At 46.6% G+C, this 141,046-nt stretch overlaps 8 protein-coding genes across 19 annotated transcripts; 2 read left to right on the plus strand and 6 right to left on the minus strand.

The window, feature by feature from the left end:
* Positions 1-30,463: 30,463 nt before the first annotated feature.
* MRM1 (mitochondrial rRNA methyltransferase 1) lies at positions 30,464-38,452 on the minus strand. Its single transcript, XM_065647379.1, has 5 exons — positions 37,457-38,452; positions 36,920-37,013; positions 34,656-34,776; positions 31,040-31,159; positions 30,464-30,910 (listed from the first exon to the last, which is right to left on the minus strand). The coding sequence occupies exons 1-5, from the start codon at positions 38,230-38,232 to the stop codon at positions 30,861-30,863; spliced, it is 1,161 nt and encodes a 386-aa protein (XP_065503451.1). The 5' UTR covers positions 38,233-38,452; the 3' UTR covers positions 30,464-30,860.
* Positions 38,453-39,464: 1,012 nt separating this feature from the next.
* Positions 39,465-61,179, minus strand: DHRS11 (dehydrogenase/reductase 11). The gene is made up of 7 exons (XM_065647199.1): positions 61,048-61,179; positions 50,197-50,406; positions 44,491-44,585; positions 43,919-44,048; positions 43,489-43,581; positions 42,769-42,834; positions 39,465-42,032 (listed from the first exon to the last, which is right to left on the minus strand). Exons 1-7 carry the CDS (start codon positions 61,177-61,179, stop codon positions 41,991-41,993), a joined length of 768 nt encoding a protein of 255 aa, XP_065503271.1. The 3' UTR covers positions 39,465-41,990.
* A 765-nt stretch (positions 61,180-61,944) lies between these two features.
* Positions 61,945-81,102, minus strand: GGNBP2 (gametogenetin binding protein 2). 4 transcript variants are annotated; one of them, XM_065647395.1, is made up of 14 exons: positions 81,025-81,102; positions 79,928-80,045; positions 76,052-76,132; positions 73,849-74,102; positions 72,784-72,882; positions 70,007-70,120; positions 68,125-68,334; positions 66,969-67,143; positions 65,275-65,469; positions 64,421-64,571; positions 64,120-64,245; positions 63,887-64,038; positions 63,244-63,492; positions 61,945-62,554 (listed from the first exon to the last, which is right to left on the minus strand). In XM_065647395.1, exons 2-14 carry the CDS (start codon positions 80,018-80,020, stop codon positions 62,351-62,353), a joined length of 2,103 nt encoding a protein of 700 aa, XP_065503467.1. In that variant the 5' UTR covers positions 80,021-80,045; positions 81,025-81,102; the 3' UTR covers positions 61,945-62,350. The 4 variants fall into 4 exon arrangements, with proteins under 4 accessions (XP_065503467.1, XP_065503469.1, XP_065503468.1 ...); XM_065647397.1 differs by lacking the exon at positions 81,025-81,102 and adding an exon at positions 80,795-80,915 and having other exon boundaries at positions 68,131-68,334; XM_065647396.1 differs by lacking the exon at positions 81,025-81,102 and adding an exon at positions 80,795-80,915 and having other exon boundaries at positions 63,887-64,035.
* MYO19 (myosin XIX) lies at positions 81,102-104,332 on the plus strand. Of its 9 annotated transcripts, none has more exons than XM_065647390.1 (25): positions 81,102-81,164; positions 88,541-88,631; positions 89,916-90,060; positions 90,838-90,986; positions 91,220-91,333; positions 92,090-92,222; positions 92,432-92,501; positions 92,849-92,951; positions 93,164-93,260; positions 93,745-93,821; positions 94,186-94,276; positions 94,420-94,591; positions 94,785-94,858; positions 94,951-95,072; positions 96,514-96,627; positions 96,992-97,168; positions 97,616-97,762; positions 98,228-98,335; positions 99,002-99,072; positions 99,598-99,707; positions 101,576-101,739; positions 102,252-102,381; positions 102,568-102,653; positions 103,019-103,333; positions 103,544-104,332. In XM_065647390.1, exons 2-25 carry the CDS (start codon positions 88,620-88,622, stop codon positions 103,670-103,672), a joined length of 2,910 nt encoding a protein of 969 aa, XP_065503462.1. In that variant the 5' UTR covers positions 81,102-81,164; positions 88,541-88,619; the 3' UTR covers positions 103,673-104,332. The 9 variants fall into 9 exon arrangements, 5 of the variants coding, with proteins under 5 accessions (XP_065503462.1, XP_065503461.1, XP_065503460.1 ...); XM_065647389.1 differs by lacking the exon at positions 81,102-81,164 and adding an exon at positions 87,851-88,190; XM_065647388.1 differs by lacking the exon at positions 81,102-81,164 and having other exon boundaries at positions 87,851-88,631.
* PIGW (phosphatidylinositol glycan anchor biosynthesis class W) lies at positions 85,190-87,689 on the minus strand. Its single transcript, XM_065647398.1, has 2 exons — positions 87,341-87,689; positions 85,190-86,721 (listed from the first exon to the last, which is right to left on the minus strand). Exon 2 carries the CDS (start codon positions 86,708-86,710, stop codon positions 85,190-85,192), a length of 1,521 nt encoding a protein of 506 aa, XP_065503470.1. The 5' UTR covers positions 86,711-86,721; positions 87,341-87,689.
* Positions 104,333-104,350: 18 nt separating the features above from the next.
* Positions 104,351-105,816, minus strand: ZNHIT3 (zinc finger HIT-type containing 3). Its single transcript, XM_065647399.1, has 5 exons — positions 105,728-105,816; positions 105,444-105,475; positions 105,298-105,375; positions 105,149-105,229; positions 104,351-104,845 (listed from the first exon to the last, which is right to left on the minus strand). The coding sequence occupies exons 1-5, from the start codon at positions 105,805-105,807 to the stop codon at positions 104,655-104,657; spliced, it is 462 nt and encodes a 153-aa protein (XP_065503471.1). The 5' UTR covers positions 105,808-105,816; the 3' UTR covers positions 104,351-104,654.
* A 1,696-nt stretch (positions 105,817-107,512) lies between these two features.
* LOC135995840 (lysophosphatidic acid receptor 3-like) lies at positions 107,513-108,484 on the minus strand. Its single transcript, XM_065647415.1, has one exon. The coding sequence runs from the start codon at positions 108,479-108,481 to the stop codon at positions 107,513-107,515; it is 969 nt and encodes a 322-aa protein (XP_065503487.1). The 5' UTR covers positions 108,482-108,484.
* A 7,641-nt stretch (positions 108,485-116,125) lies between these two features.
* Positions 116,126-133,318, plus strand: CA4 (carbonic anhydrase 4). The gene is made up of 8 exons (XM_065647189.1): positions 116,126-116,258; positions 126,907-126,960; positions 127,314-127,484; positions 129,981-130,138; positions 130,372-130,464; positions 130,729-130,792; positions 130,903-131,066; positions 132,143-133,318. The coding sequence occupies exons 1-8, from the start codon at positions 116,201-116,203 to the stop codon at positions 132,329-132,331; spliced, it is 951 nt and encodes a 316-aa protein (XP_065503261.1). The 5' UTR covers positions 116,126-116,200; the 3' UTR covers positions 132,332-133,318.
* Positions 133,319-141,046: the final 7,728 nt, after the last annotated feature.

Raw genomic sequence — 141,046 nt, forward strand, 5'->3', positions numbered from 1 at the left:
GCACCTCCGATTGTCCCACTTGGGAATAACCGGTGTGATGTCCTGCATCCCCAGCAGCGAGGTGAAGCTCCGCGGCTTCGTGGGCTGCAGGGCCGGAGCAGAACTTTGCAGCTTCCAGGAAAAAGCAATAATTTCCCTTTAGTGCTCCAGGCTGACTGTTCCTGAGTACCACGAGGATGGCGTGTGTGCTCGGTGCTTGCCGAGGAAGGGCCAGGCACCCTGCGGGGCCGACCACAGAAAACAACTGTTTACAACTCAAAACTTTTCTTGTTCATTAAAGACATAGCAGAGGACAAAGCTGCTCAAGGAGTTAAATGTATTAAGCAATTTACAATTAATATAGAACTCATTCCAGAGATATCTACTAGAGAGTACAACAGGGCAATTAACCCACTAATACACTAGGCTATTACATCGCTATGTCTCTTATTTTAGCCTGAGGTGATTTGAAACGCATTGGATTAAAGGATATTACAGGAGATAGCATGAAAAATAGCTTAATGTAATGAGCCATCCCGTGATGTCTGCTATTAAAGATGATTTGCAGTTGAAAACTACAACATACAGTAGTTCAGCCATTTAGAAACACGAATATATTTAACCCTTTTCTAGCCTGTGTCCCTTAGATGAATTGGTGCAAGAGTTTCTCCCTCTCCTCCCCCGCACTTCCAGTGCCTTTATCTGAAGATTATCAAATGCACCTTATTAAAGTACAATGGTATCTTTGGGAGATTGGTGCCTGAGGTTGATAGAAAACCAGTAATCTGCTAATAACTTTTAAAAATAGATCCCCGAGAGAGTAAATAGGCTCAGGCGAAGGGAGGCTATTCGACTGGCGACACGTTTGCAAAATGGGAACTTGTAACGAATTTCTGTACTAGCCTTAGGCCTGTCATATCAGCTTCAAATGGTAACTCAGAGCCGCGAAACAAAAGCACCTCATCTTAAAATCTATAACTGTACAACTTAGCATGGAAATAGCAGCAGCAGGGAGAGGAGGGCTCGGCAGGGGGAAAAGTTGCTGCCCGTGGAGCAGAATTGCCCCGGACACCTCTGACAGCTCAGGCATGTTTGCTGCTGGGCTTGGACCACGGGCAGCCACAGGTCGTCAGCTCCTCTTCTCTGGTTCAGTCCAACTTTGGTGAAGAAACCAGCACCAACAAGTCTGGGCATTGAATAAAGGCATCTAGAAGGCATCTTATTCCCAAAGAGAAAACCACATCTGAGCAAATGCTCAGCTGCAAGCACAGCACTCTGGCCACAGGCTCCAACGTCCTTGCCAGCACAGGGAGGACGGTGCCACCGATGTGCTGGGTGGACGGTGAGTGCACGGAGGAGCTGGGTGGCAGATCCTGCCCACGCGAGAGCCCCAAATCTGCGTTGCAGCCGAGGCGGCTTCTCATGAGTGATTTTAGCACAGTTACGCGAGGTAGGGCTTTTTCCCCCTTGTTCCTGTGAAAAAGTGTCTTTCCTCAACAGATAGAAATAAAAAAATCCCATGCAGCCCACTAAGGACATTCCAGGGTGGCTGGGAAGTAAAATTAAAATACGATGAAAAGAAGATACTCATAGTAAAGGCGGGATCTTATGACCAAGCCTGTGTGTACCAATGCTCTGAGGATTCTTATTTCCATTTTCTCCCTGGAAATCCAGTAGCAGACAGGCTCGGTACCCGTAAAGCAGCAGCAGGGCTGCCCCAAAACGTCCTCCTGTCCTCACCAGCACCTGATGGGGCTCCCCACGCTGCATCTCTCCAAGTGCACGAGTGCTCCTCGACATCCCGACAGACACCTGCAACGGAGCATCGCTGCGGGATTCGGGCTGTTGGTGCCGGTTCCTGCCCACGGCGAGGGCCTCTCAGAGCAGCGCTCGCTCCCTGGAACCCAAATAAAAGCACTTGGTTATAAAATAATATTTGTTAGAAGGATCAAATGAGGATTTTCATGTTCGCATGAAAATAGAAAAACAAGAAAGAGCGCAAAATAGACCAAACTGATCACAGTTCTCATGGAAAGCACTTTGGTAAGGTGTTCCTTACACAAGGGGCAAGTTCAGGGGAGCCAACCTGAAGAACCAGCAGGATGGTTTTTGGGAGGACACAGATGCTGCCTCCACCCACACCTCCCAAGCATCCCCCGCTGCAGGTGCAGCTGCTTGTTCCAGGAGTTTCCACCACCTGCACCAGCACTCCGCTTGTACGACCTTCTCAAAAATATGTGTAGACAGAACAAACAGTTATCCGACAATTAAAGCAGATATCACCAGGGACACAAACACCACCAAAAGTACTTCTCCACCTGAGAAAACACAACCCTGCAGCACCTGCCGCCTCCCAGCCCCATCCCAGCCCCAGCAACCTGGGTAGCAGTGGTTGCCCAAAGTAGGGTCGGTGGCTACTCGGGGATGCTGCCACTGATTGTGTTTCCTTTTGCTTGTTAACCCATACCCTGAGATTTTAAATGTGCGTGCCGATTTGCACCGAAATTATGAGGAGGATGGATGGTATCGTTATGGTTCCTCCTTTGAAAAATTTGTGAGGAATGAGGAACAGAAAGAGAAAACTAAAAAACAGCAAAAAGTGCTCACAGACTGAGATCCTCCTGGACTTGAGCTGAGACATTTCACACCAAAGTGGACAAAGACGACAAAATAAAGTCCATTTTCCCAGCTGAACCCCCCGCAGCAGCGTTCAGCGGGGATTTTAGGCAGAGGGATATGCTTTCCACAAACCCTTCCGCAGGGGCCAGAGGAAGGAGGTGGTGGGGAACCTCTTCCTAATCAAAGAACTTGTCACTGTCACTTTGGTGTTAGCAGATGCCATGAACAATAACCAGGATCCAGCGACTCTGAAATGCATTATTAACAGGCGACATTCATTGCTATCCACCCCTGCTCCAACCAGCTTTCCTTTTTGCTTCACTCGGGGCTGCCTGCATCCCAAGTGGCACAGGAACCTGTCATTTCTCGTTTCCATCCAGAGGAACAAGTGATTTGGGAGAAAGGGAGAGGATGACCAAGGCTTTCTGACCTTTTCTCCTTCAATTTCATTCCTCTCCTTTGCAGGGAGAAAACGGCAATCACGCTAGGTGGAACCGACAAACTCATCTCTGCGTCTCCCGTCCGCGCACAATCGCCGTGTCACTCGGCATCAGGGATGAGGAGGCTGCCATGGGATTACGGGCCCATGATGGTCCTAATCTGGGCGCAGATTTAAGCCTTCCCCCTGCGCCCTGTCGGTGCCGGCTGCACTGGGGTTATTTAACTATGATCAGGGTTATGCAAAGTGCACCAAAAAAATCTACATGCTCTGCCCATTTTTCCTGCCCAAGTGGGGCTGGTAAGAGCTCGCGGCTTCTGAGATTGCTAAGATCTTCTCATTGCTTTGTAAATTAAAGATATCTCAGGGGTAGCGATGGGGAAACTGAGGCACAGACACGGAGTGGGGCTGTCCCAAGGTCATGCCATATATGTGACAGTACCGAGCACCCATGTCCCTGTTCTGCTCGCCCTGGGCTGTCCTGCAGCCAAGTAGACGGGGACAGACAGCGTGGGAAGGGGGACAGATGTGCAGGGACAACCTCTGCTCTGCAATGCTCATCCTCTGCCACCCCAAAACTGCACCGGCACGGCTCAGCCCCGGTTAACACCGCGGAGCCACCGCCACGGTGGCGTCACCGGCTTTACACAAACCATCAGCTGCACTTGTTGGACGGGGACGGACAATTCACATTCACCTGGGAGCTGCGCAGGGTTTGAAAATGCACCTTGGTTTGTGAGGGGGGGTGGTTTATGGTAAATTAGAGACATCGCATTAAAGGGGATTTCTCTAAACCATTCTTAGCCTCAAAAGACTAGAGCCTAACACAAAACCACCGGAGAGGAGAACAAAGAGCAGCTATAGCATCGTTTTAGTCCATTGTAACTAGCTCTAGATGAGATATGGTACAGCAGGTATTGCATTCCTGGCTGGCATGATGCAAACCAGCTGATTACTCCTAACGCTTGAACAGAAAAGTGCAGGAAGGCGAAGGGGGGAGTGAAGCAGGGGAGAAGGTTTTGTACAGAGAGCTCTTCTGCAGGAAAACTCCCTTTTTAGAGGGTAGGAAGGATATTAGTTAGTAACAGCAAGAGCATAGATTTTTGCACTCCTATAAATCATTATTACTGGAATGTCCCTGAGGGGATCAGAAGAATGAATCAGTTACGTACACAGTCAAACTTTTAGATGGAGAAAGAAAAGAGAAAGAAGAGGGAAATAAAAAAGGAAAAAGATAAAGAGAGGAAGAGAGAAAACAGAGGGAGAGAAAAAAAACAGAAAAGACTAAAAAGAGGAAAAAAAGATAGAGGAAGAAGAGGGGAAAAAAGGGGAAAAGAGAAAAAATAAGAGAAAGAAATAAGAGAAAAAGCAAAAGAGAATGAGACAAAGGCAGGAGAAAGGGAGGAAGAGAGAGGGAGAAAGAACAAAAGCAAAAGGAGAAGGAGGAAAAGAAAAGGAAGAATGAGAAGAAGGGAATGAATGAACTTTGGAAGCAATTTATAATTCCTTTCACCTACATCATGAATTGAACATGCAAAAAAAAAAAAAGGTAGGAAGGAAAAATATTCCGCCCAGCATGCAGATTATCATTTGAAAAGATTCTGTTGCTATGTTTTTGTCCCTGGGTGATGAAAATGAAATTGTCTGATGTGAGCGCCGTGTTAGATTTACCTTTGCAGGGTTCACCCACAATCAGTAGAGAGGGGTCATGCCACAATATGTCATCTCACAGCTCCATCACACCAACTCCAATTTATACGAGGAGGTATTATGCATTTCAAAGGAACCCCCTGCGCGTGGCTCTTGTTACTGATCTATATCACAGCTCAGCTGAGGGAAGATTAGTTCTGCTGCAAGGGCAAACAGACTTATTTGTTTATGATTATATTCTCCTTAAAGACGCACTATTCCTTTTTTTTAATGTCTAATTTAAAGTGTGCATTAAAGGCACCGGGGAGAGGGTGGGATGTAAAAGGTGAGAGAATTCTGCACTCTCCCACAAGGAAACCTAATAGTCTTAGTCTCCCATGCATCCTGCTCATTAAAAAAAAAAAAAAAAAAAAACCACAACTAAAACTCCATTTAAATGCAAATTTGAGTTTTAGCTGGGGACTCCCCCAAAAGCTTCTCTTGGAAGCACCAGGGAAATAGGATTCAGAAGCCTAAAATGGCTGACAGCAGTCAAACGCCTGCAGAAACGCTTCCCATCTAAACACCCCGGTGCTCCCCCTGGGCAGCCGGGTGCCCCGGTCCCCGCGTCACATCCCCGTACACCCGGCTGGCTCGGGCGCAGCATCACTTATCACCGCTCTCCGCCGCCAGATTGTTTTACCTCAGGCAAACACCACCCCAGTGAGCTAAAACTGATAATATTAGCCTTTCAACTCCTGCTCGCTGTTGCTTTAATCAACGTTTTCCCAGAAAGTCGACGGTTTTGTCCCTGATAAAGGCTCTGAAGGATTTAATGAGGCTGCTGAGCTCTGCAGAGCCCGGGAAGCCCCGCGATCGGCTCCCTCCGTGCTCCTGAATGTGGCTTTAGTTTGGGGGGCTCCAGATGATGGTGGGCACCCAGGACACCGTGTAACCCCACAACGTTAAAAAGCCAGTGAGTCCTGGGAAGTTTTTATGGTGGAAAAGCAGATTTGTTCTAGGAGGACAAGATGCAGAAGAAAGGGGTGGTCATACCCACGGTCCTGCCCGCGGTGGTGGGGATGTTCACGGCTGCCAAGCAAACCCCACGGCTGCTGCCAAACCTGCCACCGCGGGGCACCCCGGGATGTCCCCCGTGAGAAACACCCCTAAAAAAAGCCAAGTGTAAAACACAGAATCAGAGTTTTCTAAAGCAAAAAAGTAGAGTGGTGGGATGAGGGAGGGGAGGACGCCTGTGAGCGCTCCCGCTGTGTTTGCACCCGAGCTCTCACACAGAGACACTTCAGCTTGTCAGCGCTGGGCCCGTTTCTGACTCCTTGGCCTATGATTAACGTATCGCTGGTTATAATAAATAGGCCCATTCCCATCTAGGAAAAAAACGGGTCCATCGAGGACCCGCGAGGAGCGGAGACACGGAGCTGCTGCTCTCTGGCCCCATCTCTCGGCACCTCCCAGCCCCTCCGCAGCAAAGCCAGCGGTGCCGGTGGGTTCAGCAGAGGTTGCGTGGGCACCTCGAGTTGTTCTTACTGTTTTCTTGAAGCGTTCTGCCAAAGTTTGCCAAATCAACGTGCAATCAGAAGCATCGAAGCTTCTGTTGCCTTGGCTTCAATTAGATGTACAAGACTGAAAGCGATACGCATCCCCCTTTGCAGTGCCATCAGCACGCTGGAACAGTAGATGAACAGATAAACGTATATGGAAGAAAATGAGCATATCGATTAATGGCGGAACTGGCTCATACTTTGCTTGAAGCGTACCCTGCCTTTGTGTGGCGTTTCCCTCAGCCGGGTTGGAGCAGTTGGAGGGACAGCAGGATGGCTGTGCTGCCCCCGGGATCCCACCCCAAACACCTGCTGGTCCTACAGCAGACCCCGCGGGCCCGATCCTGCTCGTCCGTGTGCTGGGGAGCACCCGGGGAACCCCTCCATGTTACCGAACCCCTGCGCGTTAATGCAAACAGCCACGCTGGGAAAGGAGCGCTCCCAGCAGCTCAGACCTCAAGTGTTAAATACTTTCCTGCTTAAGTGCAAAATCTTTACAGTACGGCTCATTGAGTTTCACCCTACACCAACCTTCACCGGAAAACGAAACACTGAGACGCCAAGGGCCAGTCGCAGATCCCAGAAACCCAGGTTTATCCAAAGAGCTTCATGGCCGTTGGGCTCTGCCCTGAGCGAACAGCCCATCTGTGCCGGCCACGGCAGGGCCTGCGCTGGCCACGGCAGCGCCAGCCATCACCCCGGGCAAGGCGCCGAAAGCTCGAGGCAAGCGGGGAGGCGTCCACCACTGCCACCACACCTGGCCTGCCAGGAGATCATAGAACAGGATCGTTTTGGTTGGAAGAGACCCTCAAGGTCATCGAGTCCAACCAGAACCTAACTCTAGCACTGCCCCGTATCCTGAGAACCTCATGTCCGTCTGTCCAACCCCTCCAGGGATGGTGAATCCAGCACCGCCCTGGGCAGCCTGTTCCAATGCCCCACAGCCCTTTGGGGAAGAAATTGTTCCCAAGATCCAACCCTCAACCTCCCCTGGTGCAACTTGAGGCCGTTTCCTCTGGTCCTGGCACTTGTTCCTGGGGAGCAGAGCCCGACCCCCCTGGCTCCAAGCTCCTTTCAGGCAGGTCAGAGATCAGAAGGTCTCCCCTCAGCTCCTGTTCTCCAGCTGAACCCCCAGCTCCCTCAGCCGCTCCCATCACACTTGTGCTCCAGCCCCTCACCAGCTCCGTTCCCTTCTCTCAGCTCGCTCCAGCACCTCAAGGCCTTTCTTGGCGTGAGGGGCCCAACACTGCCCCCAGGATTCGCGGTGGGGCCCCCCAAGTGACCCTCCGGGCGAGGAGCCAGCCTTCCCTCTCCCTGCCATCGCCTCCCTCCTTCTTCACAAAACCCACACTCATTTCACTACTTTGGAAAGCTCATAATATGATGGGTGAAAACAATTAAATGAAATAGACTGTTAATACCCATAGGAAAACATTTTTAGATATGATATTACAATCTTGTTTCAAAATTGGATTTTGCCAAGAGGAAATACAGTTTATTATAAAACACATTTTCTTTTAATTTAATTATATAATCTTTGGCTTCAGAGAAGGGATGCTTAAATCAGACCCATTTAATTTTCAAGTGTATTCACCCATCACCTAGGGCAAATTGGTTTAAATTAGCAGGTGGCTATATAAGTTCTAGATACATGTCAGACAAAAATTTATCTGGAACTCTGTATAAAAGACCATCTACATCAGCAGCACAGCAGCAGAAATTACAGGGGATGCACAGACAAGTATCTGAAGAGTAGTATTTGCTCTGATTTCAATGATACCCACTACAAACCCTGATCTAGGATTTTTTTTTTTTTTTTACCTTTGTTAATGTTTTGCCAGATCAGTTCATCACACTGCATGTCTGCACTATGCCAATAAAAACTGATGACCTGCAGTTAGTTTCTACCAGGTGCATTAAATTCCCATAACGTGAACAGATCTTGCTAAGTCTACCATAGCCTCTCCTTTTGCAGAGATTACATTTCCAACCTAATGACAAGAGCGGTTTGTTCAGACACTGCACTCACTGAACTCTTCCTCTGATCCATCACGGTGACCTGGCACATGGTGCTCGTGCAAAACAGCTCGAGATGGACAATACTTGGCGAGTTATATCGCATGAATCTCTTCCCAGCCCACACTTTTCCCCCATTGCTGGGTTCCCAGAAGCCGAGGGTGAACCTGCTCACGGTTCACTAGGACACAGCACTTAAAAGTGGCCAGAGAAAAAGCCTCCAAACCTGGCAGCTCCACTTGCAAACCTGGTTTTGCACAAGCAGCCGTGCACTTGCAGATCTCAGAGCTTAAAAATCTGGGGTTTACTGCTGCTCGCTGTGCTTTGGGATAATAGCTCTCGAAGACAAGAGAGGAAATTCCTCAGCAAAGGGAAAATACTGCAGTGCAGTCAAGGCTGACTTGGCGAGAACAGTACAGTAATAATAAATAATAATACATGGGACTTGGAAGGTGTTTTTCATTGCAGGTATCAAAACGCTCTGTGAGTGCTGGCTGGGGGAGGACGAGCCCCAAACAGCCTCACCCCGAGCATCCTTCTGCCCCGGGGGGCTCCCGCACACAAGTCATGGTCCAGAAACCTCCTGCTCCAGAAATGGTTCTCAAGACCCAGCTGAAAGCCTGGATCATATTCACCCCCCGTCAGCCGTCCAGCATTTCTGCTCACCTACCCAGCAAACACATCCAGTTTTCTGCAGTAAAAAAGGGCACAATCATCTCACCAAAAGCAGAGGTTTCTGCCCCTACCCAGTGCCAGCTGGGCCAGAAACCCAGCCGGTGTTAGAAGGCAGAAAACAAAAGTAGTACCAAAACACCATTTGGTTATTATGATTCTTGCCAGGCTGTTTTGTTTTTAACAAGTTACAACAAAAAATAAATTTCTCATGCTGGGCAGTGAGCACAGGTCCCTGTAGAAGATGAAGCTGGTGAAGGCGTCCACTGCCATGGCACCAGAGGCACGTGTATGGATATAAATACGTACATAAATATACACAGATATTGGCGCAGGGAAATTCTGCAAAAGTGATTTGAATGAATCAAATGTGTTGCTTGAACGGCAAATACTTAAACTCCATCGAAACGTTATTGGCAAAAATAGCTTATTTTAAAATACGGCTCACAAACCCAGAATTCCCATGGCCAAGGTCTGAATCCCAAATTCCAGGTTAGACACAACTCTGGTGTCGTCTCCTCCCTCACCGGCACGGCGTTTGCATGGGGTGGAAACTCACTGGTGCCCAACATGTGTAGGTGCACACGGGCGCGTGTGCAATCGTACCTATTGTACCTTAAACCTTGACACCTATATATATACATATATATATAGGTAAGCCATGAATAAACACATTATTATTTCAACAGGTGCGAGACATGCACCTCTTTCTGGGTCATTGATGCTCTGCCCCTCAGCTGCCCAATTTGGAGGGGTATCCGCTCCCTCCCACAAACCCAACCCCGAGCCCACCAACTGCCAAGATGCAGATGTGCTCCAGGTGTTGTGAAAACATACGATCTCAGCGATGTCTGGTAAATAAACATTACAAGAGGCTGTTTCAAACCTTTGTAGTAGCAAATCTCAGCACTTAACTAGTAATGCAATAAGTCCTATCAAGAGCATGCTGAAAGGTGGAATAAATTTCCTGGAGAACAATGCGGGTGATGTATGCATATGACCACGGCACAATAAAACTGTAGAATGGGAGGAAAAAAATGCATACAGTCAATACAATAAAATCAGCACAAATATAGGCTGTGTAAGCAAATAAATCTAACAATCCAAATATTTTACACCACACTCACATGCAGAATATTTTTCCCCCAGAAATCTTAGGGTGAAAAAAAAAAATTAGACTGTTTTGCATCTTAGTGTATTGTAAAGGCATCAGCGGCTGTCTGCACAAATTACCATTCATCTAGGCGTTGTTGTGGAAATTTTCAAGGGATTTGCAGTAATTATATGACAAAATGCTTGCAAATCTCACTCATTGCTGAATAGAAACACACGGGTCAAAGATTGAACACTCTCAGCTTGGTAATTTGTAAATGTCAATCAGACCGGGGCCACGGGAGGCACAGAGGCGTAAGCAGTGAAAGGCAGAGCGATTCCGTAGCAACCAGAAAAAGCCTTTTCAGTACAGATTATAAAAGGCACGGGATAGTTTTACTTCCCAGCCTTTTTTTTTTTTTTTTTTTTTTAAACAAACTGATCATCTTGCACCAAGAGGAGGAGGAAAAGGGGGGAGATAGGAGGAGGGAAGTAAAGAAAGGAAGGAAAAACAGTTTGAATAAAACTGGTGAGATTAAATTAACTGATACATACATTCGCAGAGGTAGATCGTTTGCTCTGTAATAAATATGGACTCCTATCTTCCCTTCTCCGAGACAGCAAGGAAAGCAAAATAAAATTAAAAGATATAACAATAAAAATTATAAATGCATTGCAGTCCCGCAGACCAACAGCTTGTAATGAAGGCTGCTGTGGAGTTGGGTGGCGCGTTATCTCTTGGGATCATAAATAGGTAGAGGGAGGCAAGGTGAGGGGCTCCGATGTCCCCTCCCAAACGGCCACCGGGCTCCCGCGGGGACACAGACCTTCGGGAAGTCAACGCCACCTTTTTCCCATTTTCTGGAAAGTGAGATTCGGAATGAAATTGTTTTAAAGTGTACAAAAGAAATAATCCTGGCATCTCCCACTCCGCAGGGAATACATTAAAGTGACCTGATTTGCTGCTAAAGCATCGTCTCTCCTCCGCGGGGGCTGTTTCAGACACAATTACACCCCGGCTCCTTGGGCACCGGGAATTCCTGGCACTTGCCCTCGGGGGCCTGTGGCTTTTCTGCTGCTTGCCCTCTATTTCAGTACTAACAAAAATGACATCTTTGTTTAAAAATTGTGACCTTTGGGGCCTCCTGAGGTTGGTTGCCTTTGTTTTTTAAAAAATAAATAGGAAAAAACCCCACAGAATGACAAGATGCTGCTGTTTTTGCCCCGGAGAGTACAGTTTTAGGACTGGAAACCCCATTGCAGGGGAGCCGCAAACATCCCGAGGAGCCATCAAGCCGTCACCGTGTGTCCCCTGTGCCCTGGCCGGTGACACGGTGACGGGCGCCTCAAGCTTCCCCCTCACTCTTGCCACACGGCTGCGAAACCACGGCTGGCTCTGGCTACGCCAACACTTCACCTGCGTTGCGTCACGGCCGGGTTTTCTTAAATTCAGCATCGTATTGGGCAGATTTCAAACTCGGAAGGAAGCGCCAAAGCCAGCAAGCTGTGGAATTGTTTTCTCCCTACAAACGGTCCCTGCGACCACAGCGAGATGCCGTCACACGCCAGGAGCGGTTGGCATCAACCAAGCCACAAGGTGAGGATTTAACACCATTTAACGCCCTCAAAACAGAAGCCTGGCTTTGGTGTGTGGTGCCAAAATTTGGGTTGGGGGGACGTCCCCAGCTCCCCCAGCGCCCCCCCTGCCATGGGCAGGGACATCTGCACCAGCTCAGGTTGCTCAGAGCCCCGTCCAGCCTGGCCTGGGGTGTCCCCAGGGATGGTTCAGCCACCACCTCTCTGGCCAACCTCTCAGCACCCTCCGGGGCAACAATCTCTTCCTCACGACTTTCCACAGGTTCTCTTCACGTGGTGTGAACTTGGCCAACACCTGGAGCCTCCTCCTGCTCTTTGCAGCGGGGTCACGTATGGCTTGGTGGCACTGGGAACGCGCCACCTGCTCTGCCATTGGCTCCACCCTCGACTAGATTTAATGAATCTGAGAGAAATTATGAAGTATCATAAAGCCACAAGTATCATAAAAAGTATAATAAAATTGAGAAAAGCTATTAAGTTATAAATACAACCAATACATGCAACATCACTCAGATGGCAGAAACTAGCTATAAAATAGTGTCATTTTAAACCATCATTCTACAAGTTACCAAGTCTCTTAATTCACAAGTCACACGTCCCTTTATGGCACCCAATCCTATTGTCTGTATCGAGAGTGGTATAACATATATCTTCCCGTACTGGTTAAACATACACATGCCCTTATAGACAACGTAAGGCAAAGGACTCTTGTCAGTGCTGTGGTGTCTCCCACAGCCTCCCAGTAAGAAGTCGTGCAAATCTCCACTTCGTCCCTACGCGATGTCTTATTTAACCAGCTCCCTAAATATCTCTCAAGTGGAGAAAACCCCTTTGGAGCTATTGCACCAAGTGAGGATGCAGCAGAAAAAGGGTTTGGGGAATGGGGAAAAAGGGGGCTCCAGGCACAACTTCAGCCAAAACCCCAAACCGGGTGGTTTTACAGGAATCGGTGACCCTGCCTGCAGCATGAGTCGCTGTGCTGCAGCATCGGGCTCCAAATACTTCTCCTATTTAAGACCAAACTTATTCTGAACATACCTAGTGTCCATTTAAAAGAAATGGTTCTCTTAATAAGTTGCTTAGTAGGAGGTGTATTTCTTAAACATATATATACAGCAACTGCAAAACTGGAGATTTACAGTGCAGGTGTATTTAATTTTGCTCACTCAATTTAAAGCTGAGACTTTGCCTATCAAGCTCCCAATCACCATGGAAAAATTTCTTCTTTTTACTTACTCTAAAGGTCCTGTATGTTATGAATATCCATTGAAATAATTAAACACCCTGTTCACAGCTTGTTGTGTTTACTGTTAGCCCAGTAAAAACCAAACAGGTTAATGATGATCTTTAATATGGGAATTTAATATTATTTCATCTATATATCGGCTAAAAGTTTAGCTTCCCCTTTAAGCCTCATCAATTTACTGAAAATAAGTAACCACCATAAAAACATGCTATGGATTGTAAGTCAGAGGTACGTGCCTCTATATATATTTGTCTTCTGTGCTTTTCTTTCTGAATTTCTCATTTGGTTTTAGCTATGGTATTAGAGAGAGAAAAAAATCAAGGTGCAATTTCCACCCACGCAAGAATTCTTCACGCGACGGGGAGCTCGGTGCGGTCAGTCACGAGCGAGCCGGGTGGAACAGGAGCACAGCGTGGCCTGGCAGTGGAAAAGCCTCGTTATGATCCCGCGGTCATTAGAAAAATCTGTTTACTTGTATCCTAGCGAGGAAGCCTCTTACAGCGAAATATAATTCGTGCCCCTGCTTCGCCCTGGGAGGAAGGGGCCAGGGCAGCATCCCGGGCTCCTCGGGAGATGCTGCCCAACCCAGGGCTGGTACCTGCTAATTAACCTGCTCTGCCGAGAGCTGCTCATTAGCTATTTAGAACGGGCTGTCAGAGACACACGGTGAGAATAGAAAGGACCAGCACAAATCAGGAGAGTTTATGAGGAGAACTTACATTAATTTTATCCTTTATAGGTAATAAACCTTTGCTGGTCCATTACAGGCCACTTTAAAGTTTTAAGGGAGGTTTTTAAGGCGGGTGCTGCTCGGCCTCGCCGCGTGCTGTCCCCACGGAGCAGAGGTGGGTCTGGGGACAGCGGAGGGGACGTGCGCTGGGGTGTCACCCGCGGGCACAGAAGGGACATCACCAACCCTGAGTAGCGACTTTGTCCCCGGATGGTCCCGCCACTGCTGGTGGCGGCCCAGGATGGGGTCCCCCCGCTGAACCTCCTTTGCTCAGAGCTTCCCGTGTGTCCCGGCTCAGTGCTCCGGAGTTTGTCGTCTATTTTGGAAAGGGTGCGCTGGCTGGTTAACACTTTCCTTTCTGCTTGCAACAGGACACTGACCAGCGCCAGCAGCCCAGGGATGCCGCCGCAGCGCCCCGACCCCAGCGACGCGGGATTGCCCCATAATGAAAATGCAGACGCCAGGGCTTCCTATTCCTTTCTCTCCCCTGTGCTGAATATCTCTGACGGGACACAACACCGCGTGTAATCAGAAATACATCCCCAAAGGGCCGGGGGCAGAAACCAGCTGCTCCAGCCCGTCTCCTCCTCGGCACCGCCGGCTCTGCCATCACACAGCAAAGACAAACCTCGCTTTATTTGCTCCTCCCCTTCTTCAGCTTAAACACTTAGTGAAAGCAAGTGCCATTAGGTCAGAATACAGAGCAAATATCCAGCTGCAAGCAAAAGCGATACTCAAGGTGCAAAGCTGGAAAAGAAAGAAGAGGTGGGGTGGAAACCTGCACGCGCCACTACTGCCCTGTCCTGTGATTAAACAGGATCGACTTGGCTGGAGACTTTCCCTGGGTCTTGAACGTTAGAGAAACGTTATTCTCAGGATTACCTGAAGTTTTATTTAATGCAATAAAAGCTCATTTTCGATGGGAATTAGTCCTGAAATAGATGACTATTAAGAAACGCTGGGTGATGTATGGCTCAGCCCTCTGAACTAATGAACTCCCAAATACCTGGTGGTGAAGCGCAGGGGAGGGGGCTGCGGGGGGATTTGATGCCTTTCTGTCCAGAGATGGCTAACAGGACAAACAATTAATAAAGTGTCTCATTTAGTGCTGAAATCAACAGAGCTGTCAGAATTCATACGAGCTCAGCTGCTCTTCCCCTACCAGGGCTTAGTATTTTCGCAGGTTGAGCCCAAGCAAAGTTCCTCCCTTTTCCGAACTACTCAAGGGAGATGGGAAACTGAAACCAAACCAACAAACAACCCCCACCCCAGAGAAAATACAGAGCAAGAGAAAAAAACCCCACAGATATTACCTCCTTTATGGGGTTTTACAAGGCATTTTCTATTAATAGAATTGTTAGCACCATTTAATGAGCCACTATTCCCAGGGTCCCCTCCAGCCTTAACCAAAGAGGGCTACTGCTAATTTCAAGAAATCACATCAGCTGTTTTTCAGTTTATTTCCTCCCCATTCTTGGTGCCTTTTAATAAAGTGAAGGAATTCAGGGCAAATGGAGCAGCCAGAGCTGGGGTCTCAGGGGTACCACCCGTGTCCCTGGTAAAACTCAGCTTGCAGGAAGAGGAAAAAAAAAAAAAAAAAAAAGGCAAAAATCACTAAAACAAAATCAGTAGCAAGGAAACCAGATCCTACCCCCACAAAGACAACAACAAACCTCTAGTTCCCTTCAGAAGGCTCCAAGCTGAGGGCAGGAAATAAAACAACCCAAGGAGATGTTCTGCATTTCAGGTATTTATGATCTTCAGCGATCCTTACCTGAAACCTGGTTGGGGGAACGAAGGTTCCTGAGGAAAAGCTCCACCCGAGCGATAACTGGGAGCACCTGAACGCTTCCTCCAAAGCTCTCACTGAGGAATTAAGGGACCAGTTCACTTAGAAATCGTTTGTTTCTCTGCAATATTCTGTAACTCCGCAGTGGTTCCCAGCTGCCAGGGCAGCTCTTTAGCAAGTTCCCTTGAATATTTCTTGATATAAGAGGAATAATTAACCCCATTTCCAGCAGAAAGTAAAGGGGGGGCGGGGAAGGGAGTCGGGGCCACCCTCCGTGGAGCTGCACTTTTGGGCACTTTGGCCCAGAAGTGGCGTGTTTGGCAGCCGGGCTCCCGGGAGCGTCCATCCCTTCCCGCCCCGGCTCGGAACCGGCGGGCCAAGCGGAAATTCGGAGCCCCAAACCAAACGACAGAAAGCGGAGACAACCCAACCTAGAGAGACAGCTCCTGTCCTCAAAGTAAATGCCATATCTTGTGAAGTTGTCCTTTTTAGTTGTCTATATAAATAAAAAGGCTCCCCTTCGTCTCCATTTTTTTTTCCGCCGAGCAGCCTGTGTTCATTGTAGCAGTAAATGGAGTTCTTTGAAGAGCTGTACGGGAGCTCTCCGTATTACGGCTGCGATGCTGACGGACACCATAGATCGCACGTAACACAACGCGGCGGGAATGCAGGGCCTGATCCTGCTCAGTGCTGGGGGGGTGCGGGAAGTTCCAGGAACCCGGGACCCAAAGGTGGGGGACGGAGCCCCGAGAGCCTCGGGAACCGCGGTGCCCGGAGCAGGACTTGGTTCGAGCGTTGGCAGCACCTCGAGCGCCTTTCCAACGAGGCACCAGCTTTATCCAAACAACCAGCCGGTCCCCGTTGCCAACGTGCAGCAGCATCCCCGGTGCTGCAGGTCCCAGCCTGCGGCGCGGTCCCGCTGTCAGCTTTTCTGGGGTTTCAACAAGGGATTTTCTTTTTTTTTTTGCTTTACGAAACCAGAAGCTGCACATTTGCAAACCGTTGGGTTTAAGGAAGAAATAACAGAATCACTTGTATTTCTGAAAGCCCAGCTAGTGTGTATACATATATATTTTTCATATATATATTGCTTCAAAAGGCAATTACAGTAATTAGTGTTCCTGTTCTACCTCTCCAGACCATCTGTACCGAGGGATGGGGACACCCGGCCCGTCCTTCGGCACAACCACCTGGGGATGGGGACGGTGCCACCGTCCCGTGGTCCCGATGGAGGGCGACCCTGCCCAGACCGAGCTGCTGGTGGGACTTTGGCCTTCTCCGAGTATCCAAAGGCAAAAAGTTGACGAGTGGACGCAACAGTTTTCTCAGCCGCCTCAGCTCAGGTGCTGGCCTGGGCGGGTGGAGGCACCGCAGCAGCGGCTGTCACCCATCCCCAAAGCAGACCCTCCATAACTAATGAAAAAATGACCCCAAAAAGGGTGGGGTTTTCCCATTTGCTCAGTGCCGTGCCACCCCCAGCACGTTTCTCAGGACAGCCCCGTTCCGTCCGTGTCTCCCATGGGAGGAATGTGCCACCTCCAGTGGCCGCGGAGGACCTCAGTGCTTGGGCGTTCCCCTCCCGCTTCCCAAAATTTCATCCTTCTGGGCGGTCGCAGGGCCCCCGGGCTCACCCGTGGGTGCCCACGCACCCCCATGTCTAATAGCAGAGCTCCATCTAGCGCTGCCAGCCTGGCCTGCCAACACGAGGGGAAAGGGGGGAGGAAAGGGGAAAAAAAAATTAAAACATATTAAAGGTGTTAATAAGCGACTTATTTAAACGGAGTATCACATATTGAACATTAATCACCTTGCAGTAAAAGTGTAATTAAGGAGTCACTCTGCCTTCTGGGGAAGGCTCGCTTGGAAGCCGAGAGAAAATGGTCTCTTTATTAACACAAATTATTTTATTTGGCTAAAGGTAATAATTCTAAGTGAGGTCAACGGGACTCGCGCACACGCGAGCGGCGCCCGGTCCCGGCCAGCGTTTCCATGGCGACCGAGCCAAGTTCATCCTCCACGGTAATGGCTTTGCTCTCCCACCACCGCTCGGGATTGTTTCTTGGGGAAAAAACCAGCCTGCGATCTGTCAGCGGCATCTCCTCGTCAGGGGCCGCGGGAGGAGCCCCCTGGGCCTTTGGGCTGGTTTTTGCACAAGTGTCGTGTTTAAAGGGTGGCGGCACCGTCCCCCAGCCGCTCGGTGCAGGGGGTCGTGGCACGGCACCCACCAAACATTCTCCACGTGGGGATGGCGTTCAAGAAGCAGGACCAGCACGCGATATCTCTTTTCGTATCTTCTAGCCCAGCTGCAGCCCGGGAGGGCTGTTGGAGGGCTGTAGCACCACGTCCATCCCGGCCCCGCACGGCTCAGCCTTTGCAGTTTCCCCATCGCCTCCCCAGGGCTTTGCGGGGCTGCAGCTTCCCCAGGGAACCCCAGCAAACTGCAGACCCGCGGGGAAAGCCGTGCCTGGGGTGCGCCCCCAGATGTTTTCCAGGCAGAGATACATTTATCTCCCCGTTTTAGCACAGCTCTGACTAACGCGTTTGGCATCCTAGGAGGCACCAAGTCGCAGCAAGTCATTTACCTGTGAGCATTTCCAGGTTCCTACAGCGCTGAGTGTCCATTATGAGCAGGGAATGGCGTAATTTAAAGTATATCTAATTTCATAAAATCGAACTCTAATAAACGTACTAGTAAAAATCAGAGAGGATTTGGGCTGTAAAACCCCGTTTTCCCGAACACATTCCTATGCTCAGAGAACTCATGTGTTATTCTGTCTCCTGCAGATTATTGTCTGAACACAGCGGTGATTTATCTGTCTCCCATGTCATGTCATCCGTTTATGTACAGTATTATATGTAGAGTATGGCATTAACATTTTACTATTATTCTTACCTTTCAATGCAAAAAGATAAGAGTGTAAATCTGGGAGGCAAGGGACGTGTCAGCAGAGCTGAGCCAGCACGCGGGGCTGTGACATGGTGGGGACATTTCCATCACCGAAATGTGGCCTCTCCCCACCCGCCGCAGCCCCCAGCAGTGTGATGGGTGCGCTCGTGATCCCCTCCGATAAAACAAACCCCCTTGACGGGAACATCCCTTTTTTCAGCACAAAACATCCTCCCACGAGATCCCGCGTGTCGCAAACATAAACCACCTCCCTGCCACGCCAGATGGAGCAACAAACAGCCTGTTCACAAGTTACGGCCGGGCCCGTGTAACTTATTAACACCTAGTCGAGATTAATCAAGCAGGGAAAGCTAAAGCAAGTCCTTAATTAGTTGCTGATGATAACTATATTTGTCATCCTCTCCCAATTAGTCTGCTGTACATTTTGGAGTTTAATTGCACCTTGTTCTTCATTTAAATGTCATCATGTGTATATATTCTCCTCATTCTTTAGAAAATTTGAAAAAAAATTTGACATTAAATATAGATTATCTTTAGATTTTCATAATTAACACAACTGAACTGTCGTTGGCCTAAATATATCTCCTTACACCATAAATCTGGCCACTCTCTTGGAAGCGGGTGTTTCCAGGGGTGCTGTGGGAGTGGGTTTGCACCCCCTGGCACTGGTGACACTGGGGCCATGCGCAGGTGGCACTGGTGGCCGTGGTCGGGACGTGGCCTTGGGATCCCCCACAGAAGGAAAGGATGGGGCAGTCCTTAGTTCTTCTCTCTTTTGGATTCTTTTTTTCTTAATTTTCACAGCTGTTATATTTTTCATAGTCTGATTTGCAAACGATGGGTCAGGTTATACTCGGGGAAATGAGGAAAGTGAGGAGACTGTCCCACCTCCCTCCGTCCGCTGCCAAACCTGCCCCAGGCAGCCCCGCTCAGCCCTCCCGTCCCACATCACCCTTAGGACAAGGCACATCTGCTGCGCTGCACGGGTCACACCGGGTCCCCGCGGATCCGGATTAGAGGATATTCAATATATTGACGTACAAGAGAAAGCTCTGGCCAAAGCTGCTGCACAGTGACCTGTGCCTCTGTGTCCCGCTGCCTTTAACCCTTCAGCTGCTGCACGGAGCAGCCGGCAGAGTTGTCACCAGGGCTGGGGACACCCAGCTCACCTGCAGCCGCTGCACTCCCGTTTGCTAACCCGCTGTGTCGGCCCCGGGTCCCTGCAGCAGCTCGGAGGGAGCAAGACCTGGGGAATGACTGATCTGGAGCCATTCCCGGCACCACGGCGGGATTCAAAGCACCGTGGGAGCCCTTCTCCTGCCATAACCAACCTGCCCCAGCCCGGACCCCTGTGTCCTCATCCCGAGCCCCCAGCCCAGCACTGAGCCACCACTGCGAGGGGACGACACCAAAGCGAAGAAGAGGAGGGGAAGGGAAAAAGCAACGAAGGAAGCTGTGTGGTCCTACCTGTGCTTTAGAAGAGGCTCGGTGCACAGTTCATCCCTATTGACTATTAAGAGCAAAAAACCCACGGTGGGCTGTGCATTTCCCAACTGCTGCGGGGCTCGGCGTGTCCAGCGCGGGGGCTGCAGCCGCTTGCTTCCACGGGAGGAGGCTGCTGCTGTGTGAGCAGACGGGAGAAGGAGAGGAGAAAGGAAAAGTGGGAAAAAAAATAAAATAAAAAACCAAGTAGTCAAAAAGTGTATTAGAAGCAAATTTGGAAAGAAATCAATGGCGTGTAATTAGATTTGATTTTTCTTCACATTTTGTTTGGCTGGGGGTCATGTATAGACTCTGTATGAGCAGAGTAGAGAGATTAAAGCGCAGGGAACAGGTGCCGGATCATGAGCCAGTGGCCACCAAAGCATGACAGCTCCATCACCGCTGTCAGGAGGCACGGCAAAATAAACATGTAGATAAATAAAGGGGAAACCATGCAGGGAGGAGACGGGCATTTGCTTATTTACTATTTTAGCTGCTGTTCCCCCTAGCCACTCGCGAACCCGTCCCGTCAGCAGGAGAGGGACGTGCAGGGACCGGGGCTGTGCCCAACACTAAAGCCCTCCCGGCACCATGGGGGATGCAGACGAGTCCTGCCCTGCACGGGGGGGCACACAGAACGATAGTGATGTCCCGAAAACCACGTGAAGGGACCCTCGTGTCCCCGCTGTCAGGGATGCTCCTACATCCCCCCAAACCTTCACCGTCCTGCTCCGGACATCGGTGCAAGCCCGACGCGGGCGTGCGGTCACCAGGAAAAAAGAGAGCACTTGTGCCAGTTCATCCCGCATCTCCACACAGCATTGACATGCGCCTTTAAAGCCAGAGGTGTTTCTGTGTGAGGTTTTATTTCTCCTCCTCTGAACGGGAGTGATTCAGGTGGTGTTTGGGAAGCGAAGCCAAATCCCTGCGCACCGCGGCGCGGGCCGCACACAGGGATGCTGCTGCGCCCCGATTCCTTGGGTAAATACAGGTAAACACGAGGCTGAAAAGCGTCTCGCACAGCCCATGGCATGATCTGATAAACTCGGACTGATCGTGACCCTCAGCCCTTCCCACAGCCAGCAGCGCCGAGAAAACGCTGCTTTATCTTTTACATGAAACCTGCTTCCTAGGGAACCTTTCCACAGCTGGAGAGTCCAGCTCCGCACAGCAGCGTTTTCCAGCCAAAACTGGGAAAATGGGAGCATTCTGCAGGGAAAGACGGTGGGAACCACTGAGGGCAGCATGTGTGCAGCTGACTACGGACACGCACGCAGAGGCTTGGGTGCAGTGTGCGTCTATATGTGTCTTTGTGCATATACATATATCTATACATACATACACCCCCTGCATGGCTTTCAGTGTTGCCAACCGTCACTCCTCATCCTCCGAAGTTGCGAGCTTTTTTTTTTTTTTACCCTTTAACCTTGAAAATTAACCTAAAACACAGGCCGCTGTACACATGACTTACTCAAATAAATTACATCCTTAATTATGAACACCCTCGGCTCCTCTGTGCTCCAGGCCACGCTGCCCCAGCGGACACCCCCCTCCTGATGAGTGGTTATTGAACACGCGAACAACAATCAACACTAATTAAATACTCAGCTGTTGAGAGGAGACAATGTTTATCAAAAAATGCAAGAGGAGGGGAGCGCATCTTCTGTTTTCTATAATTAGTTGGCAATATTCCCCAGGCGGTCTTGGAAATCGAACTCGGGTTTGTTCACATCTGTTTGGCACGGGCAGACAAAGGCCAGCGCAGCCCTGGTCCCTGTGTCACCCCCCAGCTTGCACCCCAGCGAGGCACACGCAGCGTCCCCGGCCCGTGGAGGAAGGGCACCCACCCTCCTCATCCTCGCCACGGGTGTCACCGATGGGACGAGGATGCTGGAGGGGAATGAGCCACCCGAGCAGCTGTTGGCTGGGGGGGTCCCATCCTGGGCAGTTACCCCATTAAAACCGAACCTCTCATCAGCAGGAAAATCACTTTGAATGCAAATTTATACCTGTTAAATATTTTCTTTAATTCTTTAGCGGTTTCCAGCCGGGGAAGGGGCAGGACAAGGCTGGTAATTTCCCCTCTGTCTCACATTATTACCAGCTTAAAGATCTACTCAGCAGCAGAGGACAAGAGTTAAAATTTCCCTGAAGGAGGGGAAATAAAGCGATTAGTGATTGCTGGGGTTTGCATACGGAAGCCTGGGAAGGGCTCCAGATAAGAAAATGCTGGTTTCATAGTCTGTACATGAATAAGGAACAACAGGAACAAAAAAACCTCTCCGCCGTAGACTCTGCTCTGGTATTTATCCAAGGGCTGCTGAGCTGCCCCTGTCCTGCAGACCCAGACTAGTATTACCCGCCTTCCCACGCACTGCTGATAGTACAGACGGTCTTGTAATGAAATTGGGTTTGCTGAAAACAAAACGACTTCAGGCAACGTGCTGCAGTTGCCGTGCTGGCAGGCTGCAAGCTCTTTGCAGACGCTCCTGTGGGGACTGCTACACCTTTACTTCATACTTACTACTAGCACTTGTAGGCATCACTCTGTACGCAGCTGTTGCTAGGGTGTGCATCCGGAGGGACACCAGTGCCCTTCTGAAGTCTATTCCACTACGTTAACGTTCATCTTTCCAAATACAGCACATAATTCAATATTAACGAATATTTTCCATGCAGCACCGTCCCCAGACCAACCCCGCAGCCAGGCGGGATCCCGGTGCCGGGAGGATGCTCGGGTGATGCTCGGCTGCTGGTCCAGCGGGATCACGAGCCCTGGGGACACCCCCGCCGTGTCCCCCTCCTGCTCCCCGCCTGCAGCCGTCACTTCCCAGCCCTGGCCCCGCTCGTCGCTTCGATCCATCAATACTCATCGCAGTCATTGGGGGGGGACACGGCTCCAGCCCCCATTGATCCGCACAGCCCCCTGCGTGCTGCACTTGTTGAGCGAGGCCGTGGTGGAAGAAAAAGCAACCACGTCTAATACATTCCTCCTCCCTACAAACCCGAAGGTGCTGGAGCAAGCGGAGGGGCAGCAACACGGTTCGGTGTCTTGCCGAGGGTGGATAACGGCAGCGTCAGCAGTGCTGGGAGCCGGGATGTGAGCCCGACCTGCAGCACATCTGTATCACCGCTCCTGCGCTTCATCCGCTGCACCTGACACTGCTAATGACGTCCACGCTCTGGTGGTAAAATACACCGGGAAAAACCATTATACTTGAGCCCGGCTTGGTGGGACGGCTGGGCTCCTGGTCCTGCACACTCCTGCTCACTGGGTGAGTGTGGAGGTTACAATAAACAACAGATAATACTTCCATGGTACTTTCCATCCCAGTGATCTCAAGTCGCTTGTATTAAGAGCAGGAATTAATCTGTACTACCGCCCTACGAGACAGAGGAGGAGCGGTACCCGCCACTCATCCCTGGGCCACCGCTGCGGGTGGGGACGGGGGGGTTGGCTCCGGTGCCACGAGCCGGGATGAGCCGGGACGTTGGCACAGCAGAAGCTGCCACCACTGCAGGTGCACTTTCCGACTTGCTCGGCTTGTGGCATCAGCGTTACAGGTTTATATAACCAGACTCAGAAATCAGTACATTGCCCTTACACTCCACTGCGATCTACCCTAAATACCTACCATATTTCTGGTAGTAAACAATCTCCAAGACTCATTTCTTAGAGCAGCAGCAGATGGTCAAGAGCATTTCCTGAAATTGAATATTATAATGAATTTAGGATCAAAAAAATTTACATAATAATCTGTTTTAGATTCTGATAGTGAAGAAACCTACACAGAAACTGCTTCTTTTCAGCCATTTGAAGTATAAATCTTCAAGTACTTTAATTATAAACAAACTCTTTGCTATTCCAGATCCATGAAAGAAATTGAAAAATTAACTACCCAGTGAAGCTCAAGGCCACATGTCAGGCTTAATTCATTGGCGAGTTTACCTCTCGCGACCCAGCCGCTGATCCTGAGTCCCCATCCAGCTGCGCAGCCAGCACGATCCCGCCACGCTCGCTCTGAAACCTGCAGAGCTGCTCGGGGAAGGCAAAGGCTCTGGGACTGGGGCAGGAGTGTCACCTTTGAGCTCTCGCCTGCAGGGGGTCCCCAGGTTTGCACCCTCAGCAGGGATGGGAGTGGAGACCGGGATGTGGATGGGGATGGAAACAAGGATGGAGATGGATGGAGTGAAATGAGAGGGGTGGGATGGGATGGGATGGGATGGGATGGGATGGGATGGGACGGGACGGGACGGGACAGGACAAGACCATGCCACCCTGGGGATTAGCCGTGCCCAGATCCCAGTGAAGCCGAGCCCCGGTCACACACGGCGCACGGCAAAACCAGCCCGGTGCAAAGCACGTCCCCAGGGCGACGGTGTCGGGCTGTGACAAAGCCAGGGCAGGGGCAGCCGGCGGTCGGAGCAGGCGCCTCCATCCTCCCATTGCTGCAGAACCGCAGGAAAATTTCACTTCCCGCTCTCGTGCAGAGAGATGTAGAGGGCCTTCTCTTTTAGAAAAGCAAATATTTAGTCTAGATAAAAAACCCCTGAGAGCGTTTTCCCCAGGTAATACTAGTAACTAAAATAATCACATTCACTTTGCTGGTTTAATTTTATATTTCCATTTCTACCTTATCTTTTTTCTGCAAGCATCATTAAACCACACCATAACAAAAAATACATGAACTGTTATTCTTTCAGGAGAAGCCATAAACCACCTCAAAGCTTTTCAAGTTTATTCTTATCTCGTACATCTTCCTCTGGTTCCTTTTTTTTTTTTTCCTTCATGCATTTCAGAAAGGTAGTTTTCCCTAATGTTAAGAATAGTTGCATTGAAAATGAGATGCTGCCTCTGAAAAGCCCCTCTGGAGGATTAAATAAGTAAAATATAGCTAGAAAATAAACTGGAACCTCATTAAAATAATTTTGCAAGAAGAAATCCTACTTTACAATAGGTTTTTAATATCACTTAGAAAATTCTTAGAGTCATATATATATGTTCTTAATTCAGGACCTTCCATTAAAAAAGACATTACAGGGGGAACTGAAAGGCCATTTAGTACCCTTGTTTATATAAAAATGCATATTAGGCACAGATGCAATCTCCAGCAAAAGACTTGTGAGGTAGTTTGAATAAGCTCCGCTTTGCTGCAAGGTGCTAATGAGGGTTGGCAAAGCTGCGAAGGCGCTGCCAGACACCACCACCTTATTTATTCCGCTGGCTGACGTGAACCCTTGCACATCGCTCTTGCATCCCCCTCACTTTTAACTATTCTCCCACTTGCCGATTCCCCCCAGCACTGCTGGCGAGTGGGGGTTTGCCCGGGCTCCACTCGAAATGGTTTTATGGCACCGATTTGCTCCATCCTCAGTGGACAGGGATGGGGCTGTGCCTGCCGCTTGGTCCAGGGTTGCAAAACTGCCAGATTCTGCTCGTGGGATGGAGCTCGTGTGCCAGGAATGATCCCAAATGGAAAAGGGGTAACTCTGCTTGCTGCAACCCTGTTGCCACTTGTGTTTAATGTGTGATACTGTCCCATACCTTGCTATAAGGGTGCACAAGGACACCTGGCTGCAGCACTGGTGGGACAACCTCCATCCCGCAGCATCGCTCCATCGTCCCCTACAGCTCTGGGTCCTCAGCACAGGACACACATGGAGCTGCTGGAGAGGCGCCAGAGGAGCCCCAGCAATGACCCGAGGCTGGACCAGCTCTGCTGGGAGGACAGGCCGGGAGAGCTGGGGGGTTCAGCTGGAGAAGAGAAGCTCCGGGGAGAACTTAGTGTGGCCTTTCCATACTTAAAATGGGCCGAGAAGATGGGGACAGACTTTTTAGAAGGGTCTGTTATGACGGGACAAGGGGTGATGGTTTTAAACTAGAAGAGGGGAGATTCAGGCTGGACATGAGGAAGGAATTGTTGCCCCGAGGGTGGTGAGAGCCTGGCCCAGGGTGCCCAGAGAGGTGGTGGATGAACCATCCCTGGGGACATCCCAGGCCAGGCTGGACGGGGCTCTGAGCAACCTGAGCTGGTGCAGATGTCCCTGCTCATGGCGGGGGGGCGCTGGGGGAGCTTCGACAGTCCCTTCCCACCCAAACCATCCCGTGATTCCGTGATTCTCACCCCGGGACCCCCTCGCTCCCATCCCCACCTCCAGATCCTGCTACCCCAGTCCACACCAGCGCCCAGCTGGGAAGGGGACATTTCTCAAAGCACCAGCACCCGAGGGCAGGTGAGGAGACAGCGAGGGGAAAAGCAATTGCAGTTTTGGGCAATGGAAAGGGGAGAGGAAGGAAAGCATCATTTTACCATTCATTGCCTCCTGCAGGAGAACCAGGCAGCAATTGCTCCCATGACTAGTTAAACATTGGAGTGGCACTAATGATTTATATAAGTGTGGAAGCTTCGATCTGAGACCCTCCCAGCTCTCCGCCTGTGGCTGTGAAGTCGCAGACTCGGGGCTGGATCCGTGGGATGCGCAGGATGCGACGTTGGGATCTTCAGAGAAAAGAGCTGAGCTGCTGCTTCCCGGGTGCAGGAAACTCTGCTGAGTTTGCAGTTCTAAAACAGGGCAGCCAAAAAAAAAAAAAAAAAATTGGCAGGTTTAACTTTGCATCCATTCGAAGCGTATTGTTACATTTTTAAAGTGAGTAAAACTATTGATCATAAGCAAGGCAATTACCTCTGCCCCCATGCAAAGCCATGCGGCGGGCAGCGAGGAGTCAGCGCGGAACCCACCCAGCGCTTCGCGGGAGGGGCAAAAACCGCTACCAGAGGGAAAAAATCACGAGCAGAGACCCCTCATACATCTGCAGGGCTGGACGCCTCTAAACCAGCGTCATGGTTAAATCACGGGAATTGCCAAGTTTGGGACATCCTGCTTAATAAGGAGCTAAAATACGGGTGGCCCACGGGTGTACCCCCAGTGTACGGACAAATACTTTATCTCCAAAGGCTTCAAAAACCATCGTTAAGCGTAATTACTATTGCCAGTCCCATTGAAAACGTGAGAACTTCTTCAGCTACCTCCAAACCCCCATCTTTTTGAATTTGGCCTTGAAATAGCTTTAATAATCCTGAGGCTGAAGTGCAGGAGAGGTTAAAGCATCTTCCCTTGAAGCAAAACCACCCCCGCCTCTCCTGGTCCAACCCCTCTGCAGGCGCTGGGATGGGGTCGGTGCAAAATCCGAGTTCCGGGGGTGTCGCACACGGCCCGGCCGCTGCAGAAACGCCTCTGCGGCGACCGAACCCCGTCGTACACAATACTTGGGTAGCAAGTTTTGTAGAGAATAAATATCACACTTCAATTTCATGGTAACTTAGGCAGGTTTACTGGCAAATACCATGGCTTTTACATGGTTCTACCAATTACCAAGCAATTACATGTAACCTAGATCTGGAGGACATACAGTAGCAGTATAATGTATTCCTCTCTGTGTTAAGAAGAAAAAGGCTGTTAACAGAAAACACCTTTTTTTTTTTTTAAATTATAAATCCCTCCACAATATTCCTGTGTGACATTATTAAAACTCCACATCAATATCAAATCCAAAGCAAAGACTGCCATCCCATTAACACATCAGTCGTGGGATGATCAATAAAAATTTACTTTAAACTGTGCCATATGTTGCTCCCCACAAAGTTTTATTATTCAGATTCATTGGTTTGTACCTCAACCCCCGTGCAATTAAATCCCGTTTAGCAGCACTGACCTTCTGATTTGCACTTGTCATACCTACAGCTGGTTTGGAGTTTAATAGCACTTTTAAATAATGAAAACAAAATGTCTGTGAATTAACGGTGGGGTACACGGAGCCCTCTGCTGGGAGATCCCCCCCCTGTGCTGGAATGGGGAGAGCGGAGGGAAAAAAATTTTTTAAAAAAAGAGCGCTGCACATTTTAACATGTTGTAGCATATTTGTAAACATCGTTAATCACGGATTAGCAGATGGTAATGTTAATTGCACCTGTGGAAGTAACAAGACCTCAAGGTTGATTACATTTCCCGATGTGATGGAGGATTCCCCGCCGCCGGCAAGGCCGGGGCCCCGGGAGCGCGCGGCTCCTTCAGCCCTGGAACCACCTCCAGCCTTGCAAAGACAACGCAGCTGGTTTTTGCCCCAAAACCCTTCCGGCCTCAAGAAACCTCTTTGGGACCCAGGGATGCATTTGATGGAACGGGATTTTTTCCGGTTGCGTTGATAATCTGTGCACAACCCCAAAATTTCGGGTATGAGCTGAGCTTCTCTTGCGGCTGGTTCTCCCTGGAGTTGATCTGGGGGATGAAAAGATTTGTGTCCGCCCTCGTCTGAGGATAAAAAGGCCAAGGCGCAGAGAGCAGCTTCTGAACCAAGGAGGACAAATATTCTGCCACTCTGCACAGAGACACTTTGATTATTGAGAAATCAGTTTGGAAGGGCAATTACTAAGTTTTAAAATCAATTTGGTAAATAAGCCTCTGAAAGGAATCCATGACAAGCAGCAGGGAGGGAAAAATTGACTTTCAAATTACACGCACACACTTTATTCATATCTAAATATCAAAGAGACTGTATGTACAAACAGAAGTAATCAGGAAGCATGTTTTGATCTTGCTGATGTACACAAAAAATGACAATTAATGTCCTCCTTTATGATATAAAGCTGCGAGTTCTTTACAGTTACATTACAGGGACGATTATAGTTAAGCTTAAGGCTAAAAATAATGAAAGACTATAAAAACTACATTTTAACATTTAAAAATATCCAGGAAATTAACTGGAGAAGCAGGCAATGATCCAATTAATGGATCGCATTTATTAGATCGGGGCGAATCGCACAGCACAAAGCTCCATCTCCAAAGGTGCGAGTGTGCAGAGGTCCCCGCAGGTCTCAGCCCGGAGCAGGACGGAGCTGGGGGAGAACACAACAACCACGGCACGTACACCCAAAATCCCGCCGGTTGATGGCAGAGGGGGATCAGCGTGAAACGACACGGGGCCAAAACTTCCCACCAAGGGAAACAGGCTCAAGGTGAACAGCAGAGTCATGCGGAGTGGGATTCGCCGCGCTCACAAGAGCCTGTATTGCCGTTCTCACACAAAAACGTCTGAGCTGCAGCCGCAGCCACACACCCAGATTCCTGCTTTTTAAAATCCAAGCCTCACACAGCGCCCCATAAGCCTCATCTGATCCTCCAGTGCCAAACCAAGGTGTTCTGTGGGAAACCCGCGATGGCTGTGGGGCCGAGGGACAACAGCCGCGGGAACTTCGATCCACCTCAGCCACCCCGCCGGCAGAGCCGCTGTGGGCACCGAGGGCTCAGAGGCTTGTGGGAGCCTTCCAGAAGTCACGTACCTGCTCCATCGTTACTCACCTGCCTCCTCCTCGGTGAGCCAGTGCAGTCTGATGGCGTCTGGCTTTTCCAAACATATGCAAACCTCCTCTATTAAAGTACTGCTCAATTAAATTAAAAAGAAGGGGGAAAACTACAGTTCCTATGATATTGGAAAAATATATGTACTTACCTATAGGTCAATAATAAAGAAGTGCTTTATCCTCATCCCTGCTGCTGGAAAGGAAGGCTCCGTTAGCCCCAAGCGCTGAAATGTTTCTCTGAAAAATGAGCAAATCTGAGCCACGGGCACCCTCTGCTGGGGCAGCGCCAGGTGGAGGGGGTGGCCTGCAGCTCCCTGCCCCTGAGCCTTTTTATTTCTGCATTAAAAGACACACGCAGCTCACAAAATGCAAGAGCTGTACACCCGTCCAAGAGCCGTCGCCCCAGCAATGCAGCAGTTCACGGTTATTCAGTGACCAGCTTTGCCTTCAGACTGGGGCAGTAAAGCCCTGGTCCTGCTACAGCCATCGTTCAGGGGGAATTTGGGGTTTGTCCTTTTCCACAGGAGAGGCCAAAAGGCAGACGCAGCTCCAGGTACACGCTGCTGTGCCGGGCACCCTCTCCGTCACAGCCGCAGCAGCGAGTATTGACACCTTTGAAAAGCAAAAGCTCTGGCTGCGGAGCGGTGCAGGATCCCAGCTGCGAGCCACGCGGGCACAAACCTTCGGTGGGGCTCGTGGGGACCCCCAGCAGGACACAGGGGCACCCGTGGCCCCAGGGACACCGCCGTGGCCACCACACAGAGGTCTTGGAGCCGGGGAGGGATGGAGGCACGGCAGGCACCCCGGGCGCTGGGGTGTCCCCAGCCCTGCAGCACCCACCGGCCAGGGCCCCCAGGGACGCATCTGAAAAACCTCCACATCCACAGACTTCATTTAGCTCAAAGGAAAAGTCCTAATTAGTCACTCCGAGTGATTTACTTGTTCATTTGGAAAGGGGGGAGGGGGGAGACTAAGCTGAATTGTTTGAAATTATCCCTAAAGGGCACTGTAAATTAAGTGTTAATGAGGAATCCTATGCAAAGGGCCACAGTAGCTAAATAAAATAATTAAGGTGCTAAGTGATAACATTCATTTGGTTCTCAATAATTTAGCCAGCCTGGTTTTCAACCAGGATATTTGTAAATGAAGCCACCTCCTCCCATGTCATCAGCAGGACAGTGGTGCTGGGGCAGCTCAGCATCCGAGAGGATCAGGCCCAGCGTGGAAAGGAAACTTCACCAGAAGAGAACAAGCTCCTGATTCCCCTTCCCACCCGAAGGAAGCGCCCTGTTCGACTAATCACATTCTGGATTTATACATGACACAAAAAGGATTGAGCCGAGCCTACAACCAATCTTTACAGAGGTTTTATTTCAATGGGCTGTGTTTTCCCCCGCTACGGCTGTTCTCTAACAGCTCATGTCCATTCTGCCTCTCACCTCCAGCCCAAATTCTCTCCACAGCACTAGCGATGCACAGAGTTCCCCGTGCAACAAGCACAAAGCTCGCAGCAATCACTGGGTATGTCACTGCAAGAACTGAAGGATTTGGCTGTTTTTAAAACCCGGGTTGGTGTCCCTTCCTCACGGATGCTCCTCCGAGGGGCCGGTGGGAGGTGTTACCTACCACAGGCTGGTCTCCAACTTCAGCATTAAACCAAGGTTCTGGTGGCATCGTGCATCAGGCCGAGATGCAGCTCAGGACCATGGGAGCAGCTTCTCCCACCAAACAAAAAAAACCACTCAATCACCGTGCCTCAGCTTTTGGCTGCAGATGGAGTGCAGGAGAATACCTGTAGGAAAGTAAAAATAAAGAAAGATTTTTTTAAACCACAAGAAAATTGTTCTGCGGGTCTGGATGTTTGATTTTTAAATACCGAAATTTGGACTATGATGCCTTTGTGCATCGGAACCATTTTTACCAGTAGCAACAGAGACGTTCAGTGACTCGATGCCGGGGTGCAGCGCTCTGCCGGGGGGGATGGTCAGCAGCCGATGGCACAAGAGCTGCGTCTCTAGGGAAAGTCCGTCACCTTCGCTACCTGCAGAACAAAGACGTCACTCAAGTCGTCTTGCAGCTGCTGCCACATCCCTTTCCCCCCCTCCTGAGCACAGTTCTTGCCAATGCTCTGTCACAACTACACCCCTGCCGCTGAGCTCACCAGCAACCTCAGCAGCTCCCACGCAGCAACAGCCAAGAACCACCAACGGTGAGACAGGGACCTTACCGGCCTTTCCTTCCTGGCCTGCTCCAGCCTCCCCACATCTTTTAGATTCGATATTAGGAACAATTTCTTCCCCAAAGGGCTGTGGGGCATTGGAACAGGCTGCCCAGGGCAGTGGTGGAGTCACCATCCCTGGAGGGGTTGGACAGACGGAGGTGAGGTTCCTAGGACATGGGGCAGTGCCAGGGGTGGGTTATGGTTGGACTCAGTGATCTTGAGGGTCTCTTTGAACCAAAATGACTCTGTGATTCTCTCTGTTCACCAGTATCTGGAGTGGTTTTGAGGAATACGTGTGTAACAGACCTGTGTGCACAGCACAGAGCAGAGCCGTGCAGGCTGAGCCCCCCTGTACGCCGCTGCTGCCGGTGGGGGACGAGGCAGACAAGGGGCCACAGGCCTGGTCTAGATCCAGCAAATCCCATGTCCCTGTCGATAGTGACGGGTTCTGCCTTTTCAGCACACAGTACCACCAGCTGGGTGCAACTTGTGAATGCAGACAGTTTAACCAGAGGCTTCAATTGATTAGTTGTTAAACCATCCAACAGCCTTGATATGTTTGGGCTGATACACTGGTGAAACAGAGTTGAAATCTATCCCAGGTCATTAGTAGTTGTTTGACTCACACTGTCACAAAGGGAAATGGAAAGGGAGAGGCTTTAAACAATCCTGCGCGCAGACAAGTGAAAATGCAGAAGACCACGGACCTCCCAGCCCGCTCGGCTCCCCAAAGATTTCTTCCACATTCATTATTTAGAGCTACGCAGACAGCTACAGGGCTGCAAGAACACCCCGCTCGTGTCAAAGACAGGCTCATGCTTTTCTGGCCTGATCTAACCAGCAAGATGCACTCTGTAAGGAAAAGAATGCTTTGGGTAATGTATCTTGCATCACCTTCCCACATGAAATAAGCCATAAAGGCAAAAGCATCCTCTGGCTGGGGTAAAGGAACCTTCAGAAAACCAAAATCCCACCCTAACCATTGTTTTCCTGCTGCTGTAAGCCAGCGGTGCAGTTGTCCAGGGTCACAGGGGAAGCCTGGGTGACACGAGGAATCGAAGCCAGGCCCCCACGGCCCGGCCTGCCTCTTCATCGCTGGACTGTGGCTCTCTAGGGATGCTTTCAGAAAAAAAGAAATTATCCTACTTTTTCCTGACTCAACACAGAAAAGTTTTACAACTTACAGTGACATTTGTGTCCTGAGTCTCTCAAACCACGCTCTCCTGGGACTCTCCAACTGGGACAGCAGCTATTGCCAGAGGTGCAAGGGCTCCCGGAACAATCCCCTCCCCTCCCTGACAGGGGTCTTATGATTCCTAATAAAGGCAGCAATTTTGCTTCCAGCTTTTACAAAGCTTTTTATGGCACCAGCTGCTTAAAATAATTAGGAACCATAAATTCAGGGCAAAAAGACTTGCACAGGGCGACACATGGGAGGGAGTATCGACTGAATGAGATTAAATCCTAGTTTATACTGGTGAACAAAACACTTCCCACTTGTTTGACTTCGATCTATCAGCTTTGTCCCTCAACGACAGGCCTCAAAATTCAGAGTCAGAGCTTGGCTGAAATGATAAAACAAGTTTCCTGCCCTGTTTACAATTAGCGTCACTGTAACTGCAGTTCCCAGTGCGAGGAGCTCAAGTCCAGGCAGAAGAGGAATATGCACAATGAGCATCTTGATAAAACCGTTTCTTAAACCCCAAGCTAAAACCTGGAGGTGTAAGAACAAATTACCCAGAAACTCCTCTTGCTCAGACACCTAAGCGCTCCCCATCCGTTCCTGTTCGCACAAGGTCCTCAGGACAGCCAGCCTGCCTGTCACCTTTGGCAACAACTCCAGCACAGATGTGACACTGGACTCTCCAAATCACTCTGCCAAGCTGGCAAGGATGTCAGGAGGGTGAATTCACATCTGCAAATGCTCAAGTTACAAGACAATCTCTGTAATGCTAGGAAGCTCACTACCATGCTAAATTATTTCTGCTGCTCTCTGTTTGCAGCACAGGTACGCTCCATATTCAGATGTAGGACATTTCTTCAAACAACCCCAGCATCAGACGACTGTAATGTTCAATTTTCTTTTCAGCGAAGAGTTAGTGCTCAGCAGAGAGTTGAAATGATTACTGCTGCAAGGTCCGGGAGCTCTCCTCATGCGTCTACCAATCTGCCTCCAATCTCCCTTGACAAAAGGATATTTGGACTTTTTCCTGGAGAAATCTCTCATAAGTCAAGGTAACGACACCACTGCCACTTTCACCCCCTTCCTTTCTCCTGGTGCTGTTGTCGTTTCTGGGATGCATTTCTTTGTGGTCCATCAGCTGCACTGCCAGCCTCCCTGCTACCTCTATGATATAGCTCCACACATCTTGTAGAGATGCCAGATTTGCAGCGTTGTCTTGTCAGTATTTCTAGGAGTTCAATAAACATTTTAATTAAAGGAACGTCTTCTGAGCCAAGGAAACCGCAGCACGGGGCAGGATTACAGCCCCTTGATGGCTCGTGGCCAGCACGACGCTACTTCCAAGTGTAAATGCTCAAACCAGCTCTTGTGCCAGGTGACACAAAGCAGGGGCTGAGGCATGGCCACACAGGGGGGCCTGAATTTCTTTCTCTAGCTGCCACGAGGCCATTATTCCCCTTCTCTTCACCTCCTGGGAGGCTGCACAACCCCAAACTGCCTACAAAAGACAGCATCCTTCACAAGCATCCTCTACGCAAAGAGAGGGCAGAAGCAGAGAGCTCTGGAGGAATCGCCCAGTTTGGGTGCTCAGGAAAGCAGCACCCGCTGCTCAAACAGCGCACAGAGACAGTCCTGTTTTTATTTTTTAAGAGGAAAGATGATGGAGCAAAGATGCGGCACAGCTCAGCATTGCAGCCTCAGCGCAGCAAGAGCAAACACGCACCCCCTGGGTCTCTCACGCAGGTTTGAGGTTTGCCAACACAGAAAAACCAAGTTCAGGGCTCTAGGATGGGATTAAACTCAAATCAACACACTGTGGCTGTGCTGAGCCTGTCCTGCCCCTACAAACTGCCATCCAGACCCTCCGCAGCTCCTGAACGCCCATTTCATCTGCACAGACTGGTTTGCTCCTGCAGCTCCTACTGGGAGGCTCCTCAGCTCCCCCTCTTCTTCTGGGTCCCCATTTCATTTGCAGCCAGATCATTCTGGTGCTTCTTGCTCAGCTTTACTTTTCCAGACCAAAGCGAGATGTAACACGACAGACCTGCGATTAGCTTTGGAGTGCAACATCACCCTGATCATTCCCTCACACACACACTTGCACCAAGCCCCAAGCTCTGCCAGTTGAAATACCTATTACTAGAATAACGGGTTTATTCCACCGAAATTCCAAGCAGCTGATGACAGGAACATTTTCCACATCCTCAGGCTTGCTCACCGTTCCGATGACTTCCCAGCCTTCTGCACTTTTAGCCTAGAAAGGGAAAGGAAATAAATGTTAAAAAATTGCCTACTTTTCAAGCTTAAAAAGAAAATAAGTCACACATGCAAACTTTTTTTTTTAATGTTTTCAGTTCAGCTGACTGGTTTTCCTAGGGTTTTGTAACATCCCTTGAATTTTTACCACCAAAGTCCTCTCATACCAGCACACAAACCTTGACTTATGAAAAAAAAAAAGCAATTTTCCTTCTGGTGTTTATTCCAGTTCAGCAAGCAAACAAACAGCAACTGAAAAGTTGCCCTTTTTTTCCCCCATGCAACAGTTCTAGGAAGGTTTTTGCCAGGAAAGCATACAAAAAGAGTAGTGTTAAACAAATTAGCATAAGGCTAATCCACAGAGCAGGGCAGTGCAAATTCTCAAGTGCAGGCTCAGCCATCAGAAGCCCCCAGTAATGTTTTCAAACACAAGTGCACATTTTCCAATCCAGATGCCAAAATTCAGCTCGTACAAAAGGCCGGGCACTCAACGCTCAGAGAACCAGCCTTCCCTCCCACACCCTGGCATAAAGAGCCTTAATTATTTGTCTTGGAAATCCATTTTAACAATAAAAGAACTGCTGCTTCTTGCCAGCTTCATTTCCTGTGAAAACGGCACTTTTTGTATTACCTTATATCAAATTTACACCAGCCAGGCAACGCCAAGGGTTAGGCCAGTGAATCCAGGTCCAATTAAATGAACCGCTGCAATGGCTCAAAATGTTAATAATTCAGGCTTTAGAGTAACAAAGTGATTCTTCCAGCTGTTTCAATTAAATATCAATGTCTTTTATCTACCTTTCATTTCACCATCATCCAGAGCTCCAGCTGCCACAGACTGACTGTACAGCTGGACAAGGGTTTTCCAGCACCAAGAGCCAGGTTTATCTCCACTCAGCCTCCTCGCACTCACACCAGACCATGACGGTTGTCCTCAAAGGGACACAGACACACAGTGACCCTGCCTACCCCCGTTCTCCTGCGGATCTGCAGCCCCTGCCCTCCCACCCTGCTGCTCCCCGGGTCTGGGGGACCCCACATGAAGAGGGAAGGCAGAGGAGACCTGCAGCTCTGTGCTCCTTGGGCACAGGGCACTCAGACGGTCACAACCCACCCAGGGCACAGGGAACCACCACAAGGAGCCAGCGCGGTCACACGCTGCTACCCAGGTGATGGACACACTGTCGATTCAAAGCAACATCCCTGGGTTTCAGTTTAAATCATGTTTCTCCATGCGGATTCCTTTTTTTCCTTTTGCAGCACGTTCTGCAAAGAGCCCTATCTCGCTTCACTGCACGGGTAGAGCGTGAAAGGATTCCCAGCAGCTGGCACCAGCCCTGCTGTCTCTGCTCCAAAGGCTGCCCAATGCTGCCACCGTGTGCCTGGGCGCCGGGATGCTGCCTCGGCCACACGCTGGGTGAGATCTGCTGCAGGCTGCGCCAGTCCCCACGGACAGAAAGGGACACAGACCCCATCCTCCTGGAGGGAAAGGGACACAGACCCCATCCTCCTGGAGGGAAAGGGACACAGACCCCATCCTCCTGGAGGGAAAGGGACACAGACCCCATCCTCCTGGAGAGAAAGGGACACAGACCCCATCCTCCTGGAGAGAAAGGGACACAGACCCCATCCTCCTGGAGAGAAAGGGACACAGACCCCATCCTCCTGGAGGGAAAGGGACACAGACCCCATCCTCCTGGAGGGAAAGGGACACAGACCCCATCCTCCTGGAGGGAAAGGGACACAGACCCCATCCTCCTGGAGGGAAAGGGACACAGACCCCATCCTCCTGGAGGGAAAGGGACACAGACCCCATCCTCCTGGAGAGAAAGGGACACAGACCCTGGCTTACCGAGCTCAGATACACACACAGCGTTATCCTGCTCTCGCCACCTTCCAGAAAAAAAGACCCACAACTCAGCCCTGTCACCCCATGCGATGGAAGGGGACTGGGGGTGCGCACCTGTCAGAGCTGGTCTCACAGCACAGACCACCGGCAGCAAACAGGAATGCAGAGCAGGAGCACAGGACACTGCAAATAACAGAGTCCTCTTCCTGTACCTCTTCGCTGTTGTTCAATACGTGCAATATTTGAGGTTTCTTGAACGGAAAAGGAAAACAAAAAGCATTGATCATTGTACCTTCAAAAAGCTGCAGAGATCATCTGTGCTGTAGACATCGAAGACTTCCATAACTCCAGAGCTAGCTTTGCTGACTGTCGGTGTCAAGGGGCAGCTGCAAGGATAAAAAAGAAAGGAAAAGTGTTGTATGAGAGCAAAAAAGGAAATCCAGGAGTATGTTTGTTGCTGTATTTTTCTCTCTTGCTGGTACCACCCAATGCCAATTAGCCCACTGAAGATCTCACTCACTATGTGTATTTTCTGTTTTCCTATGGAGAATAGGAGGGCTCAGAAATTAACCCAGGAAAGAGGGTAGAGCAGTTTTGCGCACAAACAGGCAACGAAAACACAAAGTGGGCTAAAACAAAAGGCACCCGGGGAGATTCCTTGCCAGCCTGGAACACCACGGCCCACGGCCTCCCCGCGGACTGAACGCCACGCAGCAGCGAGCCCAGCTCAGCCCTCGCAAGCCCTCTGAAGCGGCTGCTGAGCAACGCAGGCTGGAAAGCTCTTTGGGAGGCAGCAGGAAAGAGAAAAGCTGAAGGAGCAGCCCCGTACCTGTTCCTCTGGCTGGTCACCACTCTGTCCACCCCCAAGAAGTAGGCAGAGCGCAGCAGAGCCCCCAGGTTCATGGGATCCTGGATCTGCTCCAGCACCAGCCAAACCAGCGGTGCCTTCGGCCTCTCTTCATCCCCCACATCGGGCTTTTCCGCCTCCTCCAAACTCCTGAAGCGGAGAGGAGTGGCCTCCAAACACACTCCCTGGTGGACGTGGCCTCTGCACAGCGCGTCCAGCTCCCTCCTGCGCGCCCGCTGCACCGGGACCCCCCGCGCCGCGGCCTGCAGGGCGAGCTCGCCGGTCACCGGGCGCCGGGCGCCGCTGCTCGGCTGCAGGAACAGGCGGAACAGGCCCCTGCGGGCCCGCGCCAGGGCCAGCGCGCACGGCGCCACCCCGAACAGCAGCTCCGAGCCCTTGCTCCTGGCCACGGGCGCAGGTTTTCGCTCCAGCCGCTTCGAGACGCCACTCGCCCGTGGGTTCCCGGGCCGGCTGCTGGGCGGGGCGGCCCCCCCGGGGTGCCCGTGCCGCGGGAAGGGCCGGCTCTGCGGGGCCGGGCCCCCACGGGACACGCTCAGCCCAGAAAGCCCCGGGAGGGCCCGTGGCGGCAACCGGCCGCCATCCCCGCCTCGGGGCGGCCCTTCCTCATCCCCACCCGCGGCTGCGAAGGGCGGCGGCTGCGCCTCCCGCGTGGAGCGGAACCTCGGCCCCCGCCAGCAGCGGGTCGCGGGTGACAGCCCCACGGCCCCGCGGGCACCGGCCCGGAGCGCCTGCTCCATGGGTGCCCCGACGGCCTTTCCACGCGGGGAGAGGCGGCGCTGGCACCGGCGGGCTGCCCACGGGAGGCGGCACGGCCTCAGCGGCCCCGCGTCACCCCACGGGCACGGGGAACACACCGAGCCCAGTCCCAGAGACAACCCGCAGAACGGGGGCCCGGACACGGGCGGGAGGGCTGGGGAGACGCGGGGCCGCGGACACGCGTGCGGGCCGCCGCCGCCCCGCCCCTTCCGCCCGCGTGCGCCCGCCGCTTCCGGGCCGCACCACCGAGCCGGGGGATGCCCCGCGCCGCGCGGCAGCGCCGCCTGGCGGCGGGCGGGGGCGCGGCCGGGCACACCGTCACTCTGAAGCCCCGACAAGTCGCACGAGGCCTCAAAATTATCATGAAGTTGGTTTTGCAGGTGCAGAGATCAAATAAAACCATGTTTTTCCTGCTCACAGTTCCTCCCCCCAAAAAATGCGAGCTGAGACCAGTCCCCCGAGATCAGATAATCTGCTAGATAAAACCGCTGTACCTCCAACAAACACATTAACATAACTGGCGATATATACTATATCGGACAAAAAAGAAAAAAGTGTACAATAGGAAAACAACGTGGTTTTAATGCTACAAATGCTCTCTACCTATTTACAAGGTATGCCAAATGTCTGCCCCAAATCCAGCAATGGCAGCCAGTTCAGCTATTCGTTAGTTCTTTGCAAAACCCTCGTATTCTGACAGCAAAGCCGAGCTCAGGAACGCGCCTCTGTGTTTGGACAAGCTGGAGGGGGACTGGGAAACAAAAATGCCTTCATTCAACAACAACGATAATCGGTCTTGCTTTGAAGCAAGCACGAGAGACCAAAAGTGTTTGATGCCCAAGTCCGGCTCATCCGTTGGTCAGTTTAGTTAAACCCAGCCTACCTGGGGGTTTCAGCGAACCCCTCTGAGTGCGGCTTCATCTGAACGAGGACGGGCAAGCCCGGGCTCCAGCGGTTATCCCTGAGACAACTGGATGCTCTTCTGCTCTAGAAAGCAATTACGGTTTTTCTCATGAAGAACCAAAACCACACGTTTCTGTTTGAACTCTTCACAGAAGTTCAGCTGTGAACGGTAAAAAGGACGTTCTGCTGTCACACAAACACTACAATATACGCAACAGAAGAGCCACAGTGTGCCTCTCTTTTTATTCTTTATTTTACAGTTCACAATTAGAAACCTACTGATAAATTACAGAGTTTTAAAACGCCTCAGAGTCGTGCTGCCAATCCCATCTCATCCCGGGACGATGGCTCGAGGGGCAGAGCGACCAAACAACCCGAACAAACCCCTCCGGAGGCCGCGCTTCATGCGGGAGGGCAAGGGGCAGCAGGAACTATCCCCTAAAAACACACATTTGCAATGGAAAAATATACTGGATATCATTTCAAAGTTAGTTTATAGACCTAGCAAATGTTACAAATGTTCTTGGGGAGGAAAATAAAACAAAATTCCAGGGCTGCAGGTCAGCCAGGTTGTATCTGCAGGGAGCAAATACTCTTTCTCAAGGCCCTACCTCTTGGGCAATTCCCTCTGAATCCTCCTTCCACAGAGCAGAAAGATAAGCCGGGTCCCTCCTCAGCCACGCATGTCAACGTCGGCTTAACTTCCCACACAGTCGCAGCCACCAATTCAGACGTTTCACCAGCGCTACCCACACGCCTCATTCATTTGCCGCTCAGAAGAAGTTCGTAATTTCTCAACTTTTCTCTTTTTTGGCTTCCTAGTTCAACCACCTTCTCCTAAAATGGCAAACACTGTGCAGCGCGTCTGCTGAATTTCAACAATCTCCTGCAAAAGCAACCCTACAAATTTCACTCAGAGTAAGTTGAAAGGCCAAATCCAGGGACGAGACCACGTGTACTTGCCAGTAAAAACTGGTGGCAGATGAGAAATGGACAGAACACACCACGAGCATCTATTTATAGAGAGGAAAAAAAAGGGGCAAATTGCTTTGTTTTGTCATTACAAAGGAATGTTTTACCAGTTTTCTCCTTGTATCCTTCTACAGTTACTCACCTTTGGCACAAGGAATTCTACGTATCACGAGATTCATTTCATAATAATACTTCATATCAACACTCAGCACTTACACAGCGCTTCTCATATTCAAAGTGCTTTACAAAAAGTTTGAGAGTCCTCACAACACCCCTGTGAGGTAGGTAAGTATTATTATCCCCATTTTACAGATGGGGAAACTGAGGCAGAGAGGTAAAGTGACTTGCCCAAGGCTATACAGGGAGTTGAAACTCATAATGTAGTGGCCCAATTCTGGTCTCCCTTATGGTGGTGTAACACAGGTGAACTCCCACAGAGCTGTACTGGTGCAAGCAAAACGATCCAACCCAAGCTACTCCAGCTCCCAGTCCTCCACTCCGATCAACCGACCATACCCGCTCCACCAAAACCAACTATTTCGCCTTCAAAACACCACGGACAGCCCAGAGCGCAGCAGGAGCGAGTCTGCAATCCCAAGGCAACGCGCTCGTTATCAGCTGCGCAGCTCTGCAGCGAGCCGGACGGCACACGGACGCGTTCCTGCCGCGCTGCAAGGGTCTTGAGACAGCTCCAGCGGTCTCCAGCTCTGCGCGTCGCGGCTTCGAGGCCGATTCGCTTCTCCCTCCAGTCAGAATAAACCCCGAGCAAAACAACGGGGCTACACCAGCGCAGAACTAGTACGAGATCTCAACCAGACCTTTCACTTGCTGCTGCGTAGGCAAGTGCCCCACTAATATCTTTTCACTTTGGACAGCTTCGGCATGCTTCATTTCACTCTCTCTCTCTCTGAATTTGTACCTCTGCATATAAACAAACTTTCAACATTTCCAACTCATCAGCACCAGCATTTAAACAGCACCATACATCTTTCTAAGACTGATCAATATTTCCAGAAAAGTGTCAATGCATGCAAATATCACGTACAAAAACATCGAGAGTGCTGGGAGATGATACCAAGGATAGAGGTGATCACAAGACAGCACACATTTAGTTTTTATTAAAAATACCAAACGACTCACTCTTACTGTAACTATGCCACTTAGATGATCATTCTAACCTGCAAAAGTACAGGTACTTTTCCTCCAACTATCTACCTACCTACCTAGAAAGAAAGAAATAGCAAGCACACACATTTATACTCCTCAGACTTGGCAGGCATGATTCATATGAATGGGAAAGGAGCGTTTGGGGAGGTGAGATTGTACACTGGGCTTAGGGCAGTGGAGTATGAAAGGAGTAGAAAATATCACATGCATCATTACCATCAGTAATCAACCTGATGAAAATAAACCCCAAAATTAGACGGATTCATGTATGACATCCACTGAAAATCTCAAACCCTACACACACCGAAGCTGGCAAACATCTCGTGCCGCTTCACCTGTGTCCAGACACAGCATCAGCGAATCAGATCAAACAAACCTTGAAAAGAAAGCAAAAGGAAGAATAAACCAGCCTGGAGACAACAATCTTCCACAAACCACTTCCCTGCATTATTTTCAAATACTTTTTACTCTTAAGCAGTTTCAGAAAGGAGCGGGGGAGAAAAGAGACCCACTACTACTTTTTCTTAAACTGGCTCAGCACCAGCACCAGCTCAGAGAGAGGGAGAGAAAAACAGTTCTTCACACATGATCCTTGGTACTTGATTAAAAGGTTGCTAGCCAGCCGACGAAACCCTAAATTGCCAGAGGGTTCGAAGTGGAGTGGAGACGCGGTGCTGCTCACGGTCCTCTTCGTTTGCTACGATATCTGCTCCGTGGGCCTCATCTGTATATCTGCAATCTAGAAGAGACCAACGTAGGATTTTACTGGAGCGCTGGAGTCCATTTAAATCCTGCACTTCCATGCTGCACGTGAAGAAGGTTCCTGTGACTAGAAATGAGCCTGCTTATGAGATATTAGAGAGAAATAAAAGTGAAGGTGACTGTTCTGCCTTTAGCGGGAGGGACAAAAGCACAAACACGCGCAGAAAAGAGTGTGAGATGACGCCGATACAACTCTCATGGTTCAAGTCTTTGGCTCTGCTCACAGAAGGTCAGCAGAAACACTGCTTGATCAGCCATGGGCAGGAGTTTTTATCGTTTGAAGAAAGGCGGCCAGCCATCACTACTGATCCAGCGTCAAGATGGCCACGTCTTGCCCCAAAGGAGCAGAGTTCACGCGAGGGGCTGCTAAACCTCTCACGATCAAAGTTTGCGTTGCAACGGGAACTCTCGTGTTGCACGCACTAACCTTTGACGCCGCTCTTGCCTCCTCCTGGCTCCAGCACAAAGCCGGTCGCTTATTTCTTGTTTCACAGGAGGGAAATCCCTCTGGCAGCTCAAGCACCTCACACCACGCCTGGGGAGGCGCACAGCACTCGGCAGGATCAGGCCCAGCACATTACCTGGCAAGTGGCAGAACCTGCCCCAGCTGCAAGACCACCAGCACATCTCAGCTGGCACCATCCAAAAGGCCAGAACGTGCCCAGCTCCCCCTGCCACCCACCGCGGAGTCCTCCAACCCAACCACAGCCTACCTGTACATGGGGGGGGGCACTGAGGACGTAGATGACAGCATTAGCCATATCTTCGGCTTTGAGACACTGGAACGATAGGAAAGAGATGCTCGGTCAAAGGGCACCTCAGGAAGTTAGCCGCAAGGTCGCGTCTTTCCTGACCATCAATAATGAGTTTTGACGGTGTCAGTGGGGCACGTCAAAAAGATGCGAGCAAGCAGGTAGAAGATAATCCATTAAAAATTTAACAAAGGACGTGTATGGTGCTGGTAACTGTCCGTTTGCTGTGAATAACCTTACTGCGGGCACAGGAATTCTGCCAGGTCAGGCATCGCCATCCTTATAAAAAAGTTACCAGAGAAGCACACGAAATCCTGCGCTAGCCACCTGCGAGACAACACGCTGTCACTCTTCTTGTGTAGGCATGTTTGCTTATTATATCTTCTCTTCAATAAAGAAGTTACAGCCTGCCAAGTATCAAAGCTGGCTGATATTTATTTACAGGAACTCCAAAATAAAAGGAAAAATACAGGGAGTGGGACACTGAACCTGAATGGAACCCTACATAGTTTGTAAATACAAGTGCAAAACCTGAGGTTTGAGACTTCGGGGATGCTGATCACATCCTGGAAAGCACTGGGCTCTCTGCAGAACTAGTCCTTTGTGTGATTAGCCAGGAGAGAGACTGTTACAACTACAAACAGAACCACTTCCCTCCGTTTCCATTTCTCCATGTCCTACCCGAATGCTCTCATAGGTTGCAGCAGCTCTCTCGGGGTCATTATCATGAAGTTTAAAAGCAAATCCCGTTTCCACCAGTCCTGGAGATATACACTGGAAAAAAGCAGAGCACATCCTAATAGGATTTGTAATTCCCCCTCAGTAGAAGAATGCAAAAAAAAAAAAAAAAAAAAAGGAAATAAAACTTTTTAACACTGAAAAAGCCACAAAATCCAGCCCCCTTTCTATTGTTCTCCTTCCCCACTCTGCCTAGGAAAGAGAAGTGCCCAGGGACAGTTGGCCATGGGACTTGGACGTTCCCAGTGTGCTGAGCCCTATTTTTGCATTTCCTTGCCTGTTTTCCAAAGGGAAAAACCTCTGTCCCGTAAAACCTGCCAGCTCTCTACCACCCACGAAAGCAGGATTGAGGAGAAGAGCCCGCAGTACTCACTGTAGCTCGTATATGAGTCTTGGCTTCTCGGAGTTCTTGCCTCAGCCCCTCCGTGAGGGCTGTCACCGCGTACTTGGTGGCACTGTAGAAATGCACCACCGACTGTGGCACAACGCTGTGGCCGTTCATGCTGAGGGGAGAGCAGAAAGGAAAGTGCTGAGAGGGCGGACGCCAGCAGAGACCCGAGAAGGAACCAACGGGAGACTCAGACCACCGCACCGCCGACAGAAAGAGATGGTGGCTCTGGGAGGAACTCCCCTCCTCTGCGGGGACGCACATCAGCAGAGGCTCCTCTCGACACAGCTCTTCCCTGGAGCCGGTCGAGAAGTTTCAGTCTCCGACCTCGCACCGCCGCAAGTGGTGGCATCAGCCTTTTCTCCCTGGTTTGGTCTTTCTTGCAGTTAGACCAGCAGAGGTTAAAAAAAAACGGTTGGAAAAAATCGGCCATCGCAATCCTTGGAAAACCCCTTCTTGGGCACCATCGGCCCACTCCAAGGTTAAAGCTTCTCTGCTTACATCCTCTCCGCGAGGCGGGGAGGAGGATGCTCATCCCACACTGCCCCGCTGCGTACCTGTTAATGTTAATAATATGCCCGTCATCGATGTTTCTCTCTTTCATGGACTGGTAGGCCTCCCGGGTGCAGATGCTTACAGCCATCACGTTGACCTGTGGGATGAGAAATGAAGAAGAAACTCAACCCAGCAGCACAATGCACACCCCATATCCCCCCGCGACCCACCGCGGGGCTGCAGTAACAAGGGGTTTGGGCAGGGGAGGCACAGAAAGTCCAGTTTTCTAAGACAGCCTTGGCCTCTGCCAGAAATAAATGGACTTAATTGTTTTGCAGACAAGAGTGAGGGTAGAGTGCAAGGTAAGGCAGAACAAACTCACTTCCCCACAGTCAGCACTCTGTCCCGGAGACAAACTTGTTTGTTTTGTACAACACTGAGCACATTGGAGTTTGGGCAGCTGACAGGGCAGTGACAGCAGGTAATTAGGTCAGCTAGTTAACGAGGAAATCCCCAGATATTGCCTGTCAGAGAGCCAGGCGCTCAGAGGCGCTGCAAACGGCGCAGCCAGCACAGAGCTTCCTGCGCACGTATGAAGCCAAAGATCACGTCGTGCCGTGGGGGGAGCCAGGGCGGGCAAGCAACCCTGCCGGTAGGAAAGCCACCGATGGCACACCGTCCCCTGACGTTTTTCTCAGCCCTAACTGGGTGAGCCAAGGAAGAGAGGACATGGCAATTTCTCCGGTCCCTTCGCACAAGATCCACAGCTTTCCAGGCTCTTGTTCTTCGGACCAGTGCTGCCCAGCACACCGTGGCTCGGTTAAACTCAGTCGTTTCACCTGTGCAAAGTGCCACTGCTAACGCTCAGGTGCCTTGAGCATTTGCTGACCATGAACCACAGAGTCAAAGTCTCCAGGAAGGCAGAGATAGGGAAATTTCCCCAGCTGGAATACAAACCATCCAGAGGTGCGTGCGAGACTGATGAGCAAGCTGTCTCAGCAGCAGTGCTAATTGCTCACATTCATAGAGGTCGAGATTTGGAAAAGTGCCTGAAAGGTAGGAAGTATTTGCTGAAGCTCTTTAGAAAAGGATGTAACCATTTCAAGGCAGGACACACTGGTAGGTCCTACCTAGTGGCATGTCACTTTGCTAACTAAATGAGCAGGCCAGACAAGCCTAAGAACACTGCTGTAATCTAAATACCCAGGAAGAACTGCAGGAACAACTGTAAGTGCACAGGAACGGGCTGCGTGGACCGCGAGCGAAGGGTACGCGAGGGCTGGCTATCATCACCGTGAAAGCTATAAACAAGAACGGGACAGGCTAACTAGGACGTGCTAGCACAAAAGGACGTCCAAGAGACAACCATTAGTCTGAAAACCAGAAAGTAAGAGGCAGAAAGGGCTGAATTGCAAAGCTGTAATTACTGAGCAGCACACAAAGGACGAGTGGGGTCAGCTGAAGGATCTTCCGGTCACTGCTTGTGTCTCGGTCATTATTTCTATTCATTACTAGAGGCCATGCTTACAAGTTTTTGTCTTGGCAATAGATAAATAATGTGCTTATCTGAGCTTGGAGTACCCAGGCAACACAACCAGTAGAGTCACCGTTCTCATCCAAGTGCACTTTGGTTGAGCACACAGTCACTGCCGGATATCTCAGTCGTCATACCTGGAACTGCAGAGATAAATTCCCTCGCACCAGGTTGAAGATTTACCTGGGCTGTGCAAGGAAGAAAGTCAGCAGACGTGTCAGCTGAAGTGGGACCGTACAACCCCCTCAGCACTGCAGCGAAGCCCGGAGCAGGGAGTCTGATGCTTCTGGATTTCACAGGGAGGTGGTCAAGGAAAGCGGGAGTAAACTGCTCCAGTCTGGCACACCAACCGTGTGAGGAGCCAGGTCTTTCAGGTACAGACCTGAGCAACTGTCAGCATAAAAAACCTTAGTGACAAGCACCACCCCCGCTTTCCTCCCCGTCTCAGGATGCCCTGAACCCACCAGGCGCCGTGTCTTTGGTGCAGCATCGCTCCCAGCTCCACTCCATCCCTGCAGGCCACTAGAGGGTAACATCAGCCTAAAGCCCGAGACCAGCTCCAGCGCTGGGATCGCGCCCAGCAGGGCTTCCTTACGCTCAGCAGCGCTGCCTTGCATGGGGAGAGCTACAACATTTTGACAACTACTGGCAAAGTGAGATACCGATCAACAACCGCATGGGAAGGTCCAGAGCCCGTGCGATAAGACGCCCTGGTACAACAAAACAACCGGCTGGGAGGCAGTGGAGCTGGGGTTGCCTTGCTGCCTTTTCCTGAATTTTGGGGTGAAATCTCATTTCGAAACATGGACCAGGCACTCAGAAACCTAAAAACGTGCCCGGAAAATGAGCAAGGCTTAGGGCTATATCACTTTGAGAAACAACCTAAAGGCCGTTTTTACAAATAACCACGCAAGACATTTTTCAGCCTTGTTCCTATTTTAAGAACAAAAGGTTCAAAGGTCCCTTAGCAGAGACGGCCAACACATCTGCGCTCTGCCTCTGCACAGCGCGCCGCACGAGGCAGCAGGGCTGCGGCTGCCGCCTCTGTGTGCTAATGCAACAGAAACAACGAAGGCGCATTTCCTAGTAATTAATGAGTTCCAGTTGCCAGGTTGGGAGAACATGAAAGACCCTGTTCCTGGAAGCGCTGAGCATTTCACTTCCCAGAATCAGCCTTTTCTAAGGCATCAGAATGAGTATCCCAGCCCCTAAGCACATATTAAAACGCAGCTTACAGAAAGCATATCTCCGCACAGATGGTATATAAACGCAAGAACAGACCCTCGCTGGTCAATGGATAATGCCAAGAAGAATCAAATCCATTTAGCGTCTAGAGGAGCGAGAGGATATGTGCTGCAGCCCTTTGTGCCCCCAACAGTGCAAATGCAAAGTTCAGCTTGAATTCCTGGCTGTAAAGGTCAGTAGGTGAAACGTGAAGGAGCTGTTTGAATCCCAGAGCCCGGAGTCAGTGTGCACACAGCATCCAGCCCCGGCTGCTGCTGCGCCGATCGGCGACGGCCGGAGGACTTTGCTCCAGCCTCATGTCAAGAACAGCCTCGCAAACGAGTAGAGAGAAAAGCGGGGAGAAGCTGTGAACCAAAAGACGACAGGCTCAGAACCTGCCTGCGATGACAGGATCCCTCCTGCTCGCACGCCGAGTTTGCTGGCTGCGCTGCTTTAAAGTAATGGAGACACAATTCCTAACGTGAGACTCCTGCAGCCCAGGGAGAAGCAGCTTCCTCCTTGGGAATAAATACCAGACAATAAAGAACCGGAACACTGGACCAGGCTGCCCAGGGGGGTTGTGGATTCTCCTTCTCTGCAGACATTCAAAACCCGCCTGGACGCCTCCTGTGTAACCTCACCTGGGTGTTCCTGCCCTGGCAGGGGGATTGGACTGGATGATCTTTCGAGGTCCCTTCCAATCCCTAACATTCTGTGATTCTGTGGAAGGTATGAAAAAGAGGAGGAATAAGTAAATAAGAACGTGACTTTTGACTGTTAGATGTATAGCAAGGTATTTTATGGAACAGGTATACTCAGAGGGGAGCCTAGAAGGAGACAGAGCTTCAAAGCTCATAAAAAAATACATGGAAGCAAAAATCGCTCTACCAAAAACTAAAAATGCCTTTAATTTGAGGCTCTAATGCCTCCTAAATTGATAGATAGATGGATGTTTAGAAACTTTTCCTGTTTTGCAGCCCAGAAGCACACTGAAACTCTCCAACAGCATTTCAAACCGTGCTGCTCTCCAAGAGACCTTTGGAAGAAGTTTCCCTCTTTGCTCTCGACACAAGTGAGGAGCAAACCACCAGCTGCTGGGAGGAAAAATAATCTTGCGGTATAGGAAGAATGCTTGGGTATCTCAGCCTGTTCCCAGTGCTACAACAGCATTTTTGCAGAGCAATGGGAACAGATAGAGCTGTACAAATCACCTCTGGGAATAAAACATGCCCCCAGGCTGGTTTCCTACCGCTGCCCTTGTGGAGCCACCACCCTGCCTCTCCCCTACTCCCATCCCATCCCATCCCATCCCCTCCCCTCCCATCCGTCACCCTGAAGCAGCTCCAAAGGGCGCACACAGCAGCACCTGCAAGGATGGGGACCCCAAACTCTGAGCCACTGTAAATACCAACACTGGAATGCCTCATGCAGGACAACCCCCATTCCAAAATCTCTCTCCCCAGAAGCGGTGGAAGGCGAGATCGAGGGAGCGCTCCCACCCTAGCAGCCAGGGAAGGGAGCACAGAGACGGGAAGGGCAAAAGCCACACGTCCCCCCCAGCCTGCCCGCCTTACAAAGAACAAAGGGTCAGAGGAACAAAGACAAACGAGCCCAAGGGACACGCAGCACCCACAGAAGATGCAACAAGAGTGACCGGGACACGGGGCTCACAAGGCGCGGGCGACCCGCAGGGCCAGGCGTGCAGCGACACAAGGCTGGAAGTGCCCTGCTTTACACCAGCTCGGCCTCGGCTACACTTCACTTCATTTTCTTTAAAGACTCCATGGCAACCAGGGACAGGGAGATGCGGCTGTGCTGTGACCCAGGCTAGGCAGTCCACAAAAGCCCGGCTGGGCAGACAAAGCTGAGCTGAGCTTGCTTTGGCAGCGGTCACAGCAGCCAGCAGACCGGCCAAAATCCTAATGAGAACTTAATTAGTCAGGGTATGGCAGCTCTTGCCCTGGCAGCAGGAGGCTGAGGCCTCGGTGTTTCTCTCTGGTTTGCTCTACTCAGCCCCTGAACCTGCTGCTGGATGCAGAGCCAGCGGCTGCCGCGGGAGCCGACAGATCCCGGCTCGCTCCGCCGTCAGATGCCGTAGCCCCAAGCCTACAAGCTTCGAGCAGCTTTTCAAATAGAAATGTCTTCTCCTGCACCAGGACAAGCTCTCACAGTTGCCGGGGGTGCTGCAAGGTTTACTCCAAGCCCAGAGTTCGACTCTTGTTCCTATGAGGACGATGCTTTCACGCGCAAAGGTAGGTAGTACAAGAGGGGGACATCACCTTCGGGAAAAGTTTCTGTTGCAGCATCTCACCAGCCAGAGCTGCAGGAAGGCCAGTACAAAAGGGCCACTGCAAGGGCAAGCAGACTGGCCCGGGGTCCCACAGCCGTGGTTGCCACTGCTATGGGCAGAAAAAGGCCATTGCATAACGATGAAAGATTCGGAAGACCTAAAAAGATGCACAGCGGCACCCCAGGACAGCAACGCCCAGGGAGAAGCGCTGCTGGTAAATGGCATGGACCATTTGCACAAACTCCCAGTTCGGTACACGAAACTGCCTCGTTCACATCCAGCCCTTAACTAGATTATGGACAGGAAATTAAGCTATAAAGACAAAAAGCATTACAGCTTTTTAAGCCAAAAAGAATCTGCCCATTTTACAACCCACTGCTACAACTAACAGGATTAGCTACAAAAGCCAATGCTTGGCATTCAATTTCCTATTTTATTGAAGAAAAAAAACCCACAAGGCTCATCGCCCTGTAGAAAGCCATTGAGCTAAAGGAAAAAATGCTACCGAAAGTCTTGAGTGTTTTCATACTCCAAGGTAAAGGCACATGGCCCAGCAGCACATGATGTCTCTCCACTTCACAATCAGCAAACCCCGGCCACGGCAGAGCCAGATGGGAAGCAGGTCCTCAGCTCTGAACACGTAAAATAAGCAGATGCGGACAGCGGTGCTGGTGGCCAGAAGAAATAAAAATCTAGCACGGTTCCTGTGGCACTACTCACGTCTATCATCGTCCGCCAGCCCTCTGTCTTCCCCGAGAGCAGGGGCTCCGGGCGAGCCAGCCCCGCGTTGTTGATGCAGACATCAACGCCTTGGTGAAGGGTCTTGATGGCGGAGAACATGGACAGGATCTCCTCTTCGTTGGAGAGATCGCACTTGTACGGGATGAGGGTCCCCGGATAGCCGGCACTCTGGCATTCAGCTGCCAGTTTCTAGGGAAGAGAAAGGAAGGAAGAAAACAGCCATCAGCCTCCTCTCCTCGTGGAGAAGGTTATCCAGCCATTTGCTTAAAAACACACCCCAGGGTTAACAAAACACGGCAGCTTCTCAGCGAGCCCATCTTAAGAGCAGGCACTAGGGAAAAATTATTGGAAATGCTAATTAAGAAAAAAGAAGTATCGGTATACATGAGAGTCTGAGTGCTTCAGCCTCTAAGTTATTAAACTTGAGGACACACTCTGTGCTCATCCATCACCCCAGGCAACACAGGTCGAGGTGAGCAGGTGCTGGCAAAACACAAATGCTGTCGCGGCACCAGGCTGCACATCTGCCACACTGCCGCGCGGATGAAGGACGCGGCAATCGCAATTCCTCGTTAGCCATTACCAACAATTATTCCAGCCATCCAGATCTTTTATCAGACTCGATCATATAAAAGCAAATGAAAGGCCAAGAGCTGCTGCTGGCCGCCTGTGTCAACGATGCGGCAGCACCGCACCGAATCCTCCGGAGGATGCCCTTTACCCCCTGATGCTAATGAGAAGCAGCATCTCATCCCCGATGTGTCACATTAGTGACAGCGACAGCTTCCAGCGTGAGGCGAGGGCCACGTGATGTCTGGTTCCCGCGGAGAGATGGACTCTGGCTGCAAACGTCCACCGCATCGCTCGAACGCCACCGCCCGCGGCGGTTCCACCAACGTGACATTTCAGAGGGTGCAATAAAGTCACGCTCCTGCCAGAGGCAGCTTCCCCACTCCTCCCAGCTCCTCCCTGCACACCAAGGACTGCGGTTCACGGCTGTTTTTATAAAGGGAGGAGCGAGGCCCAGCACAGGAGCCCCTGGCTGGAAGCAGAGGACAGCGAGGATGGTGATTGCACACGAAGGCGGCTGCCAGACATCCCAGCCCCAGCCGAGCACCTGCCCTCGGCCAGAAATAAGGACGTGGGGAAGCCGGACCACCAGCCACAGCACCCCGGCCCACCCGGAACGCCGCTGGGAAGCTCGTACAGGAGGGACGTTGGCTTTTTCTGCTTGCTGAGGTCCAGCATCACCTCCCAGGCTGGCCCAGCCCCTCCCGGCCCTCCAGGAAAACACGTGGAGAAATCCTCACGTTTTGGAGACGGCAGATGCTGAAACCAGCATTTTCTAAATGCTGCTCTTGCAGTTTTTTTCCCCCAACTGTTTTCTCAAGTGTGTACTCTGATCTTTAAAAACTATATATTTTTCTACTATTATCAGCACATAATCAACAAGATCGCATGTACAGCAAAGCAAAAGCAGCCTCGGGAGGGTACAGAGAGGTATGACTCAATCCCAGGGGCGCCTTTGCTCTCCGTCGGGCAGAAATATTGTCTAGCTCAGCCCGAGCAGAGCCCTCCAGAGAGCGCGATGCTGTTGGGATGTATCGATCTCTGGGCTGGACTCAGCACGCCTGTCCCCTTCTTCCTTGGTGCTGTGACGGTAGTAATAATAAAAATAACGATTCTTGTGTTACTGCAATGGCTTCACTGAAGCAGTACCCAGAAAGGAGAGCAGCTTCTGGACCAGAGCGTTAGACCCGAGCTGGTTTCGGTGTGTGGTCTGTGAGAGCTGTGGATTGCTGTGAAAGGCAGATCAGAAAAGCTCGAACTCACCGTTCAAGGACTTGGAGCATCTCTGTGGTGGTCTTGGGTATTGAGAAAAGTTGAAAATCATTTGCCAAACAGAGCCATTTGTCCCACGGTAATTAAAATTAATATGTTTGGGATGCAGAGAGGGGTTCGGAGGTCCTGGCTCGTCTGTCCCGCTCCCAGTGAGGATGCTCAGCCCTGCTCTGTGCCCAACGTGGCCCAGAGAAAGCTGGTCCAGCAGCACGGACGGGCAAGGACAGACAAGCTCATCCCCAGCCTGGAGGGAAACGCCGTGTTTCGCATCTCCGTTTCCATGTTCAGCTGTCACTTTTCGCTATTCGGTGAAACCTTTCACTGCTCAGGAGCAGGTGCGACACAGGAGCTCCGGCCAGCAGCGGCTGTCGTGGCGGAGCTGCCCAGCCCGCTCCCCAGTCAATCTCTTCAGCTTATGTCTTAGATACACCAAGAGAAAGCTGCTCCTCACCCGGAGAAGGGTTTGTCTGCCACGACTGACCAGAGAAATCAAATCTCCCTCAAGATCCTTCTTTTGCTGCCTGGTGTCTCGCCGCCTCAAACGACTCACTGTGGATCCTTTCATCTCTCAGGCTACACTTGCGTTAACAAATTCTCTTTGAAAACGAGGTGCCGAACAGCACTGACATCCAGGCGGAGCTGAACGTGCTTCAACCATCTACAGATTAAGAGCCGTCACGGGCTCTTCAAAGAAACACCAACTGCAGGCAAGCTTGCAAGAGAAGACGTACGTAAAGCAACTCTGAATTAGGGAGCTCGCATTATTTTTTCAGAACATCTATTAATTAATGCCCATTCCACTTTAAGCACACACCACACGCACAAGGAAGAGAAAAAAAAAATTAAAAAGCTGTTTTTCCAGATTTCATAAGCAACGTGAGAGTCACCATCTAGTGCAACTTCAAGTTCTCCCAAGAAGGGGTTAATGCTCTTTGTGCCTACAACACTTGGAAAGGGCACAGTGCATTTAGATTCAGTCCTGGTAAAATGGTTTTACAAAACTAATTGAGACAAACATTTAAGGGGACTCTTAAGGAGAGGAAAAAAAAAAAGAAGAGAGTCATGTAGGGCTTTATTTGGCAAACCATCCTATTAACTTCAGACACATTTAGTTCAGAGAGATTAAAGCCAGAAGAAACCATTAGGTAATTTTTAATCTGACCTGCCATTCATCACAGGGACTTGCATCCTACTGATTTAGCTTATGTTTAAATCCATAGCTACACCAAGAAACCAACTGGAAAGAAACCAAAGTCACCCCAGTTACTTTTTCTATCTAAAGGAAATGAAGGAGAAAACCCCCTAACGAACAGCATCACAGTGGTGAAAGAAAACTGGGAGCTTACCCATCCTTTCATTTTACTGATTGGCAAGTTTGAAGCCTCTTTTAATTAAGATTTAATACCAGCGCAGCAGCATAATAGAGGCAGAGATACATAGTGAATAAAGCACTAGACTGGGGTTTATTTCCACAGTGTGGTCTGTGACCACGGGCAAGATTCAGAGCTATTTCCCCACCTGTAAAATGGAGATAATCACATTAAGCCCCTTCCTAGAGCTGCCGGGTACTCGGGGCTTTGTGCCTGCGTATGACCCAAGGATGAGCATCACTTCACGATTCTTCCTGTTCCTTTTGCCTGGCTCCAGCTGCCCCAACAGGGCCTCCATGGGAGTCTAAAGAGAGTTTTCAAATTAATAAAACACTACAGTGATTCTCCTTCCCTCTCACGAGCTTTAAATCAATGCTTTTTGCTGGTTGTTTGCCAATCGCCGCTCCCAGCTCAGATCCATGACTGTTCCAGGACCGAAAGCACAACGGTGGGGATGGGAAAGTTCAGAAATAAGGTTTAAATGGAAAAGCAAACACGCAGTACTCAGCTGGGGGCACCGATACAAAAACCCAGTACAGAAGGAGGACTAGCACCAGTTTTGGACCGTTTACCTGAAGCACATCTCAAGTACAGGCTGCCTGATCAGGGAGACCGAATCTCATACACAGCTCGAGAAACTCACTGCCTCTTGGCACGGGGAAAGGAAAAAGCAATCAAAACTTGGACAAAAGTTAAGTCCCTTTGTGTATTTTTTCCACCCTGTATCATCCTAAATATACTGACTTTGCAGTCCTCGCCAAGACTCACAGGTGGCACACAAAATCAGCACTCATATAATAAATAACCCAGAAAAAAATCACATCTTGTTTTGCGGAAGAGAAGGGAATAAAACCCTGGGGAACCCCTTGGACCTATTTGCTGTTTATCAACTTCCCGCAGCGAGAAGCCAACTGTGGAGAGGCGCTGAAGGGGTGACAATCTGAGCCGAGCAGCCGCGACCGCGGCCGCTGTCAGGGCTCCAGCGCACGGCACGGCAGCCCCCGGCAGCGGCTCCTCACCCCCGCTGCTCCCACCAGCTACCATGCCCACCACAGACAGCCCCAAATTACACCTCGGCATACCCCCAGCATCGGCCGTCTGGGACGTGTCCTGGATGCTTCCCAGGCTCTGGACATGGAACATCAACAGGGAAACTGCCCTTCGCCCAGCAAACCCACCGCACAGGCTGCGCAGGGGACAAGCGGCATCTCCTGCCCATCGTCTCCTGCCCATCGTCTCCTGCCCATCGTCTCCTGCCCGTGGCTGAACACGGCCCAGGGAGCCGCTCAGCTGCTGTCACCCCCGGCACTGAAGCCAGACCCGCTGCTGAACAGGGCTCTGGTTGAGCAGCAATGCCTTCCCACTGCTGGTATTTGTCCTCCCAGACTGCTCCAGACTCACGCTGCTTCTTTTCCAAGCCCTCTCTCCTCCCTGTGCTTTTTCGGTAGTCGAACATCCAAGATGATTTCTTTTCCTAACTCGATTTCACATTTCCAGCATCACGCACGCAAGCCAAATGGCCCCATTTACGCTGCCCTGAACGCCCCTGCTACCTTAAGGCATTCAAACAATCGCTCCTTACGTCAAGGCTGAAGGCATTTCTCTTTTTTTTTCACTGCGTGCTCAGATCACGTTGCTACAGGCTGGCGTGGGGGAGGAGGAAACACGCTGCTCCCACGATGACAGCTCATTAGAGCAATGCCTCTTGCTTTTTCTGAGGTATGACTATCCTAAAACAAGCACCGGAGGTGCCTGCCTGCTCTTCGGCTCCAACGTGCATGAAGCAGGTTCCCACGCAGCCAGGCACGTCATGCTTTCCTTCTCCAAGGAATCCCAGCGCTTTTGTTAAGCCTGGAGACGCTGCATGGCAGCCGCCCGCGGTGCCCACCAGCTGCCGGCACAAGGAGGTTCGACAACCACGTAGCTCCAAACGCCCAAGTGCCGGCGCACAGCCGACCCCATGGTCTGTGCTGGATCGCCGCCTGTTCGAGCACAGATTTCCAAGGCAACCTGCAAACACAGCACTGGGAGGGCAGAGCTGAGCCCCAGCTTCAGCCTGGCACCCTCGGATCACGGCACGTGCCTTCTGTGTCATCTCCACCACGGGCGAGCACACCGCCACTACGCTAAAGGAGTAAAAAAAAAATATATATTTATTCACTTGAATTAAATCAAAATCCACCTAATCTTGCAGCAGCGAAGTATGAAATGCCCAGCGATACTCTGAAATTACCATTAACACTTCCCACGTGGACAGTGGCAGGAGCGAGGGTTAAAGCTTGACTTTAGCAGAGTTGCTACTTTCTGCGGAGCTTAAACTATTCACAAGTCCCAGGATAAACCACCATCACGGTGCCAGGTGCATCTGGACCTCCCTGCCCCGGGACACTCTCCATAAACCCGAAACACCGGCCAGAAAACGCCCCGCGTGTCTGAGCCCTGCTCCTGTACAGCCCTCACTCCTCCCCAGGGCAGCTGCCGGGTCTTACACGGGGAAACTGAGGCACAGGACAGCTACCTGATCTGCCTTCTAACACAGCCGGGCACAACAAGCGCCCACCACATCTCTAAAACCCCACGCAAGGCTCAGTTATTAATTATTTTTAGGGCTGCAAGCACGACGTCTCCCGGTATCGCTGCTCTATTGCGAAGCCAAAGGGAACAGCAGAGAAGCAGAGAAGGGGGGGCTGCTGCAATAAGACATTTTTAAAGCACAGTTTGGGGGGTAGGAGGATGAATCCAACCCAGTTTAAAGGCAGCTCTTCCCCCATGCGCCTCCTGAGCTCCAAGGCTGAGGAAAACCATTGGGACAGCCACGCGTTTGTTCCTGCTGCTCAGGACAGCAATTACAGGATTTCTTTCCTATTTATCAGGAAAGGATCTGGTCAGGGACAGGTGGCAATAAAAGCACCTCAGAGGCCTTGAGAACCCTTTACGCCGAACACAAAACAAGCCCTTCCAGAGGCCAAGGAGATTTTGAAGGTCATTCATTTACACGGGGACCGTGCCTTGGGAGCCGCGACTCCTGCCTTAAAAAAAATAATTCATCAGGCTAACACACAGCTCAGCAGCCTGCGTGCCAGGAGAGCCACGGGAACGGGGGAAGAGGAGATGGGGAGTGACAAGGTCCATGACGAGCACTTGGGGACAGCAGCTCATCCGCCGTGGGCACAGGGAGCACGGGCACCGCAGAGCCCGGCGCCCAAACCCACACCTCTCGCAAGGAGCACCGGCCCCTTTGGGGACCAGGCTGCTCGAATCTGCAGTCAATAGCTCAGCTTCTCACAGGCTATTTCTTGAGCAAGATCTAACCTTGACAATGCAGTCCCTGGTTATAAATGTTACCTTTGATCAATAACTGTCACAAATGCATTAGAATTAACTGCTTAAACCTTGTATCTTAAACCACAGTTATTGCTTCCTGCGCAGCTCGCTCTCCGCGCCCCAACAAAGAGCCTACATTTACCACAAACCCTCCCAAGTCTTCCCCACACCCCAGGGGAAGAACACTGCAAAATAAAACTGATGCATCACGCTGAATAAAAGACCAGAGAGTGTTTTACCAGCCAGAGGAGGAAACGCTTTGTCCCATGCACGTGGAGGTGACCTGCAGTCACTCTCTCCCTTTTTGTGCTGCTGCAAGAGGTCAGATACTAAATACAAATTTCTGGAAAGTGTCAGGAAGAAGGAAGTTGAAGGGCTTTGTAGTGAAGTCATCAAAAGCCAATAGTCTGCCTTTTGTCTGCGGCTTAACGTGCTATGGCGTCCCAGCTAAGCTGGCCTAAGTCATTAAATCACAGCGACTCTTCTCGGCGGCTGGAGACCTGAGTGACCAGCGAGGGGGTCCCTGGGAAGGGGAACATCTCACTGGGAGCAGCTTCCACCACAGCTTGGTCTGCAGCCTGCTAAAAACTCCTGGTTGGTTCATTAAGGCGCTTACGCTCGCTCCTGACTTGGAACACGTGTAGGTATCTGAAGAGCAGAAAATACTCCGTAAGAACGCAAGCCAAAAAGTCTGTGACAGCTGTTAGTACCTCTAGGCTTCTCACTCAAAACAAGCTTTCAACCCAAATTATCTCCTGGCAGGCAAAAGTAAAATAAAGCCATTTTAATTATATTTTATTCCTCGAAGTCTGACTATAGTAATAACGTTACTGTTGGACAACCCACACACAGAGTCTCCGCTCCCAAGAGCGTCAGGACGAGGGGGGAACACGAGGCTGCGGGTGAGCAGGGGCTGGGGGGTGAACGCCGTGGCTTGGAGGGTCACACCCGGGCACGAGGACAGAGGGGCAGCCCAGCTGCCCGCGCCTGCGTTTGCCAGGTCAGCGCACGAAAATGGGACAAAAGAAGAATAAAATCCAATTTTGAAACGACAGCACCAAAGTCAACCCAAGCACTAACTCAAGGCAAGTTGAGCACGTGGCTTTTCTACAGAGCCAGTGCAAGAACAAAAAAAAAAAAAAGAAGAAAAAAAGAAAAAAAAGAGACTTTTGCAGGTTTTGCAATCCATTAACATTTTTATTTCCAAAGTCAAATAAAGAGCACTGGAGTCATGACACGGGTTTAAGACCAAAACCGCAACTTTGCAACTCCTTTATTACCTTGCCTCAAGCCCTGATCTGATTTTCCAAGAGATTAAGAAACCTTGACACAGCATTTATTGCCTGTGTTAAATTCCCCACAAGACAACACACTCTTTCAGTCACCAGTCAGGTTACAAACCCACCATACAGAGTGGTTCCAGCCACCTTGCGTTAAAATGGATGACTGCTGCATAGCACTAATGAAAACGTACGCTTTTGTGCTACAAAATGAGCACTGTATTCCTGATTTAAACTATACCCTTTGCACTCTTTCTATTTCAAGCTGCCTTGATTTATTTTTTGGGTTTGCTCCTCAGTACACCATTATCCACAGTGGTATTTCGTGAACTATTCAGTTTCATACAGCAACAAGATTTGTCCTCCAGCAATTATGCCCATGATGCTCTGACCTCTCCTTTATTCACGTCTGGCAACACGGAGCCCTCAGCTCCTTCATATTCCTCTCCTCTCATCCCTCCATCACCTGAACACCAGCACAGCTGTCCCCATCCTGCTCCTCGCGCGTGAGCCGCTCTCCCCAAATCTGCGCATCCTTGGAATCCCAGCAAGGCTTCCCGCGCGGATGCCGACCTCCAACCAACGACGACTTGGAAAAACCAGCTGCCGGAGATAACGGGCGAGCGGACTTTGCGGCTAGATCTGGTAATACAATAACTAGTCAAGGCAACGACACACTCGCAGAGCATCGGCAGCACAGACCTTCGCACTGCCCGGAGCATCCCAAGCCCGTCCGGCGGGCAGGAGCCCCGGCGGCTCCTGTGACGGGTCTGGCTGCATCGCAGCATCGTCATCCCCCGCACCCAACATCGGCTCCTGCTCCTCCGGATGGCTTCTCACAGCCACGGCCAAAGTCCCAAGTCCCAGGTCACACATGAGCTCAACAGTCTGAAGCCTGAATATCTTCCTTTTATTTTTAATTTAAAAAAAAAAAAAAGAGAGAGAAAAGAGGGGAAAAAAAAAAAAAAAAAAAGAAGGGGAAAAGGAGGGGAAAAAACCCCCCAAACCCACAAGGGGAAGCTCCTGGAGAAAAGCTGAGTTGCCATCACCACCCCTGCTCCGAAGGCCGGGCAGGACTCATCTCTGCCAACACAAATGTCTCTGGCAGCCCGTCCCAGGCCATGGAACCGTTCCCAGAGTGACCTGGGACCACCTCGCGTTCCGCCACCATCCCCTCCCCAGCCAGCAGCACTTCTGGGATTTTCTTCCTCTTTAAGGAAACATGCTTCGCAATAAATAAAACCAGAATAGCAACGGTGCAAAACACAGTCCAGACACCTACCAAAACAAATGACCACGTGCTGCAAACACAACTGGGTCCTTAGACAGGATGGGAGACAGAAGCAAGCAGGGACAAACATGAGCTGCAGTGTTAAAGCCAAGGTTTTGAAACAGGACATTAACAAGAGACTTGGAGGATGCCCAAGCATCTATATAAAATGCAACTGCATTTTGTGCAGATTCAAATAAAAAGGTAAAGCCTTTAAAAGACTACTCTTTCTTAAATCCACACTGTATTTTTGCCAGAAAAGTTTCAGAAAGGAAGGAAACTCCTCTGTAGCACTGAAGGAAAACAGAAGTTTCATTGGTTTTCTTTACGAAAGAAAATCAACAGAAAGGGCAATACTGGAAATGGCTTTTTTTCCTTTTTGGGGGAGAATGGGAATGAACAGCATCCTTTACCAGACACTGTGAGGCCACAGTAGCCTCATGAAGCCAAAGCCAGGGAATGAAAGTACATTAACCACCATCAGTCGCACGTGGGAAAACCTTTGGAGAGCTCGTCTTTCCCTGTAAACCGCAGCATCACAACGTCAGGAAGTCCAAAATTAGAAGCAAGCCCCAAAGGACAGCTGAATAAGTCACATCGGTGTATTTTCTCCTCTCTACAAGTGGTGCCCTTCCGATTCATGATGAAGAATGGAAAAAGTTTTGCTTCTTATGAGTGTTTCTTTATTCGACCCCACTTCTCAGCACCACCAGCAATGTCAAGCCTTGTTTTGGTGATTTTTTGTATGATTTATTCTTCATGTGGTCAGCTGTGCACAGTGAGTCCTTATCACCTTCGCTAAGGAAGTACAAGCACTGGATGTTTGTACAGATCTCCTTTGGCTTGGCAGGCACCAGATCACCAAGATGACAATATTTAAGCTGCCTGACTGTAACTTTTTTCCTCCCTCAGAGGAAACTTCTTAAAAATAAAGCAGCTCTTGCCACCGCAAGGTAAAGCCTACGAATGCATCCAACTATAGAAAAGCATCTGAGCATCCCACAGAAACTATTTCTTTCAAGCATTTTTATTTTTAAGCCAATGTCATGAGGTTTTTGACTTAGCTCTAGAGACAATTCTTGTAGGGGTAAACACTACGTTAACGACCGAAACCCTATTTTAACATTAACTCACAAGAGCATCTCATCTCCGAACGCCAGCGTGCGGACAGAAAGCACATTAAATCCCACACCGAGGGGCTTTAAGGTGCCCTTAGACACTTCCCGCAACCTCAGCGCACCGCAGGCTCAGGCAGCCGGATGCTATTTTTGACCTCGATAAGAAGCAGTTCACAAAAACCACCGCAAAACTGAATCTGCGCCTCGGGCAACTTCCAACCAACCGTCCCGGACCCTCCGGGGTGGGAAACCCCCCACGGCTCCGTGACTGCGCCCAGCCGGCCAGCCCCGCACCCGGCTCCTCCCTCTGCTCCTGGAACCGGCACCCGCAGGGGGCGAGGACCGACCCGGGGGCGGGATGGGAGCTCGGAGGGCGCCGGGCGCTGCGGCCACCCCAGCCCGGGGACGCTCCGGGGCCGGTACCAGCCCCAGCCCGGCCCGGGGCACCGCCCGCAGCCCGACCCCGCCGCTCCCCGCCTCCCGCGGGCCCGGCCCGGCTGCCGGGAGCAGCTCTCGCCCCCGCGGAGCCCCGTGGGGAGGCGGCAGCGGCGCGGCCCGTGGGGCGCTCCCGCCGTGGGGCTGCCCACGCCCCGGCCGAAAGGTGCCCGCGGCCCCCGCCCCGGTACCTCGATCTTGTCGACGCTGCGGGCGCAGCCCACCACCTTCATGCCGTGCTGCACCAGCGCCCGCGCCACGGCCGCGCCGATGCCCACGGAGGCGCCGGTGACCAGCGCGACGCGGCCGGTCCAGCGCTCCATGGCCCCGGCCCGGCCCCGCCGCCGCCGCCGCGCACAATGCGCCGCCCGCCCGCCGCCGCCGGCCACGCCCCCGGCCACGCCCCCTCCGCGCCGGCCACGCCCCCTCCGCGCCACGCCCCTCCCGCCTCGGCGGGGGCTCAGCCCGGTCCCAAACGCCTCGCGCTGATCGGGATCGGGGATTTCTCACCCCAGAAAACGTCCCCGGGGAGGAGGGTGAGTCCAGAAATCAGAGAGGGGAAATGCCGTTCAATGGCTTTTTCGTTTTAAATGTAAACCACACAATGGCAGCTGGGTGAGAAGGAGAGATGGGCCAGTTTAAATCAAAATTAGTTAATTAGCATGAAATACATATCTTAAATGAATAGTCCCTTTGGATATTTGTTACCTTGGAAAAAAATGTGTAAAGAATGTCTTCCCCCTGTCTAACCTGAACCTCCCCTCCTTTAGTTTCCTGAGGTCCTGGAAGCAGAAGAGCCGCTGGGGCTGAGCAGGTTGGGCGCAGGGTCACGGTGACACCGCCAATAACTCCGAGATCTCAACCACGTGTCCGCGGGGAACGGCACAGTGCGGTGGTTTTTGTGGATCCATACCCCTCCCGGGCAGTTTATTCACCTTACACCCACCTCCACGGAGCTCCAGACTGAAGCAACTGCTGTTCAAACAGCAGGAATCCAGACCGCGGGGAAGGAGCATTGAAAGCACAAGCATGTACACCCACTTTTACTATGCATATTAATAAATATTCTTTATTTAAATTTTGCACATTGCGCTTTAACATATTACATCCAAAACATTTTGCGAATGGATGTCTACTTTGTAAAATCTTATATTCAGCTCATTGTCATTCTGTACAGAATTATAGGTACAACATTACTTTGCCACTAGTTTGCTTTTTTGTAAGTCTCACAGTAAGAGAAACATGTAATGAAAAGAGATGGCTTAAATTATGAGAGGCTTGCACAGCTACTCAACTAAAGATACAAGCCTGAAGAACGAACAAAATTAATGAAATCACCTCCACCAGCCTCCCCAAAAAAATAAGAAAAAAAAAAAAGAATCACATTAATTTAAGATAAAATTTTGCCATAAGTCACTAAATTAAGTTTTTGAAAGAGAAGGCGCAGTAGTCATCTTGAGAATTTCAGTGAAAGACAGAGCTATTTTATTGTATTTAGTTCGCTCCAGCCGTTGTCAACCAACCATTACAAATTGGCCTCTTGTGATCATTTAAGCGGCAGTATTTATTAAATTTCTCCTTCAGATGCTGTCGGTATTGTTCTCTATTGCTGTAAAAAGACTTGTTGTTTGCCATGAAGGACTGGATTTCATCTTGTGAGATAAAGATTTCCTCATCAGAAGTGCATTCAGACTCATCCTACAAATGAAAACAGGCACGTAAGAACTCAGGCGTTGCCCTTTCCAGGCAGAACGTGTCCCAAATCGTACCCATTGTCACAGCTGCTCTGAAGAACGATGTGGCCTTCGTGTCACAACAGCACGAGGCTCCGCTGGCTAATCCAGTCACTCCAATCACACACAAAGCTCTGCTATTTTTTTGGGTAAGAGGCAGCGCATACAGTCACAAAAATCTAATTGAATAAGGTTTGCAATCTTAAACCCCATCCTCTTTCAGTGGAAGCCTGTTATCAACGATTTTAAAAGGAAAAAAAAAAAGTAAAGCAAGGGGAAGGGAGAGAACAAAATTGTTGAAGGAGCCTGTAGTGGGAAGTAATATTTGAGGCACGAAGGCAACAATAATGCACGCTTCATTTTACGGAATAATACGATCCTTGATAATGAATACTTATAATACAAGTTCTCTCACTTGCATTCCAGTGACAGGCAATTTCTCCTCCTCTGCAAAGTGTCTGAGTTACACACTTTGCAGAGAACACGCAAAAGCAAACAAACTAAACACTGAGGGAATCAGCTACGGATCTTGGGTTCAGTTACATTCTCTTGTAACTGCTCTCCACTGGGATTTGAGTTCCAAACGCCATCCTCAATCCCGAGGATTTAAAGCAGCATGCTACAACCTAAAACCCTAATTAAGTGGTTACTTACAAGGAGTTCCACTAAGCTCTTGGCACCTTTTCCAGTATCAGGAACAAGAGACATTTCTGTCGGTTCTGCAAACTGTGACACATTTTTCATATGCTCAAACCAAGGCAACTGCTGCCCACTTTTCTCTGAGCTACAGCAGCTTTCAGCATGTGTGTCTTTGGTCTTGTCGCGATGAAACTCTGTGTGCATGATATTTCCTGAGGTCTCTCTGCTACCTGAATCTGCCATACAGCTTCCAAGTTTCTGAATCTAAAATGGAAAACAGCCTGTAATGAACAACCAGCAGTGTTAAACATGAAACATTCAAGTTTTACATGGATGCAGGGGGAAAGAGGAAAATTTCACAAAGACAACAAAGATATATATTTATGTGTGTGTGTGTGCCTGGGGAGGAGGGGAGATAGTATGTTAATTCATTGAGAGTGCGCAAAATTGCACATGCTGAGGAACACAGGAGAGAAGAGACTCCTCCTGCCACAACCAATTTAAAGAAGGACCTTGATTTCAAAACTTGGATGGAGAGGCAACAGAAGATCCTTATTATCCCAGTTACAGCATTAGTCACAACTGAAACTTTAAAATAGTTTTATAACTACTTTAAAACGTCTGCATTTCAATACGCTGGAATAGCTATGTTCCTTACGTGTTCGTTCTCACACTTCAAAGTTTTACTTTTCTTTTTCTTCTTTTTGTTTTTGCCTTTTGTGTTATTCTCTTCCGAGTTCGCCCAACACTCCACACAGCTATCTCCATCCTCCTCTTTGTCGTCGCAGCGATGGACGCACGAATCATCTGCTGCAAAACACAGGTAATTTTCTTCTCACATACTTGAGTTTTGTGGACAGTAAACCAACATGACATTGCGACCAAACCTACCGTTTTCATCATGGTTGCAAATGCCTTCAGTGCAGGCCACATCTGATCCCTCTCGAGACCCCGTTTCGCTGCCCTCCATGCTGGACGAGTAGCCGCAATCGCTGCCGTTACAATGCGGAGATAAACCTGAGACAAAGGGAAAAAGTTACAGTAAGTTATAGTAGCTGTTGCATATTCTTCAGTTATGCCTCTAACAAGGAAGAATTCTAAAAAAAAAGTTATTTTTACAAACGGCTGAGCAATGTTTATCCTGCAAATGCTGCATGTTTTTAGAAATTAAGAATAATGTCATTTAACTTACCTTTCTTGATTTTAGGTGAACCTAATAGGGTACCACTAGTAGGACAAGTGCAAGAAGTGCTGTCATTAGTAACAATTACTTCTACACAATTGTTTGCTTCTTCGGTGCTACCACAGGCTTTGCAACTACTTTCCATGAAGTTTGAATTTTCCTTAAAACAAACAAACAAACAAAAATTTGCAAGTACTGAAAGCAGCTCAGCCAGCGTCTTTATTAAGGATTCTCTTTCCACAGGAAAAAACAGCTGACGCCAGCTGATAACAGCCACAGCATTGCTTACAATTCTTCAGAAGTACAAGACAACAAAAACACACACCTACTTTCCCCATAATACTGTGACCTACAGTTAGTCCAGTAAGTCCCAACAAAAGAATAGTAATTGCACTTACTTAGTCAATTAGAGCTTTCCCCTTCCTAAAAATTGAACGGTAATTGTCTGCAACTAGCATTTGAATTCCCGTATTCTAAGTGATCTTTATGAACCGATAGTTGAAAAATATTCTAGCATAACCTGACCCCCTAGATTTAGGATTAAAAAAATCAAAACCAAAAAAAGCCCCCCCCAAAAAAAACCAACAACAAAAACCACCAAACCAAAACAACCCACAACAAAACACAACTCACCAAAACCAAACCCCAAAAGCTAAGGAGTTCCAGACAACTACTTTACAAAAAGACTCTACTAATCTGAAAAAGCATTCAATTCCACTAGTGATCAAAAACTAGTTCCCAAAACTGAAACAGTTAGAACTTCTCAAGAATTCTAACACGGAACAGTGAGCTGATGCATGAACCACCAGATCAGAAATCCCATTCTTTAAGCCCAGCAGAAAGCCACAGCTCTCAGTGTTCACCTTGGCTTGACTCAGTTCCTTCTCTTCTGTTGCCTGCAGAGGAGCAGGGATCTCACACACACATTTATTTTTCCGTCTGTTCTTTCGTTTCTGGCGCTTCTTCTCTTGTTTAAGCTCCCGCACTCTTTCTTCTTCTGAAAATTCTTCACAGAGCTGTTCCAATCGACTAATACCCTGTACTTTTTCCACAGCCATCTGTTTACAAGAGGTTAGATCTATTTATAGATGTTAACACAATTCAACTTTTACTTTTATAAAAAAGGAGGAGGAAAATAGCTGGTAAAGACTTTTTATTATAAAGTCACAGCAACACAACTATTGGCTATAGAAAAAAAATGCCCATCCAGATGTCGTCACTAAATTTACATTGCTGGAGAAGAAGTATGTACACAGGGAGCACTGCATTTAACTTATGGCCCAGATTTGCAATTTTCAGTGAAAAGCTGCAGACTTGAATGCACTTTTGGACCTGTGTTTACATGGTAGACACTGGTTATTTAACACAACAGCACATTAGAAGTACTGCTACAGAATTCCTGCAGTTTTTTTGTCCAGGGTAACCAGTGAAAAATCTAACCGATCTTCTAGGCAACCCAGTTTCTGAAGTGTAGGCATATCTCAAAATATAGCAAGTATCTAAACATGTTCCTTAACACTAAATTTAGAAGAAATATCACAATGGCACGTCTACATAGGAAGTGACATGAATATAGTTAAACTAGTAAATTATTCTGGATCAGGGCTCCTGCAGAGGTAAAAACATGTTCAGTGAGGGGGGAGAGGGGCAGGTTTCACATCATTCTGGGAACTCCTGAAGCCAAAATGAGACATCGCGGTTCCCGCTCACCTTAGAAAAGGACTCCATAAAAAGAAATAACAGTTCTGTATTTCGAATTCATAGCCAACCTTGCATACCAGTATAATTACCGGAGTTTAACAATGTAAATGCATTTTCAATGCCATATTTTACTAGATACCAAGACAAAACTTGACAAAAATGCCAGAGCGCACACAGCCCAATGCCACTTCCATTAGCATTGTAAGTCTTTAAAAAAAAACCAAAACAAAAATGACTAACTGCATTAGAGTTCCACTGTGATCTTTCCCAAATTGATTTTGTTCTTCCTCCTCTGATGTTTTAAAACTTTTTAGAGAGAACAGTCATTACAAATAGATGATAAACAAAAGCAAAAGGATCTGTGTCATGCCGAAGGGAAAGTATACTACTGGCATACGTTAAAGTTCTCTCTGAAGTGCAAGTTCCCACAGGATTAGAGTACACTTGTATGCAAGAATAAGCAGTTGTGTTTGTAATTCAAAAGTGCATCCTCCATTTTTACTAACAAGTCAAATAAAAACTGTTGTAGCCAGAGCTACTTTAAATGCTATCAGGTAGAAATACCTTCTCTGTGAATTAAAAACACAGAAGATCCCCCGTACTGTAATATGCAGCTTGGAAATTAAAAGCAAGCCTCAACCTTTTACGTCTTGGGAGACTTCCCGTCGGAACGCGACTCAGTTGTGCTGTGCACTAGTATTGCACAACTGCTGCCTGCAGGGAACATGGCATTGAATGCAACACCCTTGAAGCTCCTTCCAGCCCAACATTAATAGTAAGCAGAAAGATAATTTTAGTGAAAACACACAGAGTCACTATAGCAATTCAAACAAGTTAGATAAAATTTGATTTTTACCTCGAAGCTTTTGCGTAAAGCATCAACACCTAGGTAAAAAAGCATCTGCCACGTTTGTTCCTCAGCTCGCAGTTTTTGCCAGATTCGGTGTAATCTTTCATAAAGATGAATACCCAGGCAGGTCAAAACTTCTTCTTGGGCTATGTCTATTGTCTTAGCATGCCTTTCTCTTCGTCTAAAGGAAGAGTCAAACCAAAGTACAGTATGGTTAAAGCAGCTGGAAGTCTACCAAGAGATCAATACACTTCAATGACGTATTTTCTGTACGTACAACTGAAGCTAAGTTTGCACAAACAGCTTTTTAAATCAAGTTCTGCTGCGCTGCATGCGGATGCAAAATAGAAAGGACCAGGTCAAAACCACCACTACACTCCCGACTTGTTAGTCCGTGCACGGCTCGTTCAGCTGCGCTGTGCCTTCCAACCTGCAACTTCTCAAAGTGTTGCCAGGAGGGACCAGCAGAGTTTTAATGCCAAAGAGATGCAGCCATTCTTTTGTTTCCTGGAGTTTGTATTTAGTTTATATAGCAAATATTTCAGCTTCCTAAGACGTTTGCACATCAGTTAACTGAAACTGAACAAACACACATAGAAGTTTATACGTTACTTACCATACAAAGTAAAAAGATTTCAGTATTAATCTGTATCTATCATCTATTAAGGTAAAATCTTTATAAAAGGAATTACCTTCCTAATCAAACAGTTGTAAAGATATTGGACGCAGAAATGTATTTTTCATTGGAAGATTTCAAGATGCTAAAATAGGTTCAGAAATTACTATAACATACAAATGGTGACAAAAATAAATTGAACACTTGTCATTTGGTAGAACTGTCAACCAAGGCTCTTTCTATTTCACATATTTTGAACACCTCAATGGAAAAGCAGGCAGCCCTAGGGAGGGAACAAATGAACTAGAAGACATTTGGCAATTTCTTTCAGTCTTGCCTTCAGAGCTAAATGCACTTGAAAAATCAAGAGCACATATAAAATCTTCGCTACTTCAAAGCACTATCTTGAAAGTCTGCTTCAATACAAATATTTACATTCAGAAGTTTCTTATGCAGCAAGGAGCCAAAAGTCACTTTTGCAAAACACATTCCATAATAAAATAAAGAAGCAAAGCGCTAGATAGCCCACTCTAGCAAATTACATACTCATACCCTCCTGCGAACTCTGGTTCAGCCCGACCCAAGAGGTGTGCGATGAAATCTGTTTCACAGCATACGTGTATGTGCCGTTCATGGGGACAGCAGCGCAAACCCTCATAAAGCGCAGCGCAGTAGCCCTTTTCTTTGCTGCAGTCCAGCTCACCAATGAGAATATTGTATGCCCGAAGGACTTTATTTTTGCAGTCAGTGCAAAACCTGTGTTAAAACAGAACACAACGGAACTGAATTCTTAGTCAAGCAGAAATGTCGACCCGCTTAGACTAAGTTGCAATATACAGAGCTATTTAATAGTGCGTGCTATATTTAAACTAGGTCACATAGGGTTTATGTTACTTCAAATGGTAAAATAGTAAGACTTTGGCTGCAAGCCACATAAGTTTACTATATGTACTATACTACCTATCATATATTACAAGTCTAGATGCTTCATGCTCCAGGGCACAAATCAGGCTAGTTGTTAATATGGAGAAATTCCTATATGGATATGCAATTCCATATTTGTTCAAAAAATCAGAAATCTAATAGTGAACAAAGTGAATCATTAGTGCAAGCTGGGCAAAATTCTTCTCAAGTAACACACTCCAAGTTACGTTACAGCAATTATTTAAAATACACTCAAGCAAGTATAAGCAATAAGAAAAAACAAGCTTCCTTTGTTGCCTGCTGTATCGGAGTGTTGTTTCCAGTACAAGCACCTTTAAACATATTTTGAATTATTAGATTACTGCACAGATAGCCAAACAAGGTTTATTTATAACACAATGTATTCAATTTAAACCTCTGATAGCTCAGATCACTAATACGAGAACAGTTATGAAGTCTGTTATAATTACAATACAACCAAATTAAGCTCATTCTATTTTATAAGGGGAAGTAATCTTCAAGAAGCTACAAAACCTCTTGCTGTATTATTTTAAAAATGCAAGTCAGACAAGCTGCTCACATTTCAGCTTGAAAAGCTGGCTCTTCAGGCCATCTCTGGATGGTGTTTTTCCCTTTCCTAGTTTGTCGAGTCACTTGACAAGACTAAGTCAAACATATTTTGATGTTTGATACAACTATGATAACTGGCTAGTTTCTGTGGTGAAAGGAAAGAAAACAGTAATATTATAGCAGGTTAGCACCAGGACTGCTGCCATCACCATGTTTAATGTCACAGGAGATTAAAGTTATTTTGTTTCCCAAGTGTTATTTCCACACCACCGCCACCCCCACACCCATCTGTGCTCCCACAGTTTATATCAGAACCTTGAGACTACTGGAAATTAAAACTTTTTAATCAGCTTGGTAGCTACTGTACACATGCAACAATAATTTAGTGGCCTGTTTTTTCCCTGCAAGAGAGACCTAATAGCACTAGCACTACTAAGTCATAAACAACTGTTTTAAAACAGTGATTTACAAGGAACATCAAGCCCCAAATCTGCTTCTATTCATTTAGTTCACTTTATTTTGAAATTGCACATACTCCCCACAAGCCTAAAAGACGACATAGTCCCAAACAGAGTAGGCTGTTTGTCAGAGAATGAATGAATATGCAGAGCTTTAATACATCAAGTTGTCGATCTTAATTTAATCCCAAGTCAAAAAAATTACGACAAGTAGTTATGACTTCATCGGAGGTCCCTGCATTTCCCCGACAATAACCCGGAACAACATGGAAAACAGAGATTATTTCACCATCTTAGTCTCATCACCTGCCGCAGTGCAATCTGGCAAGGTTCCATCACCATGAAGCTCAGATTTAAAGTTTGAGAAGAACCCTCTACACTTTTAATCGTTGTGTGAACTCTACATACACTTTGATTCACAAAACAATGCAGCGTGTGTTCCTCAAAATGAGGGCGTCTTTGTTCTTTTAACATACCTGTGTTTTCGTAGATAGGTTTCTAACGTTTCTAGAAGACAACTAGAGTCAATTAAAACTACTTCATCCCTGCACTCCTGGGACATGAGCTCCCACACATCCATCCAACAACCCCTGAAAAAAAATATCAGAAGGAACAAAGACTGTACATTATCCTGCTAGTGGTTTAGAAAAGAAGCAAAATAAAGCACCGTTAGTTTACCTGACTGCTCCCTGGAAAGGTCCACAGTGGAAAGTGATGCTACACTTGCTCTCCTCCTTCCTGCTGTCTTCACTATTTTTCTTATCTGCACTTATTTTCTCTGTACTGAGTGTGTTACTGCTCCCTTCACTGTCACATAGTATTAAAAAACATTTTTTTTAAACCTATATCATATCTATTATGAAGTAGTTATTTTTCCTAAACAAATGCTATGTAAATGCTACTGTGTTCCTTAATTTACTTTCAATGCTTTATAGGCTAAGTCTTAACTTCCACTAAAGTTAGGCTCAGACATGACATACAAATTTTTCTGCCCATGTTTATAAACCCAGATTCATAACAACTTTTTAAAGTTACAACTGAAAGCCAGTAGTAATTTTTCAGCATATTACCTTAAATATAAGCATATGCAAGTTTTAATACTTCTGGCAGATTAAATTTCATATGACAACTTACTAAAAAAACCAAAACAAACCAAGGAAAAAAGCAAAACAAAAAACCCCAAACTTCCACACATCTACCACCATAAGAAACCATAAACCACCCTACATTCCATTTCCAAAATTTGTTTTTGAAAAAAAAAAACCAAACCCAAACAACTTTAAAACACACATTTGGATATGTTAAAACTACGCTTATAGAGGACAGAACAAACTTTAAATAGCAAGTCATGTTTACTTACAGGCTTGTCTGCACTTGACATTTTATCAGAACAGTCATTTCTGTTTAAGCTTGTGTGTGGATACAACAGCGCAGGAGAACAGGGGAAGAGGCACTCCTATTTAATAATTGGCTCCTCAAGACTATTTATGTACACTATTATCTGGTTTGCCAGATCATATGGCTTATTTATGAGAGGTTAAAATGCTCCTTAGCCCCGAATGGCACCGAGTAGCCATAAAGCAGGCAGAGTGAAACTGCACATGCCATATATCTCTCAAGTGGTTTACCTAGTTACGCAACTTGGATAATTAAACACACCACTACAAATCAAAGCCCTTTTTTGCGTGTATAAAATGCCTAACAGATGCAACTCATCCGGAGAACTTCTTTGTAATGAAGTCAAGCAGAAGCTCTAAGTTGATAAAGAACATTTGTTCTATAAGACAACTCTATTTGATGCCTCCACATCTAGTTTGTGAGCGTATTTGCTTCCACTTAAGGCAGCAGATTTATTTGGAGAAATATCAGTACCGATACATGCTGATCACTTCTGTAGCACAACAAACAGGTATCAACTGAGCAAGCAGAGTGCAAGTCATGTTTCTTTAGCAAACAACACTGTCCACACACCATATTACCAGATAAAGCTGAAAGCTTTACTCACAATATATTTAAATACTGCTTTTCCACATATTCCCTATAACCCATAACCTTCCAGCACTCAAAATACCGAGGGAATTTATTCCAGCCTGAACTGAGGGAAAAAAGGCAGCATTTTCCTCTCTATTAATTTGGTTTCAGAATTGTTCTGCCTTGCCAAAATGGGAAGTGCAGGTTCCATCATACATGTTCTTACACAGAAAAGATTAATCTTGCTAAAAAAAAGTGAAAAAAACCCCCACATTTTCATAATGCTCTGAATTTATTTAAAAAAAAATATACCCCTATGATCTTTTGCTTGTGTAGGATAAGCTTTCAACTAATTACATGAAAGGTCTGTCTGTAACCAAAATATAATAGGAGATAATGATTAGTTACCACTGTCCTCAAGCAGCGCAAGTAAAAATCAAGTGTCAAATTCCACATCTCAGGGGATTTAGCTAAACCCAAAGAGACTCAACTCTGCGTAGAAAAATACATATCCTGTAACTGGAAACCATGGCCAAGCTTTCCCAGGTTGTATGCTTAACAAGAAGCAGAATACAACTGACTAAAAAAGGTCAACTAAGCATAGTAGTCTAATTTATTGGTCATCATTTTAAAAAAGAAAATATATTAAAAACACCCCACAAATAAGAAAAAAACCCCAAATCTTCAAGAGATTTACAGAGAGTGCTTTTCTGGTTAACCAGTTGGAATAAACCATTTCAAGACAGAGGCGTAGGTGCATCTTTTTCACTGGTATTCAAAACACGCTGTCACGTTTTGAGAAAATACATTTTGCAGAGTTTTAGGTTTAACCTTGCAGCTCAGTGACAATAAAGCCCTTTATTAACAGTCACACAGGGCATTTCTAAGAATCCCAAGCAAAATGATGTATATTTGTTCAGCATGTACCCTTTCACCTCAATGTGAGAAAAACTGCTGATCAATCATTTTCGTGTAAAGCACAAAACCCAGTTTGTCTTTGCAGAGCATTGTTTTTATCACAATGCAGGAGCCATCCGTGCCCTGAGCAGAATATATGCCAAGTTATGTCAGACAAGATGTGACAAGCATGTCAGAGAGCACTGGTCTGTAATGGTCAAGCTGCATTTTGGCAACTGGTTTTGAAATTAAACGTGGATATTTTCATACAAAAAAACAACCAACCAAAAAATGGAACAGCTAGAACTAACAAGCAAGTTTTGGGCAACAGCTGATTTGATGTAGCATTTTTAGACTGAATCATGCATGCTAAGCACAAACTTACCCCAAAGGTTTTGGTTTGTGTGTGTCCAGGGAGTGTAACTGACATCTCTTGTTCTTCTTACTTTTAGGAATTGCATCAATCATATCATTCAGTTTGGACCTATGGAAAAAAATGTAACTTAGTAGAAAACATGGTTATCCAGAGAAATTTTACAGGGATTGATTCAGCTCATGTATCAGAAACAAGCATGCTGGTGAACATGAAATCTAAAACTTTCTTCCTGTCCTCAATTTTCACTTCTTATGACACACAATCCTGCACTACACAAGGAAAACAGAGTATAGATTTTCCAGACAAATTCTAGCAAGCAAGACCATAACCCACGTCTGAAAAGCTATTGCATAACTTCCTAAGTCCCAGACCTCACGCAACGACACCCATTTCAAAGGCGTGTGGAACCACTAACACCCCTGTATTGAGTTACTCTACCTCATCCTCCAAATCTCAATATCCGCAGCCCTGCACTAACCTTTCCTACTTCTCACTGGCCTGGCTAACAGGAGCAATAATAAGCTGAAGCCAGCCGGAAGGCCAAGGCACACAGCGGGGAGCAGCCGCTGTTTGGGCCGCTGACAGCTGGGAAACAAATGGCACTGAGGCCGAGAATATTTATTGTGCTGCCAAACCCAGAAAGTTTCGCTTTCTCAGTGTTACCTTTCTACTCAAGAGTAGAAAGTTTTTTGGGGGGCAAGGTGTTAATTAATATTTTTATGATTTTATTTTTTACATGCAAAGCAGTGGGGTGAAGAAACACTCTTCTTCCAGAGATCATGAAAAACCCACAGTGCTCATTTCAGATTAATGACTAAACAATTTAATAATGGTATATTTCAATTGCAGTCATGGCATTGCAACTGATGATATGAAAGATTAGGTCTTTCCGGTTTGTTTTTTCTCAGTTTAGGCAATAACTAGTTTAAGGTGGCTGTAAAAGACAAGTATGCGCTGTAAGATTCAAACTTCCGACAACTGAGTATCACCGAAAAAGCTGCAAAGTCAGGTGCGCAGAAGCTGGCTTGCCTTTTCCCCCAGTAAGAATAACCTGAGCAGTTCTAAGACACTTACCCATGTACATAAAACAGTGTGTAAAGCTTCTTTGCATCAGTCATACAGCTTCGAGTCACAGAAAGAACCCCCTTTGGCCCTACTGTCAGGGGCTCAAGCGCTGGATTTCCAGACTCGACAAGCTGAGAAAACAGCCGTTCCACGCTACGGCGACAGCCAACACACGGGACCAGCTGAGAAAGTGCACTCAAAACTTCACGCGATGTCACCATCATGGCGATATTTAGATCCTGCTGTTTAAGCATGCTATGTCTCTAAAAAAGAACAAGAAATTAAATAATTAAAAAATAAATAAAAACACAAACAAAACCACACTTGCTAATATCATAATCGCAATTCTGCTTCGAGTCCTACAGTTTACCCTCTGGAAGGAAGCTAATATTTTTCTCCCTGTGTTCCCTCCTCCTGCCACTCAAACCAGCAAATGCTGCCTCCTACTAAATGGCACAGCTCCCTGTCCTTGGCAGGAAACTCTTTTTTCTCTCCACCTCAGCACAGATGTTTTAGTAAAGGGTCTCACATACAGCTCTGCAAGTTTTCATCTTCTACTCACACTTATTTTATCTTTGGCACATAGAAATGAAAATTCCTGGACACTCAATGGCATATATGGAAATCTCATTTACAACAAACTCGTTCTGTTCAGACCAAGACAATTTAGCAGTATTTTTCCTGGAAGGCTAAATGCTATTTCACATCACAATTCTGACACCTGAAATTAAAAAAAAAAAAAAAAAAAAAAGCACGCATTGCTATTCAGGGTGAAACACTTTACTTCAGTAGCAAACATTCAATGTGTGCTAATAATAGAACATTAAAGAGAACACCTTCTAATATTTCTTACGTCAATAAACAATTTTAGGAGCTTCTCCTGGTTCCTCTGTCAAACACATCCAGGCACACAAAAAGCACATGCCCTTCTATTTCTTCTTCTAACTGTTAAATCACTAACTTGGACTTCACCAGCACTGAACTGCCGGTAGCACAGCTATGCAGAGTGAGAGCCCCTTCCTCGCACACCAGTCAACACATCTACACTTGGATTATCAGAACCACTGGCACTTTCCAACATAATCTGTAACAGCAGAGTCCTGCCAGTGTACTCGTTGTCATTTTTCCCCAGTTATACAAAGTAGAGCTTTGTAAGCACAGTTGTATCTATACAGAATATACAGGGAATATTTTGCCACGATGGTATTTTCTATATTATTGTCGCATCACACCACTTAAACACACCTACTGTAGAAATGACCTGTCACAACTTCTGGGGAGAGAAAGAGAAGATCACACATCATAGCGAAATGAATCAGCCCCTTGGAACGTGTAAATACATCAATTGAAAAGAGAAAATACTTTCAGCTCATTTTATGTAATACATGTTATGAAAAGTAAAGCTATTATCAGGCAACATTTAATGTTTGTGCTCTTCAAGGCAGGCACGTTAAATAATCTGACAAGTGATATCACTCTGCAATAATCCTCTTTCCTGTAATTAATAGTACTAGTCAGGGCAACAGTAGGAATGAGCTATTTTCATAACACAGCTACACTTTATATGCAGCATATGTCTGAACTGCTGCTGGCAAACCACAAATGAAGAGGTACAAGCTGCGTATCAGCAACCTGACCCGCTCCTTCGGACATCAAATGGCACAATTTTTTAGCTACTACAGGTGCTACAGCTATTTACCGAAGTGTTAGCAGGTAAGTTTCTATAATTAAAACTTCGGGGCACCATAAAACCGTCTCTCACTATTCAACTGTGTATAATCGATAAACTGGCACATTAATTCTATCTTGGTCTGGTACTAATCATAAGAACTTGATCTTAAGCAATGCACACTTCCACTTGAACAAGCAGTTCAGAACTGTTTAGAAAAAAAATCAAAATGCATTTAGAAACTCTAGTTTCCATTTAGTATAAAACTGGCGGTGACCAGAAGGCATATGGTTTTTACAAGTTTTCAATTCTAACTAGATATGTGGCAATTGCCTCCTGAAAAGATAACAGTATATAAACGCTGTGAAGTACAGAAATCCAATGTGCTTGTTGTACTTTGGTACCAAGACATAATTGCATATACATGCTGATGTGTCTTAAGTCATTCCAGGAGTGAGAACCTCCCTGAGAAGCAAAAGCACGAGTCTAAGGAAAGCAAGATCTGATAAGCGGCTGCCTTAAAAAAACAAAGTATGTATTTACCTGAACGAACTGTTTTAGCTGTGCACTGTTATTCTGATGTCCATCAAGGTTTAGCACGTTATCAGGAAATTCCATCACCATCTATACAAGAGAGGGGGAAAAAAAAAAGCTTTCAGAAAAAAGTCAAACATGAAGCACTAGTTTATTTTACTTTTTGGGGGGAAATAAGACAGAAATTACGTCAAATCCTCATACTTTTCATGTAACTATCAGAAGCTTGGCAAAAGACAAAAGTAACAGTTTAAGATAGTGAATGTTTCAGCAAATTAACTAAATGTTTCACTAATATAATGTCCTAAAGGCAGTTTATAAATGGCAACTCTTAAATAGCAACTTTTGCTTTCTCTATAACAGCTAAGTGGAACATGAGTATTTATTTACTCCATCTACATGACTTGAGACCCTCTTTCATTAAAAAGAAGAAAAGTACTTCACCACAGCGAGATCCAAATTGATCCAACAGCCTAACTCAATTTATAAAGCTATGAAGAAACAGTCGCAACAATTTAATGACTGAGTTGACTCCTTCAAAGGCTAATTTAAAACCATATTAACCCAACGAGGTACTCCAACGTATACTTTGTTTTGTACGACTGCAGCTGCAATTCTCAAGAGGCTCAAAGTAAAATGTTAAGCCTACAGAACAATACAATTACTCGTAAGTAATTAATATTTCTCTTCCAATTACTGAGCAACGAAGACAGCGATTTTTTGGAGGAAGGAGGAAATTAGTAAAATAATTTTCAGTCAAAAATCCGACTTTGCAACCATGGAAATAAATGAAACCAACTAGAAAAATGAGTAAAGACTGGCTTAGTTGATCTTCTTTGGACAAACTGAGAAATATAGCATTTATCAGTACGAATACTGGAAGTTCACTTTAAAATCTGAAAGACAAAATAACAACTTTGGTTAATAACTCTAACACCAACCAACACCAAATGAAATGGTCTGACTCATCCTTTCCCCCCACCTCCACCTTCCCTCCATTGTCTGGTAAAGACAGAATTCCCTATAGTCTTCGTAATTGCTGATACTACCTCCAGAGAACTTACACATTTACTTTCACAGACACTTAACACCGCTCCAAAATAAACACCTATTCTCTAAGGGCAGAAAGCACGGCGATATTTTGATCTCACACATGCTACAATTGGAACATGGGCACAGCTGCCTCTTCTCTGTGCAGAACAGTGCCAGTCCGTGCTACTTCTGACCTCTCACGCATTTCTTTCCCCATTTCCCTTGCTCCGACCCACACATGCTAAGCAGCAGCAGCAGCAGCATTTGCTGCAGAATTACAGGTCTCCTACATCACTAATCTGATATTTCTGTGGGGAACGAGCTGCATGCAAAAGTAAAAGCTATATCTGCCAATAATGGAGAAAAGAGATAAATCTGTGTATTTTTTTCCCCTTACCTTCATCTCCCACTATCAGAGAACACTCTGAGGTGTTTTGTACAACAGAGTGAAATTACCAAAGATTAAATTAATTCATGTGTCTGATGAGATTTTATTAAGTGGTTACACATCAACCACCATCACTCCCTGAACTGGAAGAAAAAATTCCCATAATACCACATCAAATGGAATGCCTTCTAGAAATCATAAAGGCTGCTGAAGAAATGAAAGGGGTTAAATATTTAAACTTCCTTTAATTTCTAGCTGAGCCATAACAGAAAAGTGAAAGTGAACAATTCATTGAGACGAGCAGTATCACACTGCACCTACACAGCTTTTTATGCTACTACAAAGCAATGTTACGTGTTTAAGAGCATTATAGACCATTCAGTCACTAATATGCAATCACTGGTTCACCATTTCTAGATTTAAAGCATAGATTAAGTCTTCCAGCTGGCTGACAGAAAGGAAGAAGTTCCATTATTTTTAAAGTTCGAATTTAAAAGGGGTCAACGCAAGCCAGTTACTACCAATAAACACCACTACATCTTAAAGATAATGCTGCAGATGTTAAATGATGTTTCAAAGACAACCGCATCTCTTGTAATAGCTCTCATTAAGAATTTAAAAAATACATTGTAGAAGATTCAGAGACAAAGAAGGTAAGAATTCATTTACCTGCTTCTGCAGGTTTATTTAATAAAAGCCTCCAGAAACCACCTAGAAATCTGAGTACTTTTTAACAACAGTAACAGAAAGGAAAAAAAAAAAAATTGACCTGAGCTAAGATTTCTTCATGGTGAGGATGACTTGCACTTGCATAAATGCCTTTCATCCAGATGGATACGAAACTTATTTACAGCTATGGAAACCTCTTCAATCAGAAGGACAGCTTTCCTCTGGTGTAAAAAGTAGAATGACAGCGACAACACCATGCAATTGCACAAAGTTTGGGCCTGGAATTAAATTCTGGAACTAAATCACAACTGGAATTTTAGGTCAGTTGAAGTCATCTACCTGATGCCAGGTTTAGCCACATTTTCTTTCCCAACCTGCTAAACAGAAAGGTAACAAGAGCATGGTTTTCTACTTGACACAATCTAATGAGCAATATTTACTAGGGACTCCAGGGGAGGGAAGCGAAAAGAAAGAAATCTAAGATCTTAAAACTACATGGGGAATGGAGGGGAAAAATAACTTTCAAAGTGTGGCCAAGATATGAAAAAACCTCCAAACTTACACGATTCCTGCACAGTTTCCAGGTAACCAATCACTCTAGGAGAGGCAGATATTGCTTTGGACAACTTGAGGGGAAACTTTGCCTAATGTACAAGCACAGTTAACTGGAGACGACAGACTACCTAAAGCCAAAAACAGTGATGATATTTGGTAATTCATTATTTAAAATAATCAAAACTAAAATATAGCAAAGGCCCTTTCTTCAACTGTAGCAAAACCAGATGGGATTGAGACAGATCATCTTTAGCAGTGGGACGGAGGGTTTAGACACTGTCTGAAGATACTCAATTGTTTTGTTCTGGAAGATGGAGGAAATTAGTCAAGTTAGCTGATGCAAGTCATGTGTTCTTCCACATTAAAACGTGAAATTAGGAATTTAAAGCAGATACATTTTACATCATCTAAAGTAACAGCAGTTACCGTCACATCACTGACAGCAACAGAAATAAAATATGAGTAACTCAGATGCCAAATTACATTAAGTCAAATTTAATTTTCACCCCAACATTTTCACACCTTAATATTTAAAACAACCAACACAGCAGTAAGAGAATTTTTCCATTTGCTCTGTGTTCACCTACGATGCAGTTTCTGAGCTTTCCTCTAGACACAAGAGGAAGAGAAGCGAGACTAGAGAGCCTCCAAGCTGCAGTTAGTTCATTTTTCCACTGAATCTTCTGGAAATGGCAAAACTCCCATGTTTTTCAATTGAGAATAATCCGCTGAAACAGAAACTCAGATTTGTTGCTGTAGACACGGCAGCACGCTATTACAGACTCCGTAACCCTTACTTTCAGCCAAAGCTTTCAGAAATGCCTTTAGTCTTTTCCTATCTATTTAAGGGCACAATAATTACCTAGTTGTAAACCTGCGTTTTAATGTTAATATGGCTCCCTTCCTTATTAACTGTAAAATGGTTTTGCTCCACATTTGGGCACCGAGACACGCTTGCCACCCAAAAACAAGTTATGCGCAGGCCCCGATCCGGCAATAGCTTTCTTATTATGCAGTTTCCGTGGTTTTAGAGCTGGGAATCAGATTTAAAAAAAAAAAAAAAAAGTTGCCACATTAAGCGCTCTTAACCCGAAGTGTTGCAAAGTCCCCAAGATTAAGGCTGCAGGAGCCAAGGAGGAGTCTGCGAGGCCTGTCCGGGGAAGAGGCCTCGCCTGGGGATTGCAACACGCTGCAAGCGGGAGCTGCGGGGACACGGGCGCTCGCGGGCCGCGGGGACTCACCGTGAGGGTGTCATCGATGTAGAGGGGAATCTGCCTCTTCTCGAAGGGGAATTCCTCCTCTCCGTCTCTGCAAACGGCCACCAGCCGCGCCATCTCCGCCGCTTCCTCCAGCTCCGGCCTGCGAGCAGCCAAACCCCGCGGAGGTAAATACCCGCCGCGCTTCCCCGCCACACTTTCCGCAGCCCGGGAAGCAGCCTGCGTTACCCCATCGCCTGATTCACCACGCCGAGCGCCGGCCCCTCCGCCCAGCCCACGCCCGCCGCTTCCAGCCTTGGAAGGGACTCAAAAAAAGCCTCCGGGCCGGGAACGGGAGAGGTGGGCAGGCTGCGAAATGCGACATGAACATGGAAGGAAGGGAGGGGACGGGCGAGGAGGAGCGCACCCGGCCGGGCGAGGGAGACTGGCGGGGGATGGGGCTCCCCCCGCCCCGCCGCCGGCCCAGACAGGCCGGGGGGGACCCGCCCAGCCCCGAGCGGGGTTTGCGGCTCCCGCCGCCCCCGGCCCGCCCCGCGGCGGCCCGGGAGGGGGATGAGCGGCGGCGAAGCGGGGCCGCCTCTTCCCCCCGGCAGAGCCGCTGCACCCCCGGCCGCGGGGAGCGGACCCGCCGCCCTCCCGCTCCCCGGCTCCAGCCCGGGGGCGCCGCCGCCAGCTCCCTCCGGCGGCCGGGGAGGAGGGCGAGCCGGGGGCTGCAGCCCGGCGGGCAGACCCACCCCTCTCCGCCCTGTCCCCGCTCCCCGCCCGGGGCGGCGATGGACGGGGAGGCAGCTCCGAACGGAGGCAGCCGGCGGGCCGGCTTTGCGCCTCCCTCCCCTCCCGCTTCCCTTCAGCCCCGCCGGGGCCGCTGCCCTGTCCCCTTCGGGCCTTTACCGGCTCCTCCGCGAGTCGGCGGCCCGGGCGCTCTGACAGGCGGGCGGACACCCCGGACCCGCCACAGAGCCGCCTCCTTCCTCTCCCCCTCCCGGGCCCTCCCCACAGGCGGCGGCCGCGGCCCCGGGCCGCCCCGCCCTCCTCTCGCGAGAGACCGCAGCCCCGCCGCTGCCCCGGGCCGCGGCCCCGCCTCGCCGCCCCGGGCCTGCCCGCAGGAGGCGCCCGCTCACCCGTTACTTCCCGGCCCCGCGCGCCCCCCGCCCCGCGGGCTCGGCCGCCTGAGGAGCTGCGCGGCGGCCCCTGTCACAAACGGCCGGAGCGGCACGTTCGACCTCGAGTGGCGGAGGTCGCGGCCGGGAGGGAGGCTGAGGTAGGGGGCGGCCCCGCGGCCTGAGGGCGGGGACGCGGGAGAGGCCTGGCCCTGCGGGCGGGGGGAGCCGGGCGGGCCTTCCCCTCTGCGAGGCGATTCCCGCCCTGGGGCGCGGCGCTGAGGTGCGGGCGGGACGGAGGGAAACGCGCCGTGTCCGTGGTGGCTTGTGAGGAACTGGCCCCAGAGAGGTTTGCGAGCGGCCCCCGATGAGGCGCGGTTGAGGGGGTGGCTGCAGGGGGGCGGGTGGGGTGAAAACCCGTCGCTGTCTCGCGTGGGACCGGGCCCGCGTGTGGAGGTTTTGCTGCGGATGCAGCCGGGAGCACAGGCTGACAAAAATGCATCGAACGCCCGCACTTCAGACACAGCCCGAACATCAAAGTGTGGCCGCAGAGCTCCCTGCCAGGGAGGCGGTAATTGGACCTACGGTCTCTAACTCCAGGCTGTTGGCTTTTGCAGCACCCTAGTGCAACCAGCTAGAAATCCTGTGGCTGCTTAATTCAGGCAGCCAAAAAAAACCTCATAGCCTTTCTTGAACTATTAAATAACACGGTTGATCTGTTCATCCTTGTTATTTATGTAGATAGATACTGAAGTCCTCACAAGAAAATGCAGGGGAGGCAAATAGGGAGCGGGATTTTTTTTTTCTTCTTTCTGCATAAAAAACATCTTTAGTGGAGGAGTTAATTTACTTGAACTCATCATGCAGCATCTCTACCACTAACGGAAACGTCGTGCAGTGCCACATTGCTGCACAGTTTGCAGTTTGCGTATTTTCATGGGTTTTTTCATCAAAAAAAGAAGGCTGGCATTTTGTAACAGGGGATGGTTTCTCACATTAGAGTGTTGTGAACACACCAGACTGTGATGAGCAAACGTTGTCTTCGCAGGGTCCACTGGGCGTGCAGGCTCCTCTGTCACTTCTGCCCTGGCTCCCAGAGCGTGGTGGGATCACATTGACAAAACAGCAATGCCCCACGTTGTGTTCTCAGGGTGCACATTGGTAAACTCTGTATGAAAAGCACCGTAACACTGCGTGTATGTTTTATCCATGGAAAAGGGGTTTTTACATGGCTAGAAAATGCAGCACTCTTGTATCTACAAAACACTGGGAAGACCGACAGCCCCTTCGTGCTGTTCATTTGCATGCCCCATCTTTTGCCTGGAAGAAATACCTGTTCTTTAGGACAGAGCAGCTTTGAAATAGGATACTGCCCAATATCTTTATTGTAACATTTGACTTCAAAAGAGACACTACTGGGTTGGAAAGGAAGGTATGCCAGTGAGTCAGTCCTTAAAAATGATGACATTTGGTAAGAAGCTACTAATGTTTAACAAGCAACAAGGTTAGGGGTAAATGTAATCAGCTCTATTCTCCCACCACATTTTTTCTGTCCTGCAGCCTTACAGAAAGGTCATTTGGTGGAATTATGGCATTAAAGAGAAAGCAAGTTATGTTTTCCCAGTCCTCTGCTTTACTGTTATTATTGAAGTCAGTGGTATGCTATAGTTCAGCCATTTTAGTCTTACTAGTTGAAATATCTTTTTACAAATTATGTAACAGCTAAATCAAAGTTTCGGATTTTTAAAAAATATATCTTTGATCTGTACAAGCTTACTTGTCTAAACACACCCCAAAGTGAAATGAAATTTACTGTTCTTGCTCTTACCAACTCCTGTGCTAACAGCTATTGAGTGTGTGTGGAGAGAGTGTCTACAGCAGCGTCATGGTAACTTCTCTCACATCTTTTCAAACTCACTACAGTGCCATTTCCTCATATAGACTCCGTGATCAAAGACTGCCAACTTGCATTTCTTGGTTCTTTCAGAAGAATGGTTAATTATCTGCATCTACCCATAGCCTAAACATTCAGCATTAATAACTATGCTGGCTGCTTCAGAGCAGAGTTCGCTGCATTTATTGACAATAAGCAATGGGAATGAATTGTATCTCATTAATTCAGGGGTGAACAACTTACTGCTTTAGAAGTGGGAGACAGCCTCACGACGCGGTGTTGTGCTGTTGTTGAGAGAAGCAGATTGTTCCCACTCTCGTCATTACCTGTGCACTGCAGTCCCCTTGATTTGCCAGCTCTGTTGTTGCAAACCGCAGCTCCTGTCCTGGACCGGGAGCGAAGGAGGCTCTGCGCAGACACGGCAGACCTCCCACGGAATTTTTGCTGCGCGAAATTGAGTTGGCATCTAGTTTGCTGCTTGTCCAGACACAACTCTGCTTTGTCACACCCAAATAATGCCTTAATTCTGAATCACATTGATAGACTTGTGCTCACAGGCAGAACTCATTGCAGGTCTTGGGCTTCAAATATTTCAAAAATTAATACCCATGAGTAATTTTGCATAAACACATAGTGCCATTCAGTTCGTGGTGGAGGCCTCTTTTTCCTAGGAAATGTTTTAAAATAAATATACCAGTTAACAGAAGGCTGTGCTATAAACTGTGACAACTGTTTATGAGACATTGTTGCCAATTCCTTGCAATTGTCCCCAGAATACAGGCTGTTTTTCTTTAATTCCGGAGACTATAGGGCTACAACTGGGAAGTAAACAAGCATGAAATCAGCACGGCCACAGCCTATAATCCTCAGACTTCACCTTTCCATTGGCCAATGGCTTAGAGAACCTCATAAATTTAAAAATATTCCCCAGCACATCTGCCTCAAGGAATCTGATTTAGAGGCTTAATCTCCGTAGGTTTTATGATTCATCGCACTTGATTGACAAGAAGTTTGAAATATGGTCCACGTGGACTGCTTAACTCCACTGACATTGGGCATCTATCAGCAACTACCTTTTGTATTCTACTTCTTAAGTATTTATATCTGCCATTATTGAATTCCTCACAATCTTTAAATGTATTCCTCTTCTCAACAACTTGATGAGGTCACGAAGAACTGTCACAGTGGAAAGTGAACAAAAAGGGTGTTCTGCTCTGGGCTTGCAGGAGGACTGTGATAAACTGAGCACAACTCTTGCCAGTGCTCTGCCGGTGCCCTGACCCACTGCCTCATGCTGCTTCCCATCTGCACACCGTTTGTTTGCTAATGAAAATTAATACAGCATGTTCGCACTTGAAGACATCTCAGCTGTCAAAATACAGTACTAAATGAGCTGCTGTTTAAAATCATTTTATAGACAAGTAGGTGGGCCTTGAGTACTTTTAAAGACCGTATTTTACACTGTTCCTAAAGATGAGCTGTCACAACATGTTGGTATGCGGGCTGGGGGTGAATTAGTTTTGGATCTTTGTATGGTCTGATAAAAGGCTGTGCTGCTCTTATTATCTGCACCACGAATCCCAGCAACTGCTTTACGAATTCATCGGCAGTTGAGTTTTATCCTTCAGAGCATCACAGTTTATCTAAGGTCTTCCTTTATATTCATTAGTGAGGATGAAAATAAAATTTAGCTTTAATTCAAAGGCTAATTTAGATTTCAGTATATGATTAACATTCCACATGCAATTACTCTCATCAAAGTTAAGCACATGCATGAATCTTTGCAGGAGTGGGGCCAAAACATTTGTAAGTATCCACTTTTTCAATACATTTTATATAAAGAATTATTCTTATCTATTATTTATGCAAGGCCCTTAACTAGGTAAATCTTGACACAGCTAAGTCTCTCTATAAGCACTCATTTTCTTACTTTTCATCTGATATCTGCTCTGTACACTGTTACCTCAGTCTATCAGCAGCTGGGTATGAACACAGTTCACCAACTGTAACTACAATGTTAGTCTTCTGCATTAGTGTTTATAGGAGCAGCAAGAGCATTGAGCAAACAATCTCAAAACCTAAGTTTTCAGGAAACTGTGTAACAACTCCAACGGCATTGACTGTATAATTTGGAAAAACAAACCATTAAAAAGAATCAATACTAGATCATAAAAAGCTATACGAAATTATAAATTATTGCAATACATACAGGAAAAACACTGTTTTTTTCTGTTAAAATTCCATCCTTCAACTACTGCAAAGTTGAACTAGTCCACTTAAGACAGAATGGAATCACCAAAACTTTAATACTATATTTTTGGCATGCAATATATACATAATTAAACAGTTAACAAACATATACAAGTGTAGTATACACAATGTAAATGCAGTCCTGCTGTGGATTGTATCTATCAGTATATTCACAGTACCTGTCATAACATTTGCTAGCAAGAAAAATATTAATTGATTTTTATTAATAGCGCTAATCAGGCAAACGTGAGACAGCGCGCCTGCCCTCCCCACAGGCACGGCCTCCGTTCTGCGCTTTCCACTGGTACTGGGGCGCTTTAGAATGTTCCAGCAACAGGGCACGCTGGAGCCCTTCACCAGCAGCTTTGTGAACACCAGGGCGAGATCAGTCACCACAAAACAGACCAAGAACATCAGGCTGTGAGCAACCACCCACATGCAGTAGGATAAATTAGCCATACGGCGTGACACGGGGTCCACGTGGGCTTGTGAGAAGTGAAGAAATAGGAAGAGCACGAGAACCGTGAGCAGTGACAAACACACCGCTTGGATCCAGCCTCGCACCGAGTTCCCGCACTTCAGCAGACACAGCCCCACTTGCACGCTCGCCAGATAGATGGCTAAATATCCAAAGAGAGAGAGCAGTCCTTCCCTGTTGGCGTTTAAAAAGCCAACCCTGGTACCTCTGCCATCGCCGCCATGCAAGATAAACATCTTCAGAGAGGTAGTGTTAAGAGTAAGCTGATAAAGTACAGCCAGGTTTATAGCGATGATCCAAGAAATATTTTTTGGAAATATGGCTAAAAGTAGAGATGCTGCAAGCCTCACAAATGCTAAAGTAAAGAAAAAATTCCAGTGCACTCCATACTCTGAAGTATGTTCATGGTACTCTATAGATTTAACACTCAGCAGTCGTCCAATGCCAAGAAAAATCAACGGCCAAACAGAAAAGAACTGCCTGGCCAGACTGGAAAATTTGGATTGTGTCACACAAAACTTTTGTCTAACCTCAGGACAAACAAGAGCATTACCAAAAATAAAAGCTCCAACCCCAAAATCCATAACTCCTGTTCCATAAGTCTCGGCTTTGGCAAATCGCCGTGGATATTGCGGGAAATCCACTGCTAAAATGCTGATTGATGTCAACACATTGACATAAACACGAAACGCAGTTATTGCTGGAATGTATTCTGGATCCAAGTACGTCTCCTGGAAGTCTTTTACAATTTGCCTAAAAGGGACTCTGGTCTCGTGTTTTCTTTGGCTGCATATTTTGGAGAATATTCCAGCACAGAAGGCTACAAGGATAGCTGGCACAAAACACATGATTGGAGACAAGACTGTGCAGGAGAACACGAGAGGAGACACTAGCACAAGGAAGTCTAGCAGCAGGCTGTATTTCCTTGAGTTTAAAGGTTTGCCATAGTGCAGGTAATACAGAATCAAGAGGAGCCCTCTGCAAAGCAGGCAAAGTGGAGCTAGAGTCAAGCCAAATGAAATTTCCAGCAAACTGGTCCCGTTTAAATTGCTAATGAAGGCTTCCTTCAGGTGCTTTTGTGACATTCTTTCTTCCTCTGAAAATACAAATGTGAACTTGAGTTAGTTTTGTAAAACGGGGCTCTTAGAACTGCATCAAAAATGAACCTTACATACCAGTTCATTAACACATACACTGATTTAGAAGTCATCTGTTCTTCAGTTACTCTTCAATTTAAATAATCCAGAACAGCCCTCGTGCTGCTGGGAGCCTGACCGAGTTCCAGCATCACAAACCTCGCTCTCCAAACAAGATTCTTAACATATTTTTGCTAAAGATCTCTAAATATCAAGTATTCTCTTCAATATTCACATCTTACTAGATGTCCTGCTCTGTAAGTCGTATTCTCTATAGTGTACATGAAACAGATACATAAAAAGGTGGCCCTAATGGGTCAGCAGTAAAACCAGCAGCTAAAATCCCCACTTGCAACAAAAGTGCCTTTTAAAAAAAGGCCCCAGACCCACAGTGATCCTGCCCGGCCAGTCTTGGGGGACCTACTTCAAGAGAATATGTTAAATGCGAGAAGCATTAATTAAGAAAGCCAGAATTGCTGGGTTTGTTTAAGCTGCAGTGTGGGGTCGCACCGAAGACTTCATTAGCTAAAACCCACTGACCTGGGCAGCCCTTTCCCCACGCGGGGCGGGGTCGCTTACCGGGTTCGGGATCAGTCACCGGGTTCGGGATCAGTCACCGGGTTCGGGATCAGTTACCGGGTTCGGGTCAGTCACCGGCTTCTGGCGAATTTCTTGGTTTCGGGAGAGTTTCTCGGTTCGGGAAATAGATGTCGGGAGGGATCGAACCCGCATTTCAGCGCTGCTGTCCCCTGCAGAGGCCGAGGTGCCGCCGGGGTGGCAGAACAAGCCCCGGAGCACCCCGGTGTCCGTTCATCTCCTGCCCTGGGCGTCCCGGGCCGTTCCCCGCGGTCCCGCCGGTACCGGCGCCCCCGGCGCGGCTGCCGCAGCCCCAGCTCCGCAAGTAAATGCGGCCCGCGCTCGCCGCCCGCACTTTCGGCAGCGGCCGCAGCCCGCGCTTCCGCAGCGGCCGATTCGCCACCGCCCGCAGCCCCCGCCCCGGCTCCGCCTGCTCCGCCGCCCGCAGCCCGCGGTGGGTGCGCCCGCTCCCGCTCCCCCCGCACCGCCGCGCACCGCCGCCGGGCCCCGGCCGCGGAACGCGTGGTCTCGCTGCGGCCCGGTGGCCGGGTCAGCCCCGGTGGGAACCGTGCTGCCGTGCGACCTTGGGGCCCGGGGCCAATGTCGGATCTGCCCGGGAAAAGCCTCGGGGGGCGGCTGCATCAGCAGGAGCTGCGGTAGCCCGTGTGCTTCGGGGAACCGCTTGAACCGGCACAAAGAACTCCGCCAGCTGTAAGCCAGGCTTCTCCTAGGAAAGCGTAGTACAGAGATGCGGAGCGCTTCAGAGGGTCTCGGCGGTGGCTGCGTGTCCCGTGAGCTCCGCGCGCTTCAGCCCACGCATCAAAGTGGTCTCTAAATGGTGGTTTCGTGCCGGGTAAGAATAGACTAAGACTTAGAAATGGAACGGACGGCAGTCTCAGCTGCTGGAAGAAGACGGAATTCTTCCTGGCTATGTGACCGGAATCTCCGTGTTTATCACAGAAATTCAGAGGGCGAGCTTGGCTCACCTTGGGTTGGCTCCCACTGGTTTTCAGAGGAAGCAGGAAGAGGACGGCAAGCCAGCGGATCTTATTTCTGCTGCAACGCAAAACTTCTCTGAGTCACTGCTTTTCCAAAAGCACCAGCTTCTCTGAGGCCATCAGACCCGTGAATCTTTCAGGAGTAATGCAACAGAAACAAAGTTATTGTATTTTAAATGCCTTTTTTTTTTTTTTTTAAATTTAGGGGTTCTTCCGTCTGATTTGAAAGAGATACCCAAGAGTAAAGGCCCTCTCCAGTGTTCCCGTCCATAGGGCTGAACAAGATGCCAAAGCAGGTAAAAAGAAAAGTAGACTTTTGTTCTAATTAAATTTTACTGCCAGGAAAGAATTCTTGGCTTGTTTCCATGCAGTCCAGATTAGGTAACTACTAATGCATATTTACCCCTACCATGAATTGACTGGACTTATTAACTGTGTGTTTTCGAGCTGTGTTACTAAGACCAATGTGTGATTTTTGTTATGCCATTGGCTTTAACGGGGCAGGTGTTAATGCATGTAGCAAGTACATTCTTAAATGTATTTTTTCAGTTAAATTAACAGACGCATGAGCTACGCAATGTAGGTGTGAGAAGTGATAGTGTTTTCAAATACTTTTGGCTAAGTGATCACTGTGTCTTCTCAAATGAAGCAATGTCGAGCAAGGGGGTGCAGGGGATCAAAAATAAGCCCTTTCTCAGGTCATGCACTATCAGCTGCACAATGGATTTAAGAACTCGGCTGGTGCCACCGTAATAGAGCAGACACATGGGAGGGCATGGGAAGAATGGGCGATTGGCAGATACTCATCTTGTCCATGGAGTATTTAATAACTGTGTGTGTCTGTTCTCTGTGAAAGCAGCAAACTTCTCAGTGTTCATTGAGAATTACAGAAATCAGTTTGATGGCATTACTGAACGGAAAAGGAATGTCCAGAATGCAAAAAGCAGGACTGGCATCTTTCCCCTTCTTCATTTTCCCCTATAGCTCCTCTCTCCTTCCCCCCAGAAATGACAAAGAGAACCTGAAATCTCTCTGGCTAAGTTTTCCATTATGTTTGCACAACAAATGTGTCCTTCCAACTAATATTGTCAAGGGCATGAGAGCCCAGAGGCTAAGATTTAAATGCTTGAGGTGATTCAAAACAGACAAATCTTCACCTAATGCGGGCCAGCTCTTACACCCCCACCAGAAATACGCCAGTTAAGAACATTGTGTAAGTGCGTCTGTGCTAAACAACCTGCAAAATTGCAAGTGCCGGGTAGTGTGAGTGTAAGGACACATTCTTTCCAAGTGCCTTTGCTTACAGCCAGAATTACCAGCGATGAATTCAGTTTACAGACAGCGCTGTCAGCCTGCCCTCTCTCATAGGACGGATAACACCTTTCTAAAAACAGAGCACCCCATGGGAACCACTGGTGCTGGGGTTCGGCAGCTGGGAGGAAGAGCAGCTTAAGAGGCTTAAGTTGTGGCTCCTGCTGAGGCTGAACTTCTGTTACATGGAAGCAGCAGAAGAGCTATAAACTAGAGCAGATAGGTGAAAGTCTAGCCTTCGATTGATGCTGATCTGCTGTCTTCTCCAGGAAAATGGCCAAAAAGAAGATTCCATTGTCCAGAATGACCTCAGTGAATCATTTGGAGAAGAAGTTAGAGCGTTCCTCAGTGATGAAGAAAAACTGCATCTTTTTGATGACCTCACAAAAGTTAATCCGGTGACAACTACAACAGGTAAGCAGCCAGGCAGGGGACTATCTCCTGAGGAGCCACTTGCCCTGGTGGCCACTAACATATGGTAGTTACTGTTCTCATTGCACTCATGCTCTCATGAACACAGGAGTTAAAGATTCAAAGCCTATTAAAGCCTGTTCAAAGCCTTAGAAATTCACATTTGGCTTGGTTGAATTTTTAATTTTTTTTCAGAATATTTTTATTTTAGATTCAGCCCTGCTGATCTCTTATCAAGCTCTGCATGTGGAACTCATGTTTGTATTGTTGGTTCAGGTCGCTGGGTGTGTTGGGAGTTAATGCTGTTGAAGGGCTCCTGCATGACCTTGTGATTGCAGTTTGGTGCTACATGAACATACCAGAAAACAAGGCTCTAACTTAGGTTAAATATATATCCATGACATTGGTTTTGAAAAGTAAATTCCTCAATTGACTTTTAAAGGTGATGCTGTTAAGAGAAGCTGAGGCCTGTTTCTAGTGCAGATGGGGAATTCTTGCCTCTGCTCTGCAAGAGAACAGATTTGCTTCGTCGAACTATCTGAAACCTCATAAAAGCACAGAATTTATTGAATGGAGAAGTTAGCAGATCCCTCAAGATTTTTAAAAACAAGAGCACCTCTTAAAGACATTGTTATGTATATTTGACCTATACCACTCCCTTGATCGCCTCATTCTCTATTAAACCTAATAGGTAATATTTCTGAAGATTTTTGTACAAACAGGAGCAGGAAGAGTCAAAGACACTTTTCAAAAGATGCTAACAGAAGGTGTGTCTTTCAGTTCTGAAATGTCTTCAAGCAAGATATAGAGTAAACTTGTTTTATACAAATGCTGGCTGCAGCCTGGTGGCTTTAAATCCATTTCAGCCTGTCTCCTGCCTCTATTCACCCGAGCTTATGAGAGAGTACCACGGTGCGCTTCGCCCTCAGGTAATCCTTACATTTGAAATAACTGTCCTTCTGCAGAACCCAGATGTCAAGTTCTTCAAAATCTATATGAGCAAAATAATTCTAAAGGATAAAACCCATTTCTAGTGAAATATGAATTCTGTTAAAAGAGCAATACTCTTTTCAGATAAATGTGAGAACAGCTTTGCTGTCCATTGCTGTTGAACTGTGTAATTACTGTTCTCTGAAATATGAATATTCTCTTTTACTGCCAGGATTTAAAACCTCACATCTTTGCAGTGGCTGAGCAAACCTACAGAAATGTCCAAAGCCAGATAGAACCTGTAAACCAGTCCATAATTGTGAGTGGAGAAAGTGGTGCTGGGAAGGTAAGGAGATTGTTTTCTGACATTGCTCTTAAATTTTGAGATTTGCAAGTGATTTGTAGTTTATAGTATCTCAGTGAACATGCAAAGCTGAAGAAAAAAATCTAACAGAGCATGTAGCCAGTCTGCTCTAGCACAACTCTTGAAATATGCGTAAAGCTTGAAGTCATTGCTGCAGTTAAATAGACTCTGCTTAATATAGCTGCTCTTGAGGTGACATCTGTAATTTCTGGGAGGGCTTGATTTGAATCATTCAACAGGAACTGCACCTGTGTTAATGTCTCATCGTGATCTGTCGTGAATCTCAGCAAACCCTGTGGAGAGACGCAGAAGCAGCAGAGAGTTCAGATCCTATCCTAGGCCCTTCTGTAGTGGTCTGTACCTATTCAGGAAGAAATTGAGGATATTTTTAAGCCTTAGAACAAAATGATATGCTGAGTGTTAATGACTCAAAGTCAATTTATATTCAATTCATCTTAGGATGCTAGTTGTTAATTCTAGCTGAGCTTCCAGATGGTTATATCTTGATAAAACTGTCGTTCAGCAAAGCACTCCAACAGCATTTAAATGTGAGGCTGTTGCACATAAGCATATGCACAACAAGTTTCCGCTGAACTAGAGCTGTAAACCTGACATGATCACTCTCTTTAGCGTCGTCGCCAGCTGCATACTGTGTTTTCAGAAGCTAGCACTGTTTTACTAACTGATATAACTAATGTGGTAAAAACAAAGACCTATTGTGAAGCCTCTCTCTTGCAGACTTGGACATCTCGCTGCCTTATGAAATTCTATGCTTCCATTGCTGCTTCAGTTATCTCCCCAAAAGGCAATGAAACCGTGGAAAGGATAGAGAAGAGAGTGTTGGATTCCAACCCTGTCATGGAAGCATTTGGTAAATGAGGCTTTTTTAACAGCAAAAAGAAGTAGTGGCCGCTGTGGGAATTTTCTTTGTTAATACACAAGTCTAAGTTAGCTCTTGATCCTCTCCTTAAAAGACAAACTCTTCAAATACTGGAGATATGTACAAATCACCCTTAATTCTGTATGTCCAACATGGAAGAGTAAAACCACTCTGATTATCTGTCACTGGCAACTTCACAGGAAATGCATGTACCCTGCGGAATAACAACAGTAGCCGTTTTGGAAAATACATCCAGCTTCAGTTAGACAGGTAATAATTACTGCGTAAAAACCTTACCGTTTTGTTCCTTTGAACCTTTACAAGCCTATTTCTGAAGTTTGCCATATAACATTTTATCTGGTTTTAGAACCTGTTTTGGTTTGCTGGTGGCTTACATTATTATGATTTTTTTTTTCCAGCAAGCTCTCACCCTAAAAGAGAGCAATGGAAAACCAGAGATGCAGTTAAGAACTCTGAAAAAAATGTTACATTAAACTTGTACAAAACTGAAGGTGAACTGCAAAGCATTCATAGTCAGTTGGTATTGTAACAACACAACACCTCTCAGATTCTGTGAGGAAGTTTTGTTGAACTCTTTGCTTTTTTTTCCACTCCAGATCCCACCACCTGAGCAGTGCTTCCATTCAGACTTTCCTTTTGGAGAAGACCAGAGTTGCCTATCAGGCCCCCAATGAAAGAAACTTTCATATTTTTTATCAGGTTTGCCTTTAGTTAATTTTGCTAGATATTTCTGACAAACAGTGGGGATTAAATCACCAGTTTTAGCACAGTTGCAACTTCTAATATTTAACAGCTTTCCTGTCCGCCATGCTTCCAAATTCAATCATGCTTCTGGTACGTTATTCTTCATTTTCTGTGAGCTGTAAAGACCAAAGGCAAAATTCAGTTGTTACCTTGTTTTCTGTCTCCAGATCACAAAAGGTGCCACTGCAGAGGAGAGGCTGGAATGGAACCTTCCAGAAGGGGCTGACTACCGCTGGCTGCCAAATTCTGAAAGAAACTTAGATGGTAAAGATAAGTGTCACAGACTGTCCCTTAATAATGGCTGTAACTTTAAAGGAGGGCAGGCAAAATGTGTCTGTCCTGTTAAATCCCATGACCCAGGTTGGTTAGTGAACAGCAGGCATTTTGCAAAGCCACTTGCATTAATGTAATTCTTTTAAAGTTTCGGTTTGCACTATTAAGAGTTTTCACCTGGCTTAAACCAGCGGTTTCTGGCCCAGCGAATTTGCATCTCTGTGGCTGCGTTTAGAAACTGTCTCGTGTGTGGGTGTGCTTCAGCAACCTGCTGCCTAGTTCAGAGCCCCACAGAGTCCAGATTAAGCCGATGACTTGGTTCGCCAGCTTGTGCTGTGGGATTTACCAAGAGAGCACCTGGCCACCTTGATCTCCTTTGGCAATTCCAGCTCAACTTGACATTGTGTAGAGCGTTCTGCTTGCCTGTGTTTGTGTGCATGGCTTTCTTTTAAATAGCACTTGTCTGGCTTTTCAGAGGACTGCTTCGAGGTGACCAGAGATGCAATGTTTCACTTGGGCATTGACCGCTCCACGCAGAACAATATTTTCAAGGTCAGGTACAGAACACCGTCACCGCGAGGCTGCTAATGACGGTTGGAATGTCTTTTTAGTGTGGGAAGTAAATCCATTATCAACGCGGAGAGCATGCGTTATTCAGTACTCCTGACTGGAGGGCCTGCAGTTACACAAGAGGTTGTGTAGCCAAATACGAGATCTTAAAGCCTGCACCTGTGAACTTTAGTTTTCCTTCAGTAATTGGAGCATTAGGAATTAACATAAAGCTTGAAATCTGCTTGCTGTTTTTGTGCAGAAATGTGTTGACTTGTCCTGTTCATGTGGCTAAGGGAAGGCTAAGAGGACACTGCCTTGGAGGGGAGCTCTGGTTTACGAAACTCAATGCTGGATTGTATTTCAGGTGTTGTCAGGCCTTCTCCATCTTGGGAACATTCAGTTCTCTAATCCAGCGGATGAAGCTCAGCCTTGTGAACTAGAAGACAAAACCAAAGGTGAGGCAAAATCCACATTTGAGTTGGTGAGTTCACGGAAGTGTCATTTTTCCATAATCTCTCTAGACCTTCCGTAGGTTTAAAGGGGCTGCATTCATTTGACACTCCAGATAACCTCGCAATGTTTTTTTTTCCTGAACAAGATTTTGTGAAGACCGCTGGAGATTTGCTGAAGATACCTGTCGAGGAACTACTGGAATCATTAAGAATTCGAACAATAACTGCTGGAAAACAACAACAAGTCTTCAAGAAGCCATGCTCCAGAGCCGAGTGTGAGACCAGGAGGGACTGCCTGGCCAAAGCCGTCTACGCCAAGTAAGGACACGCAGGCCTGGCTGCTCTGCTAAGCCCCATCACTTTTGCGAGGAACAGGGAAGCCAGAGAGATTTACTTTCCCTGGTTTCTGCTTGGGCTCAGGAACAGTGTGACGCTGGCATAAACAGCAGTAAAAGAACATGACTGTTGTAAGCAAGCACTTCCCAACTAATCCAGTTGTCATTGTCTGCAGATTGTTCGAATGGCTTGTTCTGGTCATAAATGAGAGCATCTACGCAGATCCATCAGCGTGGACCAGCTTCATAGGTATGTTTTTTCACCCTGGTTTAACTGAGTACCCATAAGTCCTTCAAGCTCCTGCTAAACCCCAGTGCGCTCTCTTCCTGTACTCCTTCTAGGTTTGTTGGATGTTTACGGTTTTGAAGCCTTCCCTGAAAACAGCCTGGAACAGCTTTGTATTAACTACGCCAACGAGAAGCTGCAGCAGCACTTTGTAGCGCACTATCTGAAGGCACAACAGGTAATACCCCACTAACATCAAATGTTAAATATCTAATTTTAAACCAGCATATTACATCTCTGTAATTGTATTTCTGTGCCTCTGGGCAGATTGCAACCTTCAGTCAAATAAGCAATGCCACAGAAGTGAGTAGGATGTGCCTAACAATTGCTTTTTTAAAGAGGGGAGTGTGGGGCAGTTGGTGGAATGAAACAGCTTTCTCTCTTGGGTACCGGAGATCCGTTCCTATTATACAGCTCCAACATGATGGCACCTTCCGCCTCACAGCATAGTTTTGTCAGTTCATGCAGAAAATAAGTATCTCTCTGACCATAATTTGTGCTTTCACATGCCCAGCCTTTTTCACCTGCCTGCCCTTGTCAGTATGCCAGGGGTTAATGGTCAGTGAAGATGAAAACCAGGTTCAAGCACACAATTACTTTCCTCGAAACTGATTCATGACCCCAGTTAGCGCTCTCTCACGTGCTGAGCGCCATTAGGGGCCTTGCTGCGCAGCGCCGGGGCAGGAGGCCCCGGTGGCCTCATGGATAGAGTGCCGGCCTCTAAAGCCAGGGGTTGCGGGTTCGAGTCCCGGCCGCGCCCTCCCAGTAGGTACCTAAGAGGGTCAATGGCAGCGCTGTGCTGCCCCGCCCAGGAGGAGGGGCCGTTCCCATGGGAACGGAGAGACCGAACCTGCCCGGTAGGGACGAGGGTTTGAAACAAAACCGAACCGCGGCCGCGGGAGGCGGTGAGAGGGTCCCGCCGGACGAAACGCGCAAAGCGAGAAAAAACAACCCAAAAGAACCCTCCAAAACGGCAAAACAAAGAAACAATAAACCAAAATAACCTAAAACGCAAAAAAAAACAAGAAAAAAAGAGAGAACTATAACAGGCAGGAAAACGTAACAGAGGAGGAGGGTAAAATAAACTATGGCAAGTGCTGCCCTGCAAACCCTGCTCTTTTTAACCAGATTTGCTTGCAAGAGAGTTAAAATAGTTGGACTTGATTGATCGTGAGGATCTCTTCCAACCAATGACTATGGTGGTGATGACTATGAGAGTGAGACTTACAAACAATATACTAGAAATATAAGGTAAAACAAAAGTAAGTATAAAGCACTTGTTAATCATTCCGGACAGTTCTGTACTTCAGTATTGTAATTACCTGTATCTTTCTGGTTTAGGGCCATGTCCCAATCTAGAGAAGCAGTTCTGCGCAGCTCAGTGTGGCTGTAAAGCAGCCTTGCTGCTTTCCCTGATCCCGCAGGACCTGCTGCTCCATCCTCAAAAGCTACCTGGGGCAGTTTTTTTTAATCAAGATTGCCATAGAACATGAGCTGAGCTCTGGATGAGCAGGCTGAGCCTGGGATTAACCTGTTAAACAGTGACTGCAAAAAGGCACGTGGTTATTTGAGCTCCAGTGCCCTCTGCTGCAGAACAAACCGTTTCTCTCCGACCGCAGGAAGAATACGCAGCGGAAGGGCTCCCGTGGTCATTCATCAACTACCAGGACAACCAGAACTGCCTCGACCTGATAGAGGCCAATCCTCTCAGCATTTTTTCTCTGCTCAATGAGGTAAGTGTGGAACCAAACCTCTCGTGCGTTTGGCCCGGTTGCCTGCCTTCCATCCCATGCCGCCAAAGAAAATGCTGAATTAGTAGGAAACTTGACAGCTATAAAAATTCTGCAGAACTTACTTTTCAGAACAATCATGACATTGCTTCTTCCTATTCGAAGTCATGTTTTTTTTCCCCTGATCCAGGATGTTCTAATTCAAATAGGAAGTCTCACTATTTTTTTTTTCCATGGTATTTGAGGGCTTGCATACTCAAAGCAATTCTAAAAATAAAACGGTCATGATTTAAAGTGTCTCAACTTTTAAAGACCGATCTTTATGACAAATACGAGATGCTGCAATTTTGTCTTGTTTGTTCTGCAGGAGTGCCGTCTGAATAGATCCTCAAACACCGACCTGTTTCAAACTCGGATTGAGAAAGCCTTGTCTAATAATCAGTGTTTAAGTCGAAACAAGTTTAGTAAGGAGCCTAACTTCATTATTTCACATTACGCTGGCAAAGTCTGCTATCAGCTGGCAGCAATGGTGGAGAAAAATAAGGTAGGTGTTTTCAGAAGTAGCTGTTTAAAAAATGAAAAAACACCAAAAAAATCTTACAGACCAAAAGTGATTTAAATCAAAGCACCACTAAAAAGTATATTATATTCAGTGATGTCTACTGGATATACATGGCTTGTGCCAAATAAATCCCTCAGGTCATGTAAAACTGGGTAACGCTCTTGGTCTTAAGTTGTATAAAGAGAACAACGTTAGGAACAGTCGTACATTTGACTAGATTTGCTGGATGTTCAGCCAGACATCGTTTTCTGTTCCTGAATCTGACTCTGAATTAATGTATGTAGTCAGATTCGAAACGACAGCTGTGGTTAAATCAAAGTCGGTATCAGAAATACTATTCCATCTATATTTGTGGAATTTCTAGTCATTTCAAAGCTGGCAGGTTTCTGCCTAAGTTCAAATACTAATGAGTCATGTTTGTGTTTGCAGGACCCCATTCCACCAGAGCTGGTCAACGTTTTGCAGAATTCTAAGGACCCTTTGCTTCAAAAATTATTTCCTGTGGCAGAAGGGAACCAAAATAACATCAAAACCCAGAACAGAGCAGCTGTTGTGACAGTGGTGTCAAAGTTCAAGGTACATCCTATTCTGTTTTCTACTGCTGTCTTCATAACTAGACAAGAGAACAGTAGGGTGGGACCAAGATCAGTAAATGTTATTAAACAGCTGCAAACCAAATAGCTCCAGATTCCTGAGATTCTCTGGGTTTTTGGTTGTAAGTCACTCCAATTTTACCTTTAACAGTTGGGCATCTGACTTTGTGAGGCTCCTTCCTACCTGTTCCTCTTGAGGGGTTACCTTTGGCTGGTGGCCCTGCTCTAATTTTGGAAATGTTCTGAATTTACTATCAACAGTTTTACAAAAGCATCCATAGAGTGGATTTTTTGCTCAAGCTGTCCTTATGGAACAGATCTGCTAATACTGAGTCAGTAAAGCCATCCTTGCAAAAAACGGCTTCATTGTTTTTATAGATGACCGTCGGTGAGCTAATCTACCTGTGGAGGAGGAGCCCCTAATTAAACCTGCGTTCGTTTTCTACAGGGTTCACTGGAGCACCTCATGCAGCTTGTGAACAGCACCACGCCGCATTACATCCGATGCATCAAGCCTAACGCTGGCTGCAAGGCAATGACTTTTCAAAGAGAAGAGGTAACTTTCCAAAAGCCTTTCCTCACTGAGTTGGTGAGAAGCTTCCTGGAGACATCGTGTGGGGCTTTACAATGGGTCTCTTATGATCTTCAGTCACTTGCAAAGCTCTTTTCCCAGCACATCTTGAAACAGCTTTTGCTCCTTTCAAGATGAACATCCTTTCAGAATCACTGATGATGCTTGTCTAAAATGGAGCTGGTGAGCACAGCAGCTCTTCCAGATGCAACTTACTTGTTGCTGTATGAGAAGTTCTCTTACCAGAGCACTCCTGAGTTATTTGGGGTAATCCCGTCCAGCCCTCAAAATAGGTAAAGGTGATCTGACTGCTCAGCAGTCGCACAGGTGAATGCCCACAGTAAAACTTTGCTTTCTCCTGCAGTCTAGTCTAGGACTAGCATGTCTTTGAGAGCACAGCGGCAGATGCTAAAGCTGTAATTAAAGAACCTCATCTGATGCAGAGGGCACACGAGGACTGTCCCTCTGTTAGTGCTGCCTTGACGCTGCTCCGCGTGTTCCTCAAAGCAGCAGCTCAGTGGCCGTGCAATCCCCTTCTCTGCCCTCTCGCTTCGTTCTCCAGCGTGGGGCGCACCAGGCGAGCTCCCCCGAGCACAACGGCTTCCACAAACAGGACAGAGGGTACCTAAACCATCTCCATTTGTGCCTCAGGTTCTCAGCCAGCTCCAGGCGTGTGGGATAGTCGAAGCCATCACCATCAGCGCAGCAGGCTTCCCCGTTAGGTAAGTCCAAACTTCTTAAGCAACATCTTCCATAATCCATTCCTATAGCAATTGGCAGTATATTAGTTATTCAGAAGAGCTTATAAGCAAGAAATCCAAACATTTTGCTGGCTGTTTCAGATCACAAGACTTTATTGATTCTTTTTAAGCTATCAGAAGAGTTCTGCTCGCTGTTTTTAAGCTTATTTGATTGCCTCTCTCATGTTTTTGGAGACAAAAATACCTGTCGCATATCTGGACTGCTCTTCAGTGTCTTGGATAATGATACTCTGCTAGCTGAGCAAGCCCACAAGTGCAGCAGCAGTACAGTAACCAGGGCAGCACAACTTGCACTCAGGGCGATGAGATTCTTAACAATATACCAAATACTAACGAAGTCCAGATGTGTCTCTAACACACCCCTGGTCTTAGAGCTCACTGCACTGGATTTTTGAAGCCACTCTGCAATTTTTCCCCCTCAAAGGACAGGTTTACCCATATAGTGAGTGATGCCTGCCTAGAATTAACTGTACGTTTGTCTATCAGGATCCCTTTCCAAAGTTTCACTGAGCGCTATGAAATACTGAGAAAATCATGTCCGTCCAATAAAAACAGAGTATGTGATAAAAGCAACTACCACACTGCCAAGAAAAAAGGTATGTTTCTTTAGATGATCCCCCTGCTATCAAGTAAAATTATCACTGCACCAATTTGATATCATAGACCAGATACAATTACTATATTTGGCACTAGGGACACCACTATTCTCAAAATATATTTCTAATCTATCACCAACTTGAGTTTCTGATTTGCCTAATGCTTGCAGCAGGCTTTTTTTTAAAGTGCAAATCTTTCATCTTAGTGCTGATTTTCTTTGTTCCTCTTGGGTAGAACAATTACAGTTACAATGGTGTTTGGGATTTCCCCCCCAATAGATTATAATTTGATTTAGAGTTGGTTCTTGAGTAGACTTGAAAACCACTTACCTTTTTGCTTATATTCCTTCTCCTTACTTTCTTTTTTTTCCCACCTTGTTCTCTGGCTCAACACACTGACTTTCTAGCTTACCTGGATTCTGCTGCTTCTTCTGCCTTTTGCAACCTTCTGCATGCGATTCTTTTTTCTGAGCGAGGATGGACTTTAGAAAACACAATCCAATCTACAAGGTAACATCTTTGGTATGAACCCCTGAATGAAGGAGCTCATCAGGTGGTTACATTTAATACTGGAAGTTACTGCAACCCCCTTCTCTCTCCCAGATTAATCCCATCTTCACCCTGTGGGTCTGTCCAGTAACCAGATGTGGGAAGCAGCACCAGTAAGCACCAGCCTATGTCAGATTAGTAAAATGGCTGGAAATCCATTCGCCTTGCGGAAATGGAATGAAGTAACAAAGTACAGGCTGGACAATTACTTACACACCGTATCTTTCTTCCCATTTATAAAGCCATTAGCTGAAGTGCCTCATTGTCATAGGCTACTAGTCCTTCTTATCTTTAGCAGGTAATAAGCCCCAAACAAAGCAAAACAATTTCCTAAACACGGGGATAAGCTTTGGTTCCCTTATCAGCCCAGCCCCAGAACACCATCATAGTCACCAGATGTCTTCCTGTAAGCAAGAATGGCTTATATTTGTTTTCAGTACCTTGAAACACTCTCATCTCCTTAGCAATATTTATAGAAGAAAAACAAACAGTATCCAGGACGAAAAGATTCAAAGCCCATCAAGTTCCGGCACTGGGCATGCAGCAACTCATGCAGCGTTGCCTTGAGCAACACAGTCTCCAGCAAGGACAGGTCTGCTATCAGCCTCCCCCATCTCCAAACAGCTTAATCTGGCTAACCTGTTTGTCTCAGCATGTAAAAAACTGCGTACTATGTCCCAGAAATGGTTTTAGTAAACTCTTACTGCTGCAATAAACTCCTGCATAGTACATGTCCCTGTAGCTGCTTCCAGTGCGCTATGGAAGCTGTAGAATTGCACAGAAATTGTTTTATATTCCTGCGTCTTTCAGTACATTCAGGCTGAGTCTCATTCCTTGCTTTTTGCTCTCTTTCCCAACAGCTTTGGGTTTTGGGTATTTAATCAGATTTTCTTAGGACCGATCTGCTCAAAATCTGTTCTTAATTGCACTGCTGTTGCTTTCCGATGTTTCCATGTAGGATGCTTTAGAGAATGTGGTAACAGCCGAGCCCTCCGTACGTCTGTGTCATTGTCTAGATCTCCCTAAAATGACGTTTGTCACCTATGGACAGGCTTAACAGAGGCAATAAGACAGCACCCAAACTACATTCTACTTAAAACACACCAGGCTGGTTATCTAGGGGCCAGCACATGGCAAAATCTTTGCTGTCACATTTTCCCTTAAACACAACTCGATCTGGTAATATCTGAGCCGTCATCTCCTCCCTCCTGTTGTAGGGATATACCCCCTAAACAGCCAGAAAGTCTCAGCGCAAAGACAGTTACTTGGTCCCGATTTCCAAGTTTTGTGATGCCTTCTCTTCAATGCTTCATTTGCAGGTGAGGCTCCAGCGGAGGGTGATGCTGAAGCATCACGTTCTGTCATTTTTGAGATTCTTCGGAATGTTGTTACGGGACAAATTGCTGCTGAGCAACCAGGGAACAGAGCAGAAAACACTTCAGTGTACTGCGGCAAAACCAAAGTGTTTATGGCTAATTCTGTGGTAAGAGTGCTGTTTCCTTGGCTAACGGCTCCGGAACATAATTGCATAAGGGGGATTCTGGCACAAATTATCGTAATGGTTTAGGCAATACTTGTGCTAATGCCAGTATGACCAGACTTTGGCATTAACTCGCACAGGCCCGAGCGGCTGCTTTGTGAAAGATGAAGGAGACAAAGGCACTTTTACAAAGATCACACACTGGAGGGTGCAGCCCTAACAGACCCCGCTTCAAGGCAGACAGTTTGAAGCCAGCTGCTACTGTGGCTTTTGGAGTGTCCACATTTCCCCCCACAACACTCTTTTTCCCCTTGGATACTTACATTTTCATTTTACATGTTATCAGATAAACATTAATGAAGCGCTCCCACTTCTCAAGTCCTATCCAGCACTCATGGGACACTGAAAGGTGCCCGTGGTTTTCTAACAAACACCAAGGGACTGCAGGAGGGGGGAGGGTTGTGAACACAACTCCATCCCTGCGGATTAAGTGCGGTCTCGTATCCCCAATGCAGCTGGAGCAACTCGAAGCTAGAAGAGTCGAGGTGCTAAATGAGAAAGCGTTTTGCATTCAGTGTTGCTGGAGAAGATTTAAACAGAAGAAACTTGCCAAGGAGAGATGGTCTGCAACTGTCATCCAAGCAGGTAATTTGATAAGGTTGTTGCTGAACATAATATAACAAGTAACATTTCCAGTTACGCTGGATGTTTAAGGTGGCAGGAGCAGTTATGTTAATGGAACGTAGAGAAAGCTTAAGTGCCATCTCTCTTACTGTGTGCAAGGGCTTCAGAGAACCTTCGTACTCAGATTTCTTTTAATTAAATCTTCAGCTGTTCGCTCCTGGTTAGCCAAGAATCGCTTCCAAAGGATGCGCAGGGCTGCTGATGTGATTAAGCGTGGCTGGAGGAAATGGAAAGTGAGTATCTTGGTACAGGAAAGCATTGAAATTGGGTGACTGAGGCTTTGTTGTGTTGGAGAAAGAATCCACCTCTGTCAAGTAACTGTACAAACCCAATGCTGTCAGTTCTCCAAAAACTGCTCCAGCTGCAGAGCAGAGGATGGATGCCAGTCTTGTACGGCTGCTACTACGGGGTGGCAGCACAGAGACTGCAGAATAAACTCATTCCTTACCTTCGTAAAATGGGAGCATGTCCCAAAGGGTGATGTGGGGGTCTCCTTTAAGATGCCCTCTCTTTTAGACTCTAAGTTTTGCAGTTTTACATTTTGTTCAAGATGTTTGAGAATCTTTTTCCAGAATATTGTTCTGCATCTCTTCCTCAGGCAAAAATGGCTGCGTTAGCAGCAGCAGAATTGGACGAGGGTGAAGAAAAGGCGTTTTTCTCAGTTCGTGGAGCTACAGTCACCTCAGCCAAACCACCTTGCTCCTGGGAAACACCTTGGCCGCTGCCCAGGGTAACTCAGTTCTGGCCGCTCGGCCTCGTCCTGGCTGCTGCCCCCGTGACCGTCCTGGGGCTGCGGAGGGACCTGTCCCTGTCACTGCTGATGAGCCTCCGAGTGCCCCGCGAGAGCGACTGCTGCAAGGTGGAAAGCTGCTTCCTGGGCTGCGGCATCACCTCCGTCAGAGCTCTCCCGCAGGTAACAAACCTCCCGCACTGCAGTCCGCAGCACATTTCAGCTGCCCTGAGCTGAGGAACCCGAACTCTGCAATCGAGCAGAGCAGCTCTGGTCTGCTCTCCAGCTGCAGCCTTCCGTTCCCAAGGGTGACACTACTTAAGTTTGAATAGCAAAATTAGCTCCAAATGTGGCAAAACCATCACCTGACCTCTCCACCTCTTTTCCTTCCAGGGCTCTATCAAGTTCCACTGTAAGAAATCTCCCCTGCACTACGCAAATGTCAGCCCCCACACCGCTGCCTATTCCATCACTGGCTTTAACCAGATTTTACTGGACAGAAAAAGCCTCCTGCCAACGTAGGTTTTGGCCGTGTGCACACGCTGTACTTTTTCCTTCAGGGAACGACCGTCTGCAAGCTGCTGCTTTCAAAATACTCAATGTCCGTATCTGCTGCTACCTCAGAGCTTTCTGTATCGATGCATTGTACGCATAATATATTTCAAATTTAGAATGCATGAGGGGAGACATTCCTCCGCTCACACACATGCGCATATTAGAGGAAATATCAGTACTAGGAAAACACTCAACATAATCAAGTGCTTTAAGCAATGTATACTTGAACTGAACATTTCTGGCACTACCTGGGAGAAGGAAGAGGCTGGTAACGAGAGAGCAAATATGGCAAATATTTCTGGTGCGTGCTGGATTCTCACTGGAGGTACAACTGTCCCCGCTGAGCGGCCGGTAATGTCACAGCACTTCTGACTGCGGCCAAGGAAGGGAGCAGCAGCCAACCCTAACACTACGGGCAGATGTCTCAGGGAAAAGCAAAACTGGACTCTTTTATCTATAGGACCAAACCACAGGTACGCTCACCACTGCCGCGCATTTCTAGTGCTACCGAGTCAACAGCGTCACCTCTGCCACGGTTCCCATCAGAGGCGCCCGGCTCCGTCCCTGTTGCTCGCATGGGTCTTGAAAATGTTCAGCTCTCCTGTGTATCACTGTTAAAATAAACTGTTAAATACCTTGTAAAGGTGTCTGAGCATCTGCAACGAGGTTTAGTTAACAAAAACATTTCAAATTAGTTTGTGGATTAAAATAAATGCAAATAGCTTTAATATTGTTATTGGGAAGCAACATTTCCCATGGCTGACAGTATTTCTGTACCAACAGAAAGCAAGTCCACAGAACATCAAGTTGAATTCCTCTTCTCCAACACTATGTCCCTGTGTTTCAACCCTAAATTGAAAATTAGAGCACTGACATCCATGTGCTGTCAAATCTCTTCTGTCAGAGGGAAAAAAGTCTCTAGGAAAAAAAAAAATGTTCCCAAAGTAGCTCACTCAGGAAGAACATTCTCTTTCTCCGGAGGTTCAACAATTCCCAGACAGCAGTCTGCAAACTCGACAAACAACGGCTCCTGCATGTACTTTTTCATGAGGGAGCTTTTATCTTCTGCTTGATCAAGCGTCTGTAGTAGCTGCCTGAGATGTGGATTCAGAAGCAAGGCTCTCAGTTCTTCCGATTCCCCTTTTCGTTAAAAAAAAAAAATTAAAATATAAATAGTACTAAACTCCGTTACAAATGCAGTTGAGAACACTCTTGTTTTGCATGTGAACTTTCAAAGAGACACAGCGAAGGGCCGGGCACCTGGTACTTAAATCTGTGAGGCCCTGCGGTAAGGACTGGGATGACCTGCGAGGCTCCATAAAGAACTAAAGGGAATGGTGTCTCCGCCTGCTGTGCGGCCAGCCCCACCGCCCGGGCCGCCCGCCCCACCGCCCGGGCCGCCCGCCCCACCGCCCGGGCCGCCTCCTGCCCCGGCCCCATTACCGAGCAGCCGGAGCCTGTGCAGCGGGACGCGGTCCTGCTCGTCCCCGTCCGTCAGGATGTCCTCCACCGACCAGGGGCCGCCTGCGGGCGAGCACAAGGAGCTGCAGGGGGCCCGGGCCGCCCCGCCCGGCCCGGCCCGGCCCACCTACCTGCCCGCTGCACCACGGGCCCGCCCGCCCGCTCCGGCTCCGGCTCCGGCTCCCGCCGCGGCTCCGGCGCGCATCGCTCTGCGGGGGGACACGGCGTTAGCAGCGGCGCGGAGCGCTGCGGCCCGCCCGGGCCCCCGGTCACTCACCCTTGTGGGTCCTGCAGCACGGCACGGAGCAGCTGCGGGAAACCGCCCGTTAGAGCCGCCGGCACGGGCGGGAGGCGGCCCCGGCCGCCGCCCCCCTCAGACCGGCCGCCGCCCCCCGCACCGACCGGCCGCCGCCCCCCCCAGACCGGCCGCCGCCCCCCTCAGACCGGCCGCCGCCCCCCGCACCGACCGGCCGCCGCCCCCCGCACCGACCGGCCGCCGCCCCGCTGAGACCGGCCACCGCCCCCCGCCGCCCCCCGCCGCCCCGGCCCGCCCGCGCTCACTAGGCCGCGGCGCAGCGCGGACACCGGTACCGGGCCGGCCCGGCCGCCCCGCACACGCCGCACGGCCGCGGTGCCCGCATGGCGCCCGCCACCCGTCACTTCCGGCCAGCGGAGCGCCGAGCGCCTCCACCCAGGCTCGCGAGTCAACCGCCGAGCGCGGGGCGGGGCCGAGCCCCGCGGTTATTTTTTATATATATCTATAACATATATATTTCATGCTGGGGGAGGTTCTGGCTGGATTTCAGCTGTCACCCTGCTTTTGAATTAACAATCACTGCAATGACAGAGATATGTTAAATATCCCGGTCGTTACAACCACCTGGCCAATGTCGATCCGGAGGTGAATAATAATAAATATCGCCTAAATAAATATCTAATAAATATCACACCCTAAAACCAGCTCCAGGCTGATCTTTACCGTCTGGCCCGGGGTGAGTTTTGGTTGAATGTCCAAACTCAGGGCGTTTGGAATGAAAAAGAGCCCGATTTGTCCTGCCTGAGTTACATCAGCCATTTAAATAATTAATTTTAATGATGTGTCGTTTAGTGCCATCCATTTCCCTAAATGCCCGGATTAAAATTCAGGGATTCTCCCAGAGTTCTCCAGTGTCAAGTAGCACAGGAGGGTTTGATGGCAATAAACAGGAACCGCTAAGTAGCGGATTCGTTAACGTAACAGCACTTGCCCATTTGTTACATTAGCCGGTGAACCCGTTTCTTACACAAACAGGCTCTTTTCTCATACCTGCTCACAAACAGACTAATGGGATTTTGTTCTTGGTTCGCTCAGGGCTTTTGAAATGCTGAAAAAATCGGAGCAAAGAAAACAAACTGGAAATAAATCCCTGAAAAGTCCGGCCTGTCCGGGAAGGGCCGGTTCTGGTTGGGCTGTGCGTGCGTCTGTTTCGTGACTGTGAGAACATTATCACAATGTGGCTGATCGCACCCATGTCAGACCACTGAGCAATAGTTGAACACACTATAAACCCCAAAAAAACGAGCTAATGTCGCCAGGATCTATTCCATCGAGGCTTCTACATTGGTAACTGTGCAAGAGGAAACAGAAGAAATTTAAGTATTGGGATTCTTCAAGACAATTTCCCCTTATTACTAAGAATAAGCATTAATTTCTACTAGGATTTCTTCTAAAGCAATGCAAATTTCAAAATCCACGGACTCAAATGTGCCTCTATTTATAAGCAGAAATATGAAAAGCATTGTCATAACTGTCTCACAAAAAACGTTATCCAGCTACATACTGCAGTTAAAATTACAACCGTAAAACAGTGCCGAGGGCCCCCATTAATAAAGACATTCATCGAATCTTTAAAGATACAATTTGACTGACTGTAAATGAGAAAGCAAAATTACATTTCCCCCACACTACTGAAGGTTTTCTAGCCACTTAACTGTCTCCCAAACCACACAAATAACACGAAAAGGGGGTGAATCGCTGCGGCAAAGCGAACACAACCGCAGACTATTTCCAGAGACAAAGCAAACACGATTCCATGGCCGACGGAGATATTTTTATCTCTGAGTGAAGCAGCAACCCGAGGCCGGGCAGGGCCGCCGCGCAGCCGCCCGCTCCACCATGAAAGCTGCAAAACACCGGCGCTCAGCGCCGCTGCCACAGACGTGGAAAGCTGCAGAGAGAAGCACAAAGCTCCAAGCCCCCAGTCCCCGCGCTGGTTTCCGCGCCCCGGAGCCGTCCCCTGGCCAGGGTGCTCTGACCACGTCGCTGGGCTGGTCACATCGGTGGCCGCGGCGCACGGGCTGTCCCGGCTACGTGTGCTCGATGGCGCAGGCTCGGGCTCGGCTCAGGGACAGACATTTCAGAGCCTTGAGCACAGCCCCCGGGGGTTTGGCTTTCAGGGTGTATATGACGGGGTTTCCCAAGCAGTTTGTGGTTATCAGCATAGCCGTGCAGTTTCGGAAGATGTAGACGCCCGGGTAGAGATCGGTGTGGCACTGGTGGTTGGTTGCATCGAATATGACGCCTGCGACAAAAGGAGCGTAGGAGATCAGCCCCAGGACCCAAATAAAAATACTGGTCCTGGCAACCTGGATTTCAGCCAATTTGTAGGTGCCAGTAGCTTGTCCACGCGCTTTCATTCGCAGCTTTCTTTTCCTCAGAATTATAATGATTCCAAGGTAAGTGAACAGAGGTATAACAAACGCCACCAAAATATGGGGAATGATGATGAAGATGAGGTAGTTGACACAAAAGGGACTGTAGAGGACAGAGAGATTTTTTTCCGTATGCAAGCAGTTCCAGCCCATCAACGGCAAGCAGCCCAAAAAGAAAGCAAGGACCCAGTTAATTAAAACCGCAGCAATGGAATGGTTTCGAGAAACCCTGAGCCTTGTCCTCATGCTTTCAGCCACAGCCAGGTAGCGCTCAATCCCAATGCTTACCAAGTTATAGATGGTGGATAAAATAGACGTAGTGTGTAAGGCATAAGGCGCAAGCGTATCTTTGGATCCAAAGATTGTAATGTCAGGGTTGGTGAGGAAAAGTACTGAAATCCAAAAGCCAGAAAAGCTGGTGAAGAGATCAGAAAAAGCCAGATTGCAGAAGAGTATGGAGATGGGCTTGTGCAGATCCTTTGTCACCATTCTGGTGACGATGACCATGCAGTTGAAGATCACGGATGCTATGTTCATGGTCAGCTGAGGGATGCCAAGCGCAAGTACTAAATAGTGACTCCAGATTTTAGTGTGATTAGCGGAGCAGTTTGAGTAGCTGTTCATGGTGGAAAAATCCTACTTTCAACCCTGACTGAGGTCTGGCTCACACATCCCGTGCTCCGCAGGAGACCACACGACACGAGTGGTACTGCCACCTTCTCCAGGTGACGAATGAATCCTGACACACAGCTTCTATTGCCGTCATGACAGTGGATTAAACTTTAACCACTCCTGGTTTTAAATATTTGGGTTACCAATTCAGAGCACAGCCAATTACCTTTCAGTTGCTAGGATAGCCAAAAGTGGAAAATGTATTTACCGCTGTACAGATGATCTGCTCAGAGCAACCTTTATCAAAAACAAAATCTGGCCGGTCCTTGTGGAGCTGCATGATCACATCAGTGGGTCAAGAGTCTTTGAGCGTATTCTAAAATTGGAATTGGTGTGAATTCAGCTTTAATCCACATACAGATTAGTTAGACAAAGGATTAGAGAGTTGGAAAATGGAGACCAGTCATATTTTTGTTTTGGAGGGGAGGAGTATGTGACTGATGGAACTCAAAGAAAAACATCACTGTTGTGTCCCAAACCTGGACTACAGGTCAGTGAGGGATGTAAGTCCTGATTTCAGATCAACCCCAGTGACACCACAAAACTTCTCAAGTGCTCGAGGTTGAGCAAGAGACAAATCTAGTTGCTCACTGTCTCTTGCTCAAAATCACAAACTGGTGTGGCCAACGGTGGCGGTTTTTCTAAGCGCAGTTAGGTCACATCTACAGAACAACCCCCAAACTTGTCAGCACAACCGTACGATGAACTGCAGCACTTCAAGGGGAATCCAACAAGGTCGGAGTCTCTGTCTCCACAGATGCTCTTGTGCTTGGGCCCACAGAAATATCCCTGTACTCAGTACTGGAGAGCTCAGAAGTTGTCAGAATACACCTGAAACTGCCTGGCCTTTCTTTCCCTTGTGTAAACCAGAGGGAGTGATATGCTAAAAAAAAAAACAAAAAAAAAGAAAGAAAAAAAGAGATGTATTGAAAGAGTAGTTGAATTAACTATTTTCAAACAAGGAAATGCAGGAGAATGGTTCAATTCTTTAGTGGATTAATTGTATTGGAGACTTAAGATGCCTAGGCAGCTCTGAAAATGCCGTTTTTCCACCTTAATTATTGGATGAGAACGTAGCCAGAAAATTACATACGTTGATGCCCATACCTTTGTTACGGGATATTTTGTGTTTCCTGGTTTAACGTTAAGGTGTAACTTGTACATTAATAAACCAATGTAATATGATATATTTTCCTTCTGCTTATTTTTAAAAGCAAATGATTTTGGGGAACTGGATTTAAAATACGTGAGACCTGGGGGAAAGCAAGCGCTGGACACAGAGCCGGTGCCAGCAGGCAGCAGAGGGCGCTGCTGGAGCGGACAGCGCAGGAGGCAGCGGGGAGCGAGGGGACTGCAAACAGCAAAGCGGTTCGGATGGGCAGTGCCTCGGTACATCAGCATCAGCAAGAGCAGGGATATTTTTCCGGCGCAGAAGTGGCTGCTTTTGGTTGCTAAGGCTGAGTGTGGGTCACCTCTGTGTCACCCCACGTTTGATTCCAAATGCCCATGTACAAGGATAAATGTCCAGCGGCTCTGGCTGCGACCTGGCATCTGCAGCTGAGCAGAGTTTTTGCAAGTGTTCCTTTAGCAAAATAACCCAGGTGAAGCCATCTTCTTACAATGTTATTCTGAGGTTTGTTTGCTTGGGTTTTTACCATTATCCTAAGAAAGGATTAATTTGCATTAGTAACAAATTTATAGCATGATATCGCAACAGCAGCTTGGCTAAGTTTCTGGGCTTTCCGCATTCAGTCCTGACATCTGATCATTATAGCAGCAATTCCAGCTCTAAAACTGCAAATCTGTGAACTATATGATAGCTCTGCCAGAATTTACAACATAAGAAATTTGTGCTAAAGTATTTGGCTCGAAAAGGAAAATTCTATGGCTTCTTTTTTCTGTTGAAGTTTCAGATGGTCACAGTGCAAAGAATGATAATATAGAAATAAGGGATGAAAATTGATTAATCAAGTCTGCTGATGTATTAAAATCCTATAAAATATTCTTCTCAAAGTGTCACAGATAAACCATTCCTTGTGCATCCTATAACGAGCCTCATACAGACTTGTCAGCCACATCTTTGGTGTGTGGTTGCTGCTGAACAAGGATTCTGCTATTTCTGTCACCTTGTCAGCGCCAGCACCACGAGTCAGCAAAGTCCTTTTACCACCAGTGACAGCGTCAGCAGGTGACGTCCAGCCCAGGCCAACGTCGCTCGGGGACGGCCGGGGACACCAGACCAGCCACACGCTCCTCATCTCCTCTGGTTGTGGTTCCCAGGTCTCTGTGAACTCAAGGAGGGGCTGTGGGCTGTGAAGAACGATGGAAGCATCTTCAAAAATATCCTGCTTACTAAAGAAGAGTATATCCCTGAACTGGGACTCCAAAGTGCCCTCGATATTGCTGAAAATGCTACTTGAAATTTCTCTAATTTGAAAATTTAGTTTTCAGCGTTAAACCTAAATGACATGAGATCATAATGGAATTTAAAATAATATCAAGTAGTATAAATAGTTCTTCACAAAAGCTTTGTAATCTTATTTCCCTAATATAATTGCATACAATTTCACATAATGTTACTATTTTAAAAGAGACAATATTATTGTGGAAACTGCTTTTTCGGTGTGCTTCAATACACAGAAAACTGATTTGTATATTCCAACCCTCTGTAATAAAGATTGAGCTCCAGATGAAAATTAGTTTGAATGGAAAACACTGTGTGAGGCAGAGGGCTACTGCATAAACCAATCTTCATTCAAGGATATTCTTATCTTCCCATGTTCTGGGAACTTCGCAATCTTCCTTGTATTTATGCTCACGACACACCCACGAGGAAAGCGTATTATCTACATTTTTGCAAGTGGGAAGAGAACAATCAAATTATTTGCTTAAGATCATGCAAAAGTTCAGTACGGAGCGAACTGAATCTGATCTGTATCTCAGGCTAACACTCCGAACACCGGCTGTACCTTGCTATTGGCAACCCTCTGATCGAGATTTGTCTGCATTTCACCTTCTACAACACTTTGTTGTTCTGTAATTGTTTTTATGTTTCTTTATCTGAATGCCCAAGTTGCTATTGTTCTTGTATTTGTCAGTAAGAAATGACATTATATAGTATAGGATCTCAACGTTCAATAATAATTATCTGACAATTATGCCTGTGGAGAAGACAATAATCATTGAATATATTGAAGAGACTGATAAAGACACATGGGAAGCTTCAGGCTGAATTTTTAAAGACCGTTCATTTCAAGTGGCTGTTGTGGAAAATCTAACTTCACCCAACCGAGCCTGCGGTTTCCAAAATGCCCATAGCCTGCAGCTCTCGGACTTCCACAGTTGTCACCAGTGCTCGGCAGCTCTCAGAGCAACGGCCCCAGCTGTGACACGCCAAAGCTGATTTCAAAACAGGAAATTAAGTCCAGGAGCTGAAAGTCTTAATTCTGTGCAGTAACCCTTGGACAACATACACTTTTACCTTAGTGTGGTTCAACAGCAATTCTCTATGTCCCTTATGGTGATAATAGTCTTGAGCTATACCTGAAAGTACAGGAGAAAAAGCTGCATCCATGAAGTGAAAATGAGAACTCTGTAGCACAACTAAGCTACAGATTACTTGGTGTTACTTTCAAAGTCATATATATGCACTATACACATGAGAAAAACAAGGCACTGAAAGGATAAAGGACTTTACTGTTCTGGTTTCTTTCCTGCCATATTCTCCTTGAACTCATGTCCAATTCCTACTCCTATTCTTGAAGCACCAGACCTTGTTTGTTGTGAAACGCAGCAGCTCAGCTTCCTCCTCAGTGGTCCCTGCACTGCAACTATACACCTTACCAAGCGCCGGACAGCACACAACTCGAGCCAAAATATCCCAAGTGACATGCAGGCTGCCTGCGTATGGAGGGAGACTAATTCCTGCTGGCCATGACCTTCAGCAAAGCCTTGAGACAAAAATATCCGTCTGCTCAGTCTTTCAATGGGCATTATGAGGCCTGCAAGTAAGGAACATTCAGGAAAGGGAGTAATACAAATAAGGAGTCTATTTATCCAATTTATGTTTTAATTTATGCAGATTAAAGTCTTCCTCTTTGGAGAGGAAGACACAAATGGGATGTATGATCTCCTTCCAAGATTTTTTCTGAAATGCTTTCAAACCAGAAAGCCCTCCGCTCCTCCTCCACCCGCTCTCCTTGAGGAATTTTTGCCTCACAGGTTTTATCTGCCGTCCCAGCTCTGCTTACACGGACCTCACCAGGAAAATAAAGGAAAGACAATCATCAGGCTTGAATATCCCTGAGCGCTGTTTAATGTTACACCAGCTACAAGCCACAAAACCATGGCAAGGACAGCTTGTTGCAAGAAAACCCCCACAAACCAGACCCTCTCCTGTCTATGCATCACCTGAACAGTTCTCTGAGATACCAGAATTGTTATTTCACCTTTGAGGAACTTGTATTATGCTGTCTAGAGGGAGACAAATGTTGAGAAATCCTTGAAACCAAGATTGTATGCTAAACAAAGCCTTTCACCGATAAGAAGCCAGAAACCATGTTATCCCTTTAGACATGAAACAGTTCACATAAAGGGCATCTTCTGAGCTAAACAACTACAGAGGCGCAACGAGGACTCTTGTTATAAGAAAGCAGTGGTAAGAAATGTGTGTGCTTCAAAAGAAGCAAAATAACCAGCCAGGCTGTAAACACACAGCTCAGAGGCACACGTCCTTCAGAACACATCTTCGTAATTCTAGGAAGTGCTGAGTTGCACCCTGCTAGCGTTTCATCACTCAGCAGATGAAGACTACTCATCCACATCAAGAACAGTGCTTTAGGAGTTCAGCTTTACTAATGTTGGCATCGCACAATACAGAGTCTAGTTCTCAGGTACAGCCTAAAGTAGATCGGAAGCAATGAATGCACCAGAGCTGAGCAGAAGGCCAAATGAAGAGCCATTGCAAATGCTCCTGACGGTTCCATGGAAATGACCTCGTATTAGAAGAACGTTCCCAACAGAGCAGACTCAGGGAGAATCACAGCCAAACCACATTTTCACATGGAAGATGAAGACCTAATGTTTCTGATTCACCAAAAGCTACCGCTCATGAAATTCCAGATTTCCTGCTCAGCGGTGAGGGAGTTCTAACAAAGAAAATTACAACACACAACTAAATGAAGATCACTTGGTGTGTTCTCTCACTCTGAAGGGAAGGTTTCCCAATCACCCAGTCACTAATCAAGAAATTAATCTGAGTTTTAAGTCTCTTGGAAGTGCTTCCCTCTCCCACTGCAGGGACAATTCCTCCCAGATCGGCTCGTCCATGAACATGATTTGGTCTCACAAGCCTTAGATCTTCCTTCTAAGGCCAACAGCTCAGGCTCCCAGCACAAGGAGCTGTGTCAGCACCGTGACCTGGGCTGCCACTGCATCGGACCTGCCGTCCTCCCGTCCCGCCTGCGCTGCTGGGACACGGCGCTCTGCGGCCGTTCGGTGAGGGCTGGGAACAGCCCGCGCCATCCTCCGTCAGCACATGGTAGGATCATTAGCCTCAGACACATGTGAGCTTCATCAGCCGTCACGTCAGCCCCTCTGAACTTCCCGTGAAGCCCTCTTGGTAGCAGCGGGGTAATGTCAGATCTCACGCATTCCAGAAACCGGACTGGGGGGAAAACCTCCAGAATCTTTGCTGCTGTGGCTCTCAAGGCCACAAACTAAGTGCAGTTTTCACTGTTTTTGATATTTCCTCCTGTTCTTAGCTATCCTGCAGCTACAGACACAACTGCAATCATTGTGCCAGGAAAAACTAGGCTTGAGTTCAGTGATCTGCAATACACTCTCTGCATAACTTTGTCTCAGCTTCTCCAACCAACATCCTCATATGTATTTAGGTTGACAAAAGGAAAAAGAAAAAAAAAAAAAAAGAGTGAATCCTGAATTTCAAGATCAAAATTTCTAACCCTCAGACTTTTTTAGTCCTAAACAGAGAGTTTCTTGCAGGCTCTTAGCTTTCAGAGAGATAAAGAGAAATATAGAGCACAAATAGAATAAAAAAAATTCAGCTTTGGTTCAGCTTCCCCACTGCAGACCATTCCCAGAAAAGAAAAAGAGAAAAAAGCCCAAGAGTAAAATATCTTGTAGATGCCCTTGAAGGCTGACACCACCCGACACCCCCACGTTCACGGCCCCGTTTCTCTCTACGTGCTCTGCATGCACCTTGCTTAGATTGCTCCACTGAGACTGCCAGACTAGGAAGTGCAAAAATGCAACAAATTCCCTTATTGTTCTTGTCACTGCAGTAACTGTTTATCTTAGCACCATGTGCTAGGCAAATCATCGTCTGTTCATGCTTTAATCTACCTAATCCAGGATGGAAAAACACTACCTAGCAAACCTTCATTGTTGGGATGTTATTTATAGCCATCCTTTTTATGAATAAAAGTCCTCCTCATAAGTCAGCTGTCAGATTTCCCGTTGTTACTACAGGTCCTGATCCTGTGCGACCCTACTACAAGAGCAGAATGGCCACACTCTTCACCTGGTAAAGGCAAGAAGCACTTTCTTGGTTCCTTTTTTATCAGGTCAGGCCTTGCTGCTGACTGGGCTGGCTCAGCGCAGCCAGCACGACACCACTTGGCTCTGGCCACCCTTTCACGAGGAGCCCTGGGTCAAGCATCCCGCTCTTCTTGCAGCCAGCCCCACGTGTGGGCGGCGTCCCCATGGACAGGGAGGACTTGGGGAAGGGGAGGAAGAAGTTGCACCCCCTCCTCGTTTTGTTTTCCTCAGCCGTATCAAAATCCAACCTCAAATGAAAAGATGAAAATTTGTCTATAATAGAGCAAAAAGTAGTAGTGCCACTTTTCTGTACACACCTTTGTTTGTTGAACATAAAGCCTGAATTGCCGCTGAATCAGACACATGCAGTTAAAGCATTCAGATAGGAAAGCAAAGGGGACGGAAAAAAAAATCTGTATATATTGTACTATAGTACCAGAATCAGGGAAGTTAAAAAAAAAAAGAAAGTATTATTAAAAAAAGAGAAAGGACCAAACCATCCCCCCAAACAAACAACAGGTGTGCTCTGAGTTAATTCACAAAGTGCAAAAGCATATATAAGTAAGGTGTTGATATGCCACCTAATAAACATTTCCTGTTACTGCCCACAGAAGTCCCGTTTTCCAGCCTCACGAATCTACTCCAGTCCTGAGCAGCTGTTTGGAGGGTTGTGGGGGTGACTGAGCTGGACTTTTGCTTGTTTCATTGAGGTTTTTTGAAGCAAACCACTAACCTTAACACTCGCATTAATTGAATGTCATGTGGGCTGTCAGGAAAAAGAAAAAAGCTACCAGTAAATAAAAATGTAGCATTTTAGCACTAGGTTACTAAATGTGCATAGGTTGCAAGGCACTGGTTATTCACTACTTGCTTAGTGCTAGAAAGCCTTATTCCTTTTGCTATTCGTTTTGGAGAAATGAATAAACTTAGGCAAATCAGGAGTAGGGTAAATCTGGAGAAATTACAAAGGGGAGGAGTTCACCTTCCTGGCTATGGCTTTCAGGTCTGTCCAGGACTTCTTACTCCAGTATAAAACTGAGAGCAGAAATATGATCACATCCTAAGAAGTCTAATCAATTCTGGTTTCAACACTGAGCCTATTTAAAATAGAGAATGGAATTGCTGTTCCTTGTTCTGTTCGCTCTGCACATTCTCAAGACAGAGGCACTAGGTAAGTCCTTGCCTGCTCTTTCTAACCCCATGTACCAAGGTTACTCTTATTTGTGATCTGTTTCTGAGTACCAGTGCATACAGTACAGACTCTAATTCTTCTATATGACAAATGAAGAATGTTTTATTTATTTCGCTGCATTTTATTATTTGTGCTAAAATATGACTTTTCTCATGAATGGATGAGTGGGGTTTTTTCCACCTTTAGAGATTCTAGTTGCCTTCCTCCTCCAAGAAAAATCAATGAGGTTTGACTTGATCTCTATAGTTAACTGCACACATACCTTTTTAAAAATCAAAATGTATATTTATTTACCTGTAAACTTCTTAAAACTTCAAATAGCTTGTTTTAGTTTTCTTCTCATTTTGCTTTGCTGTTTATGATATGATTAAATTCCTGTGGTTCCCTGCTGAGAAAGAACAATATGTCTTTTGCTGCATTAGCTCAGCAGATCCATCTATTTTTGCACTCTGTGCACTATGTACATAAGTACACTATGCACTTACAATGACTAGATTCAATAGCAATCTATAATTAATATTGAAAAATGCATAAGGTATTTTTTGCTTCTATTAGATCAGCAATGCTATAACATTGAATAAATCACCTTTCCAATGTAAATGTCAGCACATCGCCTCAAAATTAAAGATAAACACCGCAGTTCTTAATAGTGATGAAGAGTCTATTGTTTGCACTAAAATAGACTAGACTGCATTAAGGAAAAAAAGAGAGATACAATATTATCAGAGGTATCAGAGGGAAGCACTGCAGCAAGAGCCTGTTAAAGGGACAGAGTTTAGAGCAGATCAGGATTCGGTTGCCAGACTCACAGTGACACAGGTCTGAGGAGCTCTGGAGGGGCCGTAAGGAGCACAGCCTGAGTGCTGGGGACATGGAGGGGTTCCCACATTTTATTTCTCTGTTATTAATTAATTCTCCTTATCCATGACTCAGTAGCTTGCCTTTTCTAGATTCTTCCCTGACAGTTCAAATACCTTCTCTCTTGTTTAGTCTGTACTTTGTGGGCATTCTTTCTCTGGAAAGCTTCCCACACCTGCTACAGGTCAACAGAAACACAAAGAACCTTTGCTCTTCCAAAGTTTACAACTAATGTTTGCTTGATATTGATTACCAGCTGATTAACACTTTGCTAAATGTACTGCTCTATTAAGGGATTTATTATAGGGTCTTGAAAGACTATTTAGAAAACCCTTATGGGCTTTATTAGATTAGCATTAGTAATTAGTGCTTTAGCAGATGGAAATAAGCAAGGCAATGCACATCATATTTTTTATTGCTTTTTTCCCAACCATGATTATTTCCACTTCCTCCCCTCAGTGCAGAGGCAAACTATGCCGTCATTAATGCACAAGAAAGCCCCCAACTTCTTTTCCAGACTTTTTCCTGAGGTAGAAGCTTCACAGGATACATTGTGGTATGTTAAAGACTGAACATTTCAAGAAAACTCAACTTTTGAGAATCAGCCTAAATTATTTTTTGTCGTATTTGGAAGGTATATATATCTTTAAATAAGCATTTAATTTATATTTTACCACTTTTCAGAACTAGCTTGAGTGATATCCACTTATCGGCTCATTTAACATACCGCCACCAGGGCTGTTTTTCTAATCTGGGCAGCCTCGTAATTCATCACACTTAAATAGCAAATATACCTGATTGCTAATCTTTCAAATTCCTTTCAGCCTCGACCTGTCTTAATATCATAGCACATATATTTTAAAATTATTACTAGTAGTCCTTACAGGGCTTTATAAAGAAACAAGCTTCATTATCCCCATTCTACAAAAGGGAAACTGAGGCACATCGCTGCAGCCACCTGCTCAGAGATCAACCAGCACCAGGAAGAGAAACCATCTAAGCTTGAATCTGTCCAGCATCTCACCCACCAGCTCGTACGGATCTCATATTGCATTAACGTCTGCACTGACGCACCTCGGCTTGCTTGAGTCCCTCGAGAGATCAGTGACCCTCTGGTGCTGCTATTGGACAGGCAAAACGTCTGCAGTGTTCCAACAGGAATATTCCAAATCTTTGGAGAGAGAGGTTTTATTAATGGCAGGTTCAGTCTGGTGCCATCCGGAGAACAACTGTAGAGGACAGTAATATCTGTCCATCCAGGACCTTTGTAGTGGGGTTACAGAAAGCTCCATGTGTTACTGAAAAATAATTTTCTTTAAGAGGAAGGGAATGAACACCAGCATTTTTCAACCTTTTTCTTTATGACAGAGCAGGACTCAGCCATAAGACATTTTCCCACAGTCCATGTTCTAGTGCTCCAAAAGATCGATACGTGATAGAACAAGATTCCTCTGATTTTTTCTATTTCTACTTACATACTTTTAACTTTCACAAACATAAAATTTACACAACCATGCTGGCACTGATGTCGTCAGCATTAATTCTCAGTCTGATGCTTCCTCAGGGTTATTCAAATACGAAGTATACCTGCTATCTCTATAAGCAGCATAAAAATAAACAGTTTAACTTCTTCCATTTCTACTTCTAATGGTATAGAACACACACATATTTGTATTTCGAATCCGGTTTAGGGTTGGCAAAATTGGGATGCTGGGATGGGATGCTGGTTCACTTTGATACACTCTGGGATGAAAAGTTGCATTTTCAGTTGTCTAAGAAAGAATAATAATGGCAATATGAGACCTAAAACACACAGAAAAGGCAATAAGCCATAGCCACTTTAGGCAGTAAGTCATAGGTGCTTTTGGAGGTGTGGATTGTCTGAATTTCCCTCTCTCCACCCACCCAATCCAACATGTGATTAAATATAACTTCAAGGAATCATTGCCATTATCTCAAAGTAGTTACCTTGACTATCTCAGTGCAGACGGACTTTTGATCTCAACTTGCAATCTTTATGCAAAATACATTGCTTAGGGCTTCCGTCTCTTTCCTCATTGTAATCATTCCAGCTGCCAAAACAGATTAAAGCCTTATCTGAGCCTGCCTCCCATCATCCATACCAGTCAGGGGATGCCATCCTTGTCAGATCCACCACGTGCAAGACAAAACAAGAGCTCACGTTTGCCAGGCTGCTGAGTGTGCACCGAGAGCAAGGGACACCAGGGACACGGCTGTGCTGTTCCCTCTCCGTACAGCTACACGGGCTGCACGAGCGGGCTTCAGGCAGCAGAGAATGTCCTGGCTCCACCATCTGTGCTGTAACAGTAGCAGTAGTTCGTATTTAATACCTCTGAAACCCTGAATATTTTTTTTTTTTAACTAATGAAGTTTCCCATTAAACATGGATCCTACAGTTAAGTTTGAACAAATAAGCTCTATAAGAGGGACTGTTGTGGTGAACAGAGGTTTAGCCACTGACACATTACAATTGGAGGGGGTTTAGGGCTGAGAGAAGGATGGCCACAGACTGCTTGACCAGGACATCTGAAGATGCAGATCCTGTGATCTCAGAGTACACTTATTTCTTTGCACAGGTTATGATAAAGGCACAAAGTGGTAAGGTATTGTAATATTTTCATTCTCACTCTCGTTGACACTAAAATTCAGCAAAAGGCAGAAAAGCGCTCGCGGCGGAGCAGCAGATGAGACAGTGGAGCCAGAGAGCAGCTCCTGGCTTGGCTGTCACAGCCTGTTTCCTTTTGGGGAGCAGGGAGCCAAGCCCAGCAGGCAAAGAAACAACACTGGGCATTACTGGAAGACTCCCGAAAGGCAGCTACTAGACAATATTAGAGTCACATATGGAATAAACTTCGAAATGTTTTTAATTTCTTACATTTCTGTAGCCTGCCAGGGGTGGCATTCAGAAATATCTGTGTTGCACAAATGGATAATTTGTCTCAGAGCAGGAACACCTTGATTCTCTTCAGATTGGTCTATGTGTGAAGTTATTCAAGAACATGTACTAGTGCAGTCACACCTTGCGGTAATCTACATTCATCTGCAGATCCCAACTTCCTCTCAAAGAATTATGCACATAAGCTTCATGAGGTACCTCTGCTGCCTCCACCACATGAGTTCAACAACTGCCCCCATCCCCATGTGTGACTTGTGAACTGCTGAGCAGTGAGTGCATACAGCGTGTAGTGATGAGCGGCCGATATCCCCGATGATATGACTCCTGCTTTTTTTTATCTATGCTGTGCCCGAGGCAGCATCCATCTACGTGATGCCTTGACAGGCATCGAGGTTCTTGAGCAGACAGGTTTTTTACGAGGCTGATGCATCCAAAGGCATCACAGCTCCAAGTTCAAAAATCATCGTTCACTAGTTTGCAGCCTGTTGCTGACGACATGCAATGAGTGGACACTTTTCCGTGTACACAGTGGACCCAATTACATTATTAATGCTCCACTTAAGGATCAGCCCGACTAGCCTGAGTACACTGCATCATCATGAATTTGTATTAAGTCGCTGTTGAGCTGACCTCATGCAGAACTGCAAGGCGTTGCATCACCTCGTCCTTCTCCATGCAAGCAGGCTTTATTCCCTGTTCGTGGCGTTGCAGGAGATGCTTTGTTATGTTGCAGAATATATCTAATGGCCTGTTATTAGTCTTTAAGACACATTTCTAGCCATAGCATCAGTCATCATAAACCCAGCACAAAACACTACAAAAAGACAGTAAAGCCACAAATTTGAATTAAAGTTTTAAAGTACTAAAAAATGGACTTCTGAATTTTATTTGACACTGCCTCTGTTGTAAACAAAACAAAGCAAAATAGTCCACGGAAGCAAATCACCTTAGCCCTGGATACTCATTTTCTGTTAAAAGCCAGCTTCCTTTGATACAGCACATTTATGAGACACATACATGTGATAGAGGCTAAAATAGTACCACAGGTCACAGCTAAAAATATTTTCCTCACTCTCTGACACAAAGGAAGTAGTTTGCAAGTGTTTATAGGGCATGTCTAGAATCCTTCAACCTCTTTGGATTTTTCCTTTAGTTTAGATGTGTTACAGACAAAGGCCTCATTGAGCGTGAGATTTATGTATACATGTGCAAATTATAAACACTGTGCTCAAATCAGATGTGGTTACTTGTAATGCTTCACGCCTACAATAAAGCTGATTTGCAAGGCTAACCCCCCATGATATCTTGGAATTTATATACATACGATGTATATCTTCGTGAAAAAATAAAATTTTCAGGTAAACGTGAATAGGAGAGAGATAAATGATCACAAACGTTTATTTTTACATGGTTAGAGATACACAAATCTAGAAGTAAACATTTGGAACTGATTTTGCCTGTCAAAGTAGTTGATCAGGACTTCCTGAGGATGTGTAATACTTAAGAACGTATAAATAGACTTACGTATATAGCTCAGTTTGTGTTCAGCAATCTCATTAATTAGAAAGACAGGCTTAGATTCCATTTTCTTTTAAGTTGCTTTGTCTTTTGTACTAAAGATAATAAGTTTCACAAAACAAGCTGAAAATAGAGCAAGCCCAATACAAACCAAAGCTAAAAATATACTGCATGCAAAACTAGCTTTTGCCATTTCCATAGAAAAGGCCAGGCTTTGCCCCGCTGCAAAGCCAGCGGTCACAGTCAATTGTAGAGATGGATTTGAAACGGGCGGACACCAGAGCAGCAATGAGAACTCTGACATTCAGGGCAGGCTGGGCTCTCTGAAAAGCAGCGGTGCGGAGGGAGCACCATCAGCTGCGCGTCCCAGCAAACAAAGACTTGTCAGCGAGGACATGGCTGAAAGAGGGTGACAAGAGATCTAAAGGGACAAACAAAGGAGTCAGTCAGTGAAAGAGAAGGGATTTTAACTAAAAAGCAACAGAAGATATTCTTACTGTCTCATTACTTCGCGATACTAGTGGTGTAAAGGTCATTCACACTTCAAGAGATTATATATGGTTACTAAAAATACCGAACTGTCAGCACATAAAATTAATAGATTTCCAACCACTTTATCCAGAAGGACAAAACCTGTTTTAGTGACTCTTGTGTGCAGATGGATGAATTAAAAGGGTGGTTTTGAGCCAGCCTGGACAGCACCTGGCTCCCGGCACTGACTCAGAGGAGCTGTGGGCTTCCCAGGGGCAGCTCAGCAGGTCGAAGTAGGGTAGTAAGTGGGGAACAAGTAGGACAAAGTAGATTTTGGAACTTTTATGGAATGCGGGCAATCTGGCCGCAGTCCAAAGAGCTTAAGGGTCTTTTCCTAGATCATACAATAGCACATTGGCAAACTGCGAACACCCTGGCTCCCAGCCGGCAGCCCCGTCCTCCCTCCAGCTGTGTAAGTGAACAGAAGAGGGAGTTCTCAACTGAAGGAATTTTTCATCTAGTTTCCGTGCTTGGTTTGATAGCTAAAACAATTGAAAACGTTTACAATAAAATGAAAACAATATGTAATTGTATTGTTTTCCAGCTCTTCTGGTGCCAAGAAACAGCTTTGGTCAGGAAACCAGTTGTAAATTTGACAAGGAAGAAGCAGGACTGCTCACTTGCCAAGAGAGACTCCCTAAACTTCACTGTCTTGAACTCTGTGAAGGAAGAGGAGGCCTCCGGCCCAGTTCAGCCACACTCTGAATTATAACCAGTAAAGTCAAGGTGACACCTATGATAGGGTGCATTGCCATGTAAATCAAGAATCTATAATACAACGTAAGAGCTAGATATGATTGATAATATAGTAATTGTAAGTCTGGGTGTATATGTATCCTGAATGTATATGTGTACAGAATTATATTACTTCCAATGGTCATAACAACAGGAATGTCTCTATTTAATGTCAGTTGGGCAAGGAGTTTTTGGAAATCCTGGCCGGTATCTAATACAATCCTGAGTGAAGTGTGAATGCTCATGGTTTAACTCATGTGTACCAGCACGATGTGGGAGTAAGCCATGAAACCCTCCAGAGCAGCTCATATCACAGCAATGGTTTCAGCAAAAATAAACAGAAACCCCCCCAAACACAAAACCCCACGACTTTCTGCTGTGTTTTCCTGCGCAATAAACAACAGAAAAGAGAGCGGAGGAGCCGAGGTTTGATCGAAAGAGCAGTCAGTTGAGAGGACTGCAGGATGGGATCTGACATGTACTGGGTCCCCGCAAGAAAGGGGCTTCAGAGAAAGAGAGATGAAAATCTTTGAGGTGGAAACAGTGGAAAGGTGAAGGGCACATTGTCAAGAGATGGGACAAAGGATAGATGAAGCAGGAACAGGAATTACAGATAAAGAAGGAACTATTTGAATGCCGTAGACACCAGGGAGGGAAAAGAAATGTTTAGGGTGGTTCTGTGATATTTCTAGGAGCGATGGGACACAGATAAGCAAGTGGAAAATATAAGCTATTAAACAGGAAACGTTTCCTGACAGTGAAGGCAAATAGACTGTGGAAAAGACTCCTAAGGGAAGCAGCAGGAGACACTCAGACAATTAAAACTAGACTAGACAACATACCTTAGGGCACAATCATACCTAAGACCACAGACAACTGACTGGATGTGACAAGTGTCTTTCCTTCTTGCTTCAGAAATAGAGCCATAAAGCCCAGGGGGAAAAAAGGACCATTATAAATGCAAGCTCCCTATACGTAGGGAGGAATCATACCTGGCTCAAATAAAATCCGAATGTAAATTTTCCTTGCAAGTGACACAGGGTATGGCAGTTTGCTTCCTCCTGAGGAGCACCTACACAGAAGATTCTGTTCTTTAATGTTATATTACCATCAACCACGCAAAAAATCTAATTCACAAGAAACAATAATTCATTGTTTGCTCAGGCATTTGCGATGTTTAATTAGCTCATTGTTTAAGGTTTAACAGGTTTAAGGACCCTTTTCTTATGAATTGCTGAATTTATACCCTGTTCTACTTCACTGATACCATCCAGCTTTCTAAACCGCAACTGTAATAAGTACTTGATAGACAAATACTAATTCTTCGTTAGTTTTAAGACATTAGAGATTTTGCAGAAAGCCTGCAAAAATTAGGCACTAATTGTCTGGTGTACGTCGCATTCGACAGAAGAAGGGAACAATACTCACGAGTGCTGGATGAAAGGCAGCAGTAGCCACCTGAGGGCTGGATTTTTTTTTTTTTTAATTTTCAAAAAACTTTTTCTGCCTATAATCTTGATGTGCAGGCTGAAAGATTTTTAGTGTGCTCATGTATTGATGTACTAAGATGTGATTGAAACCTACAAGCTTATCTGAGAGAACCTCCCAAACGCCTATCAGCTGGAAAAACGTCAGTGGTTGCTTTGTTTGAGAAGGGTTGGACCCAGATTTAGCAATGAAAGGCTCCATAACCCACTTCCATTTCACTCCTCTGGTACAGAGACACTGGATCAGGACCACTGACAATACGATTTGGTGATATTTCTCTTCCCTCAGTGTTTCCTGTGGTTGTCCCTGACTGTCATGGTTCTATGGTCACGCTCTGAAAGCTCCACGGCCTTGCAACCCGATGAACAATGAACTTGGTGCACTTACTACTAATTGTGAATCATATTGACCGTAAAATTTGATTTGCATTACAGTAATGCCTTGAGGTCTAAGTCACGATCATGCTCCCATTGTGCAAGTCACTATACAAACCCGGAACAGTAGACCTTGTTCCAAGAGTCTACAGTAAACAGACCAGAATATCTCCACTGACCTTGATTTCTCACCTGACAACGTTCCTCTCTGCTTTAACTCACATCCCAAAGAGTTTGAGATGAAATCTTTGCAGGTAACTGTCCTCTCATGCTGCAGAGATGCTGCCACCTTTAAACATTTGTGTCCAGGCTATTCCTGCAGTGCAGCACTTTTTGTTCTGGAGGCTCATGCACATATGACTTCTAAAGAAAGGGGCCACCCCCAGTCACAGGGTGCTGGTGCAGCCGCTGTTAAAGCAGATCCTGACCACTGAGCTAGAGCACTTGCCAAAAATACCTCTGCAGCCATTCATCCATTCAAACACCAACACATATGAAACATAACATTGCGAAGACTCGCTTACCTGGTATTTGCAAGGCATTTATTGATTAAAATATTGATTAAGGCACTTGGTGGCGTTCTGTGCTTGGAAATTGTGGTTCTGCAGTTTCCCCGTGGAGACAAGAAATTGCTCGGTGCTCCTGGAGGTCTGGCCATCGTCTTGTGTGCAAAGGTCTGAAAAAATGCAACAACCAGTTTTAGAAATGACAAATCCTAAAGCTAAGGTTTGTAAATGTTTAGAAGTGTGTCGAAATAAAACTTTGTTGAACCACTTTTTTAATAGTTACAAAGTATTAGTGGAACAACAACGTAGAAATCACTACAGTTCTTACCATACAAATGTAGCAATGTTGTTGACTTTTCTTATCAATATTACTAAACATTTGCTAAACCAGAAAGCGAGTCAATATTATTTATAGTTTTCAGCATAAATTTAGTTTTTTCAAGATTTTATTAATCGCCACAAGCTCATCCAAGCCTCTCTCTGTTGTTATAGCTATCCACATTTTATATCAAGATTCTATTTATTCTAAATACTTAATATATGAATAGAATTGCTATGCTATGGATCTGAAGGTAAAGGTGTTAAAAGCAGTTATAAGCCTTCCAGCAGATGTCTCACAAAATATCACAAATGATGGTAATTAGCAATCTAATGACAGGACCGCTCTATAATAATGACTGAAAACTGATTAGCTATTTGTTAAAAGCCTATAATTTACTAATCATAGACAAAAACACCATTGTAGTATTACTCAAGCTTGTAAGAGGTTTTGAATTGTTATTGATTAAATAGGCAAACAGAGCTATTCCTGTGCAAGTCAATTTAGACTTTATAACTGCCATAAACAGCCACTGAAGCATGCTGTGATAGCCAGAGCAGTGCTTGCTTTCCTGACTACATCAACACATAGTGAAGTTAAACCAGCTCTCTTCCTCTGAATTTTGCATTTCTTCTGACAATGAAAAAAGTAAGATGCAGATGTTCTACTGAAAAATTTTGCAACCATCTGTGTGGGACTTGAGTTAGAAAAAAGATTCTTCGTGTCTTTCGGGAAATGAGATACTCCATTTCTTTAAATTCCTTATTGCATCAAGTAATCTTTAAAATAGTTCCCAAAATGGACTGAGATAAGTCATCTTGCATAAGTGAATTTACAAGAATACAAAAGTATAGAACTGATAAAAGGAAATTTATTTTAACACTACATATATTCAGATGTGGAACTTTTGCCTCAAGAAATTGCTGAAGCCAAAGTTTCAAAACCAAATTATTCAGAACTGTAACCCATCCAGAGTTCTACTATTTCATGCTAATGCAGTTTTTGGAAGGAATAGTAACAGGTATAAACTGATTCATTCAGGACCAGGAGGGGATCTAGAGAGGCAGAGCTGCCTAGTGCAGGATTTTTATGTTTTCTTCTGAGTGATTTGATATTGAAGCCAGCTAGACTCACTGGATGATGTGCTCCACACAGCAGAAGCACTCACCTCTTATCCATGTCTGTTGTTAATATATTTAAGAAATGAAATATCTTACTCTAATAACAGCAGGCAGACAAACCCAAGAAGTTGTCGAAACCGTATGCCCAGTTATCACTCTCTGAGGATCACAAGTTGCGAATCCATTTCACGTCTGCTTTTTGGGAGACAATTTGTACAGCTTTTCATTCATCTAATGTTTAATATCTGATCTTCTTTTAGTTGAAAGCCATTGGTGCTATCAGTCACAGAAGTATGAAGAGCCCCACTGCCAAGGTACTGCACCACCACCACTTTCTTTTGGTATTTTTTGGTTATATTTTCCAAGTTTTTATAGTTTCTGTAGCTCAGCCAACCTCGGCGGTAGTTCACTTTCTATTTTACAGCCATTTACATGTGCCTATTTTCCTATTAAGCTTAACAGAATATCCTTGACAAATTGTAATATTTATAAACTACAAAAAATTATATGCTAAGAAAGTTCCTGTATTAGATTCTAACATCCAAAGACCTTTTCTTCAAAGATGTCTCCAGTTTCCCAAGCAAGAATCTATTGACTGTTTGGTAGTTCAGATTTATCAAGGATTTGCAGTCTAAAGAAAGAAATTATTTTCTTCATTCTTAAATAGAGCCTCGAGAATGGTATAAAATAGATGCCACCTGCCAAGGGAAAAAACAGTCGCCTATCAATATTGTCACCAAAAATGTCATTCTGGACAAGAGCCTTGAGCCACTGAACTTTGAGGGATATGATGTGAAGGGATCTTCCATGTGGGACATAGAAAATAATGGACATACAGGCAAGTACTGTCAAATTCTTACTGTTATTACGAGATTAACTTGCGCCTTCACTTGGAACCATCCGTTTGCTTCTTCCATGTCCTAGGCAAGGTGTTAGATATCACTACTGCTACTTCAAAGCAAGCAAGATAGCAGCCCTGTATTTCTGAAGCGAAACTGCCTGAACCAGGGTCTCCTGGGAACTTTGTGGGAATTATCTAGGTTTTGGGTCCTGGACATGGTCCTTGAGTGTCTCAGCAGAGATTGGTTCTGTGCATATGCAGAAAGAGAACTTGAGATGTGCAGGGAACCACTAGGACTAGGAGGCAGGTGAACACAGAGGGTGAAGACACCACTTTTGGCAGAGGTAAATAACTTCTGCTGAATGCTCCTACACCCTTTATTTCTGGGCTTGCCTTTTCTTGCTCTTGCTTCTGCACGAAGAATAATTCTCCTGAAGAGAACGTAATCTGGGAAAGTCATTCCACAAGTGGCTTGCTGGGTGTGTTTCTTACTAATTCTTTAAATAATGAGCTGAAATCTCTAATTTCAACCTGTTTTCTCTGCACGCAGAAGTAATCGAATGTGAGCTTGTTGATCACCTACTTACTGATTCAATAAACAGTGAATCAGTGAACAGCAGATGGGTAAACAGTGAATGAAGCAGTGAGCACTAATTCAGCACTGTTTCACTTCCTCTGCTTTGCTTCACTAAAAGCGGTAGCGATGATGATGCTTCAACAATATTTTGCTAAATTACTTTAACTTTTAAAATAATTCTGTTGTTTTTTTTTTTTTTTTAAATATATAGGTGTTAAAATTTTTAGATGGATTGTTTTAACTACCAAAGCCCTAAAATGGAAAGTTGCAAGTGGCAAATATTTTCCTAACGTAAAAAGGAAAGGTAGACAGCTGGGTAGATTTTCACAGCCAGAGATTCTAGTTTAAAACATCGGTATTTTGACAGACCATAAGAAAAAGACACGTTTTGAATTTTCACTAGTCTATGGGTTAATGACTTCCCCGTTACAGAATGACATTCCAGAGTCTCCGTATTACAGTTGCTGTGCATAGAAATATCTTTACACAAAAATTAATATTCATACAGATCGGTCAGAACTCTCATCTTTCCTAGCTATCCAAAAGGATTAAGTTTTCAGTCTGGGATTTTTAAATTGCTTCTTCTTGCTTCCAAGGACAACTAGTTTCTGTGCTACAGTGAGTACAGTACACTGAAACTGTTATTGCTTAAATCACAGCTGCAATTAGAAGCTCTGCGTGCAATTAGACTATCATTATGTTCGATGTGCAGATAGTAAAGGTCAGTGTCTCGAAGGTCCTACAATCTAAATAAACGAAGCCAACAAAGATATGTTACTTATCCATTTACAGATAAGAAAGCAAAGTGAATAAATGACTCAAGCGAACTTCCAGTTCATTTGGAATTCAGAACAGAAATGAAATCTCTGGGGCTTCAATCTAGGTCAAAACAACCTTTCCTGTGGAGAAAAGTACTGTGCTTAATGTAGAAGTCTTAATAAGTAAATTTTTAAAATATATCCCAAATGTCTCAAACACAGGAAGGGATGGTGATGTACATGTAGAAATATATCTCCTAAGAAAATTCTGCTTTGCTGTTAACAACAGATCAAACATCACATTAAATAGACATGATGACTTAGATGCTTAGGCTTAAGTTGCAACACTACTCTAAATTAAAACAGAATACCTTTAAACCCGGCCTAAAACAAACATTACAGTGCAGAAAATAGGAGCCGAAAAGAATGCTTAAGCCCAAATAAACAGTGACCGAGTTTACTTTTATGAAAACTTTTCTAGAAGTTGTTCTCCTAGACAAAAAATGAAGGAATATAGTATTTTCTAGAAGGTATAAGTAGCTTTGAGTCATGGGGTTTTAATGGCCGTGAACAAATCCCCACCAATCCCCTCAGTGCACTCAGGAAAATACCGTCTATTTCCCTGTTTTCTTCAAAACGCAATTAGCCCGTGATGCTCCAAATGACACATCAATGGATGCCATAAATCTATAAAACCCTTACCCCAGAACAATCCAAGGTAGCACTCTGTCCTTTTCCTCCATTTTACAAAGGGAAACAAGTATCATCAAATTGATTTTACTTTTTGTTATTTATTCAGCTGAAGTAATGCGTAGCTCAGCTCAGCTCTACGCGAGACACTGAAGATCACAGAGCAAATCCGAGGTAGAAATGGGAGCAGAAGCTCCAAGGGCTGTGCCACTGAGAGATGCCCAAATGCTGTTGCATGGGCTGGGAAGTGGGCTATGAGATTTCTCCCTTTCATCTCAGATCAGGCTCAGCTAGCATTTTGCGAGAGTTCAGCTTCTGCAAAGTTGAATTTCTGTACTGCCCAGTATGAAAAATCAAGCCAGAACTCCAGAATAAATTTTAATCTCAAGAACATGCCTCTCTCTGCTCTCATACTATTAATGTATGATCTGTTTGTTTGTTTGTTAACAACCTATTTGTTTTCCCCAGTTAAAGTAACATTAAATACATCCCCTAAAATTGGAGGCGAAGGTCTGACAAGAAAATACAAGGCGGTAGAATTTCATTTGCACTGGGGAGTCCAGGTCGAGCAGCAATACTATCCCGGGTCAGAGCACAGCATAGATGGAGAAAAACAAGCCATGGAGGTAGGTGAGACTGTTTGTGGATTATGGCTTTTAATCGAGAACTCTGGCTTTTTAAGATACTGTTGCACACAAACTATTGGCTAGTTCTCCTATGAAACCCCAACAGAGGGAATAAAGAACTGAGGACAAAACAAAGCAGCTCTGGCCCCACTGCAGCGCAGCCGGGCTGCACTTACAGCAACAAACCATAGAGCAAAATGAACAAATAATTGTCCTTGACTATTGTGTTACAGCTTCATATTGTCCACATAAGAGAAGATGCTTCGGATATAGCAGAAGCAAAGAAATATGCAGATGGAGTGGCTGTGTTAGCATTCTTCGTCAAGGTAAGTAGCCAAATTTTTAATTGCCCATCTCAAATCTCCCAGCACTTCAGCAGAGCGGTTGTGTTGATGTTAGAGCAGTCCGAGACCTGAGCCTCCCTGTCCTCTCAGGCATTCAGCGCCAGCACTTAGTTCCTTTACCCTTTTTATATTGTGCTTGCTGTTATCTTTTACCCTTGTGGTCCTTTTCTATTTTATTCACAATTAATTTAAAGCAATCAATTGTTGAGAAATGTATGATTTGGAGTAAAAATGTTTCCATTTCAGGCTGAAGAAGAAAATAGAAACTATGCAACTCTAATAAGTGAATTAGAGAATATTAAATACAAAGGTAAGACACTCGTGTTGGTCAAAACGCAACATATATTTATTTTGGGCACTGTTATGAACAACTTCTGCAGCCCTGCCTCTTCCAAGCAATATTTCCCGTGGTTTGTCCAGGGCAAACAGCACAGATGGATCCTCTGCCACTGAGTTCTCTAATCCCACCTGAGGAAGACCTTGGAAGGTACTATCGGTACGAGGGCTCCCTCACCACTCCCGACTGCTATGAGGGTGTCATCTGGACAATCTTTGAGAAGCCAATTGAACTCAGTCTTTCTCAGGTGAGTCGCAGAGGGGAAGCGTGCGCAGGTCTGCTTATGGTTATTTTGCCCTTCTGCTGCCTGCTCAATCCCTCAATTTAAACCAACTTATTAGTTGCTCCACTGCTTTGTTCCTATCGCACACCCACTTGCTTGGCTTTAGCCTAAACATAGTCCCTAGTGCCAGTTTTTTGGCACTATTAAATTGTCTATCAAAAAATGGCAGGAAAGGGGAAGGAAGGGGAAATGACGATGTGAAAAGAAAGCCAAAACCCCTCCGCAGGTGAACACCTAGGCCAGCGATGCGTCAGCAGCGCTTCCACGGCAGTCACCTGCTCACCCACAAATTTCACTGCATTTCTCCTGCTGTCATAAGTATTAGGACAGCAGAACAGAATACTTCAAAATCCAAACTCTAAGTCTATCAATATCAGCTTTAAGCAACCCATTTTTGTCCTACAGAGAGGAACATGAGGTTAATCACGACTGCCCCTAAAATGCAGATTGTTCATTTGGCAGAGTGCATGATTAAAAAAACTCCGCTGTCCTGGAGCGGACTCTCGGCACTACCACCAGCCAGCACAGCCTGGCCAAGCGCCAGTGTCTGTATTTCAGTTCCTGAGCTGTGGTCTGCTCACGATCGCTCCAGGCAGAAGCGCAATGCTCGGCCACACGCACGGCAGCACAGCGCAGCGCGCCAGAGCGAGCCGCTGCTGCTCCGGGCCGGCTTCTTGCTGAAGCAATCAGAAACTTGAAGCGAGGAAAGAAATCCTAGTCCCCGCACTTTGTGTCACTGTGACGTGATGGACAAGGACAGGACTGTGTGCGTCAAGAGGACTGGTGTAACCAGGCCCTCGAGCTGGACAAAGCATTTGGCTCATGCAGAAAGGAAGTCCTCGTGATGCGCAAAGCTAACAGAAGTCATCTGCCGGTGACCTCTGGCAGCAGCCTCCATCACACTGTTTCCTGCGAGGTTTAATGCATCCATACAGTTCAAAACAATGCCACTGAGTAAGGCACTGCAGATTTATATCACAATTTCCAGTGTTCCATGGAAAAAGGACTTAACGAACTGTTTTCTATTTCGATGTCTGCAGATAACTCAGTTTTCAACAGTCCACTTTGGTGGGAAGAACTCAACGTACATGGCTGAAAATTTCCGTCCTGCTCAGTTTCTGAATGAACGAAAGGTGTACTGGTCCAGTGCCAGCATCCTCCTGCCTACTGCTAAGCTTTTACTGTTGCTCCTGATGCTCACGTACATCCTGAGTTCTCTTTGCCAATGAACACTTCTCACCTCATTCAAGGTTCTGGCCTTTTTGAAGGGTTTTTTATTGTTGTTGCTGTTGCTGGTTCTTTGTACCAAGTAGTCTCTCTAACTGCCAGCTCATGAATCATATCTCAGTACAGGATTCCACCTTGCCCTCTGCCAGACACTAACCAAGGACTTCTCTTGTCGCTCCTATGAAAATTGAAAACCATTGCACTCAATCACAAGAATTCAAAAGAACAGTAAGATAAAGCTATGAAGATTCAAATTAAAACACCCCCCCCACACACACACACTTAAAGAAAACATTAGGATGGTTTATCTGCAAGCCTGTAGTTTTAACACAGCACTGGAAGGACACTCTACAAGCTATACAGAGGACCTTGAAGAGGAATTTGCTCTTAAGTGCCTATGAAGAGTTTTGTTTGCAGTATGTTTACGTTCAACACTGTAAATCAGAAAGACAGTAACACGTGGAGTAATTCTTATCATCCCTGCGTTGTCCTACACGAAGGTACGAGACAGAGGAAAGAGAAAATGCTCACACGCAATTGAGAAATGCCTGGGTGGTCCTAGCGAGTGAAGGATGTGTGACGAATTTCATCTGTACTAATGCTATTTTCTCCCCTTCTTGCTACAGAATATCTACAGGTAATTTTTAGGTAAGGATGCTGGATTCCTTTCATCTAATCTACTGATTGTGGACTTCACTTTTCTCTGTTACGCCTATTTATTCATCCTAGTATGGAATCCTGCTCTGGGATGCCCAGGGATATGATGTGCTAGAAAGAAGAAGGGAAACTCAACCACATGTACCTGTTGCACATCTGTGGAAATTCCCTCTCTGTGGAGGGCTGCGTTTGAAGCATGAGACTTTGATGATCCTTTACAGTTTTCATTTGCCTAATAAAATGGGACAGCTTAAGAAATGGCTCTTTCCAGTATCACATTTCAGAAGTTTTTAAATGTCAGTTTGAATGTTTCCTTTTTTTTTTTTTTTTTTTAATCATAACATACCTGCAATATCCACATACGGCTAAGATTCACAGTTTTTCCAAGAAGATTGTGATTTGAACTTCAAATTCTTCAGATCTTACCCTATTTACTCACAGGAAAGCTCAGTATATTGGGAAATGGAATTTCCTTATATTATTCCAGTTGTCTCTCAGAACACAGGCATAACAGTTTTCTTTGGCTATTGCCATGTAACATGTTACAGCTACTTTTAGAATTTTCGATTTTGGCCACATCAAAATAGGATTTCGTATTAGCAGACTTGTGTTTTTTTCTCTAGGGCAATGTTCGCAGAGGTGCCTTTATGCTACAGCTATATGGCCACTTTCAGGAAAATCATGTCAGTGAGACTAACCACAGCTCACCAATGGAAAAAAAGCAGGGTGAAAATTTATTTTCGTATTTAACAATCAATTATATAAGCTTCAGAAAACCACACGGGAAAGGAAATTCACCTTTTGAAGTTTAGAGGAATGATTAAGACTTTAACTGTATTTTTAGCTAACTGGAAAACTTTTGAGGAATGGACATAAATATTAAAGTTGATCAGAGACCTATAGTTCCATTGCCTTGAGTTTTTGTTTCTTTCGTCCTTGCTGAAGGCGAATCCGCACAACACTCATTCAGAAAAGGAATGTGACATTTTTTCCTCACTTTCTTCACAACGTTCAGGGTTGGGTTCGCATTTGCTGGGGGGGAGGGATTGGCAGCACATTGGGACGTCTCTGGTGTCAGCAGGCTCTGGAGATTCTGCTTCGCTTGGGTCACCTGGGATGATCTGTGTCTGGAGGAGGACCTGAGTTACTACGAACTATATTAAAACATAACTAAGAGGAAGAAACAAACAAAATCTTCTGAAAAGATGGTTAGTCCTCTGTAAGTACTCTTCTGCACAAGCCTTGGCATGAATAAAATCCGAATAGACAAGTATGACCATTTTTACTGCGCGAATCTGAATTTTATGCCAATGAGGAAAAGGGAAATGCTACAATCTGCTTGTGTCAATGATTTAGTTCAATTTGTTCTTTGTCAGGGGCACCTCTTGCAACCAGGCAGACACATTCTGTTCTGGTGCAGGACGTGACAATTACAGAACTAGGATTAATGCAGTAAATCAACACAAATCGACAGCAAAAGCCATTCAATTTAAAAACCAGTAAAAGACAGGAAGGCTTGAAGTGGAACATTTGGTTTTCTTTTGTAAAGATAGTTATGGAAAAGTAATTTGCTGTTCCACAGGTAGCTTCAGGCACTGATTTTCAAGAATCTTGTCTATGCTACATTTGGCATGAAACTTCTTGTATTGCGAAGACGCTAGGAAACAACGGTAACTCCTGAAGAACTAATAGCCAAGCTGTGATAATACAGGAAAGGGCGGAGGAAGGAACAGGGATATTTAGAAAGGCCCAGAAAGAACAGTATTTTCCCATGTACAGAAAAGTTAACACAGAACTTTGCTAACACATTTCACATATGTTGGAGCCAGAGTTGAAGACTCCGTCCTGTGGCAGCAGGTTGTGTTTTGGTTTAGGGTTCATGGCTCTCACGTTGCAGTCCATTCGCCATGAGGCCGAACAGCAACTAGGGACTCACCAGACTTCAGTAGGTCCTTCTCATTTCTACAAATATACCAAGCTGAGATTACATGGTGTCGTACAACACATCCAAAAAGCAATCCTTTCCCAGTTCTGGAGCAGACCTCGGTTTGAGTGCCGGCCTTCAGAGGTCTGGGAAGTGAACACAGGTCCAGCTTCAGTCCTGTTGCAATCATTTGACAATCACCGGGGGAACAGGGAGGGATGACAGAAGGGTCAGGCACACCAAAAAAAAAATCATAATAAAATATGTTTTCAGCAAAACATTTTCTCAGGAAGCAGAAAGAGACAAGGAAACGTAGCCATTACTCACAAGACATGTATTTACATTATCCACAAAGAATTTCAACAAACTTGCTGGCTTCATTGTATGGTCAGCTCCTCCTGCTGACAAACTCGAGCTCAAAATACACTTTTCCTCTGCACAGAAATATTTTTCCATGGCTGCTTGGAGAAAAGGATAAAGCTTTTTGCTTTTTCTTTACCTCCCTTGCCCATCTGGAGGTGGATTTCACAGGGAAGACAGCATTTGCTGGCACAGCCAGCAGCCTCTCGGTTAAACAGATGTCACCTTGCAAATCATCGTAAATATTCCTCCATCCACCTGCAGTCAAAAAAGGATACGGAGAAGTCTACCTAGCTTCCCAGGCTGGCTTTGAAGTTTAATAAATGTGTTAGCACCAGGTGTAACTTCAGCCACCCCTGATCCAGAGACAGGGAGGCTCATTCCCTACACTGCACCTTGCAAAAGAGATCACATCGCACCACAAAAACAATTATGCTTGGAAACACGCAGCTCTTTTCAACAAAGTTAAAAGTGGACTTGGTGATTTTCTTCCACTACACACTGCAGATGACATGAGATTTAGAGATGTTTCCATGCAAGAGAAACAGATGTCGTGGTAGCTCTGTGCAGCCGGAGGTGGCGATGGGAAACGTTTCATACAGGAGACAAATCACACGCAAATTATTTTTAAAAAAAGGGGAATGTAAGATTTACTTATAGATTAATGCGTATCTGTGGAAAAGCCAATAAAACTCCAATCGAGATGCGCTGAAAAACACACATGAGGAACCCGAGACGGGAGCCTCCTGCCACACTGCCCAGCCTGACGGGTGCCCCTCGCAGACACGGGGTGGCGTGGCCGACCACAATCCGCTGGGCTTCTTCCACAAGAAGCATCTAAAACTCACCTCAGTCATAAACGTGTCTCTCACTTGCTGCTTACAGAGCCTTACAAAAGCACCTGTTTCGACATGAGACGATGCACCCACAAGGAAGAAGCCAAGGCAGCGGGGACGCCCATCTGAGGCGTCCCACAGTCTGGGGCTGTGCTCTGTCTTTGTGCCCCTTGTTTTTCTCAGCGTTTTTTTCCCCATTTGAAATCTGCTTTGCAGACAGGACGGACTCACATCTTCGCTGTTCCAGGCTGTGGGAAGCGGCAGCGTGGCCGGGCTGGGGCCCCTCTGAGGCGGCCATGGCGACAGCAGGGGCTGCAGCACCCGCCATTGCCGAAGCCGGGCTCCAACACCAGGTGGGACAGCCCTGCTGCTTAAAAACTGATCTGAAAGGAAAAAAGGAAAGGGGAAAAAAAAAAAAGGCGGGGGGGGGAAAGGAGAAAAAGGCCCTCTCGACATGGCAGGGGTGGCGAGCAAGGGTTGTGTACCCACAGAGCTCGCCTGCTCTGGCCGCCATGTTCGAGGGTGCTTTCTGTCAGGCTGAGGGAGCACAACAAGCTGGCTGATCTCCTCACTGCGGGTGTCTCCTGGGGGAGATAAAACAGCCCTGTGCTGCCTTCCCCACCACGTTTCAGGTATTGTAGCTCTGGGGCTTCGGGTGGCAGAGACACGGCAACAAACGCCGTGCAATAAACCCCCAGCGCAGCGTTGCCTGGGGTGGCTGAGGAGACCCCTGCGAAGTGCCGCTCCAGCAGCTCTGGTGACCAGGGGGACGTTTCCAGGTGCTGCTGGAAGATCTGGCCAACACCTCGGGGCCACCGGTGCAGACAATGTGCCCATCGCAGGATAAAAAAGCAATCCCGGAGTTTGGGAGCGCGAGCACCGGAGCAGTATCGTGAGGGCCGCAGCGAGCTCCAGGCCAGGCTGGGTAAACCGGGGCAGTTCGTCTTCTCGATGCCCTTCAAACTCTTTCTGAACAGACACGACTCATTCAAGACAACTGCCGAGGATGGGAACATGCAGTTTTCATTGCGAAGTTTAAATATGCTTCCTAAAACTAACCCGCTGTTTGCAGCTTTTAGTATCAGAAATAAATCCATATGTACCCATAAAACCTGATTATAATTAGTCACACAAGTAAAATTATGAGTCCAATTAACTACAGCAATTAATCTAAATGCCTTTGGGACATTATTTCCCTTCTTGCAGTTGGACGCAACTTGCAGTTAAAGTTATATTATAAATAGTAGACGATTGTAACAAATTTGGGTTATTTTATTATCTTTTACCTACGAATATTTTCTGAAATGATTTAGACATCTAGCACTCAAACACAGTTCTGATTTTAAAAAATCCAATCAGTTTACACTATTTTAATAACTATGGGGTTTGTTTTCTTACAATCTATCTTCTCCTGGCTAAACTTTTCCACGCCCTTTCTTTTCATCATATGAAGAGAACCTCGCAAAAAACTATTAGTTCCATCTACTGAAATTACCTTTGTAATGTCAACATCCACCCACTTCCCACATTACCAAGGCTATTCGTTGTTCCCAGCACGTAGGAGAAAGATCTTGATTTATTAGTTTACAGATATGTGTGGTTATGAAGAATTTATGAGAGAGAAAGGAAGGCAGAAGTTTAACATTTTGCTGATTGTGCTGATGCTGAGATTAAGTCCTAAATAAATCATAGTAATTTTTTATTGAGAATGCTATGTCTTTGAAAGCCTAGAATAATTTGATTTTGTTGTACATGAAACTCTCAGCATTATGCAAAATGCTTTTTTACGTGCAGTAATACATAATGTTTTATGTCCTGAAACCCAACGGTCACTGCTGAACCACTGAACAATCCTGAGAAAAAACCAAGTAAACTCCCTCAGGTAAAGGAAAGCAGGACAAAGACACAAAGTCAACCACTGAGGTGCTGAACTCTTCCTCCAGAAGCACACACAGAAACACCTCTGATGGTCAAAATTCATTTACAAAACAAAATGAGCACATGTAGTAAACAATATAAAATATAAACCTCTCAACAGCTCATTTTCCCCCTCTTTTGAGTAAAACATATATGGCTAAGGAAGTCTTAACTTCTCCAAAAGACAGAGCTGCCTCGAGTTTTCACCTTTCTGGCTAAACAGAATAAAGAGGCTAAAAAAAAATAATAAAGACAGAGATAAGGGTAAAAAAGACGGCAACATATGAGAAAGTAGAAGTTAACTTTACAAAAGTTTTTGCAATAGTTGCCTCCAGCAGAAGCTATAGAAGCGAGAGCATAACTTGCTTCTCCATTTAGAAAATCAGGAAGAACAGCACAATCATAAAATCTGCCGGTCGCATGGGCAGGGGTAATAAAACCTTCACAATCAGTGCCTGCTTCGCCGTACCTCACTGCCAAGTTCCTGTCAAGACAGCTGAAATGGAGTGATTAACATGTCCTGCACCCTCATTATAGCGCATTCAATTATCCCAGAACACTCTGTGGCAAATAGATCATTTCCAACCCGGCTCCGTCCCCGCTCTCTGCACCGCAGGCTGGGAGAGCTCGGCCACTCTGCTGCTCTGCACCGCATCCTCAGCCCAGGGCTTTGCTCCCTTGTTTTTCTTGCCTTCAAACTTACCTGGAAGGGCATTTGAGGACAGGCAGTGCTGTTCTGCCAATGCTCTTAACACTCCTGGGTTAGAATTTATATTTAGCAATTTTTATAAGCAGCTCCTTGCAGCATGTTCTCAATCAACAGTGCTGTTTGTCCTTATTAAGAGGGATTTGATTGTCACTGCTGACATCTAAGAGTACTCTACCATCGGTGACATTAATTCTGGAGGGACAGTAGTTTCCTCTCCTTCCACCCCTTGCTCCTTTTCCTCTCTTTTTAAAAATCCATCCCAGTATTACAAATGGCACCCAGAAAATGCACTATTACCAGCCTTTCATACGAGCAAACCAGCTGCGCTGCTGCCCACTGTTTGTGTTTCCAGGGTCAGACCTTTGGGCTCAGGGCATCAACAGCACTTTAACCCAAAGCAATGTGGAACACTGTTAAAGCAGGCTGGTTTTTACACATTAAATCAAAGTGGTTTACGAGGTGAATCTGTAACCCAGGCAGGACCATCTGTGTAAAGGCCAAAGGTTCCAAAGCCAATAGACTGAAGTGCACAGCCAGGGAATAACCTGCCATAGGAGGGGCACTCCAACAGAGCTGCAAAGGCTGGATGAAAGTACTCCTATTCCAAAAAAAAAAAAAAAATCAATTAGGGCTCTGACAAAAGAAATCAAGTCTCATATGGGGTACAGCACAGCACCTCGCATTAACCCAGCCGTGCAGCACACGAAGGGTACGAACTCCTGCAGAGAGCAGAGCTTTAGTCCCTCTGAGAGCAGCTGCATAGTGTGCTGGGACAAGTTAAAGCATCTAATACATTTTTCAGACTGACCTTAATAACACTTATTGGAGGGCTGTGGCTTTGAGGAAAAACACAGGTGAATCGCAAGGCTTTCAGCTAAACTCTGAGAACAGATAGCGCCAACCATCGAAAGAACTCTGGCAAAAATAGAGGCTGCGTGGACACTTGGAAACTGGTCCGCTGGGAATCTATTCACTGTGAGCCAGGGCGTGCAGCCCTGGACGTGGAAAAACTACAAACAGCACAAGCGACCGCCCATAACACACTTCATTTTTGCTTTTGGTGCTCCAATTATTTAGGGGATCTAAGCAGTAAAATTACTGGAAAATATTTGGTACAGCCTGCAAGAAATTGTCAACATAGGTCAGTTCAGCTAGGGTAGGTATTCTCCATCGAAAGTAATTGCGGTAAAGGCAGCTGTAAGCAGGTTGAAGGTCTCTGTAAATCGTGCAGGTTGTTCTCTCGCTGACAGACCAGAGCAGCCAGCCAAGATAAATCTGGCCTCTCTCTGCAAGTGTCCTTCCTCAAATACCTCCCTTTGGAGTAAGCTTTTATTTTAAGCAAAATACATAAACAAATCATGTCAGTGTTTTACTATTGTACACATGAATCCAAAATATCCATTATAATCATCACCAAAATTAAAATAAATTATTGTACTGGTTTGAAATCGTGGGAAACTTCAGTTTTCCTTTCATTCAGATGGAGAACATTTTAGAGTAAGACATTTCTCTGGGATAATCTACATTTTCATGAATTCAGATAAAATATATCATACATTTTTTCATATCAAGTGTACGTATATATGAAATCTGAGTGAATGTAGCTCCTTTCTGCAGGCTAGTAACTCTGCGTGGCATTTTTCCAGGAAGCAGCTTACTTTCAGTAACCTGAATTATAAGACAGAGAACCCAGCTAAGAAAACACTCCCCTGTCCCCCTTTTTCATCTCTTTTTTTTTTAACCACAGAGCAAAGAAAAAGAAGTTTTGTTTAACAGACTGGAGCAATCCGAAAAATCAGAGCTCAGGTTGCGTACGTGTCAGCTTTTCCATCGCTGGTACTGTTTCCTTCAGCTATTCTGCATTTATTTTTAAAAGGTCGTTAAGCAAGACACAAAAGGTGAAGTGCAGTGTTACAGATTTATAACCTGCCTGGGCACTTGTTAGAAAAGGGTCAATGCTGCCTCCAACAGAAAAGCCCCGGTGAAGTTGGCATCTGCTTTCTACTCTGAAACATCAAAGCCCGGCAGTAAAAAGCAGTGAGACCAAACCCAGTTAAGAGTGAAGTGTATTAGGAGGGGATATTCACACCTGTGTTCTGCCCCTTACCTCCCTTTAATCAACTGTTAATAGATATCGTTTATTTATTTGAACTCTACCCTTCTTCACACTCAACCTGTCGTTTGCCGTACGAGCCTGCCTGCCGTCACAGGAAAGAGGGCAACTTTCAGATCTAGCCGGCACTTTTCTCCCAGTTAAATCAAGTAAGTTAAACAACAGTCCAAGTTTCTTATCCCTCCACATTTTGTGCTAAAA

The sequence above is a fragment of the Caloenas nicobarica genome, chromosome 17, assembly GCF_036013445.1.
Source record: "Caloenas nicobarica isolate bCalNic1 chromosome 17, bCalNic1.hap1, whole genome shotgun sequence".
In the NCBI taxonomy this organism is placed as follows: domain Eukaryota; kingdom Metazoa; phylum Chordata; class Aves; order Columbiformes; family Columbidae; genus Caloenas; species Caloenas nicobarica.

Bases quoted from the DNA above. Each gene is read 5' to 3' on its own strand.
- LOC135995840 (XM_065647415.1), bottom strand. From the start codon at position 108,481: ATGAACAGCTACTCAAACTGCTCCGCTAATCACACTAAAATCTGGAGT.
- MYO19 (XM_065647390.1), top strand. The intron at 92,502-92,848 runs GTAATAATTACT...TTTCCACTCCAG, and splicing joins ATCCAGCTTCAGTTAGACAG to ATCCCACCACCTGAGCAGTG. The intron at 95,073-96,513 runs GTAATACCCCAC...CTCCGACCGCAG, and splicing joins ACTATCTGAAGGCACAACAG to GAAGAATACGCAGCGGAAGG.
- CA4 (XM_065647189.1), top strand. From the start codon at position 116,201: ATGGAATTGCTGTTCCTTGTTCTGTTCGCTCTGCACATTCTCAAGACA. The intron at 126,961-127,313 runs GTACTGCACCAC...ATTCTTAAATAG, and splicing joins TGAAGAGCCCCACTGCCAAG to AGCCTCGAGAATGGTATAAA. The intron at 127,485-129,980 runs GCAAGTACTGTC...TGTTTTCCCCAG, and splicing joins AGAAAATAATGGACATACAG to TTAAAGTAACATTAAATACA.
- MRM1 (XM_065647379.1), bottom strand. From the start codon at position 38,232: ATGGAGCAGGCGCTCCGGGCCGGTGCCCGCGGGGCCGTGGGGCTGTCA. The intron at 34,777-36,919 runs GTACAATGATCA...TTCCCTTTCTAG, and splicing joins ATCTCTGCAGCTTTTTGAAG to GCTAAAAGTGCAGAAGGCTG. The intron at 30,911-31,039 runs GTAAAAATGGTT...ACTTTCCTACAG, and splicing joins GAACGTCTCTGTTGCTACTG to GTATTCTCCTGCACTCCATC.
- GGNBP2 (XM_065647395.1), bottom strand. From the start codon at position 80,020: ATGGCGCGGCTGGTGGCCGTTTGCAGAGACGGAGAGGAGGAATTCCCC. The intron at 72,883-73,848 runs GTAAGTGTCTTA...TTTTTTCCATAG, and splicing joins ACACTGTTTTATGTACATGG to GTCCAAACTGAATGATATGA. The intron at 70,121-72,783 runs GTAAGTTTGTGC...ATTTTTTTTCAG, and splicing joins CACAAACCAAAACCTTTGGG to GGGTTGTTGGATGGATGTGT.
- DHRS11 (XM_065647199.1), bottom strand. From the start codon at position 61,179: ATGGAGCGCTGGACCGGCCGCGTCGCGCTGGTCACCGGCGCCTCCGTG. The intron at 44,586-50,196 runs GTGAGTAGTGCC...CTCATCCCACAG, and splicing joins GCTGGCGGACGATGATAGAC to GTCAACGTGATGGCTGTAAG. The intron at 44,049-44,490 runs GTACGCAGCGGG...CTCTCCCCTCAG, and splicing joins CATATTATTAACATTAACAG to CATGAACGGCCACAGCGTTG.
- ZNHIT3 (XM_065647399.1), bottom strand. From the start codon at position 105,807: ATGCGGGCACCGCGGCCGTGCGGCGTGTGCGGGGCGGCCGGGCCGGCC. The intron at 105,476-105,727 runs GTGAGCGCGGGC...GGTTTCCCGCAG, and splicing joins CCGCGCTGCGCCGCGGCCTA to CTGCTCCGTGCCGTGCTGCA. The intron at 104,846-105,148 runs GTAATGGGGCCG...TTTAACGAAAAG, and splicing joins GCACAGGCTCCGGCTGCTCG to GGGAATCGGAAGAACTGAGA.
- PIGW (XM_065647398.1), bottom strand. From the start codon at position 86,710: ATGTCACAAAAGCACCTGAAGGAAGCCTTCATTAGCAATTTAAACGGG.